Raw genomic sequence first — 133,431 nt, 5'->3', positions numbered from 1 at the left:
ATAGTTGGGAGACGCTAGTTGTCAAGTTGGGCAACACCAGGCCGGAAGGAAAGCAGTTGTCCCTAGCAAGGGTAAATTCAAGCTTGCTAGATGAAGAAGCTTGTCGGAAGGACCGGGAGTCTGAAACCAATCCGAAGGCCTTGGTCATGGAAGATGACCATAACCGGGGAAGAGGCTGAAATCAGAGTCCCCAAAACGAGATAAATCGGGGAGAAGGTTAAAGTCAAGGGGGAGGCCTACTTGCTTCTACTGTGGGAAGCTGGGGCACTTCCAGAAGAACTATCGGCATTTCCGGAAAGAGAAGGGAGCTGACACCACCGATCCGAAGAAGAGTTCGGGCTAGAGAGGTTCGGATCGGAAAGGAGCGTCGGCGATCGCGACAAGTGAAGAAGAACTTATGCTCATTATCAAGGAGAATGAGTTAATCCTTATCGGTGATGAGACAACGTGGATTGTCGATTCCGGAGCATCGTTCCATCTTACACCGGACCGGAAATGTTTCTCATCCTACATAGTCGGCAAATTGTTGTTGAAAGAAGTCTGACACGTTCCAGACGTTCGGTTGAACCTAATATCAGTCGGTTGGTTAGATGATGAAGGTTACACGGGTAGCATCCGGAATGGAGTCATGAAATTTAGCAAAGGAAGCCAGACCGTGGATTGAGCCCGGAAGATCAACACATTGTATTTGATGCATGCCCGAATATGCCGGGAAGAAGTGAACGTAGCATCCGACACTGCCAGTGAGCTATGGCACAAGAGGTTGTGTCACATGAGTCAGAAGGGGATGAAGAGACTTGCCGAAGACAATCTCATTCCGGTAAAGGACGTGCAACTTGAGAAGTGCACCGATTGCTTGGCCGGCAAGCAAAACCGAACCTCCTTCCGGTCAAGACCACTGATGAGATGGAATGCACCACTGGAGTTGGAGCATATCGATGTGTGTCAAGTGGACACGAAGTCACATGCCGGATCGCAGTACTTCATGATGTACATAGGCAACCACAACCAGAAGTTGTGGGTCTCACCGATGAAGACAACGGATTAGGTGTTATCCGTCTTCAAGGAGCTCCACGTGAGAGTGGAAAGAGAAACCAGTTGGAGCTGAAGGCAGTTCAAGCAGATAACGGACGAGAATACCAGGGGCAGTTCGAGGAGTACTGTCGGTCGAAGGGAATCCAGCTCAAATTTACTGTGCTGAAGATGCCGAAATTGAACGGCATGGCTGAACGGATGAACAAGACCATAATGGAGAGATTCCAGAGCATGCTAGCACATGCAAAGCTACACAAGACGTTTTGGGCTGAGGCGCTGATGACGGCGACGTATGTGATAAACAAATCACCCGCAGCACCCTTGGACGGAGACACACCACAGAGAGTATGGACTGGTAAAGACGTGTCTTACCGGCATTTGAAGGTGTTCAGATGTCTCGCATATGTGCATGTTGCAAAGGACAAGAGAGCAAAGTTGGATCCGAAATCCTAGCCTTGCATATTCCTTGGATACGGCGATGATGAGTTTGGTTATCGAGTGTGGGACCTAGTTGACAAGAAGGTGTTCTGGAGTCGGGATATAATCTTCATGGAAGACAGGACCATTGCCCACTGGGAGTCGGAGAAGAAGGTGAAGAACTCTAGATCATCCAATGAAAACCGGATGTTAGCCGGGAACCAGATGACACTCGAGGAACCGATCGGATTTAGACAAGAAACTGAACCGACTGAAGAAGAAGAAGAAGAAGAAGAAGAAGACAAGATCCCGAATCGGATTCGGATTCGGAACAGACGGAGGAACCAGTTGCCGAAAACCAAGGTCAGAGATATCCTCTCCGAGAGAGAAGAGCCCCCCGGAGATTCCCAAATACAGAGCACGTGTTGCTGACTGATGAGGGGGAGCTGGAAAGCTTCGAGGAAGCAAAGAAAGACACCCACAACCACAAGTGGTTAAGTGCCATGTAGGACAAGATGGATTCCTTACATGAGAACCACACATAAAAATTGACGGAGCTACCAAAAGGAAAGAGAGGACTCTGGAATAAGTGGGTGTACAAGTTGAAACCGGGAGACGCTAGAAATCCACGGAGGTACAAGGTCCGGATCGTGGTGAAGGGTTTCCAGCAGAAGAAAGGTGTGGATTTCGATGAGATCTTTGCCCCGGTAGTAAAGATGACATCCATCCGGACGGTATTGGGCATAGTGGCAAGCATGGACCTCGAGGTAGAGCAATTGGACGTCAAGACGGCATTCCTACATGGCGACCTCGAAGAAGAGATATACATGCATCAACCGGAAGGATTTGAGAAGAAAGGGAAGGAGCACTTACTGTGCCGGTTGAAGAAGAGCTTATACGGATTGAAGTAAGCCCCCTGGCAATGGTACCGGAAGTTCAATTCCTTCATGACCGATCAAGGGTACCACAAAACGCAAGCCGATCACTGCGTTGTCGTGATGTGGCGTGATCGAGAGTGGGAAAAACCGATGAAAGGGGCGGTCAAAATGAGCATGTGCAATGTGTGTGCACACAAAGGCAATTAATTGTGCACATGCAAAATAAAAGGGAAAAGAAAGGGTGGAAAGGAGGTATAGAACCTCTTGTAAAAAGAAAGAGAGAGGAGAGATAAAAAGTTGAGGGGAGACAAGCTATGAATTTGTAGAGATAGAATTATATATTATATAAGAGACAGTTAATGGACTTGTCGATAGTCACATTGACTTCTAGCTAGAGGTGCACTGTTCAAATCCGGTCTTACAATGTAGCGTGATTTAAGGAATTTTATTCCTTTTGCATTGAAGACAAAATTGGCGACCCCCCTTCTTTTTTTCCTATAAAAGGAGGTCGAGGGGGGCTCATTTGGGAGGACGTTTTGGGAGGAAACTATTGTCAGTTTTCCTTCGGAGATCTTCATCTTCTTCTTCACCACTTTTCTTCATCTCATACCCCTTCATCCCCTCATTGCCACGTACTGGTCTTCTTCGCGTTGACACTCGAAGTGCTCGTTTACAATGCTTGTGAGCCCGAGCTTCGTTGGTTCGACGTTGCAAGCCTCATTCGTCGTTGCGAGCCCATGTGCTTGCCGTTTGGGTGGTCGTGGTTCGTAGGGGTCGGCATTTTTGTGCTGCTTGTGTGTTCTTCTTTGTCGTGTTCGTGCTACGTGCTCTGTGTTCGGATTTTCTTTTGTCTTTAAGGGCATTTAGTATTTATGTTTTGTTGAGCTTGTGGTTAACTAGAAGTTGCCACATTGTAATCAAGTCCTATTTTATAAAGGGCCCTCTTGCGTTGGAATTGAACACGTGTTTATTTCCTTAGCCAATATCATTCGTGTTTTTCTTTCTTTCTTTCTTTCTTTGTTCTCGTCCACTTGTACGTTCGGCCGTCTTATGACGAGGGAGCGTTTCGGGCGTGCCCATGCACCTCTTCTCTTCATAAAGGCATACGAGCATTTGTGCGTGTGTTTGTGTCTTCCTTGTACGTTCGGTCGTCTTGTGACGAGGGAGCGTTTTGGGCATGCCTATGCACCTCTCCTCCTCATAAAGGCGTACGAGCATTTGTGTGTGTGCTTGTGTCTTCCTTGTATGTTGGGTCGTCTTGTGATGAGGGATCGTTTCGGGTGTGCCCATGCACCTCTCCTCCTCATAAAGACATACGAGCATTCTTGTGTGTGTTTGTGTCTTCCTTGTACGTTTAACCGTCTTGTGACGAGGGAGCGTTTCAGGCGTGCCCATGCACCTCTCCTCCTCATAAAGACGTACGAGCATTTGTGCGTGTGTCTTGTGACGAGAGAGCGTTTTGGGCGTGCCCATGCACCTCTCCTCCTCATAAAGGCGTACGAGCATTTTGTGCATGTGTTTGTGTCTTCCTTGTACGTTCGACTGTCTTGTGACGAGGGAGCGTTTCGGGCATGCCCATGCACCTCTCCTCCTCATAAAGATATACGAGCATTTGTGCGTGTGTTTGTGTCTTCCTTGTACGTTCAACCGTCTTGTGATGAGGGAGCGTTTCGGGCATGCCCATGCACCTCTCCTCCTCATAAAGTCGTACAAGCATTTTGTGCATGTGTTTGTGTCTTCCTTGTACGTTCGGCCGTCTTGTGACAAGGGAGCGTTTCGAGCGTGCCCATGCACCTCTCCTCCTCATAAAGATGTACAAGCATTTGTACGTGTGTTTGTGTATTCCTTGTACTCAGTCGTCATGTGATGAGGGAGCGTCTGGGGTTGCCCATGCACCTCTCCTCCTCATAAAGACGTACGAGTATTTGTGTGTGTGTTTTGTGTCTTCCTTGTACGTTCGACGTCTTGTGACAAGGGAGCGTTTGGGCGTGCCCATGCACCTCTCATTCCTCATAAAGGCGTACGAGCATTTGTGCGTGTGTTTGTGTCTTCCTTGTACGTTCGGTCATCTTGTGATGAGGGAGCGTTTCGGGCGTGCCCATGCCCCTCTCCTCCTCATAAAGGCGTACGAGCATTTTGTGCGTGTGTTTGTGTCTTCCTTGTACGTTGTCGTGTCTTTCGGCGCCAAATCGTTTGCGTGAGTCGGGTGGGAACCGCTGGGGTTATGGACTAGGTAGAGTTGTTTTAGTTTATCTTAATCATAGTAATAAATTGAAATAGTTTAGAATAGTTTAGAGTAGAAATAGAAAAGAGATCAAACCTTGTGAATCCCACAAGTATTATATTATTTTGTGAATCCCACGAATATATTAATTGGTTGGTGTTTTCGGAAATATATCCAATTTCCAAGTATTTCACACCCCATTACATTGAGCTCCCCATCCTTATACAGTGATGAGAGAGTCTTAATTTATCACATGCAAGCATCATGCTTTTTCTAACTTTAGTTTTCATGCACACTGCATGTGCATGATTAGCTTTCTATCCCATCTTTTCTTTTAACTCGAGTTTATAATGCATGAATAACTTTTTGTACCATGCATATCTAGAATATTTGCATGGGATAAAATTTAGTATAACTTTACAATTCATAATATACTAGTATAGTGGTAAGGCTTAAAATTCGTTAACATGGAGGTACAGGGTTCGAATCTTGCCCTATGCATGTAACAATCTTTTCTTCTATTTACAAATTTGTCTCTTCATCCGGTGAGAGACTCTCATCGGCCTTCTTTATCCGACTCTTGCCGGTTCTGCTTGATCCGGTTCTTACCCGGTCTCCTTATCAGTTCCTCCTTGCCGATTCCATCCTTCATCCGGTTCCTCCTTACCGATTCCATCCGGTTCTCACCGGGTCTTTCTTGCCGATTCCATCCTTCATCCGGTACGCACTGGGTCTTTCTTTCTGATTCCTCGTCCCATCCGGAAGGACCAAAATGCAATTTTCATGTAGTGTGTGAATTACACTGCGACAACGTTCGGCCGTCTTGTGACGAGGGAGCGTTTCGAGCATGCCCATAAACCTCTCCTCCTCATAAAGATCTACGAGCATTTGTGCGTGTGTTTGTGTCTTCCTTGTACGTTCAACCGTCTTGTGACGAGGGAGTGTTTCGGGCATGCCCATGCACCTCTCCTCCTCATAAAGGCATACGAGCATTTTGTGTGTGTGTTTGTGTCTTCCTTGTATGTTCGACCATCTTGTGACGAGGGAGCGTTTCGGGCGTGCCCATGCACCTCTCCTCCTCATAAAGACGTACAAGCATTTGTGCGCGTGTTTGTGTATTCCTTGTACTCGGTCGTCTTGTGATGAGGGAGTGTTCGGGGTTGCCCATGCACCTCTCCTCCTCATAAAGGCGTACGAGTATTTGTGTGTGTGTTTTGTGCCTTCCTTGTACGTTCGACGTCTTGTGACAAGGGAGCGTTCGGGCGTGCCCATGCACCTCTCCTCCTCATAAAGACGTACGGTCATTCATGCTTATGTTATCATCCCCTTGTGTGTTCATCTTGCATGCTCATCTTTGCTTGTACCCGTTTGATCACTTGGCTCGTGCGGTGATCTCGAAACCTCGACTAGTCGTGATCAACGAAAGCCATCGGACTCACAAAAGGGGCAATGAGCCCTTGCTCGAGAAGGGGTCTGGAAGTAGTATTGTCGTAAAGCAAACCTCGGGTCTTCTCTATCCCTTTAGTACTCCCTAGTCCAAGACCCCCGTGGTCCCGCCCAAGTAACACACACGTGCGAAACATCGTGGCATAAATTGGTGAACCCGACGTGAAAGGGCGGCAAGAGAGATCCAAGATGTGAGGAGGAGAACTCGCTAAAGCGATGGCGGCGGCGGCGAACTGCTTGGTAAATGCTTGAGAAGGCATCATCGGCCTAGACCGGGCCATAGAGACGGTGGTCAGAACAACGGGTCGGTTCAATGGAAGAGATACCACGAGCTACTTGGATGCCTATAAGGCCGAAATGTTTATGCGAAACATCCCCGAGGATAGGCGCCTAACTGGATTCGCTAGAGTGGTAATGCCAAGTATCCACGCAAAGGTACTCAAGATCCAAGCAGACTCTTGCAATTGGGAGGGGTTCGAAGAAAGACTCCTGAGAAGTACGACCTTGATGACTCACTTAGAATTTCGAAAAGGGATCTAATGGAGTGGGTTGAGCTTCCCGGCAAGGGGAGAAATACTATGGCACTTCTACAAGAATTTGAGAAGCGCTTCGCGCGACTCTCGGCTCTCGGCTCTTGATAGGACGGTGCTTGACACAAGAAAGGTCCTACTATTCATAAAAGTTGTTGATGCATGAGACCGAGAGAAGGTGGGGCTCCTCCTCGAAATTGATGATGGGTTCACGACCGATTGGGCTATGGTAAAATGGGTTTGTAGTCGCTTCATAAGAGAAGGGAATGGAACGATGGGTCTCCGTTGAGAGGCCAAACATCCACAGGCTCTATGATAATGTGATATTGTTCTGGACAATGGTTTATAATGGACAATGTGATATTGTTCTGGGAAGTTGTTACGACGGCGAAGGAGACCAAGTAGAAGTTAGCTAGTTTGATACTCGACTTCGAGAAAGCCTATGATCGTGTGCAATGGTCGTTCCTTGAAGAAGTGACGAATGTCATTCAGCTATCGTGGGAATGGAGGTGTGTTGCTCAAGCCTTATATAGGAATAACTCGAGTAAGGTGTTGATTACAGGGAGGAAAGGAACTAGAATCTCTCTAACTGGAAACCAAATGCTGAATTCAAATGGATAGCAGAAGGCGAAGCCACCAGATATCTGCGAACGTGGATTGGTGTAGACATCGACAAAGGAATATAGTTGAACCGAATTCAAAGTAAAGCACACGGAAATGTACAACTTACAGCACATGGTGGGTTCATTAAACATGCAGGAACGACTTGTGGACATTTGGTTATTAGTGGCATGCCTTACAGTTTGGCAAGTGTGGGTATCTAGATGCAAGGAGACTTTCACGGGTAAGCGAACCCCATCGGCAGAGAGTTTAATGATTATTTGGTTTAATCTTATTTCTACGTTACAAGGAGAGTATGAAAGCATTCAGGGGACCTCAGACACAAGTGGAGAAGCTAGAGCGTGTTTTCTCATGAAATGGGGAGGTTCTCCGATGTTGTAGATGGTGGATGGCAATGGAAAGTGGATTTATCAACCACCACAATGGTTGTTCACTCCGAAAGCACCAAACATAAAAAATAGGTGAATGCTGCCACATGAGGAGATTGGAGGATGTTTATGCTGAAATAGGATCATATGTGGCTCACGATGTTGAGGGTCTGTTGTCGAGTAATATTGTGCTCATCGGATGCATATTGTTATACTCCATATCCAGTTTTGTCCATGGTTCAGAAGTGGCTCACAATTCAAAGGGAGCATTGTAAATGGCACCTGCAAGTGGAACGGCTAGTGGGGTCTCATATGTTTCGTGGCTCGTATCCATGGCAGGAAGGTTGCTTATCCTTCTATGTTCATCCCTCTTGATCCGGTGATTATTAGTTTTTTTGGGGGGGTTGATTCCTTTGTGCATGCTTGTCTCTTCATAGCCATGCAAGTTGGCCTATACAATATGAGATGTATAATATCCTATGTCCATGGACATAACTAATGGAAGTAGTACATTTTTGGAAATAAAATAAATATAGTAGCTATTATAACCTTTCCAAATTATTGGTAATTGGCAAACATGTTTGTTAGCTTAGTCATGTTATTATGTAACATACTAATGATGAGCAAAAGAATAAGGGACTACGGACAATAATTGTTTAAGGGTTTTTAACCATAGTGACCACTTACGAATGAAGGAGACGAGACGAACATAAATATCAATGGTGTCCATGCCACACCCAACATTACCTTATGTTATATCTTAGATGTTAAATTACGAATTTGAAGAATAGAGTTTAGCCTCACCAAAATAGTCTCGACGTTGTCACGGATATCCGTGCATGTGGGTCGGTTGGAACGACTAGCACCAACCAAAGGCGTAGTGAGTAGAGAAATCCGAGGGCACAGCAGCACCAACGCTCTCACTTTCGATGGACCCCCAACGGTGAACCGAGCATTCAACCACGCAAACGGCGAGCTCTTGGGCTCACGACAACGAGTGCAAGTTGTCGAGGGAGCAAGAGAGAGAAAAAGAGAGATAGATAGATTCTATTATCGTCTTCAGAGATCAAAGTATATTAATGAGACAACACCCTCTCCTTATATATATATATATATATATAGAGAGAGAGAGAGAGAGATCCAAACACAGTAAGAAATTATATGAAGCAGACAACAACCAAGAAGCATCAACACCCTTTCCTTTAATAGTCCTAAAGGGGAGGGTGCTTCGTTACAAAGAGGAGATCCAATCTTCCTCTCATGTCAGAGAGGAATGTTTTCCCCCTTAATTAGTGCACCCCACTCACTCTCACCTACTACTCATTTCATTCTTGTTATGTGTGCTTGAGCATCTCAATGCAGGCCACAATTACTCTTCCCAATGTATTTTTTGCCATTTACATCCGTTTACCCCTTTACATCATCTTTTCCCCCTTTTTTCTAATGTGCATGTGCACAAATGCTCGTTGGTGTGCATACACTCGCACATGTCCGATTTACCTTCTTTAGTAGATTTTCTCATTGTTGCCGAAAATCTTCACGACAACATCATCTCAAGATGTTGTAATGAAGGGATAGCTAGTCCCCGCTATACTACAACTCAACATCTAAGGCTCCCAAACCACTACTTGTTCCCATGTGACATAGGTTCATATGGGTTTGCCTCAAATCCTAGGATAATTAGTTTCTTGAAAATCCTACCCTTAACCCATTAAAAATTGGCAATAGAATTGGTCCGCAAGCTTACGCCTATAACACATTGAATGGGAGATATATTTACGAGGGTTTTGATGTTGTCAAAGCATTTTGTTTAGATACAAAATGTTAAAGAGTAATTGTGTAGTTCTAGCTCATATGCTCTAGGATAAATTTCCTTTTTTCCCTCTAGTCTCTACCTATTCAATGATGTTTTTGGCTTCAACCCTTGATCATTTGAATTAGGAGACATTTCTTCTTCGCCTCCTCCATTCGAGAATCTTACCAAGATTTTGCAAACAATATTAGGTGCATATTCTCCTAGAGATAGAGGCTTCCACAACCAAGTGTATTGTATTGACATAAGAGAACCAAAGATCGATCGGGATTTGAAGCAAGTGAATGTCGAATAGGCACAATAACATGAAAACCTATTTCAAAGTGTTCATAAACTACAAGAAACTTATTATCTTTGCGATAACAATCTTTTTAAGTACAAGGCTTCCTTGAAGAACCAAATATTAATCTACCGTTGAAGTTCAATAATGTGTAGTCTTAGTGTCAAATGTTCCAAAATTAGGTGCATCAAGTAATTTAGATACATCTTACCTAATATCTAATGGATGTAGCTTGAAATGGGTTAAGTGACATCGTGTTGATAGAAACACAATCATCGTTCACACCATTGCACGATGATTTTGGTGGTTTTATTAAATCATTCAAGCATGCCTAAGAGATATATTAAACAATGTGAGAACAACAATAAATAGGATTCAAGATTACGACAAGGATATTGACTTTGCTTGGCTTATGTAACAAAATTTCACTTGCACGTGACATTCCTAGGGACAAAGGGACATTGATGGATTGATTTCAATATGGGGTTCACAACAATGTAAAGGATTTGCTTCTTATATTTCAAGAAGATCCAAGGTCACTTACAAACCAATCTATTAGTCAAGTTATGTAGTGTTATAATCGGTTATTTGAACAACATTCTAAACTATTACCTTATGTTATAGCTTGGTTGTTGAATAATGGATCTGAATAAGAGAATTTAGCATCACCGCTAAGACTCTTGATAACGTCTCAAGATGATGTAACGATGCGGGTTGCTAGCTCCCTTCATGTAGCCCAACACCTAAAGCTTAAATACCACCACATATAATAGCTATGTATGGGTTTGTCCTAGTTCTCGAGATAATTGGTTGCACAATACCCTTACCCCACTAACATTAGTTATGGAATTGGCTTTGCATGGTTATGCCTATAAAAACAATAAAGAAGAAGTGGGATGATATGCTTAATGATTTTGTAGAGGTTGGTGTGGACCAAATCTAGATGAGATTACACTATCTCGATCTTCAATGCAAATGACTTTTGGGATTTGTTGCCCAACATGCTCTTAGCCTTTGAGAATTTCATGTACCAATCCTTCTACATGTATCTTCTATGATATCAAGAAACCTGAGAGGCCAAAGCACTATTCACTTTGTATACACAATGTTTTTCCACAATTTACGTATTTAGATCAAACAAATTGCATCTTTGCTCCATAAATCCAATTACTAACTTCTACTTTTCTTCATCTAACTTTGAGAAGAGTACCTCATAGTCAAAATCCACCATCCTTGACACTAGCATTATGTTCTATTGGAATTGTGGAACCAAAAGTACATATTCCAAAACACATTGTTCCACTATCATGATCCTAACAATCGGCAACGGTTCAGTTTGAACCGAACCGAACCACGACTTAACGGTTTTGTTGAGAATCAAGCTCAACTTGGTCTAGTGTGTGAACTCACCTTGAGAGTGAAGAGACACTCCAACGGTCAAGAGTCACCATTATGTCACCACTTTGTATTCTAGCATTTAGTATGAGTCATAGAATCATATTCTATGACACATAACTTATGTGCTTTCACATTCCCCATGCTCCATGAGTCTTGTAGTTAATGAAGAGAGAGGGTGACTACATAAAGCACCCTCCTCCCACCTTGTATAATGTTGAGTCTTTCTCCTTTGCTAATATACTTAACCTTGCGTATACTCTGTCTCTCTCTCTCTCTATCTCATACACACACACACACACACACAGTTCACACCTATTCCGCTTCACAAGAATCCATCTCTTGATTCTTTACATGGTATCAGAGAGATTTGGTAGCTCGATCTAGCCCATTTGCCTCATCGTGATCGTGTGTTGTGCTCCACGCCGACGACCAAGAACCGGCTCATCGTTATCGTAGCTTCGCTACATAGCTCGCATTCCAAGAGAGAAGAAGAAGAAGAAGAATCGACATAATGAATACTCAAATGGGGAGCGCTCTCCCTACCGAGAAGTTGGATCGAAACAACTTCGCATCTTGGGAGTACAAGATGCACCAATACCTTGTCGGACAAGGCTATTGGAGCTACATCAAAGGAGCACATGAAGACCGACCCGCCGAAGCGGCTCCCGGATACGCGACATGGGAGCAAGCCGCAAGCCGCGTGATGTATTGTTTGGCGACATGTGTTCACGACCACATGCTCGGTTACATTCGAGAAGCCAAGACGCCGAAGGAAGTGTTGGAAAATCTACGAAAGATTTTCGCCGCCAACACGACCGCGAGGAAGCTTCAACTCCGCCAAGAGTTGAACAACATTCAACAAAGGGATATGTCCATCACGACATACACCTTGAAGATCAAGGAGCTTTGCGACTCACTCAGCTCAATAAGCGTAAGTATAGATGATGATGAGATGGTGCAAATATGCCTCGGCGGCCTCGCACCACGGTTCAGCGCGATGCGAACCGCCGTTCTAGCACGGGAGAAATCTCCCTCCTTCTTCGAGCTCCAATCAATGCTATTGGTCGAAGAAAACCACGTGCGTACAAGGAGCAATGAGTCGGAAGGCCACATGCTCTACACGCACTCTAATGGAGGAAGAGGACGCAGACGAGCAAGAGGCCGATTCGGCCAAGGACAAGGCGGACGAGGTCCGACCTACGATAACAACTCCCAATTTCGGCCACAAAACGGAGGCCAACGAGGAACCTTCGCAAGAAGGGGGAGCTTCGACTCTGGCCCGAGCCATCAAAACGCAACCGAATGCAGATATTGCGGAAAGCTCGACCACCACAAAGAAGAGTGCCGAAAGAAGATGCGTGAATCGGCTTCCACAAGCCGACAACTCACGAATTACGCGCACAATTCCGACTACGAAGAGTATAGCGGAATGTACGGGCACAACTCCGACTACGAGGATCGTGGCGGAATGTACGCATACAACTCCGACCATGGCGGAATGTTCATGATGAAACATAGAGCAAACTCTATGTCGGCCTCTACCTCAACTAGTGCCCTCAATCCGGAGGACGTATGGTTTGTTGACTCTGGAACCTCAAACCATATGACATCCCACAAAGAATGGTTTCTCGAACTTCGAGAGCCGGAGCGACCCGGTTATGTCGAAACCGAAGATGACACTACGCACCCGATTCGGCACATCGGCAATGTTCCGTTCGGCGAAAGAGGTAAGCAAACATACATTAAAAATGTCTTGCATGTTCCCACCATCACGAAGAATTTGGTCTCGGTCGGCCAAATGGTTGAGCAAGGGATGCAAGTACAATTCGACCAAGAAGGGTGCTTTATCGAAAAAGAAGGTTGAATCATCGCACGCGGAAGAAGAGAGGGCTAGATGTTCATTCTCAATTCGCACGAGATGAAATCCGCCATGTTCGCGAAAAGCACGAAAGCCGACTCCGACATAGAGCTATGGCATAAGCGAATCGGCCACATCAATCTCAACAAACTCAAAGCAATGAAATCGAAAGGAGTCGTCATCGGACTCCCGACATTCAAAGAGAAGGAGATTGAAGGTGTATGCGAAGCGTGCCAATTCGGCAAGCAACACCGACACCCATTTCCGAAGGAGCGGAATGTGAGCAAAGGCGTACTCGACATAATTCATTCCGATGTATGGGGTCCGGCTCAAACAGCAACATTCGACAGATGCCGATATTACGTACTCTTCATTGACGACTTTTCTAGGCACACTTGGATCTATCCAATGCAGCAAAAGAGCGAAGTGTTCAGACACTTCCAAATATTCAAGAATGAAGTCGAGAAAGCCACGGGCCGACATGTACGTTGTCTTCGATCGGATGGCGGCAAGGAGTACTTCTCGGACGATTTCACGGCGTATCTCCGAAAGGAAGGAATTCGGCGAGAATTCACTTGCCGACACACTCCGCAACAAAACGGGGTAGCCGAGCGCAAAAATCGGCACATCCTCGAAGTAGCGCGGGCAATGATGAATGAGAAGCATATGCCCAAGTCTTATTGGCCGAAGCTGCAAATACAGTCGTCTACCTAATGAACCGGTGCACAACATCCGGCGTGCACGAGGTCACTCCGCACGAAAGATTCTTCGAAAAGAAGCCAAACCTATCTCATGTTCGGATATTCGGCTCCATTGCGTACGTGCACATCCCCGACGAGAAGCGTCAAAAGCTTGACCCGAAGTCGGAGAAATGTATCCTCGTAGGATACTCACTGGAGCAAAAGGGGTACAAGTGCTACAACCCCTCAACTCGAAAATCTCAAGTAAGTAGACATGTCGTTTTTGACGAGTCTGCATCCTGGTACGCACCAAAGACAACTTCGAGTCCGACTCTGCTCGACCCGGAATTCGCCGAACAAGAGATCAAGGATGAAGATCGCCTTACACGCATATTCGAAGAAAGTTCGATCACGACCCAATTGAGTGGACCACAAGAGCCTTTGAGCGATCAAAGCACATCACGGCCTAGCTCAAAGATGGACAAAGGCAAGGCGAAAATGTCGGAATACGAAGACAATCGCTTCAACGACGATGAGTCGACTCACTCACTCGACAGTGAGTTCGACGGTTTCGAGGTACCAATCGGAGCTAAGAAAGCCCTCATCTCTGCAAATGAAAAACTCCGTCAATCCACCCGTGAAAAGAACCCCGTAAGCAGATTCGGCTACAACGATTATATGGCGTACCATTACGCCTTTATGATGAAGGTAGCGACAGTACGGAAGCCGGAAACCTTTTTGGAAGCTGCGAAGGACTTGCGATGAATTGAAGCAATGAACGAGGAAGGAGATGCAGGCACTACGGAAGAACGAGACGTGGGATCTTGTTTCCACCTCACCACACAAAAAGGTGATCGGATGCAGATGGAACTACAAGGTGAAGTATAACGCCGATGGCTCCGTAAACCGCTACAAAGCTCGACTCGTAGCGAAAGGATACGCTCAGATGCATGGCGTCGACTACGAAGAGACCTTTGCCCCGGTGGCAAAGATGACGACGGTGCGGACCGTAATTGCGCTTGCCGCGGCGAAAGTGTGGCACCTCCATCAAATGGACGTCAAGAATGCCTTTCTACAAGGCGAATTAAAAGAGGAGGTGTACATGATACAACCACCCGGCTTCAACTCGAGCACCCATCCGAAAGTTGTATGACGACTCAAGAAGCCACTCTACGGCCTCAAGCAAGCACCACGTGCTTGGCATTCGAAGATAACGCAATATCTTCATCAAATCGGCTTCCATATGTCAAAATCGGACAACTCCCTCTACATACGAAGCGATTCCGCAAGTCCGATCGTCATCATTTTATATGTGGATGACCTATTAATTGGCGGTGAGCATCTCGTCAACATCAATAAGGTCAAATCCCTCCTTTCCGACAAGTTCGAGATGACGGACATGAAGGAGCTCCACTACTTCCTCGGCATCGAGGTAATTCGGACTCCGGCCGGAATCATGATCTCTCAACGGCACTACATCCTCAACTTGTTATACAAGTTCGGTATGGCTGAGTGCAAATCCGCGGCAACACCGCTCGATCGCAATCTCAAACTAGATGCGAACTCCGGCACCAAAGCGTGTGAGTGGACTCAGTATCGGCAACTCATCGGGAGTCTCATCTACCTCATGATCACTCAACCCGATCTCAGTTATCCGGTCGGTCTCCTTAGCCAATTCATAGAAACACCGCGTGATACTCACTTGGATTGTGCTAAGCGAGTTCTACGCTATGTGAGTGGCACAATGGATTGCAGCATCCTCTACAAGATCGCGATGCCAATACGACTCGAGGGGTACACAGATGCCGATTGGGCCGGCTACAAAGTGGATAGAAGATCAACCTCTGGATTTGTTTTCTCCCTCAGCAGCGGAGCAATATCCTGAAGTAGCAAGAAGCAGCCTACCGTCGCTCTTTCGAGTACGGAGGCGGAATATAGGGGCGCAATCGTAGCTGCGTGTGAAGCCGTATGGCTCAAGAGGATTTTGAAGGATCTGGGCGTACCCATCAAGGATCTAACTTCCCTTTACTACGACAACATGAGCAGTATCTATCTGGCTCAAAACCCGGTGTTCCATGCGCGGACAAAGCACATCGAAGTGCACTATCACTTCATCCGAGAGCACGTTCTGGCTAGCGATGTCGACCTACAACACATTAGCACCAATCTTCAAACGGCTGACATCTTCACTAAAGCCTTAGGAGCCGACAAGCTATGGCAATTCATGACGGATCTCGGATTGACGATCCCTGACCTACTAAGCTTGAGGGGGAGTACTGAAGACACTACGCAATAACGCGTAGATTCCGCAACCATGCAACGAAGCAGCAAAGAGTAGATCTACCGCGCAAAGCCGCGAAGAAAGACACAAGCCGAAGCAAAGACTTCGCAACTACGCACAACGCAAGCTGGAGCACGGATTCCGCAACTCCGCATAAAGCGAGTCAACGCGGACTCCGGAACGTGAGTTGAAGTGGATTTCGGATACCGTCTGAAACCGACCCCCGACTTGAGCTTGAGGGGGTGTGTTGAGAATCAAGTTCAACTTGGTCTAGTGTGTGAACTCACCTTGAGAGTGAAGAGACACTCCAATGGTCAAGAGTCACCATTATGTCACCACTTTGTATTCTAGCATTTAGTATGAGTCATAGAATCATATTCTATGACACATAACTTATGAGCTTTCACATTCCCCATGCTCCATGAGAGAGGGTGACTACATAAAGCACCCTCCTCCCACCTTGTATAATGTTGAGTCTTTCTCCTTTGCTAATATACTTAACCTTGCGTATACTCTATGTCTCTCTCTATCTCTATCTCATACACACACACACACACACAGTTCACACCTATTCCGCTTCACAAGAATCCATCTCTTGATTCTTTACAGGTTTAAACGGTTCAGTGCGATTTCAATCATTAGAAACTGTCGTTTAAACGGTTTAACGATTTTTTATTTTTTTTTAATTTAAATTGTTTTTAAACAATCTTTTCATTTTTAGACCTTATTCTCACATTTCAAGAATGTCTTTAAAATTTTAAAATTTTAAATTATGACCTATGTTGAAAACCGAAACCGAACCATGAAACCGCGGTTTTAATGGTTTGAAAATTTTTTAACAGTTCGGTTTAATAATTTCATGGTTCGGTTTGGTTTAGGTTTCAATATTTTTAAACGGTTCGGTTTGGACCCTCTCAAATCGAATCGAACCATTGTCGATTGTTACATGATCCCTCAAACATATATGTCTAGATGTTCTCCATTATGATTAACACATATTTGATGTCTCATTTAGTGATTAATTAATTGTGGTACCATAGGTTAATTCTCTTTTTTTAATACACTATTTATTATTTAATCCAATGCAGCAGTGAAATTAGAGGGATGGTTCATTGAGTGAGATAGCTCGTTCCATTGATGCAGTAAAGAGCGGTGTCGTGCCTTTCGGCTCCGGATCATTGCGTGAGTCGGGTGGGAACCGCCGAGGTTTTGGACTAGGAGGAAGAGGAATACAACTTAAGGCTAGTTAGGAATAGTAGAAATAGAAGTAAGATAGCAATCTCGTGAATCCCACGAGTTTTGTGTATTTAAAACAATATTTAGATTATAAGAGTAATTTAGGTGGCAAAATTCGTGAATCCCACGAATATATTAGATTGATCAATCCTTGTATATTAATCAACAACCTTATACATATTTCTCTCCTCCTTATATAAAGATGGAAGAGGCTAAGCATGGCTTCATGCTTTTTCACCAAAAGTGTCCATGCACACTAAATGTGCATGTGATGCTTTGTCATTTCCTAAATATAGGGCTCATGCACGCTAGATGTGCATGAGTCACTTTCAATGTCACGTGTAAATAAAATATTCACGCTAGATGTGCATGATTTTTACCTTTTTATAAAGGTATGTGTAAATAAAGGTCTTATACGTATTAAATCTATATGTATAACACTAAAGATAAGTTATTTTAATGGTAAAGTTGAAGTTTATCTACATGGAGGTGCAAGGTTTGAATCTTGCCCTATGCACGTTGTCGTAGTGTATTTTGTACACTACGTGAAAAACGTATATAGTATTAGATTCAATAAAAAATGAAGAAATAGAAGAAAATAGCAAAATAAATGAAACATGCATAGGGCAAGATTCGAACCTTGCACCTCCATGTTAATAATGTAATGTCTTACCATTACACTAGCATTTCATTAGTGTTAAAGCATAGATGTCCCACATAGAAAGGTAAATTCACGCTAGGATAAACATTAGAAAAACGCATAACAAAAGAAAAAGCTACACATACACATCTAACGTGCATGATAAAAAACGCACAAGTTAGAAAAAAAAGCATGATCACTTTAGATAAAGCATATAGTCTATCTATAGGAAAAGCATGGGGTCTATAGTTAGAGAAAAAGCATGGATTACTAAGACTTCCTCATCACTACATAAGGATGGGGAAGCACAATGTAATTGGGTGTGAAAAATATTTGGAAACTGGATATGTTTCTAAAAAACACCAATTAATAAACTATACTCGTGGGATTCACGAGAATTCTATATCATTCTCTTTCAACCGAAGTTTATATTCTTATATTCATATTGATTAATCTAATACAATACACTCGTGGGATTCACGAGTTTGCTATAACTCTTTCTTACAACATATTTATATTCTTATTAGCCTTAAAACTCTCCTCTTCCTAGTCCAAAACCCCAGCGGTTCCCACCCGACTCACGCAAACGATCTGACGCCGAAAGGCACGACACAGTTGGTGAACCCGACGTGAAGACGGGTGGCAAGGGGATGGAGAATCAACAAGAGGTGATGAACATGATGATGATGATGGTTGAGCGGATGCAACAAGAACAACGCGCGATGACGGAGATGAAGGCGGCAGTAGAGCGGCTTGTGCGACGAAATGGGGAATTCAACGGAAATGATGTGTCACGCTATCTACGTGACTACAAAGGGGAGATGATGCGATGTGGGATACCAGAAGAATTGCAAGTGATATCCTTCAGTCGGGTAGCCACGGATGAGTTACAAGAAAGAATCTACAAGATACGGCAACAAAACTCGACATGGGGATCATTTGAAGAAGCTTTACGAGAGGCATATGACTACGAGAGATCGAAGGGACGAGATCGACGCGAGTTTGACGAATGGGTGGCATCGGAGAAGACCCACCGAAGTGCAACACAAGCATTCCTAGAGTTCGAGCATCGTTTTGCTCGACTCTCGGAGCGGGAACAACGATTGGTGGGAGAAGATAAAGTCCTAATGTTCGTAAAATCGATCGATCGAAAAGAAAGGATGGACATTGGGATCGAACTCGAAGATGATGACGGTGCGAACGGCCTTACCGAGGATTGGGCTAAAGTCGAAAGGGTATGCCGAAGACATGATGAAAGGAAGCTGAGAATCTCGTCAACAACGACATGGCCCATGAAGGATGGTCGATTGAGGAAAAACGATGAAGCCAATATGAAGGCCGAAATACAACATGATGGTACCACGGGAGAAAGAGTGGAACAAGACACCCACTCGTCTTGTGAAAGAACGATGGCGAAGGATAAGGCCGATAATTCAAGTGTAGAAGGAAATTTCGGGATACAAGTGCCCGAGACATCGGGTCAAAAAGGGGTAAGCATAATAGATGTTTGCATAATTGATGCAGATAAAGAGTGTGAAGCGGATGTGATTAAGGAGGTAGCCACAAAAGACGAAATCGAATCGGAGGTGGCTATGGACGAATCAATGGCGGATTGCCATATCGAGACTTCCCCACCACTAATTCCAGAGACTCCGGCGGTTGCGATCGAAAGGCAACGTGAGACCGAAGAGACGGAAGGTGGCGGAGAGAAAACGAATGTCGAAGCCGACGAATACGATGAAGAGATAGCCGAGAAGAATGCTAAGGGTGAAACTATGAAAGAAGGTAATACCGAGGATTCATGCCAACAATATCTAGAGACTTCGGCGGTTGTGTCCGAGAACCAACGTGAGACCGGAGAGACGGGAGATGGCGACGAGGAAGGTAAAGTCGGAAGTCGGTTCGGATGGAAAATGATCCATCCGAAATTCCAATCTAAAAGAAAGTGCGACAATGCGGAGGTCGGGTCTACGACGGGAGAAGCGCGTAATACAGAGCACGCTCTACGGCGAATAAAGAAACGCGTGTTATGGCGAATAAAGAAGCACGCGCTACGGCGAGAAAAGAAGCATGCATTACAACCACACGAGGACCGAACAACGAGCACATATCGGAGGACCTACGTGGCGAACAACGGAAAGAAGTGCCGAAAGTCAAACCGGACAAGGCAGGTGAAAACGAAGAAAAGAAAGCAAATCCGGACGAAAAGAAAAGAAAAGAAACCGACCCGAAAGAGCACTGAATCGGTAAAAACCGATCAACCGAGTCCGGATCGACCGAATACAAATCGGAAAGGAAGCCGAACTAAACGAAAGACGATTCGACGAGACCGAATCGGAAGTAAGCTAATCCGACTAAACCGAAAATCCGAAAAGAAGTCGAGATTGATGAAGAAAAGAAAGAGGGCAAGAAAAGATACTACCGCGGATGACAAGGACCAAGCGGGCCATGCAAAAAGCAAACGAAGACTATGGTGGATCGGATGTCGACAATGGTTCGGGTGGAAAGAATGGATGTGCTCCAAATGGAGAGACAAAGTCAACATAACAAGAGAAGTCGAGGGTACTACGAGCCGGCAACGAAACCAATCGGGTAGAGACCGGACGGAGGAGACTAACAAACACCAACAACTTTGGCACATACCGGAGGATGTGCGGGTTTGGAGGGGGTGAGTGTCGTAGTGTATTTTGTACACTACGTGAAAAACGTATATAGTATTAGATTCAATAAAAAATGAAGAAATAGAAGAAAATAGCAAAATAAATGAAACATGCATAGGGCAAGATTCGAACCTTGCACCTCCATGTTAATAATGTAATGTCTTACCATTACACTAGCATTTCATTAGTGTTAAAGCATAGATGTCCCACATAGAAAGGTAAATTCACGCTAGGATAAACATTAGAAAAACGCATAACAAAAGAAAAAGCTACACATACACATCTAACGTGCATGATAAAAAACGCACAAGTTAGAAAAAAAAGCATGATCACTTTAGATAAAGCATATAGTCTATCTATAGGAAAAGCATGGGGTCTATAGTTAGAGAAAAAGCATGGATTACTAAGACTTCCTCATCACTACATAAGGATGGGGAAGCACAATGTAATTGGGTGTGAAAAATATTTGGAAACTGGATATGTTTCTAAAAAACACCAATTAATAAACTATACTCGTGGGATTCACGAGAATTCTATATCATTCTCTTTCAACCGAAGTTTATATTCTTATATTCATATTGATTAATCTAATACAATACACTCGTGGGATTCACGAGTTTGCTATAACTCTTTCTTACAACATATTTATATTCTTATTAGCCTTAAAACTCTCCTCTTCCTAGTCCAAAACCCCAGCGGTTCCCACCCGACTCACGCAAACGATCTGACGCCGAAAGGCACGACAACGTGATAAATATTTTGATATATTATTTATTTATTTATATGTATCTAAAATCGGATATATTATTTTACGGTTTTCACATAGTGTGTGGAATACACTACGACACTCGCCCCCTCCGAACCCGCACATCCTCCGGTATGTGCCGAAGTTCTCGATTCCTCATATCCGTCTTCACCCAAAGCTTCCTCTGATTCTCCCCTTATGTCGACTATGAGTTATAATTCACTTTCTTCGCTTCCCGCATCACCGTGATCTTCATCCGATTGCTCCTCATTGTCGGCCTTGGCTTGGATCACATAGGGTTTGTCGTCGGTTCGCTTCTTAAAAATCTTCACCCGCTTCCCGGCTATAGGCAGTCGTAGTATTGTTCCATCCAACTCGAACAGTCGGTACGTTCCGTTGTCGAAGACTTTCCGAACCTCGTATGGCCCGAACCACCTTTTCGCGAATTTCCGCATCATTGTATGTTGATGGTCCAAACTACTGTCATAGACAATCACCCAATCTCCTTCTTCAATCCTCCTCGGTCGTAGTCGGTGCTTTGTGTCGAACCGGCTTTTGTTCCGAAATCGTGCTTCTTGTTGTCGGCGTATTGCTTTCGCAAATTTGTCCACTATCAGACCGACTATCGAGTTCCGGATCGTGACCTTATTCAACGGTTGCAAGTCTTGGATAAATCGGAGTGACCCATTCTTCTTCGGAACCGTAAACCATCGATTTGAGTATGGAGCAGTTGATGGCTCTAGAATCCCCTTCGCCACCTTCTCCTTGAGCAAGTCAACGACTTTCGGAACCGCCGAGGTTTTGGACTAGGAGAAAGAAAAATACAAATAAGGCTAGTAAAGAATAGGTATAAAGAGTTATAAGATAAGAATCTCGTGAATCCCACGAGTTTAGTATACTTAGTCAATATTTAGGTAGTAAGAGAGAATTATTTTAGCAAATTCGTGAATCCCACGAATATTTTAGATTGATTGATCATTATAGAAAAATAATCAACAACCTTATACATATTTCTCTCCTCCTTATATAAAGATGGAAGAGGCTAAGCATGGCTTCATGCTTTTTCACCTAAAGTGTCCATGCACACTAAATGTGCATGTGATGCTTTGTCATTTCCTAAATATAGGGCTCATGCACGCTAGATGTGCATGAGTCACTTTCAATGTCACGTGTAAATAAAATATTCACACCCTAAAGAATACATGATTTTTACCTTTTTATAAAGGTATGTGTAAATAAAGGTCTTATACGTATTAAATCTATATGTATAACACTAAAGATAAGTTATTTTAATGGTAAAGTTGAAGTTTATCTACGTGGAGGTGTAGGGTTCAAATCTTGCCCTATGCACGTGATAAATATTTTGATATATTATTTATCTATTTATATGTATCTAAAATCGAATATATTATTTTACGGTTTTCACGTAGTGTGTGGAATACACTACGAAAGCGGTGTCGTGAAGATCTGTCACTATGCACGGATCGCGAGGCAGAACCGTCGAGGTTCTGGACAGGAAGGATTCAACGTTGGCACTAGCTTTAGCGAGAAAGGAATTAAGATAGATTGAAAGAGAGAGATTGAGAAAAGATAGAACGCTTGATTTTAGATTGAGAGAGAGATTAAGAATTCTTGACTTTAGATTTCAAGAACAAGGTATATCATCAAAAGGATAACGAATTTTCTTCTTAATATTAATTTTGATTTAAAGTACAAAGCTTTCTTTTTTCAAAAAAAAACCCCCCTTTTGATCTTTTTTATCCCCTCTTTTATAGATACCCTTATGCATTTGAGGGTTCAAGACATGCATAAAATGCATGTTTGCCATTTGGCGCTCATGTATTACATGTGGTGCATGATAACCACGTCACTCATTTTAGCTCTCATGTATGAGAATTTACATGTAAAGTTACAATGATAAAATAATTATTTCAAGAAAATGTCTTCGCTTAGTGGTAAGCCTATAGACTCTCAACTTGGAGGTGCAAGGTTTGAATACTTACTTGCCCTCCTTGTATATGTATATATATTTATATATTTATTTATCTAATCGGTTCGCCGGATGCCGCTGGTTACTGGTGGCTGCCGTCGGATGCCGGTGCGCCAACGCCGGATGTCTCCGGTTACTAGTGGCTGCCGCCTCGCCGGTTGCCGCCGGTTATCGGTGGCCGCCGCCTCGCAGGATGTCGGTTCCACCGGCTCGCCGGCTCCGTCGGATGACGGTTCCGTCGTCGGTCCGGTTTTTGTTGGCCAAAACCTTTACAAGTAGCTAGGCCACCTCCACTCTTAGTTCAAGTTACCTTGAACTCTTTATGCTCAACACATAGACACAAAGATAATAACTTTTGCTCTACCTTATATATGATGAGAGTCGTATTTGTCATGCCTATGTGGGATATCTCACAATTTTCTCTTTTCCTTTCACAAACTTTATACCCTCATATCTTGACATCTAGTTGTCCATTTCTCGTGTAATAAAGTGCATTCGAAAGCTCTTGAAGACCTCCATCATTTTGTACTTAGATATTAAACTTATTTAAAATGTTATCTTCACTATTATTGTTTTATGTGATTCATACTCGATTTTATACGTTTTATGTGATTTTCACATCATTGCCGAAAATCTTCACGACAGCAGTTAACATATAAAGGCCATTATCTTTGGGCATTATAGGTGATAGAGTTATCTAGAAGACAATAAGTTTCAAATTATGTGTTTTTGGAATCTTACATGTATTGATTATGAGATTTGTTAGTGACACTTGATTTGATTTACTTTGTTTACATGTATCTTGGTTTGTTCTTGAAGACAAGACAACACTTTATGATGTAATCTCCGGTTTGGTCTTCTTCTTCTTCTTCTTCTTTTCCAAAAAAAAACTCCTTCCATTAGTTATAAAGTTTTACATATGAGATTAATATATACAAATCCTTGTAGGGACGCGATAGGTCCATCTTATGTGGATGTTGTTGAGAAGCAAGCTCAACAAAGGTATGTGATGTTTATTGAGAAATAAGCTATAGTAGCTATTAGCTAATTAGTTACTAGTGGACATAAAGGTGAAACATCTATTTAGCTATGCACATCTATTTACCTACTAACAACTACTTAGCTACTAACAACTAATTAGCTACTGGCAGCTAATTATCTACATATATAAGTCACTTATAACTTAGGTAAAAAGTAAGTAGAAAAGTGTAAGAGTGAGAGTAGAGAAGAAAAAAGAACAGAAAACAGGAAAACAGACGAGAGTGAGTTGAGCTCTACGTGTAATGAGTAGAAGCTTTTGGACTGTGCAAAGGTAAGTCTCCTCCCCTTTCCGCTTTCGGTCTTGAGCACTAAACAATCCAGCACATCACGATCCGATGTGCACACAGAAGAGCCGTAGCGCCTTCGTAACATGGTATTAGAGCTAAGTTGCTCTTAAAGAAGATTAGAGCAGTACAGATCTGAGAAGTTTGGTTCTGGTTGCTTATCTGAATCAGAGAGAGAGTTGTCTATGAAGTTAAGCCTAATTGAAAGAGAGAATGGCTGCTGAGAATGGAAGCCAAATAGTCACAGAAAGATTGGACAAAAATAATTTCCCTATGTGGAAATTCAGAATGACAAATTTCCTTATGGGAAAAGGATATTGGGATTACATTGAAGGAGACCTAGAAGAGGCTCCAGAGATCCCTGAAGAAAATGCAACTGTTGCATAGATTAAAGCATTTAAGGAATGGAATCAAGGGGCAAGAAAGGTATTGCATTGGCTCTCACTTAGCATCTCAGATTTGATGCTTGGACACATACATGATGCTATGCTTCCAAAAGAAGCTTGGGACAATTTAGTAAAACTGTTTGCAGTGAACACAAAGGCTAGAAAGCTTTAGTTGAAGACTGAGCTAAATACCTTGGAAAAAGGTAAGATGTCAGTGAATGAGTATGCTCTGAAAATAAAGAGCATATGTGAATCACTTGCTTCTATCAATGTGAAGGTAGAAGATGATGATAAGGTGGAAATATGCTTAAGAGGCTTAGGACCTTAATATAAAAGCTTCAAAACATCTATTCTCACAAGGGATAGCATCCCAAGTTTTCCAGATCTAGTTTCAATGCTTGTAGTGGAAGAAAGACATCAGATGGATAATGTAAACAAAGGAAACTCTGAGACTGAGGGGCAAGCCCTCTACAATAGTGCTGGAAGAGGCCATGGAAGATTTGGTTTAGCCAGAACCAACAACAATTATCAAGGAAGAGGACAACAGGTTGTAAGTGGAAGAAACAACATTAGAGGCAGGGGGAGCAATCGGGGCAGAGGTAAGCAAATTTATTTGAATGATGATGGTTGTTGGTATTGTGGAAAACCAGGCCATACACAGGCTGAATGTTATAAAAAGCAAAATGATGAAAAAAGAGGGAAGAGACAGCAAAATAATTATGCCTCAACCAATGAAGACTGTGATAAAGATGGTGCATTTGTGGTGCAACATGAAACAACAGCAATGGTTGAATGTTCACAAAGATGCAATGAAGAGTTTATGTGGTATGTAGATTTTGGGGCATCTAATCATATGACAAGACATGCAAACAGGTTTGAAAGTCTAAGAGAACCACAGATTCTTGGTTATGTACAGATAGGTGATAATACTACTCACCAAATAGAGCATGTGGGAGATATCCCATTGTGGGAAGAAAAAGGGAAAACAAAATATATGTTGAATGTTATGCATGTGCCAAACCTTGCAAAAAAATTGATTTCTGTTGGATAGATAGTGGAGCAAGGAATGCAAGTTAAGTTTAAGCAAAGTGGATGCTTTATAGAGAAACTGGGAAAGCTTATTGCAAAAGGAAAACGTCAAGGAAGAATGTTTGTGTTAGATGTGGATATGCCTAAAAAGATTACAACCATGTTTGTAGAAGGAATGAGTGTAATCTCAGATGTGGAAATGTGGCATAAAAGAATCGGCCACATAAGTATGCAAACATTGAAAAATATGTTGAGGAAAAATGCAGTGGTTGGACTACCTAAGTTAAAGACTATGAAATGAGCAAAATATGTGAAGCATGTCAATATGGAAAGCAAAACAAGTTGCCTTTCCCTCATGAAAGACATGTAAGCAAAAATTTGTTGGATTTTGTACATATAAATGTATGGGGACCAACAAAAAATGCATCAATTAGTGGATGTAAGTTTTATGTAACTTTCATTGATGATTGCTCAAGGAAAACATGGGTTTACTTCATGAAAGAAAAAAGTGAAGTATTTGGTTGTTTCCGTAAGTTTAAATGCGTGGTAGAAAAGCAGGTTGGAACTAGAATAAAATGCCTAAGATATTATGGAAGAGGAGAATACTTCTCAAATGAGTTTTCTGATTTTCTATGTAATAAAGGAATAAGGAGACAGTATACATGTAGATATACTCCACAACAAAATGGAGTTGCTGAGAGGAAAAACAGAACTTTGGCGAACATAGCAATAGCTTTAATGACTGAAAAAAATATGTCATTGTATTACTGGACAAAAGTTGTAAACATGGCAAATTATATTCTAAATAGATGTATAACAACTGGAGTGCATGAATAACTCCTAAAGAATGTTTCTATGGCAAGAGGCCTAGTTTAAAACACTTAAAAGTGTTTGGATGCCTTGCCTATGTTCATGTACCTGCTGAAGTAAGAAGTAAGCTTGATCCAAAAGCTGAAAAATGTGTTCTTGTTGGATATTCAGAGGAGCAAAAAGGGTATAGATGTTATAACCCTGTGACAAAAAAGATTGAGGTAAGTCGGGATGTAATATTTGATAAGTTGGGCAGTTGGTACAACCCAAAACAAAATGTAGAAATTGATGAAGACAATGAAAATGAAGACAGAGATAAATCTGAAAATGTTAGCGATTGCCATGGGAATGGAAACAATGTTGGACAGCAAAGTTCAACATCAATGGAATGTACTGGACAACATCAACAGCTTAGGTAGTAAATCTAAATCTAATGCATGGAGTGGAAAAAATGCAAGCCACAAAAAATATGATGATAAAAAGGGAAAACAAAAGATGCCAGAATATGAAATGCTTGATGATGGTTCTAGAAACATGGAAGATATAGATTCAGATACATCATTGGACCATGAGCTTGGTATAGGAGCCCTGAAAATCCCTGGTATGGAAAAAGCAATGAAGGATACAAATCAAAAACTGAGAAGATCAAATAGAGAGAAAAAGATTGTTGAAAGATTTGGCTATGACACATATATGGCTATGAATTATGCATACATGTCTAAAGTGGTACAAATCCCTAATCCAAACAATCTTTATGAAGCAAAAGCTGAGAAAAAATGGGTGAATGCAATGCAAGAAGAAATAGATGCATTGGCTGAAAACAGAACATGGGATTTGGTAAAGTTACCGAAAGGAAAAAATGTTGTAGGTTGCAAATGGGTCTACAAGACAAAGCATGATTCCAATGGAAATGTTAGTAGACATAAAACAAGACTTGTGGCAAAGGGATATGCCCAAATGCATGGAATTGATTATGATGAAACATTTGCATCGGTTGCAAAGATGGCAACATTGAGGACACTACTTGCTGTGAGTGCAGCCAAAAGATGGGTTCTGCACCATATGGATGTAAAAAATGCTTTTTTACATGGTAACTTAGAAGAAGAAGTGTATATGTGTCAACCACCAGGTTTTGAAGATAAGAAACATCCAGAATATGTTTGTAAGCTGAAAAAGGCTCTCTATGGATTGAAACGAGCACCAAGGGCATGGAATAAAGAACTTTCAGAATCTCTGAAAAAATTTGCTTTCAAAATGTCAAAGACCAATCCATCATTATATGTAAAGAAGATAAATGATTGCATTGTTGTTATCTTGATATATGTTGATGACTTAATCATTGGAGGTGATTCCATGGATGAAATAAGAAAGCTGAAAAAAATTCTAGAAATGCAATTTCATATGAAGGATTTGGGAGAGCTGAGATACTTTCTTGGCATTGAGATGATCAGATATGAAAGTGGTATATATATGTCACAAAACAGTATGCAACAACTATGTTGATGAAGTATGGTATGCTTGGATGCAAACCTATTGGTGTACCACTAGATAAGAACTACAAATTGAGGGCTGAGTTGGGAGCCAAAATAGAAGATGTGAACATGTACAGGTCTATGCTGGGCAACCTCATATATTTGACTATAACAAGACCTGATTTGAGTTATGGTTGGATTAGTCAACCAGTTTATGCAATAGCCCACAAAGCCACATTTGGATTGCATTAGAAGAATCTTGAGGTATGTAAAAGCTACTCAGAACTATGGGTTGTTTTGCAGGGCTGATTTGGACATAAAACTGGAAGGACATACTGATGTTGATTGGGTTGGAAGCTAAACTGACAGAAGATCCACAGGTGGATATATGTTTACATTGGGAAGTGCAGTCATTTCATGGAGTAGCAAGAAACAAGCTACTGTTGCATTATCAAGTACTGAAGCTGAATATAGAGGAGCTGCAATAGCCACCTAAGAAGAGGTATGGATAAGAAGATTGCTTTCTGATTTGGGAGAATATATAGATGGTACATTCACAATTTCGTGTGATAATATGAGCAACATTCAGTTGGCAAAAAACCCAGTGTTCCATGCAAGAACAAAGCACATTGAAGTGCATTAACACTTCGTTAGAGAAAAAGTGATTGATGGAGAAGTGGATTTGTTGTATGTAAGTACAAATCAGGAAGTGGTTGATATTCTTACGAAGGGATTGAGCATGGAAAAACATACACAATTTAGAGACATGATGGGAGTTATAACCATCGGCATGGTAGCTGAAAAACATGAAGAAAAGAAGATTGGAAATTATCCAAAGAAAGGATAAGTTGAGCTTGAGGGGGAGTGTTGAGAAGCAAGCTCAACAAAGGTATGTGATGCTTATTGAGAAATAAGCTATAGTAGCTATTAGCTAATTAGCTACTAGTGGACATAAAGGTGAAACAACTATTTAGCTACTAACAGTTAATTAGCTAATGGCAGCTAATTAGTTGCATATATAAGTCACTTATAACTTAGGTAAGAAGTAAGTAGAAAAGTGTGAGAGTGAGAGTAGAGAAGAAAAAATAACAAAAAACAAAAAAACTGACGAGAGTGAGTTGAGCTCTGCGTGTAACTAAGTAGAAGCTTTTGGACTGTGCAAATGTAAGTCTCCTCCCCTTTCCCCTTTCTGTCTTGAGCACTAAACGAACCAACACATCACGATCCGTTGTGCACACAGAAGTGTCGTAGCGCCTTCGTAACAAATGCCCACCGACTCAATAAAGGGGGAGGACGACCATTGTTGGTTGAAGGCTAGTCGTTGTCTTTCAATTCCATCGGAGTCGCCCTTGAGGCCATCATATTGGCTCTTTAGAGTGGCTACAACTTCACTCCATATCTCTTGCATTAACACTATTGGTTGCGTGGTTTGGTTGGAGAAGACCCGTCTACATCGTTGTTTCCATAGAATCCAAAGAGTTATTGGGCTGACCAATTCCAACACAACTTGAGATTTGGCATTGATAGGAGTTGAGTGGACATTGTCGATGGTGGAGAAAAAAACCTCTTGGGTTTTTATCACCAAAGTCATCCCCTCCTCCTAATGCTCGTTTCTGTCAATTGGGGTCTGCCATGATAGTCAACATATATTTCCCCACTTGATTAAGCCTTGCACCTGGCATAATTGCAATAAGCAGCCAACCCCCTGCCATATTCGATGGGACTTTGGGCAGTCCCATAGAGCGCATTGGATTGATTCTATTGCATTTGGGCACGCTACACAATTAGGAGAGTTAAGGTTCCCACGTTGCCATGCACCAACCAGTAGTGACCTATGTATTAATAGCCATTGGAAAGTGGCGATTCGTCATGCGTGTTGTTATTTCCATATTTTCTACCAAAACTTGGTGATAATTGTGTGAGGAACATGATATGTGTGTTAGAAATTGACGCTTTCAAAACCTTCACCTCTCGGCCACAACCGAGGAAACACGAGTCAATGCAGCAGTAAATCGAAAACACAGAGAGAGACTCGAATGCACAGGGTTTAGCGTGGAAAACCCTAGACGGGAAAAACCACGGGAGTGCAAGACTCCAACTATCACTATACGTAGGGAATGTACAATGGCGAGCTGCAAGGCGACGACCTTGAGCTCGCTGTCCTCGCCACAGGCGGCGGTATTACACAGAGGCGTCGACCTCTTCCTTTCTCTCTCTCTCACTCTCTCTCTCGGCTGCTCTCACTTCGCTCCCTCTAAGTGGAAAACAGAAAAATGAGCAACAACAACAAAACTGTTTGCCCTAAGTCATATTTATACACATATGACTTTCGGGCTATTTACAAATATAGCCTAGAGGGCCCTTGGCAAACATATTCACAAATATGTCCCCGCATCCGGATCTCTCTCCGGGTACATTCGTCATCCGGCTCCGTAGCCGGGGTCTTCATCATCCGGATCCGAAACCGGGTCTTCATCATCCGGATCCGAAACCGGGTCTTCATCATCCGGTTCCGATACCGGGTACTCCTCATTCGGGTCTTCATTCCCGATTCCCGGACATCTGACCATCCCATCCGGAGGGACCGTAATCCCAACAATGTGTGTCAGACCTTTGCAACAGACAGCTCTCGGGCGGTTTGAGCAGCTAGAATATGGCGACCCAATCTAGTTGTGAATTGAAAGAAAAGGATGGGTTTGCTTCCTTGCCCTGCATAAGGATCATGCCTGATGCCATGTCCATTGCAAAGGGTCCCAACTGACCATACGTAGCCATGTGTTTTTGTGAGTACATATGTGCCAATCTGGTTGTACTTTGATAGGATCAGGATCTACAATCCATTTATGCCTAGTATACACTAGTACTCGAATTGCTTTATTCTATGTTGGTGTCTCATTGTCTTGCAATTCAGAGCTTGCAATCCTATCTGGTGTTTCCCTACCTCTTGGGATCAAAGAGCCCTCCTCGTAGCCTATCCATTTCTCTATTGCCGTCCTTTAATTAGCAGCTTCCCTAATCAGTAGACCGTTAATGATTTCAGATCTCATAGCCCATCTACCCCTGATTCCATGGAGTATGTTGGCTTGGTCTTGTATTGGCAATGACATAAACCGTCTCCAACATTCTATATTTTTTCCTAGACCTTCCGCAATGTATCCCCATGAAAACCCCTTACTTGATTCAATTAGTTGATTAGATTCATCTTTGATGCATGGGTTCCATAGGATACGTTGACTGAGCCAAGCAGGTTCAGAGTTAGGTTGATCACACTTGATCCCTCATCTAATGTCACACCATGCCTTCCACATGAATGCACTGAATCTATCCTCCAATTTGTGGGAGAAACTAGGTTTGAGATCCATGTTTAGAATCCATCCAGTTTGGGGGTCCCAATTGGCCCCTTTCTTTGGCTTAAAGCAAGCGAAATGTAACCGCAATAGCATTTTCCATCAATCATTCCCTGGTTGGAGTTCTCGCACCACAAATTTGACAAGGAGGGCTTTTGATTGTGAGAGGGGATCAATAAGACCCAATCCTCCTCTCGTCTTAGGTGATGTGAGTATAGGCCACACCACCTTGGCCCGAGTTGCATGATCTTCCTTACCAGACCAAATGTAGTTGTGTACCAATCGCTGAATCTGGTGTATACTTTCCTTGGAGTTTGTCCAACATGATAGGTTGTACCACGTAGTTGTGAGTAATACCTAATTTGCCACTTTGATGCGCCCCGCTAACAAGAGTTTTTTTGAACTACAATGTATCAACTTTTGTCAAATGGAGTGAATAACTAGTGCAATCATAGTCTCCGGAGGTATGTTGAACCCAAATATTTGGTGCTCGATCCTTGATTGATCCACTTGAAAGCGGGATGGGGGTGCCACGTAGGATGTGCTTCATGAGACAACCATATTGCACATGATTTGTGTCAATTGATCATGGCATTGGATCTCTTGCAAAATACGTCTAAACCACTTTCTAGCTTTTGTAGATTTTCCAAGTCCCCTTGTAGGTAGACCGCGGTGTCATATGCAAATTCTATATCCAGGAGGCTTTGGTGAGAATGCAGCACACGAAGACCACATAGGTTTAGTTGTTGTGAGTTGAGAAAGCTAGAGAGTGCTTCGGCGTATAATAGAAATAAGGATGGAGTTAGTGGGCATCCCTGTTGTACAGACCGCGATATTTGGAAGAAGGGGCCCCTTTCACCTGCTAATGAAACACAATCGTTGGCGTTCCTATAAAGGCATGCAATGCCTTGGATCCATGAATCCTGAAAGCCGAGTTTCCCCATCACACTTTCTAGAAAGTTCCAACATACCTTGTCATATGCTTTCTCAAAATCTAGGAGCACCATAACTACCTTGTTGTTGGTACGCTTGGCAAGGGCTATTGCTTCCCAAACAGAGAAAAAGTTGTCTAGGATGCTCCGATTTCTAACGAAACTTGTATGGGACGGATGAATGAGTTGAGAGAGAAGTGGTGCTAAGCGGCGTGCCATGGTTTTTGCAAGCAACTTATAGACAATATTGAGAAGAGTTATGGGCCGCCACTTACTAATGTCGTTGGCACTCCCATCACTTTTAGGAATGAAATGTATCATCCCATGTCCAAATTCCTCCGACATGTTTCTAGAGGTGATGATCTCCTCATATGTCGGGAGGAGGTCTTCTTTAATAGTGTCCCAAAGGCACATGAAAAAGTGAGGAGTGAGGCCATCGATTCCGGGGCAATTATCTACATCCAAATCGGAGAGGGCCTCCCATATCTCGATATATGCCACATAAACCACCACTTCTCGGCAAGCTTGTCTCCCGATTCCACCATATCGATTGAGAATGACTGCCATAAGATTTTTGGAGGCATAAGAAGAACTGGTGTGATTATTATAAACAAACACCATCGATGTGAACCTTTTGGCTTTCACATTCAATTGTGTCTCTAGGTTTCGGATCCTAGCATGTGTGGACAATCATGTGTTAATATCGATCTTGAAGGATCAATCCGTCACATCACGTGTATGTGTGTGTGGATACAACGTGACAAATAAAAGCATCGGGGGGGGGGGGGGGGGGGGGGGGGTAAGAGAGTCGTCACTACGACAACCATGGCGTACGTAAATGGTGGGGTGGGGGGGGGGGGGCTTGTGTTATGATGATATATGTCCATAGACAAAAAAGAAGAAGAAGAAGAAGAAGGACCTTTTGGTTTCCCCCTAGTGGTGGTGGTGTGGTGATAGACATAGAGAGTATCATATGTATGTAATGCAAATGTATGTATGTATGTATGTATGTATGTATGTATGTATGTAGTTTTAAGTGGATAGGGAGGTGGGGGGGCTTTTTTTTTGGCTCTCTCTCGAGTCTCACTCGTGACTTAAAACAAAAGCCTCATCCCCATCTTATACATACATACATACATACATACATACATACATACTGATACATACTTGGCTCTATGGACCCCAGAGAAGAAGAAAGGAACAGGAGACGGAGGATCAATGGAGCCGCCCCTTCTTCTTCACACCATCTCTCCTTCGTCTCCCTGCGCCATCAATCTGTCGACCAAATGCAGCCCCTCATCCATCCGTCTCCTCGCCATCCCTTCCTCTGTGTCTTCCGTGAAGCTCCCCTCCACCTCCACCTCCACCTCCCTCGCCCATCCCCTCCGAAGCAGCCATTTCTTCCAGGTCTGCTTACATCTTTGCTCCTCCTCTTCTTTTTTTTCTTGATTCCGTTTTGCTTCTTTGTTTCTTTATATATTTCCTTCTTGATTCCTTTTTTTCCTCCATTTTCTTTTGTATGCCATTCTCTGGAAGAAATGACACTCCTCTTCTCTTCTTCTTCTTCTTCTTCTTGATTCCTTTGTTCCTTGATTTTCTTTTGTATGCTGTTCTCTGAAGAATTGACACTCCTTTCCTCTTCTCTTCTTCTTCTTCCTCTTGATTCCTTTGTTCCTTGATTTTCTTTTGTATGCTGTTCTCTGGAAGAAATGACACTCCTTTCCTCTTCCCTTCTCTTTTCCTTCTCCTTCTGACCAAGTGGTCCTCTCTCGCAGAAATGATTCTTCTCATTTAGTTCTCGTCGCTTACCTTTCTTGTTTTCTTTCCGAAAAGAGTTGAGCAAACGAATATTCTCATTCTATCATTCATTTGTTCGTGCTTGCATTCATTGCTTTGTCTTTCCGTTCATGCTTCTTTTCTCTTTGTTCGAAATGCATGAAAATGAAGCTTCAATGAAACAGGCAGGTTTATCATTTTCTTCTGAGATAGAAAAATCTTCTTTCGGCAAGAGATGGCCGAGGAGAAATATTCCTCCTGTGAGTACTCCCATGGCTATGTTCGATCAACTTTCAACTAGTCTTGAAGCAGCCTGGACCAAGCTCAGGAAAGAAGGTACAATTTTAAATCAAAATCTTTAGCTCATTTTTCTTCAAATATGTCTCACTCTCCGCCTTTCTACAATGGATATAGTTGTCTTAATCCTTGTAACTTCTCAAGTTCTGGAACTGTTCTTTATCTTAGCCTTTTTTGGAGGTTTTTAATCTTTTAGCGGCAATCCCTCCTCTTTTCAAGATTGGATGTAACAATCGGCAACGGTTCGGTTCGGTTTGAGAGGGTTCAAACCGTTAAATTTTTTTGAAACCTGAACCAAACCAAATCACGAAACCATTAAACCGAATCGTTAAACAATTTTCAAACCGTTAAACTGTAAAAACCGCAGTTTCGTGCTTCGGATTCGGTTTTCAACATATGTCAAAATTTTAAATTTATAATATTTCATTATTTTAAAATTTTAAAATTTTAAAGATGTTCCTAAAATGTGAGAATAAGGTCTAAAAATGAAAAGATTGTTTTAAAACAATTAAAATTTTTTAAATTTTTTTAAAAAAAAAGAATAAAAATAAATAAATTAAAAAACTGTAAAACTGTTTAAACCGCGGTTTTTGGCTGTTAAAACCGAACCAAACCGTTTTAAAAAGCCTAAACCTGAACCGAACTGTTGAAACCGTTAAGCCGCGGTTTCGCGGTTTGGTTCGGTTCAAACCGAACTGTTGCGGATTGTTAATTGGATGTTGTTTCTGATATCAGGCTCTTGCAATGTTTGTTAATGTCTTAAGCTTAGCCTTTTTCTGAACATCTGTAATTATCTTGATTATTTTATCCATTTTCAAAATCTAAAATTTCCAATAATGTTAGTTATTTCCAAGGCATAACTGTCTTAATCTTAGAAGTTTTTCAAAACCTGTATTTGGCTTAAACCGTAAGTCTTTTTCAAGGGCTGTAGTTGTTTTTAATATTAGCCTTTTTCAATGCCTGTGATGTTTTTAACCCCAGCATTCGTTCTCAACATCTATTACTTTCTTGAATCTTTGCATTTTTCTCAAGGTTTTTAATTCTCATACAGATGTGCTGACTCGAGAAAACATAAAGGAACCTATGCGAGACATTCGAAGAGCTCTACTTGAAGCAGATGTAGCATCTCAAAGTCTTTGTCATTTGAACTTATAGATGTATGAATTAAACCTGCAACTCATACTATGCTTTTTCTGGCAGGTAAGCCTTCCCGTTGTCAGAAGCTTTGTGAAAAATGTGACAGAAAAAGCTGTAGGTGTTGGTGTCATCAAAGGAGTCAGACCGGATCAACAATTGGTTAAGGTATATGATTATGTGAAGATAGCTCTTCTATGTAATAATCATCGTGTAAAAGAATTGGTGTTATCAAAAGTGTGAGACTTGACAAACAGTTGGTAAATGTTTATGATTGTGTGATAATCAATCATCGTATAAAAACAGCCAAAATTTCTTGAATCATCTTAATTTGATAAACTTGTGGTGAACTTCTGTGAATTGTGCTAATTCATGCAAACCTAGAGTTTTCATGACTTGCTAATTAATCATTTAAACTCAGAAACTTTCTTGAATTGCATTAAACTAGGTTGTGAACGACGAGCTTGTTAAATTAATGGGGGGCGAGGTTGCAGATATTGAGTATGCCAGCACTAAACCTACTGTCATTCTCATGGCTGGGCTTCAAGGTGTTGGAAAGACCACGGCTTGTGGGAAACTTGCTTTGTATCTGAAGAAAAAGGCATGTAAATATTAGAATTATAATGGAGTGTCTGAATGTTAGTTTTTTCAACATGTGTATAGAATTCAATTTGACAGTTTATTCTGTTATCCAGGGAAAGAAATGTATGATGATTGCTACAGACGTTTATCGTCCTGCAGCTATTGATCAACTTGTTACTCTTGGCAAACAGGTTCTTCTTTTGTCTCATCCTTGTTCTTCCTATTTCTTAGCTTATTATACTTGGCAAACAAATCCTTCTTTACCTTATATTTTTCTTCCTATTTCTCATGAAACTATGTTGCCCCATACTTTGTTGTATTTTTCTTGTAGGTGGATGTTCATGTATTTGAGGTTGGAAGCCAGGTTAAACCAGCAGAGATTGCAAGACAAGGGTTAGCAGAGGCAAAGAAAAGATCAGTTGATGTTGTCATAGTTGACACAGCAGGCAGACTTCAGGTCTGTTCTACTTTTACTTATACATAAATTTGATATCCAAGTGGGTAGATATTTTGTTGATGGAAATTGTCGTTCAATATAATGCAAGTTAAATCTAATTATCTTTGTAATGGATATGTAAATAGATGTACATCACATATAATTTTATGGGTGTTACTGATTGTTATTTGGAATACACCCTTCTTCTATGGTCTAGGTAGACAAGGGCATGATGGATGAATTGAAGCAGATGAAGCAAGTCCTTAATCCCACAGAAGTTTTCCTCGTCGTAGATGCGATGACAGGACAAGAGGCAGCTTGTAAAATTCCATACTCATTGCAAATTTGTTTAAGTGTTTCAATTTTAGATGCATCATTCAATACCTTAATGCCTCACTCTAGTAACATTTTCCAAGGTTTCTGCAAATTGAGGGTTCATGGAGCACACTTGCAGCTTGTGCCCATCTCAATTGTCTCCCAACTTTTCCTTTTTTATCTCCTTGTGTACCGATATGTAAATTTCAGCCATCATTTATGGCTACTCTTTTCTTCAAGTTCCAAGTTGCATTTCAACATTTTGTTTTATTCTATGAATAATAGGGAACTGCTTCGAGTTTTTGTGCTTAGGGTACATTGATCTGTGTTCCCTTCCATTCCAAGATTGGATAGGCATATTCACCACGTCTTGGTGACCATTGATGAACCAAGAAGCCTCCCACCTCATCAGAAATGTGTGTGAATAGGAGGCATGGTCTTAGAGACAAGAGACAACTGACTGAGCTAAACTAGAATTCTGGTAAAGTAATATCATTGTGGAATGTGCGTTCCAAATTGATGAGGTTGGGAGGTATATTGCTCCATCTCCCTGAAATCATCTACCAACACTTTTTCTGGTTCACTTGATAATATGGAAAAGTGCATTGCAGTTGAAGTTGGAGCTTTTTGCCATGTAAATTCTTATCTAGACCCTGCTGTAGGAGATGCCTGGAATCCCGTGTTCAAGCTTGATCACCCAATAATGAATCACTTGGAAATAGAATCAGATGGGCAGATCATATATCCTGCAATGGAAAATGAATGTTAAGTGTTGTGGTCATTCCAAATGACATGAAGGCTCGTGATTGACTGATCAAAAGAGGTCAATGTCTTACAAGTTATGCAGTTTAATTATTTGGGCAAAGGGGATGTTACCAACCCAGTCCAACTGCTTAATGATGCATCTGGGAATCTCTAGACGAAACTGGACATGCTTATCGGAATCTAGAATCTACATTGTCAGAGCATTTTTCTTAAGGACCCCATTGGGTGGGTCTGTCTTGACACGTCTAATCTTGCTTTCTCTCTCTCTCTTAAAGACGACACAACACTTAAGATGTAATCTCTTGTTTGCTCTTATAGGACATTTTGGCCTCTTAAAAGATGTTAATATATCTTCCTTTCTTTCTTTCTCTCTCTGAGGTGAAGGATGGATGCACACAGGATGTATAAAGGGGAATGGTCTGGCTAAATACCAATTCACCTTGGAGACAATTGTTGTGTATAGTTGTGAAGTATACAATGCCATGTATATAGATGAGGTTTTACATAACATAAGAGAACTTTGATGGTTCAAGAGCATGCATTGCCGGTGTAGCCACACAAATACTATGTCATGCTGATGATATTGTGCTGATCTCTAGCAATTGGCAACGGTTCGGTTCGAGAGTGTCAAACTCAAACAATGTAAAACCGAACCGTTTAAAAAAATTGAAACTTAAACCGAACTGAACCATGAAACCAGTTAAACCAAACCGTAATCACAAATTTAAGCTCAAAACAAATGGTTTTAGAGACTTTTAAACCTTTAAACCTTTAAACAGTTGAGACAGTGGTTTAGGGTTTAGGGTTAGGTCAAAATTCAAAATTCCACATTTTCATTTTAAATTTTTTTATAATTTTCAACATCTCAAATTTTAATTTTTCAAAATTTAAAGATTATTTTGAAAATATCAAAATTAGGCTTAAAATGGTCAAAAAAATATTTAAGAAAATTATCAAGTGTCAATCTTAAACTGTCAAGCTGTTTAAACCGAAAACCGTTAAACCCGTAAAAGCTCGAACCAAACCGTTTACAAAAACTTGAACTTGAACTGAACCAAAGCGTTTAAACTGTTAAGCCGCGGTTTGGTTTGGTTCAAACCGAATTGTTGCCGATCGCTACTGATCTCCGACTCTCCAGAGGGACTACAAAGGAAGATAAATGTCTTAAATCATTTTGTATAGACAAAGGTTTGTCAGTAGGTATAGATGAAACTAAAGATGGTGTAACTCCACACAAGCATGGGAGACAATATCAGAACCAAAATTATTCATACGAGAGGAAAATGTGGCATACACACAATCCTACACATTCCTAGGAGTAACTTGCATAGGGCCTCAACTCTCCTTAGGGAGACTGATTTTGCTTGAATTTCATGTAGATATGCAACTCTTGGTGCTCATGTATATAGTTTTGAGAGCCACAAACCAAATTGTGTCTATTTAATACACTTGTCATAGTGAATCTTCTCTATGGAGTAGAAACTTGGGGACCGATTCTTCATAAGGAAAATTATTGAAAAGATTTAGAGAGACCTTTAGTCTCAATAATTGCCCATATGAAAAGGAGCAAAGCATTGATGCCCCATGATATAACTTGGGCTGAGGTAGGAGCAGCCCCAATAATCATTAAGGCATTATTCTGATCACTAACCAGCATTCAACAACTTTGGGAGCTCCCTAAATGAAGGCACACAAGGTTGTCACTTATGTTATCAAAACAACTTGTGGAACATAGAGAGAGTCATTGTTATTATGATGAAATGCAACAATGGTTTGAGTTGCATGGCATAAGCATAAATGCACTACCCCTGTTCCAATATAACTTGAGTTGTTCCCATCTAAACATAACCAAAGAGAAAAGGAATCTAGTGTTCTGAACTGATACTATCAACTTGGATAAAGGAAGAATATGGATCAGCCCTACAACATCTCTTGGCAGGGAGATGGTCCACTATCGGGTACAGTTAGAGAATGGATTTATCATCGAGCCCTCTTATATGGACATACATCTATCCTATGCACATCACAACGTGATAGGGCAGCTGCAGACCTCTTCACATCAGTTAGAGAATGAGGCAGGAAGATATGTATGATACCTCTCGAAGAACAAGTTTGCCAATTGTGTCATCAAGTAGTAGAAATTGAAGAACATTGTTTGTCACTATACTGTTTTTTATGAAATAAGAGAGAAGTGCCATTCCTTTAACCAAGCTTTTGGCCCATTATGCAAGGTAATGGAATATGAGGACCAATGTTGGATAATAAGAGGGAAATGCCATTGCCTCTTTAACGAAGGCTTTGGCGCAACATGGAAGGTAATGGAATATGGGGACCAATGGTGCATGGGGGTATTCTTGCTAGAACTCAAGAGATACATGAAGAAGTTGAATATCAATACAACCACACAAGCTCATCTTCCTAGAACAATTGTAACTTTCTTTAGCCCCATCACTCCTACAATCAAGGGCTACACAAGTGGGCCCCTGACGAGGACATTGCAAATTAGTTACGATAGTAGACTTTATGGAAGCAGGCTATTTTGGTAATGGAATATGTGAACCAATGGTGCAGGGGGTATTCTTGCTAGAACTCAAGAGGTACATGGAGAAGTTGGGCAACAATACAGCCACACAAGCTCATCAACCAAGAACAATGATAACTTTCTTTAGTCTCATTACTCCTACAATCAAGGGCTACACAAGTGGGTCCTTGGCGAGGACATTGCAAAATAGTTACGATAGTAGACTTTATGGAAGCAGACTTTCACATTGCAAGTGAAAGTGCAGGTTTGGGAACAATTGATGGTTCCAATCTTGTGATGAGAGTTTTGAAATTCACATCGAGTGGGGTATAGATCCTCATGGCATAGTGTGATACCACTTGTAAGTAGATGCCTGACCATGGGTATGTCATTTCTGTATGGAATTCTGCATAGTAACAAAAGGGATTTTAGTGGTGAGTAACAAGCTACCTCTCATGACGTATTCGTGAGGGTGGACAGCTGCTGAAGGAAATCTTGCACTAACTGCATCACAGGATGGATTAAAGGTCTTCCAGGGCTTCCTCCTCCATGGAAATATCAGATACATAAGTTAGGGATTAAAGTGTCTGCCTTTTGAGGGTTTCCTTGGGATCACAATCCAATATCACCTGCCTTATGCCTCCCAGACCTGGCTTAAAGAAAAACAAAATTCCCATTAATCTCACGTTGTATAAAGCTTATTTAAAGCTTATTCTTTAATCCCAATATAAGTATATATTGCTTGTTAAATAAAGTATTTACTTCTTTCTGTGTTGAATAAATAGCTACAAATAGTAAGGGAGGAAGTTAGGACACCTTTTGATTGTTTTTATTTGTTATCATTGGTTGAGCAGCTTTGGTGTCTGCATTCAACCTAGAAGTTGGAATCACGGGGGCTATATTAACAAAACTTGATGGTGACTCGAGAGGTGGAGCTGCATTGAGTGTTAAAGAGGTTTGTGTTTCTCACTTACAGAGTCTTACGAAGACTGGTTTTTAAAAACTTTCTTCACGTCTTCATCCGCCTATTTGTATTTTTATAAATAGCACAATACAAGAATGCCATTTATAAGCTCGAATTGAAGATAAGGTAAGTTCATTAGGTATTCTTGGTAATTTTTTGCAGGTTTAGGCTTTCATTTTGAAATGTAATTGAAGTGTTTGCGTATGTAGCAAGCATTACATTAATGGTCCATGTTGTTCCCATGATGTACATAATCAAGGCTGCAGTGATTTAATTGAATGTGCGATCGTCAAAATTATTCACCTATTTTGATCTACAAAGTTTTAAAAAGTGATTTCTAAATCTGTAACAATGAACAGGTTTCAGGAAAACCAATAAAATTTGTTGGACAAGGTGAAGGCATGGAAGCTTTGGAGCCATTCTACCCTGACCGTTTAGCAGGGCGCATATTGGGAATGGGTGATGTATTATCATTCGTGGAGAAAGCAGAAGAAGTTGTAAGTTTCTGTTCTGAACCTTGATATGTGAATACTGCTTGTGCAATGTGCATGCATGACAGTCTTAGCTATGCAAATAAAATAACAAATTATGTTATGCTTGATTCCTTGACTTTTCTTTTGGTGGACTGGATCATCTTTTAGCATTTGAAATTTCATGTTTTGATCTAATCTTAAAATATTATGTGATGTTAGATGCGAAAAGAAGAAGCCGAAGAACTGCAGAAAAAAATAATGGAAGCAAAGTTTGATTTCAATGATTTCCTCAAGCAAACTCGAGCACTAGCTCGAATGGGACCAATGAACAAACTTGTTGGCATGATTCCAGGCATGGGAAAAGTATGTGTCAAATATCAATGTTATTATGTTCATTTGCCAGCTAATAAGAAAATTTGATGGTTTTGAATCAATTCTCAAGTTACAGTAGATTATGCTTGATAATGACAGGTGAGTCCAGAACAAATTCGGGAAGCAGAAAAGAGTCTGAAAATTGTAGAATCGATGATAAACTCCATGACACCGAGTGAGTTCTCAATGATAGTGGTAAACCTTGCATTAAATCATGTTGATGCTCATATTTGAACACCTTTTTCCAAAAACTAGGCTTGTCTTCATCAGCACGACAGTATATAAATATTTTGCATGAAGTCCTTTAACTGTTCAGTAGTTGTTATTGACCTTGTTTATTTTTATTTTGTTGCTTGTTTGTCTTCTAATGTAATCTGCATTCATGTATTTGTTTCGTAAGGAACTTTCATGTTGCAAGATGAACAGATGAAATGTTGTGCATATCATTTTTCATTCTCTGCTGCTTTATTCTGTGAACTATTATTTTTTAATTTAGGTGGACCATATTTCTGGGGATGCCTGTATTTAACTGGAAAATCCGTAGTTGACTATGGAGCTTTTGAAGTAAAACTACAGTGGGAGCTCCATGTCCTACGTCAATGCTGAATAGCTATGAACATTTTAGATTGAGTTCTTTTCCAGGTTATGCAACGAAATAATTGTCCAACTAGGGTACCTAGTACTTCAATCGCACCTGAAGAGCTTATTGTTTTATGTAGAGGAGAGGGAGATTCCCGATTTATTAGCTAAGTCGCCATCAAGGAGAAGAAGGGTTGCCAATGGTTCAGGAAGGTCACAGGAGCAAGTTAGTCAAATGGTTTCTCAGCTCTTCCAGATGCGGGCTCGAATGAAGAATCTCATGTCCATGATGCAAGGGGGCTCTATACCAGGCCTAGACAATCTCGAGGAGTCATTAAAGGGATCTAGGAAGGTATAATATAAACACGTACTTTGTTTATTTACTATATACAGGTTAATGTTGGTTTTTGCCTGCAACGCTGCACATATTATGTTTGAAAAACTCCATTGACTTCCTTTTCACTGTGTATATATACCTTTGATTACAATGTCTTGCATCAAAAACTTAATTAAGTTCCTTATGAAGTTTTATTTGATTACAGGCTCCTCCTGGAACAGCAAAAAGGAAGAGGGTACGTGTTGTGGGTAAAGGATTTGGAGCTAAATAGAAAAGAGAAAATGAACACCATGGCATTATGAAATGGAATTTTTGCACGTCCGTTGGCCATTGAGTTATTTTTTCATCAGTTTTGCATAATGCAAGATCTGTTCACAACAGTTGGCCTTCTAGTTCCCCATATGCTTTCTTCACTTGTTAAACGGAATCATGCAACATTTGGAAAACTACCCATTAGGCCCATTACATCGCATTTTGGGTTAAATGTTGGGAGCTTGTGTTTGTATCTCATTAAAGGTAATTCTTACAAGTTACTACACTTGTGGATAAAAACTTAGGGAGCTTGTGTTTGTATCTCGTTAATCTTACAAGTTTCTACACTTCTGGATAAAATCTTTTTAATGGCAAAATATTTAACTTTAATTCATACAAGCATGGCATAAACCCCACTTCCAATCAAAGAAAACGCTAAGAAAAATTATCAGTATGTGTTACATCAAAAGATATGAGATGCTATCATCAACATATGTGTTAATGAGGAACTGATATCTCCTGCCAAACAAGTGCTAAGAAAAATGATCACATGGAGTACATAAAAAATATGGAATATATCAGAAGATATGATATAGAAAATGTATACTCTGTACTTTCCCATCTTGCTGCTTGAGGGAACAATTAGCTCTCAGATATTTCAAACTGTTGTAGGCAAAATCATCAAATTGTTTCATAAACAGTATGCTATGTTGTAGGCAAAATCATTTCAGACACAAATATGTTAATATAGCATCTGGTCGAACCCAAATGAGGTGATACTGAAATGAAAACAGCTATAACTGAGTTATTGCCTTCACCTTTCACTGGATTTGAAAATTGTACGTCTCACCTATAGAAGCTTCTTACTGAACAAATAAGTGAAGGGAATATTCTCTTCACATTACAAATTTCTCTTCTTATCACATGCGAACAGGTAACAACAAAATTGCATACAATCAATCAAAATCAACAGCCAAAAGATACCGCTAAAGTATGTAAACCTCAAAATGTTCCATTTGAAGACCTTAACCAAGATGCACACATATAGATAACCACCATATAATGGATACAATAAATTGAACTCTAAAGCTGGAAGATAATGAATGATTGAGATAACATGTGTTCCCAACAACCATGGTGATTTCATTTATTTGATTGGCGCTTTAGAGATCGATGATGTGCATGGCCCAGCAGATGTCATAAAAGGAATCCCTTGGTAAGTGGCAACACCGTTATCATCCGTCAAGAGATCCTATGAATCATACCAAAAGGTACAGAAGTTTAGTGCTTTTAAATGCAAATAGAATGTTGATAATATAGAATAGCATGAAACAAACAGGTCATAAAAACCACAGTTTAAACGGTTTACCGGTTTTTTATTTATTATTTATTATTTAAAAATTTTTAAAATTTTGTTTTTAAACAATCTTTTCATTTTTAGACCTTATTCTCACATTTTAGGAACATATATAAAAATTTTAAAAATTTTATAAATGAAATATTATAATTTAAAAAAATTTAAATTTGACCTAAGTTAAAAATCGAAACCAAACCACAAAGCCGCAGTTTTAAGGGTTTAATGGTTGAACAGTTTGAAAAATGTTTAACGGTTCGGTTTAACAGTTTCATGGTTCGGTTCAGGTTTCAAAATTTTTAAACGGTTAGGTTTTGACCCTCTCGAACCGAACCGAACCGAACTGTTGCCAATTGTTAAACATAAGTCCACATCAGTGATTACCCTATTTTGGTATAGCTTCTATGGTTCTCCTGTAAATCACTAACTTTGCTCACAAGCAAAGGTCTTTGTGCACTTGGTCCTAATCCATAAGTCTTTGAAACTGCTTCAGATTATCCTACAAACTTAGTGTCCCTTATTTTGTCCCTCCCAATAAATTACTTCCCAAAATAAAATGGAGATAAAAAACAGTATAGCACATAAAAATTTTACAACAATAGTTTCCTTGCTAAGCTCATTGACAAAAAACAAATAGTTGCAATTGAAGTTAAAGCAAGATTCCCTCATAAAGCTCATTGATATACCTACAGGCTACAGACACACCTAAGCATTTTAGGAACTTTACAATTATGGTATACTCACAGGGAAAATCTTTTCAAGCTGCTTTTTCTTAGGGTTAAGCACTTCTTCTGGCTTCCCATCATACCTATATGGATACATGGCACAAGAATAAAGAGTGATCAAAGAATTGATAAAAATTTCCTCAGGTATATCACATATTCAACAAAATATAAGGCTACCATTAACTCACCCAGAAAACATTACTCTCTCTCCTACTACAGCTGCAGGAGGTGGTAAGAGTGGTTCAACCAAAGTGTGATCTGCATTTGATGCACAAAGTACCTAAACAAACAACTGTCCAACTTAAATTCAAATGAAACAATCCAGACTCTTACAAAAGGGATCCCACATAGCAATTGGACTAAGGAATTTACCAAACCAGCAGAAACAACATCTCTTAGTTTCCCAGGCTTCACATTTGCTATCAACACAACTTTCCTGTTCTGAAATTTCATTGGAATATGAGCAGAGAACATCCATTAATCACAAATCAAGCATTTGATGAATGATATATAAAATTTATATATACCATCATATCTTCTTCCTTCATATATTTTGCAAGTCCACTCACAACCTGACGGACTCCAACGTCTCCGAGGTCAATCTCCTCCACAAATAAACTGTCATTCATAATTGTAAAGGTGATGAGGAGTGCTCCCCTCATAAATTCCTGAGTTTGAAAACTAACAATAATATACTCACGAGTCGGCACTAGGGTGTTTCCATACTTTGATCACCTGTCCAATTCGAATGTCCAATACACTCACATTGACCTGTGTCTCTTCTTTTCCTTTATTCTCATCTTTTTTCCCCTCTCCTTTCTTGGAAGAAGAGTTATCTTCCTTCTCTTTTTTCTCTTTCTTCTTTGCAGAAGTGTTGACTTCATTATCTTTTTTCTCGTCCTTCTTTGCAGACTTATCGTGTTCTTTATCCTTTTTCTCTTCCTCCTTCATGGATTCCATATCTTCATTCCGTTTTTGTTCTTGGCTCTCTTCTTTCTTTTGTGTAGCTTTCTTCCCTTTATTATCATTTGCTTTATCACCCTATATCATGCACACAGATAAAAAATTTAATTGTCTATCTTCACAATAAATATAGTACTAAAGACAACTAACATTGTCAATGTCTTTCTCTGTAGACTTTGCTGCATCTTTTGCATTTCCTTTATTTGGTTCAACTCCAGCTGCGGCTTCTGCTTTTAGTGGTTTCTTTATGATGGCATCTGAAAAGTCCTGGATGATTTAAGGATTAGCTGCTGTATATTGAGATTAAGTTTCTCAAAGATTACCCTAATCTGAAAACTTCTCGAAGTCTAGAAGCAACCAAAATGTTGTATGCTAAGATCGAACTTTTTAAACACTCTAAACTGAAAATCCTGGATGACTTTAAGCAACAAATTCAGCATGTTAATATCGAGCTTTTCAAACATCACTCCAATCAGAAAATCTACGATGATTATTAAGCAATAACTGTAGTATATTAAGATTGATCTTCTCAAACATCACTCTAATCTGAGAATTCCTGAATGATTATAAGAGAAGAATGTGGTATATTAAGATTAATCTTCTCAAATGTCACTCAAATCTGAAAATTCCTGAATGGTTAAGAGCAATGAAAATGTTGTATGCTAAGATTACACTCCTCAAACAGCACTCTAAACAGATGTGGGGTGAGATTACCTGAGGCTCAAATCCCCCTTTTGCAATGGGAATGTTATTACAGAAGACAGCAACTTTCTCTTCATTCTACGAACAACAGATAAGAAGTCAGAAGATGCTGACTGTATTAATGTACTAGCAAATAAAACAATCCATTTCTGCTCCTATTCAGATTTCCTTGCAAATTGTTACCTGCACATAGTCAAACCAACGCAATACATTTTGATATGCAACTTTGGGCATGGTAATGACATGATGTACCTACAGAAACATGAACGTTTTTCAGGTGTGAGGGAAAGAGAGTATTCTTCTTCCTACTTCTTTTGTTTCATTCGCTCTTCAGACTTTACCACAGTATCTCTCACAGCCACAAAGACAGTTACATCCACTGGTGAGATAGTCATGCCATGGCCCAATATAACTGATTGTTTGACCAAATGGTCATCCAATGCTTTTAGCTTTCTTGACCACCCATCTCCGTCCTGGAATCCACTGGCAAATTCAAGCCAATGCTTTGCCTGAAGGAAAACCAGAAAACCTTTATGAATCACAATATAAAAACGTTCTCTTATTCACACTGCAACGATGTCAAAACAAGTCTAAACCGAACAGCCTTTCTGGTTTGCAACGTGGAGACAAACGTCCTCTTTTTGACTATCTACTGCAATCATGTCAAACTAGAAACAGCCAGCTGTTTTATTATCGTTTACAATGTGGAGAAAAACTTCCTCCTTTTTATTATCTGCACTGCAATTATGTCAAAATAAGGCTGGAACAACCAGCTTTTTTGTGATGCAATAGCACACATCCTTTCTGAATCCACACTGTGACCATTCAACTAACAATGCAAAAACAAACAGCCTTTGTGATCTACACTGCAATCATGTTGAACGGAGTTTACACAAAACAGCATTCATGATCCATACTTCAATCATTAAAACAATTCCATAACGAACTACCATTCTGATTCACAATGCAAAGACAAACAGCCTTTGGGATCTACACTGCAATCATGTTGAAAGAAGTTTATACAGCACAGCATTCATGATCCACACTTCAATCATTAAAATAAATACATAACGAGCTACGATTTTGATTCATAATGCAAAAAAAAGCAGGCTTTTATATTCACAATGTAACACAAACAGATAAACATTGGAATCATGTTTAAAGTGCAAAAAATAGACAGGCTTTTATGGTCTCATCCAGAGTGTGATAGTTTCAGTTCATAATGCAGAAACTACCAATCTTTGTCATCCACACTTCAATTCACTTCGAAAAGAAACCTCTGCTATCGAGAAGTTGATTATCTCTACCAGATTAGTCTAAGATAAACATCTTTAGCGATTATCACTAAAGTTAAATCGTGGCAAAAGAAGTCTAGAACAAAAACATCCTTCCTTATCCTCGTATTGAATCCATTTCTAGAAATTCTAAAACAAACAGCCTTCTGTGTAACCACATCCAAAAGAAGAACCTTTCCTATGCGCAGACAAAATATTTACCCTATCTCTGCAAGAGAAAATCATCCAAAAGAACTCTTAAGAAAACAGAAACGCCAACAATCTTCCCATTACAATCCATGAAGTTTTTTCTCTAGCTCTTCCACAAACCAAATTTGCGATGCACAGAGCATTTATTTCAAACAACATCTCGTCTGTCCAGAAAACTGAAAATACCTCGTCCAGAAAAGCTTCATCAGCTCCGTTCTGTGGAAACGACACAGGAAGATCAAGATCCTTCCATTCTTTCAAACGATCCTGCAAGAAGAAGACGCAGAAAACGGATAAGGAGTGGAAGTCCGTGCGAATTAATATCTGTGCAACCACGAAGCAGTGAGAGAGAGAGAGAGAGAGCGAGAGAGAGAGGGCAGGTGGAAGAGATTGACACACCTGAGGGAGGAATTTGGAAAGGAAAGGAAGCAGGGAGAGGGAAGAAGCAGTGGTTCCATTGGCGGCGGCGGCAGCAGCAGCCATGGGGGGAGCAGCTGGCTCTGCAGAAGAATCTCACGTCGTCGTCGTTCTGATAGGCAGAAAGGCAGGAAGGAAGGAAGGAAGGCCCACAAAAACAGGAGAAAGAGAGAGAGAGAGAAGAAGAAGAAGAAGAAGAAGAAGAAGAAGAGAGGTTTGTGGTTTTGGTGGTGTGCTCTTTGCTGTTGGAAAGCCTCACTCCCTTTTGATTAGAGCTTCCTAACGATATATGTATACATACATACATACATACATACATACATACATACATACATACATATATGTATGTATACATATACATACATACATATAGCAAGTTTTGAGTTAAAATTGGTGGCCTCGCCGCGAGCACCCCGACAAATAGACACCAGAAACCGAGAACTCACAACTACATATGTATACATACTTAACATGTGTGTTGTCGTGTCGGCATCTTCTTCATCTTCGTTCTCTTCAATTGAATCCGGTGAGTTCTGGCTTTCTCTCTTTCTTCATGGAAATATATGTGTTTTTTATCCTCGTTCATTAACATGGCTACCTTACAAATTGTTGGGGACATTGATTAGGGAACAATTGCTCCAATAAAGAGCAATATTATGTTAGAATGTAATCGAGCAAGGGAAGCATATAGGAGCTCTAAGAGGCTTAAAGGTATCGAGGAAATCAGTGAGAAGAAAGAAATTGACATCTGTTGAGGGAATAAATGCTCACGAGGTTCACAAGGATAATCATAATTGAAATTTGAGACAATTTATGGGGAATTGCCAATACCTTGTTGTCTGATATTGTGCATTAAAATGAAAACGAAGTAAAAGAAAGCATCAGCAAGGATGTGCATTATGTGGAAGTTAATGCTAAGGTGGTTTTGCAACCTTTTAATGTATTCTATGATTGCGTGGTTATATATTTTTTTAACTCGGAAACTCCAATTCATAAATTGGATTAAACAATGGTTGAACACAATCATGTCACCGAATTGTATTGAGAATATATATGTAGGCCCAAAGGGTTTTATGATGTTGTATATTCATTCCCTTGAACATAGATTCAGTACATTGTTCGATAAAGTTCTTTGATAAACAGTTAGTGTATGTAATGGCATGGTCCCTTGTAGTTGACTATTATATGCTCTATTCAAACAAAAATGCATCATTTGAGTGATAGCAGATTGTAAGCATGTGTTTTTATGGCCCCGTTTACTAGATTTGATGAGTCAAAAGGGTAAAGTGTTAGCATTTGCTAAGAGACAAGCTCAACATGGGCCGAATTGGCTAAAGAAGCCGAGAGCCGGATCGAAGAGAGTTCGATTTGGGTGAGCCGAGTTAGAGGGATTTGGATAGGCCGTTGGAGGCCTATATTCCTCTTTTAGTAAATAGGAATATTATAGGTAGAATTAGTGTCAGGCTCATTTATGAGCGTTCAAGTATTGATGGTACTTGTGTCAGCCCGCTCGTCGGGGCTTCTATAAATAGTGCTCACTGAGCACGGTGTATGTACAAAGTGTTCATTATTTGAAATTGAAGTATTGTTGGCATTTGCTAAGAGACAAGCTCAACATGGGCCGAATCAGCTAAAGAATCCGAGAGCCGGATCGAAGGGAGTTCGATTTGGGTGAGCCGAGTTAGAGGGATTTCAATAGGCCATTGGAGACCTATATTCCTCTTTTAGTAAATAGGAATATTATAGGCAGAATTAGTGTCAGGCTCATTTATGAGTGTTCAAGTATTGATGGTACTTGTGTTAGCCCGCTTGTCGGGGCTTCTATAAATAGTGCTCACTGAGCACGATGTATTTGAAATTATTTGAAATTATAGAGTGTTCATTATTTGAAATTGAAGTATTGTTGTCTGCTCTCTCTGTCTCTCTCTCACTCATTGTGTATCAATTCTATGTGTTTACCTAATTGTCAAGTTCCGAACAATCGACTGTGTACTCGGTGTCTATTGCACACGCTTCCGCACACATAAACTTTTACATGGTATTAGAGCGCGACGGTTGAGACTCCTCTGCAGCCGATAGAAAAGCAAGGGAACAAGATAGAGACAAGTTTCTCATTTTTCAAAAAAGAAAAGACAGGAACATGGACAGAGGAATGGGAAGCTCGCTTCTGACCGAAAAGCTCGATAGGAGCAACTATGCATCTTGGTCGTACAAGATGCACCAATACTTGTTCAGGCATGATTACTGGAGTTATATTGAAGGAGTTAATGATGTAGCACTTGAATCGACACACAACGATTTCCCGACCTGGGATTGGGTGGCAAGTAGAGTTCTGTACTGCTTTGTATCCTGTGTGAACGACCAGCTTTTGAACTACATTCAAGATGCTAGGACGCCAAAGGATGCTTGGGGAAATCTGAAGAAGATTTTCGCCACAAGCACCACAGCCAGAAAGCTTCAACTCAAACATGAGTTGAGCAATGTCCGGTAGAGAGAGACATCGATGGCTGATTACACCTCCAAGATCAAGGAGATTTGCGACTCCCTCGCCTCTGTCAACGTGAACATCAAGGAGGATGATGGGTGCAGTTTTGCGGTAGGAGGGTTGGCGTTGAAGTTCGAAGCATTCCAAACTACGGTCTGCATGAGGAGAATGTGCCTTCATTTTTCGAGCTACAATCGATGTTGCTCAAAGAAGGAAACTACCCAGGCGTGTCGACGAGTACACACATCGACAACAAGATGTTGTACACGGAGGCGGATCGGCCCCGAGGTCATGGTGAACGAGGAAGGTCGACGCACAATGGAGGCGGCCAACAAGAGCAGAACTTGAGGCATAATCGAAATGCCGACAATAATTTTGAACCCTCCGGAAGTAGGGGGAGTCAGGGCGGCGCCGAAAATTGGCAAGCAAAGGCCTACTCAAAATGCTAGTATTGTGGCAAGAAAGGCCACAAGGAGAGTGAGTGCTGGAAGAACCGCTCCAATTCAGACAAAGCTGGATTGAGCCGAGGAGGCGCGGATAGGGGTAAGAGATCGCACTACATCGAAGGCTCAGTGCGAGCTGAAATGGGCCCAACCATCGTAATGAAGCACAAAGCCAACTCAATGGCGGTGAACACCTCAAGGTCAAACGAGGTGTGTATGTGGATTCGGGCACATCGAACCATATGACGAATCACAAGGAGTGGTTCTCGACTCTAGAGAAGCTGGAGCAGTCGGGGGTCGTCAAAACTGGCGACGACATCCCTCACCCAATTGGACACATCAGAGATGTCCCCTTGAGCCATGTTGGCCAGAAAGGGATAATGAGAAATGTCTTGCATGTGTTGACAATCACCAAGAATTTGGTGTCAGTTGGACAGATTGTCGACTAGGGCATGCAAGTTCGATTTACTTACCTCGGGTGCTTCATAGAGGAAGAAGGCCAAATCATCGCGCAAGGGAGCTGAGAAGGGAGGATGTTTATCCTCGAAAGGAATGACGTAGGCACCGCTATATTCACCAAGGGGAAAAAAGTCGAATCGGACATCGACTTGTGGCACAAGTGGTTTGGTCACGTCAACTTCTCCGCAGCTTCGGGAGATGCAGACGAAAAACATCGTTTTCGGCTTGCCGAAATTCAGTGGCCGAAAGGGCCAAGTCTGCAAAGCCTTCTGGTTAGGGAAGCATCACCAACTTCCGTTCCCAAATGAAGTTGCAACAATCCTCGGGCATGCTTGGCATACAACACCTCGATATGCCGAACTTGAGGGGGAGGAGCGAAGCCGAAAAGGAGAGAGATGAAATCCGAAAAGCCGAATCGGATGAAGAATTTGATTTTGGCATGAATGAAGAAGTCGGACTCTCCGGATTGGCTAGAGAAGCCGAGGATGCATGGATAGGTGGAAGAAGACCAACTGAGCAAAGACTAGTCACATGTAGGGGGAGCGGTCAAAGACAGAGCCAACCAAACCAAGGGGAGGTAGAGTTGAGAAAGGCGGTAGAGTTGAAAAGGATAGAGCCGAGAAAGGCAATAGAGTTGAAAAGGACAGAGCTGACCAAGACATGGGCAAATGTGGTCAAGGGCCTGAAGGAGGGCGAATAAGAGAGAGTCGATTTGAACAAGAGCTGGAACGTATCGAAACCAATCGATTCGATTGTGGAAGGTGATTCGGATGAACCGAATCGCACAAATGCCAAGCGGATGAGAAGGCAGTGGAAGCCGACGCAGAGATGTAGAAGCCGATAGCCGAATCGGTTGAAGATCAATTGACTAGGCCCGAATCGGTTAAAGAAGACGAGAGCCGAATCAGAGGGATTCTAACAGGCCGTTGGAGGCCTATATTTTAGTAAATTGGAATATTATAGGCAGAATTAGTGTCAAGCTCATTTATGAGCATTCAAGTACTGATGGAACTTGTGTCAACCCGCTCGTCAAGGCTTGTATAAATAGTGCTCACTAAGCACGGTGTATGTACAGAGTGTTCATTATTTGAAATTGAAGTATTGTTGTCTGCTCTCTCTGTCTCTCTCTCACTCACCATGTATCCATTCTCTATGTTTACCTAAATGTCAAGTTCTAAACAATCGATTGTGTACTCGGTGTCTATTGCACACGCTTCCGCACACATATACTTTTACAGCATCCCCATATGCAAATGTATAAATAGGTGCAGATTTTGTGTGTTATAGGATATAAGTCAATCGATTGTGTACTCGGTGTCTATTGCACATGCTTCCGCACACATATACTTTTACAGCATCCCCATATGCAAATGTATAAATAGGTGTAGATTTTGTGTGTTATAGGATATAAGTCATTAGTGGTCGAGATGGGTGCATATGAACACAATTGGTATGAAAAGACTTTGTTTTAAATTGAAGTGGGAGACATTTTTAGGTAATTGCTTTGGATGTGGTGAATGGAGCCACTTTATGGTGGAATGTTTACACCATTGTTTGCCTTTGGCTTTGGAGGTTCCTAATGAAGGGGATGGTAAGGAAGGAGTTGGGGAGAGATGTTGGTATGTCTAATATTGTGGTTGTTATGGATGAAGGAACATCATTTGGAGCAAGTGATGAAGAGGTCCCACTTAAAGATTCTATGGATATCGAAAATCAAAGTTTAATGCTTAAAGATAAAGGGGAAAAACCATTAGATAAGCCTAGTATTTATGTTGTTGTTAATAAAGATTGGCATCATGTTGCAAGTCCAAGGGAAAATCAATGAATATGCAACATAATACCCACTACTTGCCAAGGTATTTCAAGAACAAGGAAGGGTCCTTGAAAAACTCCTTGGCAACAACAATTTAGAGATAAGGGATTACCCCCTTCAACTTCAATTTGATTCATTGGGACATGCAGCAAATCTATCAAACCCCTCAACGTTTTCATTAGGGGGGGAGGACCTCAACAAAAAGTTTTTGTAGATGATCCTAAGGATGTGGACCTAAACCCTAGGCATGAAAACCCATCTGCAACATTAGAACATACTTTTATAAGTTTCATGGCATCAAGTGAAGCCATAACATTGTTGATTGAATGAAAGTGGTAACATGGAATTTGAGAGGGGCATGTTTCCTCATAAGAAGTATATATTATAGGAAAGCTTTGTTAAGTAGAGAATGAGATATATTATATGCAAAGCATATGTATAACACGTTAGCACGGTCCACAACCCATTTACATGGATAGTCATCATTCTATGTAGGACATCTTAGTAATCATTATTCAGACGTGGTATTAATTGTGCAAGATAAATATTATACTCTAAGTTGTGCATAATAATCCATATGGTTAGTTTTTTGCTATGGAAATCACTTATTTTGTTAGGTTGTATAGTTGGTGATGATTTCTAAGATAACGAACCATTTCTGAGTTGGTTCGAGGCTTGGTTCTAAGATAATGATTCTAAACATGAAGAGATTAGAGAAATTCCTAATGTCTTTTTCATGTGACAGGGGAATCAGCATTTTGAGATAGATTGACCATACTTTACGAGTGTATAGTTGCACCATGTGTCAAAAGATGTGACTATTCCACACACTATATATGTGGGAACCAATCCATCCCTTACATTGAAACCAACAAAAGGAATCACTACAAGCATTTGTAAACAAATCATTATGATTAATCCCCAAGGGAAACACATTCTAAACCCCATGATTTGCAATGGATGCTTAACACATTCTCCATGATCAAACTGATTGATACTCATAAATGAACTTTTGACACTTTACAATAGTTTCAAGGTCAAATTGATTTGTATTCATGCCTTTGCTGAAAGAAGTTTAAAACTTGATAACTAACCACGTTAACCGGTTGTTTGTTTGATGTAACCAACCATGCTAACAACTTTGATCTTCTTGAAACCGACCACATCAATGTTCAAGGACAATGATTAATATCTTTACCCATACTTAACTTTGACCTAATTTATAATCTTGGAAAGTATGCTCGATAAGAGGAATAATTTAAATCATTTGAAACAATATGGTGATTGGCCAAAGGTTGGCACCCATTTATTTTCTTTATAAATCCAACTACAATCACAAAGATTCTTAGGATATTTCAAAAACCCTAATTTCTTATCTGTCAACAGTAACCCTGGTTTTTAAATTCTAACACAACATATTAGAGGCTGCAATGTCAGTAATTTGGAATAAAAAATATGATAGCAGTTGGTACTCTCTTCATGAGACAGTTTACTTTCAAGAAAATTTCTTAATTGCGCCCCCCACTCCACCAAGCGTTTTTTAACTCAGCGGGTAGTCTCGCCTGATTTGAGGCCCGTTCAATAGTTTCGGCCTAATAATAGCAAAAGTAAGAGTAGCTCTACTTTTCTATCATGAGCTAACATGCAGGGTCCGAATTTTGGTACCTTTTACACCTAAGTATTAATGTAAACACCCTTCATATTAGTGTGAACATTACAATTTTTTACTTGGATTCCCACCTGTCCACTTCAAATCTTAACTGCATCATCATACAGTGACAAGGACTCCTTAAACTCACCATTTTAGCACGTAAACATGCACGTTGAACCCACGCCCTAGGTCCAATCATCGTGGTTACATGACACAGCCTGTCAGTGTGGATGGAACCCACATTCACCAGCTAGAAAAGTACAGCAGATTTACATACTAAAAAATTCAATATAATTACCCTTATGCTAGGGATAATCACATAACTTTTCTCTAGTAGGGAATAACAGTTGCATGAAATTGCTTTATACATTTCATATTTGGGATGAGTTGTTTCCTATTGAATGCTGGGCATTTATTGATTTATAGTATTTACATTACAATAATCATATATCAACAAGAACAGTGGTTTTCAATTCAATACAATTGCCATCTTTATATCTCAGATGTCTTGGCAAGTTCAGTTTCAATAAGCTCAATGCACTCACCTATAGATTTTTGTGATAACATGGCGGATGCAAGTTTTGAAAGTGTGCTCTTATGCCTTCGCAGAATAGTTATTGTATTAAGAACAGCCCATCGAACTTGTGAATCGGCCTTCATTTGTGTGAAATTCAGACTCTTGAAGAGGCTGTCCAACTGCATGACACACAACATGGTTACAAAATGCTCTGTATATTCAAAAGTTATTTCTCTCTTAGGTCCATCAATCAACTATCCAATTAATTCTTAATCTGAATTAGAAGCAGCGATAATAATCAATGTTACATTAATCAATATTGTTAGGAAAATTACAGTAATCCTTAATTATGATTACATTAGGCATTTTAAACTAATGTACACTATAAATATATTAATTTTCATGTGAATAGGAGTTTCAGCTCTAATCAAGCATATTTCAGTAATTTTGAAAATCAAACAAGCATACTAATGTAATCTCTGTAACTTATACACATATTTCAGCAATTTTCCATATTTAAATTACCCCTACTTCAAACATGATATGGGGCATCATTATTCAGCTATCTCTACACTCCTATATATTTTAACAAGAGAGCTAGATGTCGGTAATCCATCTCAATAGGAAAAGAATCTCCTGCTTTCAAATAGTCAAGACCCCATATAGATTACCTTACATTTTATACAATCAACTATTGCATGATAGTGATTATGCTTGAAAACATAAACACATAGCATTGCCATTAGAGAATGGTTTTGTTTTCAACCGTTACCATCCAATCACTACCAAAATTGTCACTTTTGATGGCAAGTAATGGATTGCAGCTAAAGGAAATACAAACACCAGACAAATAAGACTTTCTTAAGTTATTTTTATATGTTTTTAAGGATAAAACCTGTTGTACGTCTCCTATGCCACCTTCTGCTAGTCCAAATAGAAGATATTCTGTTGCCACACCCGCCAATGCTATACATGTATATTTGTTCAATGTCTACACAGTATTTATTCACAAAGAGAATGTTCGGAATGACATGAGATTAGCAAATAAAAAATAATGATTTTCAAGTTATTTCATGAATATCAAATCATTCTCCTGCATCCAATAATTTCATGGAGTATTATTACTTCATGGAGACTCCAGAGATATAGATAATCATATTTTCACAAAAATGAAACAAAGACAAATATTTTAGATCCCAACTCAAAGGTTGTTCATCCACTAAGCCTGTATAAGGTAATACATCTCAAAGTCATAAAATTGAGAGAACCGAAGTTCAATCCTCATGATGGGCTCTGCCCTGTGCGCAATAGAAACCATATTGCTCTCCTGTGGATGTTAATGATATCTATCTATCTCTTATATTGTCTACAGTTCTGATGAGACATTACTACTCTAGTTCTTCCTCACCAAGATAATTATCATGGTTGATACCATGGTGCTAGCAATGGATCATTATCCTAATTGAAGGAGATGACACTCAACCAGCCTCAGCAGTAGCGTAGTTTAAAATAAACTGTCCTACAAATTCTGCAAAAGTATTGTCAATCCCATAGAATGTCTCCCTTCTAACTGCGAGGTGTGAAAAAGATAAATTGGCACTCGTTCAAAAAGTTTGACATATCTAAAAACCAGCTATAACAAAGGCTTTCAATATGTTGCGTAAAATTGTTAAAAGATAACCCAACTTGTTAGACAATTATATTGAGCAGTGTAGAAGCTGCACTTGGGTATGCATGTAGTATGCCGAAACTGTTCTACAAACAATCTGAGAATTATTGAATATCTATCAAATGACATTACTTACCGTTGATGAAAGCTTTCCAGATTTAACCTGCATCACACTCTTCATATTCAATCAAAAAGATAAATATCAGACCAGAAACACAAGAAAAATCTATCGGTACCTCTTCTTGGAAATCAATATCAATGAATGTTGTGCCAGCTTGAACATTCAAAGAACCCTCTTTAAGGTAACCATCTAAACTCGATAGTGTATAACTCTTTGGAAGTACTCCAAGCAAATAAGCGATTAGAAAATGGCCTGCTTCATGCTTCCAAGCAAAACAAGTTTTGGATGTTAAAGAGAGAGATATATAAACATAGAATATTTTTATGGAACCATATATTGGCAAAGTGATTCTGTCAGGATACGATTTAAAGAAGGACGCAAACAATAAACCATTGAGGGATGTGTAATGAAAAGGAATATCACAAGGGTGAAAGCAAAGAGAATACTAAGGAGACATCAAAGCAAGTTAAATCATAGAAAAGCTGAGAGTATCCCCAAGCTGAAAAGAAATTCTTCCTTCTTTTCTCTGATCTGCTGTATGAGCATTGAGCCAGCAGTGACCCTTCAGACTCATGCTATACAGTGGCCAGTATCTCCAATGTAGATCAACCATGGGGCCTCATCACCAAGTATGTGAGGAGAATCTCTCTCATTCTCTCTTCATTTTAAAAATCCTCCAGCTACAGAGTTGGGAAGAGTGTTTTCTAAGGATTATTGGTTCCATGGGTCATGTTGGCACACAGCGGATGTTAATATATCATCATCAACATCACCACCACCACTTCAAAATGACAAAGGCTGGGACAACTTTTTCTTGTGATATTGGCCATCTAAGTGAAGCTAGCAACAAAGTGGTTTGCATATCGAACGCCAAAACTCTTAGATCTCAGCTGCCATTAGTATAAATTAGCATAATCCAATGCCATCCATTTCTCTATTGAATAGACAGCAGTCATACTACATAGGCAGTCAAAAAGATAAGTGGCAAGTGTTTATAGGCTCTCGTTGGTTCAGAATTGCAACCCTAGTTGTAACCCTGAAAATTCTACTCATAAAATAAGGAAGAATATGATCTGTGCCATCTCAGACCTGAGGTGCTTCTTGCAGCTATTTACGCGATTATCAAGATCCCATGTCTGCATTTTACAGCTACTGCAAACTCCTGTCTCCACCTATCGCATTCTATAGATGGGAACTGGGGTTCACCATTCTTTTCCTGTAATATTTCATTGTTTATGACATTTCATTCAACCACACAAGCTGCATTTTTTATCCATGATTAAAAACCATAGCCTCAAATACCTGCGCAACTCTACTTTTGTACTTTCTGCTTAAAACCCTTCCAATAGTATCAAGAATTAACGCTTCCATTCCTCCATTATTGAGTACCTTTATGACATGAAACAAATTTATTACAAACACAAGTTGCTGAATCCATTCTTAATCAAGCAAAATTTCACACTAAACAAACTTGTTTCCTGCATAGCACATGTAGATATACACATTTCATCAACATAACAGACTTCGATATCAGCTGATTTTGGATTCAATGGCACATGATATATTTCCAAAGTCACCCTTATGGAAGCAAATTAGAAGTTCATATCTCAGTGTCTAACCATTTGTAGACACAAAGGAGTAACACAACACTTTGCAACAAAAATACTTGTAGGTATAAATATTATTCATATGATACCTATTCTATGACTAGCCACCAATAACATTGTTGATTCAAACCCATATTCATAAAGCAGGAAACAATCCCCCCCCCCCCCAATCACACAGGCCATTCTTGAATTTTTTACAGCACTCTGAGAGGATTGTTTGAAGTTTGAATTATTTCATGCTTTATAAGTTATTTATCAAGCTCCAAGAATTCTGTTAAATGTTTCCCATTAGGACCAGGATTCTTATAGTTTAACCTACTACCTGAGGATTTCTATACAAGTGACCCAATGGATCAGGTTCAAGGGCTACCTTCAGTCAGAGTTAATCACTACCTTACACTTAAACCTTCTAAGCTTAACAATATGACACACTATCATCAGAATGGAAATTGAACATCTATACAGAGGACACGTGAGATATCAATATATATCATAATGGTGGCAATTTTGGGTCACATGACTAAAGGCCATGGGCAATTTTGGCTACTATAGAGCTTTTCTTTTTTAATTTCTTTCTCCCAGAAGGCCAGTCATGTGGCTTCCAGAAAGAACCCTGATCACTTATACCTCTTCTTATGACATCAGCAAGATCTTCTATAAAGTTCCCTAGTCAGCATCAACCTTTTCATTTTATGGATAAAGAATTATCCACGAACTGGTTCTCTATTTACCCAGTTGATTCCCATCCACCTTACCAGGAATCCCATCACTGTCATCATCAACCATGATGTCCCCACATTATCAACAAGTTTTGTGCAATGAAAGGTGAACAAATCAGCTTCAGGGAGTTTTTTTCATGTTATGCATTTGGAATATGAGCACAAAAAAACACACAGTAACTATCAACAGTTCCAAAGGATCTACAAACAATGCCTGTGCAAATAATTCTGACTGCCAGATCATGCCTAGAAAACAAGTTAAGAAAGTTCCCATAATACAGTTCATTCAACAAATTCCCCTACACATATTACCAATAACACCCGATTCAAAATTTTCATAATTTCCCATTTCACACTTGAGAAATAAACTAGCTTTTAATGCACTAAAGTAGTTTGGCATATCGTCAGAAAGACCTTGATTAACAGATTTCTTTTGGAATTTTTTGAGATTCTTACTCTTATGTAATGTCATGAATCACATTCCCAAATTATCCAAAACGTTTAAGCTTTTAACAATCTTGAAGTGTCATGAAATCAATGGTGTCATGTAGAACAAATAAAAACACTAGTAAACAAGTTAACAAAAAGATAGCATGAGTTGTTTGGACGGACATGGCATTAAGGGACTGGATATCTAACCAGATCAACACCTGAGATGAAAGTAAGAGCCAAAAAAGCAGAGAGCACTTGAAACTGACTTGGATGCAAGGTCTGCCATAGCACTATAGAGCCAGCTACAGCAGCTATTTGTAAGTTCCTCTGGACTTGACCAAGTGTTGAATCAACAGGAGACAAGAATGAACTTGGTTCAATATCATTTAAACGCAAATCTGCAATTGAATACTGCCTCTGCGGAACCTGCCAAAATCATTACAAGGCATTTGAGAAGATAGAAAAGGTGTAAAAACCATCTATAAGTTTTGACAAATTTATAAACCTTTATACATGTAGTGTTCTTCATATTCCATCCCTAATGACACAATTGGCAAATTCTTTCTTTCAGAGGTAAGTGAGCATAGCACCCTACCCAATATTTCATTGTTGTGAAGAGATCCCCAGCTGCAATATCACATTGCACAGCACATGGAATCATAGTTGTTAAAAAACACTTATATTACGTTTAGAATACATTTTAGAATACTCTGAAGTATTCTACATGTATTCTACGTTTTAGAACTGCCGTTTTTTAAAATTTGACATATTTTACGTATTCTACAAATTTAACAACTATTTATCATTTCAAAAAAGTTTTAAATTTTTTTTAACTTTTAAATTTATTTTTTTGAAGAAAAAAACTTTAAATGTTAAGAAGTATTTAACATATTTTACAAGTATTCTACACGTATTCTAAGTATTTAACGTATTTTATCTATAAAATACGTATTCTAAGTATTCTTAAAAAAAAAAGTTCGAATGCTTGTAGAATACTTAGCATACGTATTTTATGCTAAGTATTCTACAACAATGCATGGAATCAATGTATGTTCATATAAGAGGGCCTAATGATGAATCCATCCTCAGATGTATGTAAATTGTGTGCCTTATAGTCGGTCATCTTTCTACCACGAGACATTGTGAGGTTATCCATGTTCTTCCATTATCAACTTTAATAAATCACTCTATTCTTTTCTGCCTTGGTCATGTTTAGATGGGGACAAAATTGGTTCTGATTTCATTACCCATGCTTGAGTGGTGTCAAATATCTCGCCAACTGTAAAAGTAATGTAGCAGCAAAATACCGCTGGCCAGCACGAATGAAATTACCTCTTAGCGTTGAGTACATGATACATGCAAATGGTTCAAACAATGAGGTGAGAAAGCGATAAGAGCAATCCTGTAATCACTATAATAGATCGCTAGTATGCTTCATGCAAGTGTGAAACAACAGCACCTCCCCAGACATTGTATGATCTCGAAATTAACAACAGGTATAGACTGGCACATTCCCCCAGCCATAAGCCCCAAGAATAAAAAACACCCCACCATAAAGCATGAGTTACAATTAGAGAAGGCATCTCACTGGATGCCGGACATTGTATGATCTCAAAATTGACAACAGCATATGTGCAGGCACACTTCCCCAGCCACTACCTCCAAACGCCTTTCAAAAATTGTTTTATGGGTCCCACAAGCCTTCCGAAGAAGATAATGAATCATCAACATCTCTCCTCAAAAGGAGGACCCTCCTGTAGCATTGTCTTATGGGTCTCATAGGCCACATCACAGGCCTTCTGAGGGCAATACTGCAGCATCACCAACACCTCTCTTCTGTTGAAAATTAGGGTGTTATGCTACAAGCAAGGGATCTCTTTATAAATGCACATGATGCCGGAGAGAGTGTGTGATTAGTATCACATTTTACTTTACTGCTCAACCTTCAACCGCATTAAATTTTGCTTTTCCAAAATATTTTGGCCATGTCCTATGCTCTATTATCCCACACAGCATTCTCTCCCTCAGACAATGTGAACTTCCAATTGCAAAGCTTATTAGAGTAGACCTTTTTCAGCATCAAAAGCCTTTTATCACACTGCTCATTAGAGTAAAATCCTTGACCAAACATCCCTGCCAGCATTGAGTCATTAATGCTAGAATCATTGCTCTTTGTCATGGATGTTGTAAACACCAACCAGGACATCCTGATGTCGTATCTTCATATAGGGACAGATTCATCCTCACATGACTCGTGGGAATGGAAACATCCTCCTTGCCCCACCAAACTTTCTATATAGGATCAAGCCGTGATGGATATTTTCACAAGGCAGAAATTCGAGCTCCCGTTGCTCAGGCACCAAACCCAACTGGTGGTTATCTTCATGATTAGATTTTTCCAACCATTTACTTTTACGGAGCTAGAATGGAAAGATATATTTTTCTTTTATTACTCACATTGACATGTTAACATAAACAGTTGTGATCTTTTTCCAATGGGATAGGCCACTATAGCCTTCTAGAGATGTTAATATATCTTCTTCTTTCTTTTCTATTAATTCCTATCTAGGCATATTGCGATTTTATGAAGCGCAAATACATACATACATACATACATACATACATATATACATACATATAGGTCTCAGAAACTCAAGAAACGTGAGTGTGGGGAGGAGTACAAAGTCTGCAAACAATGTGAAGTTAGAACCTGTGAAGCAGTGCCGAAGCCTCGGAGGCCACTCGATGCAATCAAATCTAGGGCTCTCCTTTCGTTACCAGAAGCCAATTCCTGGTCCAGTAGAATCTTCAGGGCAGATATATCTGTCGAAGGGGAATGAGGAAGGGTTAATCCTCCTTCACATGAAGAAGCTTCGGAGAGATTGTGTGATGAGGCCCTGAAAGATAGGCTGTGTCTCCAGAAGGGTGCTCTGAGAGGGGGGAAACTGTTGTAGCTGCAAGGAAGGAAGGCGGACATTAGCTGAAGCGCCATATCCGTCAGGCACTCACTCACTCACTTCAGCTCTCAGAGTTTGAAAAGAGTGGGAGAGAAGATAATGGATGGTGTCTTCTGCAGAGACAGACTTGGGTTTCTGAAAATTACAAAAATACCCCCCATCGATCTTGGCCTATTGTCATTATTAGTACATAATTACCCCCCAAAAATGGCATGGGCCAATTTTGGCCTTAGAAGACGTTAATATATCTTTCATTCATTCTCTCTCTCTCTCTCTCTATATTGTGAAATGCACATAAAACACATGCACACCACAATATATATATATATCTTTGGGAAAAGTACCAGCATACCCCTGGAAATTCGTCTATTTACCAAAATGCCCCTGGAAGTTCCAAATTTACCAAACTACCCCTATGTCCAAAAAATTACACTTTATAAAGTAATTATACACTCAAATCAACAAGCCCTATTTACCAAAGATGGAAGAAATAGGGCTAGTTCGGGTCTATTTCTTCCATCTTTGGTAAATAGGGCTTGTTGATTTGAATGTATAATTACTTTATAAAGTGTAATATTTTGGACATAGGGGTTGTTTGATAAATTTGGATCTTCCAGGGGCATTCTGGTCAATAGACGAACTTACAGGGGTATCCTGGTACTTTTCCCTATATCTTTCTTTTTTTTTGGGTAAAAACACACGATTATATTTTGATTGTATGTAAAATCCACAGTTACGATACTTCTTAGGTCTTGTAATGCCATTAGAAAACCCGAATATACATTTGAAGAAATGATCCCCCCCACCTACTCTAACTAACATCCAAAAATTCCACATAAGATTACCTTTCAACTTCTTCATATAGGCAGCCTTTCACCCCCCATGTTTACTATCAAACATGAAAGCATTATGCATACATATTCCAATTGTGTTGCAGTCCCCAATAACGAAAAAATTGGAACAATATCTCTATCTCATCATTTGAACCATTTTGAACATAATGAGAAAAAACCCATTGCTAAGGTCTCAAATAACATAGGGACCTTAAAACTTGCCAAACATTCAATAAATACTTCCAAATAATACACGTTATAAGACATTTAATGAACCTATGTGTACTATCCTCCAATGGAACAGTGCAAAAGAAACAAGTGCTTGACCCTAGTCCTCGTCTCTTTAAGGTTGAACCTAATGGAAGCCCATCAATCACTGACTCTCCATATGAATACCTTTACACAAAATGGCAAATGGGAATGCCAACCACTTTCTAATATTTTCCACCACCTTGCAGTCGACTTACATTCCATACCTTTTCTACTTTAGGTGATAACCAAGATAACGATTTCATTGCATGATGATACAATATATTTGTAGTGACTTGTAACAAGCGTGTACCATCTTGTAACCGTCAATCCACCCAAGGTGCAAAATTTGTTTTCAATGGCAACGATCCATGCAACAATGGTATATCTTGTAATTTCTCCCAAATAAATCCATAATTTGGGGGAATACATAACCATTGTTTGACATCATAAAATTTCGACAACCTTTGAGATTCATTATCAACCACATCTCCCAAATGTACAACCCCAAATCAAAATAAATGATTGAATTGAGACCTCAACTTCTCTTTTCCATGTCAAAACAACACTTGAGAAGAAACAAACAATTCATTTTGTAACGAATTACAAAATTCTCTCTCTCTCAAATTACCCTCGATGTTAGTAGAAGCACTCTTTTAAATTGTAGTCTTTATTCATAGGATACATATCCAACCACATGATAGGATATCTCATTAAGCTTTTGAGGTATCTCGATCACTATATGAGTCCGGCTATACTAGCTCATGGTATGGCATGATGGTGAGTTGGCTTCTTGCAAACGGTTTATACATTAATAACCTACCACCCCTTAGGTACAACCACACGATTGATAACACTTTAATCTCTCATGAGGACCGTAATAAAGTAATACACCAAGCAATATGGCACATGGTATAAATGGATCATCTCACTAGAGCCACTCCCAACTAAAATGTTGTACTATAAGGAACACTTCATGGCACTTCTCTAAGTTAGGTTTTATTACACGATCAAAATATCTAGATGCATTCTTACCAAATGCACTAAGGGTTGCCATTGGACAACTTAGAATATCATCTCACTAACTTGAGATTGAGGATGGTCATACTAATGGCGTCCCTAGAGAGGAAAGGATATGTAGATCATGTCACATAGAGATAGAGGATGAGTACCACTTTACATGCAAGCGTCCAACTTACACCAAGATAAGGGCAAAATACCGAGACATACTCGGTCCCTCTCCCACCCTCCAAACTATTAAATACTCTACATATAAAGAAGCTAGACAGATATATCTTAGAGCTAAAACAACATAAAGAAAATAAACTACAAAATGTTGATGATAACGTTTCTAAGATTCACCAACATGTAACAAATGAAGTTTTTCAGGGACAAGGGGAGACGACGAATGTGGACACACCTGCACCACTCAACCTCTTCCTTGATGAAGTAGAAAACCAAAGAAGAACCAAACGCCCTCAGATGTCGAGTTTCAAAGCAATTGGACGTGGTGTAGAAGCAATTAAGAAAATAAGGGAACATGAGCTACACCACCTAGAAGCCATGGTTGGGGTACCTTCTAGACCGGGACCATGGGTCACACCCACACCAAAACCCTTTGACCTCCCACTTCTTTTCGAGAGGCTTGAATGGAAATGACATTAGGCCCAGAACAAAGTCATTTCCTTTATCGAATATGTTACATCATAACACGTTTTGTACAATACTAAAACTCTTTTGGCTTAAGTTCTATTTTTTTTTTTTTTTTTTTTTTTATGATTGGATAAATACCCTATTTTGTTGTGTACCAATTGTCTCATGGGCCACTTTTGGCCTTAGAAGACGTTAATATTTCTTTCTTTCTTTCTCTCTTTGAAAATGCTAGAACTTTCCCATATGTGAATAGCCCTACCAAATTATGAAAAGAGATAACTTGTATGGCATTCCGAGAGTTAGAATAAACTAAACCAACAATCTGGGATTTATGATTAATCGTTATGACATATTGGGAATTACTGTAAACAAGATAAAAAAGATAACTTAGCATTGTGGGAGTTAGAATAAACCAAACAAACAATCTGGGATTATGATTAACCATTATGGCACTTTTGGGGGATAATGGAAACCTAAATTTATTGTATGCAACCATTATACTTCCCCCAATTTATTTGTCTTGGTTAAAAACAGGATTGGTGTGGTGTAAGATCACTAGAGAATGAGCAAATGATTATTCATTTGGCCTAAAAAACATTTATATGTCTTTCTAATAGAGTAGTCAGTATGCCTCATTCAGGTCAATTCCCTGGATCAAGAGAGTCCATGAGGCATAAGGTCATTGGACGATGCGAAGGCAACTATTGGTTTTTTATTTGACTAAATGAGGCTCACAAGATTTGTACCACCTTCAAATTGAACTCGATCGGACCATGCATGCCAATTTATTAGAGTTATATCAAACCAAGGTTGCTAGAATTGGCCAAGCATTAGAACACCAGGGGAGCCTCTTGATGTTGTGTCATGAAATTGCATGGGCTTCCTTATTTTGTTTTCTAAATCTCAACGGCAGATCAGATCCGAAGGAAGAACATGGGAGTATGATGCCGATGAAAATGCCAAGAAGTTTGCATGCATAGGTAACCATACCACCACACCAAAGCTCAGTAATTACAGAAGCGAAGTGATAATGTGCCTATGTAATAACAGATCCCAAAGGTTGAGGACAATTGAGACTGCTGATTTGCAAGATCAAGATGTGAGAATGCCTATTTGCTAGATAAAAAAAAGTTGCCATGTGATTTCTGTACCTAGTTACAAAGCAGTCTGAAAGATTACCCAAACTACGAATACTTCTGGCTGCCATGCCCATTCACATGGTGGTGGAAACTTGTTCAAATGTCGAAATGTTTGGAAATTCCCAAAACACAAATGTATAAACTTAGTTAGAATTGTACAAGGGTAACTGGGTGTTGCTTCTTCCTTGGTTCTCTCTAAAATTCTTTCTGAATTATTTCTATTGCTTCACAGGAAGGATTACTCGAGAGTATTATCTTTATGATAGTATGGCCATAATCTAGGACCGCAGTGCCAACATGAATGCAAGCATCATATAAAACCATTCAAAAGCATGAAACCCCTTTTGTGACAGTACCAAGGGCCCCTATGGGCCTACCATAAAAAGGGAGAAACTCAATGAAATTAATAACATTGATTATATGAATAGTGGAAGAATCCAAACGTCAGCAGATTATAAGCAAAGTTGTGCAATTTTGATGCTTCTTTATAATGGATGTATAGATAGTATCAATGTAACTTGTATGGAAAATTAACATGGATGATAAATGATCTCATCATTTATGACAAAATACATCGATGTACATCCATTTTTCTTAGATGTTCCCTGTCCAACATATCTTGACGTAAAATTTCTGCATTTTCACAGTGGTTGAAATTTGACTCTGTGGCCTGATCCTTTCATTGCTCTTAGGTATAAATATGCATATACATTGCATTCATTTTGGTACAACGACCAAGGCACATGAATGGCATTTTGGTATTATTCACAAAATACATCCTCATTACAATTTCGCCCATACCTTTCCCACCACAATATTTGTTTGTTTATGAAGAACCATACCATCAAATGTGTGCACTGACCAATAGAATACGAGTGGGATCCTGTTTCAACCATAATCAACAAATGCACAATATACACTCTTATCAGTCCACAAATGATGCCCTAGTGTCCTTTCACTTTTCACTCCCAACAATTCAATATCTTCTGGTTCCACGTGCATGCCAGCAGCTACATATATGTTACCCATTGAGACATATGCAACATTGCACTTTTCATCCAAGTATATGGACTGTGCAAAGGCCAATCTGCCAATTGCCAAATTTCCCCATTTGGAACAGGCGCCCAAAAGCGATAACCACAATGTGAGTCGGTTAGATACTGGCACTTTTTCAATTGCAGCTATAGCTTTATCAAAATGTCCTGCACGACTAAAAAGATCGACCATGCAGCTATAATGTTCTAAAGTTGGCATGTGACAATATACTCTGCTTATATCATCAAAGAGCATTTGACCATCCTCCACTAAGCCTGCGTGGACATATGCACTCAGTACAACGACAAAGGTAACCACATCTGGTTCAATACCTTCTTCAGTCATTTTGTTGAGTAACTTCAAAACCTTCTTTGTTTGCCCTGCTTGGCAATATCCAGACATGAGGGCAGTCCATGATGCAACATTTCGAATGGGAAGTTGATCAAACACCTCTTGTGCTTTTTCTAGCACACCACACTTGGAATACATGTCCAACAATGAAGTACACAGCACTACATCTTTCTCCAGCAACCCTTGATTGCAAATCTCCATATGTATCTGCTCTCCAATTTCTAGTGATCCAGCATTGCCACAAGCTTTCAAAATGGACGAGAATGTAATTGCATTTGGGGATAGACCATCATCTTGCATCTGTCGGAAACAGCTAAGAACTTCATCATAAAGCCCATGCTTGGCATACCCAGCAATGAGTGCATTCCAAGTAGCAATATTCCTCACCAGAAGATCATCAAATACCTTTTGCGCTTTCTCTAGCATGCAACACTTGACATACATATCAACCAATGCATTGTTTAGCACAACGTTTTTATCATATAATCCTTGCTCACAAATTTTCTCATGTATCTCCTCTGCCAACTCCAGAGATCTCATACTGCCACAAGCATTCAAAATGCACACAAAGGTAACTTCATTTGGAGTGACATTCTCATCTTGCATTCGCAAGAAACAATTGATAGCTTCAGTATTGCAACCTTGCTGCGAATACCCTGAAATCAGCGCGTTCCAAGCTACCACATCACGATCTGGTAGCTTATCAAATACTTCTTGAGCTTTTCCCAGCACACCACATTTTGCATACATGTCCACCAATGATGTCCCAACAAAGCAATTTCTTTTGAGTGAGCCATCTTTTCTAACCTCGTCATGGATACTTTCTCCGATCTCAAGAGATTTTATGTTGCCACAGACCTTCAAAATGCAAGAAAATGTAGCTGCATTTGGAGAGAATCCCTCATCACGCATACACTTGTAGAAATTCAAAGCTTCATACCCAAGTCCATGTTGTGCATATGCGGCAATTAGTGTGTTCCATGATACAACACTTCTTATTGGAAACTCATCAAATACCTCTTGCACTTTGCTTAGCACACCGCACTTGGCATACATATCCATCAAGGCAGTGCAAATTACCACATCTTTTTCTAATAAACCTTGTCTTCTTATCTCAACATGTATCTCTTCTCCCATCTTCAATGATCCTATGGTCCCACAAGCTTTCAAAATGCAACTAAAGGTAAATTTGTCCGGGAAAACCCCTTCATCTCGCATCTCTCTGAAGCGCCTTAAAGCTTCTTCACCAAATCCATGCTGAGAATACCCCGAAATCAATGCATTCCAAGTTACAGCATTCCGTAGAGAAAGCCTATCGAATGCTTCCTGGGCTTTATCGAGCCTTCCACACTTGGCATACATGTCTACTAATGCATTGCCAAGCTCCACATTCTTTTCCAATAAATGCTTCTTCAGAACCTCAGTATGGATTTCTTCTCCCATTCCAATAGATCCTAAGATTCCACAAGCTTTCAAAACACAAGTAAATGTGGCTTCATTGGGAGAGAAATTCTCAGCTTGCATGCGAACAAAGCACTTCATAGCTTCATGAGGAAGACCGTGTTGGATGTACCCAACAATCAATGCATTCCAAGAGACCACATCCTTCTCGATGAGTTTATCGAATACTTCTTGGGCTTTTCCAAGCTCGCCACATTTAGCATACATATCTACCAATGCTGTCCCAACAACTATGTTTTTCCCCAATAAACCTAGCTTTAATACCTCTTTATGCATCTCTTCTCCCATGTGAAGAGACCCAGTGTTAGCACAAGCTTTCAGAACACAGGCAAAAGTGATAGCATTTGGGTGAAAACAGAGTTCTTGCATCTTCTGGAAGAGATTTAAGGCTTCATCATATAAGCCACCACGGACATAGCCAGAAATCAATGTGTTCCAAGACACAACATTTCTCGTTCTAATCTCCTTAAACGCTTTCTTTGCATCGCCTAAGGCACCGCATTTGACATACGTGCTAATCAACGCATTGCTAATATATATGTCATTATGAAGCATCTCTTTTTTTTGGAGGAGGATTTCTGTGTGTAGCTTTCTGGCTTTCTGAAGGCTTTTGTGCTTACCATAAGACTGGAGGAGACTGAGAAGAACATTTCGATCCAAATTGGTTTGTGGGCGATTCGAATTGGCTTCGATGGGCTGGGTGAGGGATGCCTGTGATAAGAAGCAATCCATTCTATGAACAATATTATTTATGTGTGTTCAAAGACATGGTTAAAGAAACTTTACAAATGTTCTTTGGGCTCATGAGTCATGCACGAAGAAGAAGAATGAAGAATGAATATGCATTGACAGCCACATGCAAATCACATAAACATTCAGGTAAACCTCGGAAATACCCCCGGGTTTTCATTATTCCCGGAATACCCCCTAAGTTCTCATTGCCCCCCACAACCCCCTGAATTCCTCTTGTCAATCCCGCTTCGAATGAAATGAAAGCCAAATGAGCTGACATGTGCTTGCCCAATTAGCACATATAATTAATTGCCTGAGAATGGGTTGGGTTTGCCAAGGGTGTTCGAGGAGTAAAGACAAAAATTGTGGGTGTTTCAAAGTTTTTACCTCGATCCTTCGACACTACTTTGTTGTGAACTCTCTAGCAAACTTATGGTCTACAGTCTTTGAACCTATCAACCAATGTTCTCAAAACAAAACAAAAACGTTTTCTAATGTGTTGTTTCTTTTTCCATGCATGAAATGGTGTAAGTTTATGAGGAATAACCAACAAATTCAAGATTTTTAATATAGGTTATATACGACATATTAGGTTCACTTTGCAAAATCTTTCCTATCCACGAGTTTAAAGAGTTTGACCACCGTTTTAATGGAACGATTGCACCTTGTGATTGCTAAGTTATGTTTGCAAATATAACTCCAACATCACCCATGGGATCAATCGTCTCTACAAAGTCCTCTTTTGCAATTTTGTAGGTGAGGGGGATGTTCAAATGGTAGAACAAAAAGAAAAAAGTTTAAATGGATTCCTTTTTGGTAAAATCACACAATTATATTAATTGCATGTAAAAAAACCACTATTACAACTTGTAAGTCATCATGTATCTATATAGAGAGATACATATTCCTATCATTACAAACCATGAATATGTCTCTCAACATCCCATAACCTTTCTTATCAAACCAAATGACAAATGTGATGCCCAACTAACTTACATACTTGTCTCTCTTCGTGATTGAATATGCTTGACATCTCCAACAATGAAAATTGCCATAAAAGGAACCCTTTTAATGTCAACACACAACGGTGTACTCCCCTTTGTTCATCAAATATAAAAGCATTTCGCATATGCCAAATAAACCAAAGCCTATAATACCTCAAATAATCCAAAATAATCTGAAAAGAAGGTGAAAGACCTCCTAATTCCATTTGTGCAAAAACCCATTTGAAAGGAGAATTTATCCCTCTTGTCAGGGACATCCATGTTGCATTAATAAATTTCCAAACCATCTTTGTAACAGGACATGAAATAAATCGATGTCGACTGTGTTCTACTTCCACCATACAAAAGAAACAGAGGCCACTAGCAATTTTTCTTTTGCATAAAGCATCACCCAATGGTAATCCACAAACCATAATCCTCCAAATAAACACCTTGGCTCTAAATGACAAATGTGAACACCAACCCTTCTGGAGTACATTTTTCCACCAAATTGTTGGCCTATGAAAAGACCATACCTTAATTGCCCTTTTTTTCTAACCACATATGCTTCCCAAATTGTATGATAAAACTCATTCGTTGAAACCATACTTAAGTTGTTCCCCCCCACAAAAGTCCAATCAAGATATAAAGAATCTTCATTCAAATGTGGCACATGCCCTTGCAACACTAATAATCCTTGTAATGTATCCCAAATGTGCCGATAATTGCTGGCTATGCTCAACAAATTGGCTATGATGAGAGTACAAGGGAATCGGTTGGTATATTTGTTTATCCAACACAACTTTTGTATTTATTATGATTTCATAATACCAAGGCGTATCTTTTTAGGGGAAAAAAAGAAAAGAAAAAGAAGTGTCGATAATTGCGTGGAATTCCAAATGTTGACCTAGCATTACGAAAAGCCATCAACCTTCTTTGAGAAGTCAAATTTGCATCTTTTAGTGATACCAATCTTAATCGAGCCATTCGATTAAATTGATGTTGCAAAGGTTGTTTACTTTCCCAATCCAACCTTGATGTTGCCAAAATCTCTAGTTGTAGAGAATTTGCATGCTCTCTTTGTGGTGGGGGATCCCACTTGACAAATTCTAACACATTCTGCCAAGATGATAATAATTGATTAACAACCCAAGACATTGAACACTTCACTTGCCTTTTGGAATTGACTACATTCCACCAATGTCTTTCTACTCTTACATTTCCAAACTTGATGCCAATTCTCTCAATAAAGAAAATCACCATATCTATCCATGGTTGTGTTTGCAAACATAGAGATGAGTAATGAAAACCTCTGAGCTACCATATGCTCATATACATTCAATAATGTTGCTCCACCAAGCCGTTTTGGAGTACAAATATGATCCCCTCCCAACCAAGAAATGCCATGTTTCCCTTTTTTCTTCCATAATAATGAACACATTGATTGGGTTACCTTTTCAACAGCCTTCTTAGACCATGGCAACAATGGAAGATAATAAGAAACCATGGGTATCATAATGGATTGCACAACTTTAACCCTTATATGAAATGGCCATGACTGAGATCTCCAATAGATGAACTTACTTTCAATCTTTCTCGCCACTCAATTAACTAGTTTAACATGTGAAACTTGTACTCCAATAGGGTAACCCAAGTGTCGAAAAATTTCCCCACGATTAACAATCTTTCTTGAGCACCCAAGCTCTAATATATTTTGCTTAGTACATGAAATAATAATTGATTTACGCATATTAATCTTTAATCCTGATGCAAGAGAAAACAATTCCCACACCTTTGTAGCCTTTGTAACATTATTACATGTAGCTCCCAAAAACATAAAATGATCATCTGCTAGCACTTGAGCAATACACTGTCTCCCAGATGACAATCTTAACCCAACTAAATCTCCATCCACTGCCATATTATGTAGCTTAACAAGTATAGAATGAGTGACAATAGTAAACAAAAGTGGACTAAGGCGGCACCCTTGTCTAACTAACCGTCGAACCAAAATAGGTTGTGTTACTCCTCCATTAAGCATGACATGTGACATTGAATCATCCCCTAATATATATATCAAATTTGATATACGATCACCAAACCCCATTCGATGCATCACTTGACATAAAAAAGACCAATTAACATGATCATATGCCTTCTCTAGATCCAATTGCAACACCACAATCTCTTGCCTAGTTTCCACATCAAAATCTATTGCCATTTGAACATTTAAAATATTATGCAAAATATCTCTGTTGGCCAAAAAACCATATTGAGCATTATGGATAATAGTTGGCAATATTGTATGTAATCTATTAGCCAAAATCTTTGTGAAAATCTTATAGATTCCTCCCATCAAAGATATAAGTCTCCATTGAGCAAAAGACATTGGAGATGGCACTTTAGGTAACAGTTTTATTAAACCAATCTTCCAAGATTGTGGCATGTGCCCTGTGGACCAAACATTCTGGAATAGAATTGCAAAGGACCTCTTCAAGTATGTATAATATTTCTTGAAGAATTCATTTGTTAAACCATCCCAACCAGGACTCTTACCATTCGCAAGATGAGAAATCACATTTTCTACCTCAACCTCCGATATATACGCATCCAAAACATTAGAAACCTCTGTTGATACATGATTCGTAACTTCCTTCAAGAACACCTCTTGAGCATAATTAAATGTGGTGAGTTTCTACATATAACAATTGCTTATAATAATCCACACATTTTGTCACAATCATATGAGGATCCATAACCATCCTCCCATTTTCCTGTAATTGCACCACATTATACCTTGCATGTGATTCATGAAGGGCATGAAAGAAATTGTGTGATTGACAATTACAGTCATCCACTTCTTATCTCAACTTATGTAATCTAGCTTGTTAATAACGCTTAACTTTCATATCACATAAAGAGGTTGATAATATTTTGTGAATATCCAATAATTGCTCATCCATTCGCCAATAACTTAGTAATGCATTACATCATCCCAACAATGTAGCCAAAGCCTTTATTTTTCTTCTTCTCTTAAAGGCATTATACATTCCATAAAATCTGGATAGCTTTTGCACATTTACAACAAATACATCGCAAGCCTCAAACCCAACATCTTTAACATGTAAATTGAATTCCTCAATCAATTGACACATGTAACCATGAAATACTTCATGGTCTAAAAAAGATGAATTAAAACGAATAGGAGGTTGTCTTAAGAAATATTTAAATTGGTCAACTGATTGATGCACAAACTCAAACACTAATGGAAAATGATCTGAAAGAACCAAATCATAAGAAATGGAAATATCCAAAATCTCTGGCAAGAAAGAATCAGTATGCATAATATACATACAATCTAACCTACTCCAAGTAGATGTGTATTGTGTTGATTGAAAAGTGTAACCTGGCTCATCACCATGAATCTAAGGCCACACATCACAATGTAGAACATCCATTTCTAATTGTTCCCAATATTGATTTTCAAATCTTTTCATTATAGAATGCATAGAAGTTGATTGCGCTGTCGTGCCTTTTGGCTCCGGATCGTTGCGTGAGTCGGGTGGGAACCACTGAGGTTTTGGACTAGGAGAAAGAAGAATTTGAGACAAGTTTATAGTTATGGATAGATTGTTAGAAAGATAGGTAAGTTATGAATCTCGTGAATCCCACGAGTTTAGTGTATTTAATCAATATTTAGATAGTAAGAGACAATTTTTATCACAAATTCGTGAATCCCACGAATATTTTGTATTAATCAATCCTTATAAAAAATCAACAACCCCTATACATCTTTCTCTCTTCCTTATATAGTGTTGGAAGAGTCTAAGTTTATCATATGCAAGCATCATGCTTTTCCTAACTTTAGTTTTCATGCACTCTACATGTGCATGATTAGCTTTCTATCCCATCTTTTCTTTTAACTCGAGTGTGTATGCATGCATAACTTTTTGTACCATGCATATCTAGAATATTTAAATGGAATAAAGTTTACTATAACTTTAAAATTCATAATATGCTAGTATAGTGGTAATGTTGGGGTTTGTCTATGTGGAGGTATAGTGTTTGAACCTTGGCCTATGCATATAATAAATATTTTTAATATTTTATTTTATTTATTATACGTACTTTAAATCGGATATAGTATTTTACATATTTCACGTAGTGTGTGATTCACACTACGACAACGCTTCCTCACAACAAACATTAAAATCCCCCATCATTATTCCTACTCGACCTTGCTTAAGAAACAAAGCCAAATTTTGCCACAACAACTTTCATTTTTGAGATAGATTTGAAGCATATACACCAACCAACCACAAAATTTGTCCTTCATAAGATATTTGTACAACCAAAAATCGACCAAGATCATCACTAAATATAACTTGAGGACAAAACACATTTCTTATAAACATAACAACTCCTGAAAAATCACCTTTCACTTTTCCTGAATAACATAGCATATAACCCTTAGTGTTAACCATTAAACCTGCATTTTTATGTTCTTTATGCTTCACTGCACATAAAACATCCCACTACTGATTGTGTAACAAAGCACTCCACACCTCATGCATCTTAAATCGGGAACAAATCCCTCTTACATTCCATGTTGTCACCTTCATACTTCAGCCTTTCCTTTTTGGCATGCGTAATTTAGTATATGAGTTTTACACATGAAGATAAGCTTTTGACCAATATTCCAGGACTTTTAAAAAGCATGTTTTTTCCTCTTCATGACACACCAAACTTAATTGTACCTACAATGTGATAACATCCTCTCAAATTCTTCAACTTGCTCAAGAATTTTTTTGGGTATGATGTGTTTTTTGCTCAATCCCATGGCTATTAGTAAAATTTGAACAAATACCTTGCATCTACACTGACCTTGTGTAGGATTAGAAATCTCGTTTGTAACATCCATGTGAGTAAAAATAAGTATGTATATGCATATATTTATTCAAACAAGTGCATGCATTGTCAAACAATATGTAACCAATATAACATTTCTCTTGCCCATATCAAACAAGTGAAAATCATCATCATTCCTCTTATTTGTTTGTAGTCATGTATACCAAATATCAACATCACTTAAACTTCTTTAATGGATGAATATATGTTGATATCTCACAAGGTCATGGAGTTGTTTGAGAATTTTTAGGATGATGACTTTCTTGAGAGATCAAAGGAATGAAAGTTTTGCTTTTGGATCTCAACTTCCATCGGCAAAAGAGGATATGGATTCCTCATACACTAGCACATCCTACATTTCTTTACCTTAAGTAAATTATGGAGGAATGGAGTTTGCTATGAATTACTAGAAAGTCATTGGGTTGATGGGTGCAAGAGAGTATTGTCCTTACACTTGGCAATGAGGTTTCTCTTTGTTTGGTTTAACAAGAATTATATTTTTATTGATGTTATATTTGAAGCTAGGGAGAGGGGCAACAAAAAATAGATCAATTTGGTTCAGTTTAGCATGAGGTGCATGCTTCGTGCTAAGGTTCTTTGGGAGGATTTTGAAGGACGCATTTCAAAGGCTAGAGAGAGTTTTTTTAGGATATATTTTCTTTAACGAAGAAGAGTCGTGGTTTAAAAAATAAGAATAGAAGAAGGTGAGAGCACGCTAAAGTTTCGAAGTAATTCACCTTATTGAGGAAAGTCTAGGAGAAACTACAATTGCTCATCCATGATGCTTTTTCCTTGGTTTCTCATATATTTTCCTCCTTTATATGTTGTCATTTTTAACTTTTATAATCACATAAGTAATGAAAGTATATTGAGGAAATATTTGTAAATTACAATATGGGCATTGAGTTGCATATGATAGTAAATGTACTTGGGTCAACAACTATTGTTAGCGAGAGATTCATAGAACAAGTTTTTAACAATTAGTCATTGTTCATGAATCAATCATGGATGTCTTTGCAAATCTCAAAAAATGCAATATTGCATTGTATTCTTTGAAGATATTTGGAAGGGTTTTGGTATAGATGTTTCACATGAAGCTAGAATATCTTCTTTTGTTTACCAACTTGATGTTGTAGCTTGTAGGCACCTCCTAAATAACTCAATGCCATTTGGAAAAGATTTAGTTGTACTAACATTTTGTGGCTTTCTATCGTGTTAAACCTCTTGTCGACAAGGAAACATTGACGATGACACGCGAATATACGAAGTATGTATGTTTGACGGGTCAGATTTCTTACATCATCAATTAGCCAGCGACAACAAACTCTTTGATAATCGTGATCATTAAGCAAAAGTTTGAAGCATGTAAGGAAACGATGGGTGGTTCAAACTTTTGTTTTTATTATCTGGGGGGCTCAAGGCTCCAAGGAGCATGTTTCACCATCCAAGGGGGGTGCGTGTTTTGCATATTATAGCTGCCTCAAGCTCCCCCATAATGAGAAGAGAGAAGAAAAAGAAGAAGAAAGGAAAACAAAGGCAAACACACACACACACACACACACACACACACATAGATGTACATTATTTATTACATACATACATATAGATATAAATAAATATATAAAAGTATATATACATATGTATATATATATATAATATAGCTTATACATACATATGTATATGTATATATATAACTACACACCCAAGCCCAAGCCCAAGCCCAAGCCCATGCCCATGCCCATGCCCATGCCCATTCCCATGCCCATGTCCAAACAGAAATGGTGAGTGATGGTTGATGGGTAGGGGGGGCAGAGTCCATGCCCCTTGTGAAATATGCGAGGCAGCGGAGGAATCCTCAGCAGGAATGCCAACAGGAACTTGAACTTGAACAGGAACATGAGCAGGGATAGGCATAGGCTTAGGTTGTCATGGCTCCACACATCTCCTCATTCAACAAACACTACCACCACTACCCCTACCACCTCCACCTCCACCTCCACCAAGAAACAGGATCTCGACTTCTGGAAGGCTGCTGACATTCTCTTCTCAGAGGCTCCAAATCAGAAGAAGTTTGGGTATTTCTCCTCGCTCTTTTTCATGAATTGAATACATAGCATACACATGTACCTACATATGTACATGCCTACCTACGTACATACGTGACATACATATACATATGTTACATACATACTTATATATGTATGCATGCTGGGTCATGCTTGTCATAAATGCAAATACACACACACACACACACACACACATGACAGACCTACATGTATATATGTATGTATGCATGACGCTGAACTATGCTTTGTTTTCTTTTTGTATATCTAAGGTGAAGTTGGGCATGCATCTTTCTTGTATATGCTGCAGGCTCATATTTTCTTTTGTTTTTTGTTAGTATATTAAAGTGAAACTTTGGGCTTATGTATACATCCTCCTAGTATTTACCATGTCTGCTTTGTTCTTTGTTCTTGTGCATTTGAAGCTGAAAATTTGGGTGCAAATCACCTCCTTAATATATGCATGTTGTTGGCTCAAGTTTTGCTTTTGTTTGTTTTATATTTAAGCTTTCAGCATTTTTCTCACATCATGCGATGAATCATGATATGCATTAGATTTTAACTACACTGTGGTAGTGTGGCTGAGGAAATAAAATTTGGGGGTAATATTATGGGGAGAATATTTAAGGAAGTAAAACTGTTTTAATCAGGCTGTTTTATTTCTTTTCGTAGAAAATCACTGGAAATGATGAAGCCTTTGGTTCACTTAAGATTTGTTTTACTACATTGTGGTGGTTTGGGAAAAAATAGAATTTCATTCTCTATATCAGCAATATAATCTTGAGTGTTGAGTTTTCACTCATAGACGAAGCATGGTCTTACAATCTCTCTACACCTTGCAAAACCTGTAACAATCTTTTTCTCTCTTTAGACACAATGCCTTAAATCAAAAGTAAATTTATAGTCACAAATAAAATCACAAGTAAATCTATAGTCACAAATGGGATTTGGACCTTATTAAACAGCATCATTGTTAGAATCCAAAAGCTTCTTGATTAAAAATATTTGCAAAGAGTTGGTTTACCAATAACCGCAGTGAAGAATGATCCTACTGCGCAACAGAAAAAACTAGAGATTTTATTTCCATCATGTTTCCATTGCTTCTGCAAGTCCCTAAAATTCATATTTTTGTTATGTCTGATGGTTTATATATTTTTTTCCAGGTGGGATTTTCACTTATGGCAATTGTTTGTTGCTTGTTTGCCTTCTGTTGGTATGATTCTGCTAACTAACTGGTTTATCCATTATAAATAAACAAAACAATAATACCATGAAAATTTCGCTGACATGTTGCATGTAACTTTCAATGAGTTTTTGTCATAAAGAGTTATTACAGAATAGACAAACATCAAGCATCAGATTTGGGAAAATAAATTCACAAATAAATCATCTGGAAAATAAATTTTAAACCCAGAAAATAACTCTAGTAGCAAGGGAACACCATTTTTTGACAATTCTGGAAGGGTAAAATTTATATGCTCATTGCAATTATGTTCTAGTGTGAATATAAAAAAGTTGGCTCATTCTTATATATACTCGATTCATTAAATTTCTGATATTTCTGAACATCTTGTGAACAGCCATATATTGTACCGCACAATATGCTCGGGGTGAAATGAGAAGAATGGAAAAGGTGAGTTTTGTTAGCTTTCTAGGATATATGTGCAGTTAAAAAATTAATGGTTTTTTTTTTGCCATGGTTTGGGGGAGAGATTCACTCTGTGTCAGTACAGAATTATGACTTTTTCCATGGAGTGTGAGAGAGATTCACAAATTCTTGGGGTTCTTTCTATACCTCAACATGGACATGTTATGTATGATCCAGGAAAGGGAACAAGAAAATGCCGAAAAAATGAAAATTCAAGCCAAAGAACGAGATGAGGAGAATAGGCATCTACCAGGATTTCAAGTACTTGAGGCCAGGCTAGGTGCGATAGAGGAGAAAATCAATGAAATTGAAGTTGCAAAAGAGAAAATTATGGCATTGGTAGTAAAAGATGCAGAGCAATTGAAGGACGTGGAAAGTGGAAAGATTGTGGAGAAGAATGTGATCGAGCAATCAAATGTGGTAATCAAAGATATGAAAGCAGTCATTGACGAGGAATCAGGAAAGAAAACAAATGATACTGAAAAGGCTAATAAGAATCAAAGCAAATAGCAAACCTTGAAAGTAAAAGGGATGGATCAAATATAACTTCAAAGAGGAGTGAAAAATTTCACTCGAAAATTTAAGCTCATAAAATGCTACTGGACAATGTAAGACCCTAAACCTTGTTGACATAAACTATGCCTATCAATATTTCCAAGTTGCCTTGTTAATGACCTATCTATACATATTTGATCAACTTTTAGGGTGTATGAGTATAATCAATGTTGCCAGTAATGTTTTCATATGATAGTTATTTTTGGACATTGTACCACCTACATTGAAATGCTAAGAACATTGTTTTGTAATGTTCCCACCAAAACAAAGTAATTGTATTTGTTTAGAGGTATGAAAATTGAACATATCCTTACTTTAGTTGTATGGTTCTGGCTGCAAGTCGCAAATGATTTAGCAACCATCATCTATGCGTGTAAATAAGTGAGGGTTACATGTAGAAAAAGTAGTTGACTATAAATGCCACAATTCCTCCTACCTCCTATATGGAGATCATTTATCACCACCCAAACTTCCAACATCATGTACTTCCCCACATTTTGCCTACATCAGAAGCCTGTTTTCAAGGCTCATGTTTATCAATCCAGGTGAACAACACAGTTCAGCTTTATTCAGAGTACTTTAATACCTTGGGTATGTTAAGAAGTATGGTTGCATCTATGCACTAGATGAGTTTCTATTGTTATATGTACCACTGAGTAATCATATTGTCAACGCATCCCCTTTTTCTCTCTTGAAGGGGTTGATTAAGCGTTTTCGAGTTTTCAGGTTAACTTAAGAAGCAAACAAACAAAAGTTTCCTTACTATGCATGGACCTTTCAGTGGGGTTTTCATGTATCAAACCACTTTTTCCATCCACTCTGAGAGTTGAGGTTTAATAGAAATAATTGAGCAAGTGACGTGGAAGCTTCGAGATAAGAGTTCCCTCATGGTCTTCCTTAAATATTGTGGAAAACAGAAAGAGTTGTGCCAAACTTGGAAGGTACGCTGCCATCATTAGTATGTCTGCCAAATCTGGAGCCTTAGAAGAAGCTCTAGAAGTGGTTGATGACCTTCTGGTGACAAATTTTGAATCTTGGAATGCATTGGTTGTCGGGATATTCATGATATGGCCTCCAACCGTAGGCTCTTGATTGCTTTTTCAAATGCAATATCAGAATATATTTCCTAATGCAATAATGTTTAACTGTATCTTGGAAGCTCATGGAAGCATAGGGTCTCTTGAGATGGGAGAATCAATACATTCCAAGATAAACAAGCAAAAATTGTGGAAAAATGATAAGGTTCTTGGAACAGCGTTAGTAATATGTATGCAAATTGTGATGACATAGAAAAAAGCACAAGAAGTATGGCATGAGCTTCCAATAGAATGTGTTGAATCTTGGAATGTGCTGATAACTGGCTATGCCCTTCTTGGTCATAGTGAAAAATCTATTGAATGCACCGAAAATGCAGGATAAGGGGATCTCTCCAGATGTAGTGACGTCTGGTTGTGTTTTGGAAGCTTGTAGTGATACTTCATCCCTTGAAATTGCAATATGGATTCATAATGCCATTAATTGACAAGGTTTGTTAGAAAAAAGTATCAAACTTGGTACAACACTAATGAGCATGCATGCAAAGCGTGGGCTATTGAAAAGGGCACAAGAAGTATTTGATGAGTTTCCAGTATGGAATGTTGCTTTGTGGACTGTGTTGATCACTTGATATGCCCAACACAGACACTGTAATGAATTGACAGAATGCTTCATACAGATGTGAAATAAATGTATATCCCTGGACACTCACATTTGTTTGTATTTTGAAAGCTTGTGCTAAAATGGGGTCTCTTCAGATGGCAGACGAAATTCATGCTGAGGCAAACAAGCAAGGTTTGTTGGCAATAATTGGCTTGCTTGGTGCAGCATTAATGGATATGTATGCCAAATGCAAGGTGCGTGGAAAAGCACGGGAATTATTTGAAATGATGCCAAATGCCAAACTTGGAATGCACTTATAAGTGGATATGCCGACCACAACTTTACTGATAAAGTTATGGAATGCTACAATCAGATGAAAGGGCAAGGCTTGTCCCAGATACATTTACACTAGTTTCCATTTTGGAAGCTTGTGGGATTAGCTACGAGTACCTTAAGATAGGAGAAGCAATACATACTGAGGTCATGAAGCTCAGGTTGTTAGATAAGGATGTGATGCATGGCAAGTGCAGTCTAATGGAAAAGACACAAAAAATGTTTAATGAGTTTCCGCTGATATTGCATCTTGGAACTCATTGATTTCTGGAAATAGCCAAAATTGCGGTCATGAAGCATTGAAATTTTTCATTGAGATGCAAGATGCAACCTTCACTACAGATGCAGTCACCTATCTTTGCGTTTTGAAAGTTTGCACCAGCATAAGGAAACTTGATGTAGGGGAAGAGATACATCCTTGAATAAGTAAGGAAAGACTCTTGGAGAAAGATATAATACTTACAACGGCATTTTTGGACATTATGCAAAGTGTGGTATATTGAGAAAACTGCAAGAAGTATTTGATGAACTTTTATTAAGGAGTGTTATATGCTGGAATGCACTGATCACTGAGTATCCACAACATAATCTTGGTCATGAAGCACTTGATTGCTTCCAGAAAATGCAAGCATGAATATGTTCAGAATCATTCACTTTCATTTACATTTTAAAATCATGTGGTCTCTCAAGGTGGGCATAAGGATACATGCTCAGGTTTACAAACGGAAGAATTTATTGCCAAAATATTTATTGTGTTTGGCACATCTTTGGTAGATGTGTATGTCAAATGCAGTAAACTTTTAGAAGCACAAGAAGCAGTTTGTGAGCTTCCAGCATGGAATGTTACATCATGGACAACCGTGATGCCGGGGTTTGCCCAGCATGAGGAAGCTAGAAAAGGTTTTGGCTTATTCAGCAAGATGATTGCTGAAGGAATTTCTCTGAATGTAGTTAGTTTCATAATTTTATTGAGTGCTTGCCATTATGCAGGTCTAGTGGAGGAGGGCAAAGAGTACTTCGTGATATGGACAGCCTTTGGCTCTCTTCCAAATGTAGAATACTATACCTGTATGATGAATGTTTAAAAGGTCCTTAAGAGATATAGCTACAACCTCATGCAAAGAAAACATGACCTAAGATGCTCCTAGACAAAGCTAACCCGGATCACATACATGTATACATTGTGCAAACCTAACCACTTGCTAGTTTGGCATTAGCTTAAGCTAGGTCATGCTATGATTACTGTTCTTTAGTGTAAACAAATTCCACAACATATCCCCGTAGGACTTCATTTGAAATCCATTGATAAGCTTAGGCACATTCAACCATCCAAAAGCAGTTGAGCTCATAGTTAGATTCTAAATGAGATTCATCTTGTTCAATTTTAATTTACCTAATATCTCTTTTTTGCATCCATTTCTTGATCGTTATTGTCTCCAATTTTAAGGCACTAGGAAAAGCTCAAAGATAAAAAGTTTTCAATTTCAAGGTTATGTGGGAAAGAAAAGGTAAAACATGGAAGAGTAAGATGCTAGATAATCAAGAACAAATTATAGGAAAGTTACAACATATGATTAAGTTTCTGAGATAATGATTCCAAACATGAAGAAATTAGAGAAATTCCTAATATCTTTTTCATGTGATAGGGGAATCAGCATTTTGAGTGAGCGTAGATATATATATATATATTTGAGATAGAGTGACCATACTTTTCAAGCGTATAGTTGCACCATGAGTAAAAAAGATATGGCTATTCCACATACTGTATATGTGGGAACCAATCCATCCCTTACAATGAAACCAACAAAAGGGGTCACTACAAGCATTTGTAAACAAATAATTCTAATTAATCCCCAAGGGAAACACATTGTAAACCCCATGATTTGCAATGGATGCTTAATGCAATCTCCATGGTCAAACTGATTGATACTCATAAATGAACTTTTGACACTTTACAATAGCTTCAAGGTCAAATTGATTTGTATTCATGCCTTTGCTGATAGAAGTATTAAACTTGATAACCAAACACGTTAACTAGTTGTTTCTTTGATGCGGCCAACCATGCTAACAACTTTGCGCTTCTTGAAACATACCAGAACAATGTTCAAGGACAATGATTAATATCGTTACCCATACTTAGCTTTTACCTAATTTATAATCTTGGAAATTATGCTCGATAAGAGGTTAGTTTAGATCATTTGAAACAATATATTGATTTGTCAAAGCTTGGCATCTTGATCCATTCATCTCAACAAAGTGTAAACTCATGCATGAAGGAGAGGTACCACCAATTTATGAATGAATGAGTGAGCTCATGTATGAACAAGGTATGGGTCAAATTGGAGAGCTTCCACACTTTTACTTGACCTTGGGGTTTTTCCAATGGTGCACATAAATAATGGATTAGTAAAGATTGTGGTGTCCAATCAAAGGAAATATTCGATCTCTAGCAAACTACAACACATAGTGATGCACGAAAAATAAAAATGTGGGAGTATCTTGAGAATTGATCATGTATATGGATCTTCTCTTTGGGAACAAGTATCAAGAAATTAATTATTCTTGAAATGAAAGAATTTGATTTTGTACATAACATTGTTGACTAGTGGCATACAATATCCTCGATGATGCAATCATTGGTGTTACTCTTAATGTTTAGATTCAAGTTATTTCGTGGTTGCGACACTTCCTCACATATGGAGATTGTTTATCGCAAGCCAAACTTCCATCAACATTTACTCCCCAGATTTTACCTACATCACAATCAAACTTTCAAGGTTCAGGCATATCAATATATGTCAATGATGTGCTTCCATTTTATTCAGAATACTGTAATAGCTCAAGTATGTTTCAAAAGTATGGTCCCATCTAATCACTAGAGGATTTTCTATTGCTAAATTTTCTATTTGACTAATCATATAGTAAATGTGTCACAATTTTCTCTATTAAAGGGGTTGCTCAAGGGGTATTTTAAACTTTTTCTCTAATTACATTGACCATAATCCAATTATCACAACTCTAAATACTAAGAAATTCTAATCACATATTCAAATGACTTAGTTTAATTATGACTAAAATACAAAATTAAACCCATGGGGAAGTTACAATCTAATTTCAGATTGGCACTGGTTCATCAATTTATTGTTAAGGAACTCTAACGATAGATGTAATCAATGTATTATTCAAAAGGTAATTGGAGTCTAATGTCTAAACACTCGAGGATACTCTTTTTACAAGATCACTAGCTAGGATTTAAAACCTTGTAGTTATTTACCCCAAATAGTGCATTAGAGAGCATTATGTATGCTTCTCTCATCCACAACTCTAATTATTCAACACCTTGGTTAGAAGACTACAAAATCAATAGCCTTAAGCAACCAAATGATTTGACCAACATATGTCTTAATATATAACACTAGTGTATTGGCAAAAACCAAGAATTGTCCAATTAAGTACATTGTACACCATTAACGTTTTGTTGTCATATTTTCTTATAAGTATACATATTGTACTAAGAATGGGCGTATGAAATGTTGCATACAGTTCAAACCCATCCGTACATAAACATTATGGAATTGAGGAGGCCCTATATACCCAAGGGTGAAGATTTGTAAAATGTATGCGCCACTTGCTTGTGCATGTGCAATTTTAAGGTGGATTAAAGGAAATTAACAAAAGTAAATAAAAAGGGTATGTTTTAACTTTCCCAACCACCCTCTCATTATAGGTGGCACTAGTAGGGAGCCTTGGAGGCCTCACAAAGTCCAATCGACCATTGTAGCTAACAAGGTATAGGTTGCTAAAATGATTTCGCCAAAGTAGGGTTTAATTGAGCCTAAATGATTTGGGCCCCTAATTCATTATATCTAGTCTCATCTCTTTGGTGTTCTATGTGCAAAACATTGTGACGTGTTGAGATATCAAGCTCAACTAGATTTAGTTAGTTAGTCAACATTGTATTGGCTCTTTAGAGTGGCTATGACTTCACTCCATATCTCTTGCATTAACATTACTCGATGCATAGTTTGGTTGGAGAGACCCATCTACATCGTTGTTTCCATAGAATCCAAAGAGTTATTAGCTTGACCAATTCCAACACAACTTGAGATTTGGCATTAATAGGAGTTGAGTGGATATTGTCAATGATGGAAAGAAAAACCTATTGTGCTTTTATCACCAAAGTTATCCCCTCCCCTTGATGTTTGTACCTGTCAACTAGGGTCTGCCATGATAACCAACATACATTTCTCTCTTGATTGTGCCTTGTACTTGGAATAATTGCAATAGGCGGCCACCCCCCTTCCATATTCGATGGGTCTCTAGACAGTCCCATAAAGCGTGTCAGATTGATTCTGTTGCATTTGGGCACGCTACACAATTAGGAGAACTAAGGTTCCCACGCTGCCATGCTCCAATGGGAAGTGACTTATGTATTAATAGCCATTGGAACGTGGTAATTCACCTAGCATGTTGTTGTTTCTAGATTTTTTGCCAAAACTTAGTGATAATTATATGAGGAACATGATATGTGTGCCATACCTTTGTAGCAGTTGGCTCTCGGGTGGTTTGAGCAGCTAGAATGTGGTGACCCAATCTAGTCGTGAACTAGAAGAAAGGGATGGCTTTGCTTCCTTGACCTGCATAAGGATCGTGCCACACCCATTGCAAAGGGTCCCAACTGACCTTACGTAGCCTTGTGTTTTCATGAGTACATATGTGTCATTCTGGCTGTACTTTGATTGAATCGGGATCTACAATCCATTTATGACCCATTAGAGTAAGAATATATGTTATCCTCCACAATTACTATATATCAATTTAATGTTTGATAATTTGATACTGTGTGGGGGAAATGGTGCATTATGGTATCCCAAAGCACCTTTAGGCTTCTCCTTGGACATCACGACCCTTACCAGACATTGTTATATTCATCTCTTTAGGGAGGAGCTAGAAAACATAGTTTTTTGTTAACCAAAATATGAATCCTAAAAATGGACAATAGGGATTGTTTCATAAACATCACAACGAGATGCACAAGTTTCAACCTTGTTGAAAATGTGCAAATGAAGAACTATAAAATTTTGGTACACACAAAATATATTGTGTATGAACTTGCAACGTCTATTAGTAGTATCTCATGATCAAGAGTCTCACTTATTGATTGATCCACATACATATATTACATGAAAAGTACATGTTTTGGTCTCATTATTATATTTGATCTTTGCTCTAAGCATAATTATACATTTATCTATCTATGTAACACCCACACGTGGAAAGGCAAGGCCTCTATAAATTAAAATCAAAATTGAACCCATCGGAAATCATAACATTAAGCATCACAAATGGAGAGCGCTCTTGAGATTCCAATATATTAAAAGGAAGAGTAATTATGCATTGCATCATAATCTATTTTTTAACTCATCTTAATCTCAAAATTTTACTTCTATATCTTGCTCACCTTCTCTTTTTTTGCCTTTCTTGAGGTTTAGGCTTAACAAAATGACCATGTACTGTCTCTATTGTTCGACTAGGGGTATTTTTTATATTTTCAAAAATACCTCAAATATATGAGATATTATCCTCCATATATGAGTGGGATTTATGATCTTTTGAGCTAAAAGATCAAATAATCAAAGACAAATATAATAGTTGTAAAACATATCACCTTGTAATGAATGTCAATACCTCATCACGAAGTTGTTAAACAATTCTCTCGACAAGACAAGACAAGAGAGCTCTACATATTGCCCACCAAAATGATTTGTTTAGTATTATTTATCTATCAATGTGTCTCACTCCATGTGCAAAGATGATTCAAATAAAATTCATAGAACTTGAACTATTTACACCACCGCCACCACCAACACGAGCTTATAATGACATAAATAAAACTTCTTTAAAAATTAAACAATACCCCATTCATGAGGGCTTCACATCGAAAATGAAAATGATTTCTTCTTTAGTCTCATAAGCCATATTTGACTCTTGAGGATGATATATAATGCCATGTGTAAAGGCAATGTCTCTATTAAAAAATCAATACTATCCAAATTCTTAACACATAGTAGTAACAAAATAGTACGTTAACTTCCCACACGTGACACACACTCCATGAAATGGTCCTTTTGGTCTCTTAAGCCATATTTGATGTCCATAACGATGATAATATATATTGCATGGAAAGTTGGACATCTATAAAATCAACAATGAAAACATGTTAAAATATACATTAGCTAATGATTAAACAACAACACACATAGGCCATATTTTAAAGTATGTAGGAGTTTACAATTTTTTGTCCTCATTGTATGTTTACATACATACATTCAAGCCCAACAATTATGAAGGGGAAACTGTATCTTTCTTTCATCTTTTATATCCAAGGATGAAAGGAAACAAAATTGCTTATCTACCATATCTTGTTCCATGAAAAAAAAGGCATGCATGCAAGACCTGGGCTCTATAAAAGCGTTTGTTTCTATGTTGTGTGAATAGTAAAAGAAAACATCTTTTAAAAACCTTAGGCCCTTGTAGAAAGCTAATATTAGATTAGACTTGGCATACAAGTAGGCAAGGAGGTGCAAGTGTTGTCTTTGTCTTTTTCACTTTGTCCAAAAGGAGTCGGTTCTACTTTCTAGCTTTCCATCTCCTTTGATGGTCGGTCACGCCTTTTTCCTTTTTGCTCATGCTTTATGCTTCACGACAATAAATAGAAACACATACCCCTTTGCCTTCAAGATGCGCGCAATATGCACTCATAATGTACATTCGTGAAGAAAGTCTCAAACATCAAGTGCCACTCACTACACAACTCATGACATCTTGGTGGAAATGGTTTCACTCGTGGTTGCATAACCCATATATATTTAAACTCCAAGGACAATAATAAAATCTCATTGTGTCTCCCTCTTGTTTGGGTAAAAGCACATAATTATAAATTATAATATTTGTATGTAAAAACCATTGTTACAACTTCTATGCATTCTCTACCTATGTAGGTAAAGAATCAACCTATAAAGCCAATATAAAACCTGAACATGCATTTGAGGAAATGATCCCCACATTTGCCAACATCGAAAAATTCCATGTGAGAATGCTTTTCAACTTCTTAACACAGGTTTTCACCCCCATGTTTACCATTGAACATAAAAGCATTACATTACACATATTATTCCAAAATGGCTGCAACCTCCCAAAATATCGTAGAAATTGGAACAAGATCTCCAGGTCACCCTTCAAAACATTTTGAATATAGTGAGAGAAAACCCATTGTTGAGGCATCAAATAACAATGGGATAACTCTTGCAAATACGTCTGTCCATCTCGCTCTCTAGGCATACTTTCAAGAGCCACAGACTAAGGGATGACTCTTCGACTCATTAGTGACCCCTTCCCTCATGTATGCATCAGTAATATGGGCTCCAGGTCTACCATCTTTCGTGTGGACGCAATTAGAGAGACCTTTGGTGATGATGTTATCACGTCAACTCCGAAGCAAATCGGCAGTACCACATGACATTATTGGAGTAGAGTTGAGTTTGCCCCCGATGCTAGTAGAAGCACTTTTCCAAGTGGTAGTTTTTGCTCATCGGATACATAGCCAACCACAAGATAGGATATCCCGTCGAGCTTTTGATGCATCCCGATCCCTATATGCATCCGGAGACACTAGCTCTTGGTATAGGATTGTAGTGAGTTGGTTACTTGAAAATGGTATAAACATTAATAACCTACCTCCCCTTAAGTACAAGTTCAACCATGGGACTCATCAAACTTTAATCTCTCATGAAGACCATAATAAAGTAATATGCCAAGAAATATGGCAAATTTACACCCGATTTAAATGGATCACCCCACGTGGGCCACTCCCATATAAAATGTTGTACTATAAGGAACACTTCTTTCACTTCTCTAAGTTAGGGTTTATTACATGACCAAAATATCCAGATACATTCTTATCAAATGCACTAAAGGTGGCCATTGGACAACTTAGGATATTATCTCACTAACTTGAGATTGAGAATGGTCGTGCTAATAGAGTTCCTAGAGAGGAAAGGCTATGTAGGTTATGTGACATAGAGATAGAGTTGAGTATCACTTTACATGCAAGTGTCCAACTTATATCGAGATAAGGGTGAAATACCAAGACATACTAGGACCCTCTCCCACCCTCTCCAGACTATTAGATACCCCAGATATAAAGAGACTAGGTAGGTATATCTTAGAGCTAAAACAACATAGGGAGAATAAATTACAAAGTGTTAGTATGCACCAACATGTAATTAATGTAATTTTTTAGGAACAAGGGGAGACAATGAATGTGGACACACCTACACCACTCAGCCTCTCTCTTGATGAAGCAGAAATGCAAAGAACAACCAAACGTTCTTGGATGTTGGGCTTCAAAGTTCCGCGACATGGAGTAGGAACGATTAAGAAGATAAGGGAACGTGAGCTATGCCGCTTAGAAGCTATGGTTGGGGTACCTTTTACATTGGGACCATGGGCCACATCCACATCGAAACCCTTTGACCTCCCTCTTCTTTTCAAGAGACTTGGATGGAAATGAAAATTGGCCTAGTATAAAACCATTTCCTTATAGCACATGTTTTTTTTACTAAAACTCTTTAGCTTAAGTTCTATTGTATTTTATTTTATTTTTTATTTTTACTTTTGATGAATCGGTAAATATCCCAAATTTGTTGTAAACCAATTGTCTCATGGGCCAATTTTGGTCTTAGAAGACGTTAATATTTCTTTCTTTCTCTCTCTCTCTCTCCATGCTTCCCAAAGACAACATTTTCCCGAAAGAGAAAAGATGGACGCCATCATAATATGCTCTGATAGTCCTCATCCATTCCATAGTGATAACCACTTTGTTCTCTGTGGAAAGATGAAGGGGTGTCTCCAGAATTATCGAAAGAAAGATGACGGAAACAAACAACAAAGGAAAAACCTTTGGTTAGAAATACATACATGCATGCATGCAATACAATAGATAGATACATACATACAAGGAGTGCGGGTTGGACCGCTCGAATACGGAGTGTGTCCACTCTTGATAGCAATGGGCCCCCTCAAACCCATTACTATCGTAGATGTAACCTTCACTCACATTTGTATTCTTTTAACTCTCACTCTCACTCTCCCTCTCTCATACACCCACCGATTGTATATCGCTCACACTCGTTGCATCGACCTCACGGTCTAAAACATACATACATACATGCATGCATGCAATACAATACAATACAATACATACATACATACACACATACATACATACATACATACATACATACATACATACATACATACATACAATACAATACATACATACATACATACAATACAATACATTTATCCAATACATACATGCAATACAATATACAATACATACATACATTTATACAATACCATACATACATTTATACAATACAAAATACAATACAATCCATAATACAAGACAGAACAGAGGAGAGCTTAGCGGAATGGAATGGGGACTAGAATTGTAGACACACATACACATATGTCTCTCTCTGTATTTCTGAGTTGAGAAGGAGAAGCAGAAGAGACAGACACAGAGACAGACACAGAGACACAGAGACACAGAGACACAGAGACACAGAGAGAGAGAGAGAGAGAGAGAGAGAGAGAGAGAGAGAGAGAGAGAGATTTGTCTGATTTGAGAAGGAGACAGGAGAACTAACAACTGCTGCTGCTGCTGCTGGAGCTACTACTACCGACTACTCCCTGAGCAGCAGGTACAGGTAGGTACTCCCACCTTCCCATTCCTCTGCACTTATTCCATTCCTGTTGCTCCTTACACCTCGTTCCCTCTGCTACCTCGTCTTTCCTCCCCCACCTGTAAACACGGTGCAGGCTTGCTTGCAGAGTTCCTTTCCCTTTCCTTTGAATTCTACTTCTGTTAAACTGAGCAATATGTTGTGCTAATTCTTTCTTTTTCTTCTTCTTCTTCTGGTACTTGTTGTTGACTCCATTATATAGATGTATTCGATTGCAAATGCAAAATCTGCTTTCCGATCTGCTTTAAAAATGAAGTGGGAAATTCCCCCTTTAACAAGAAAAACCGTTGGTTGGCTTGTGCAATTTCTTCTTCATTTTACACAATCTAAGTGGACTGAGTTGAAAAACAAAAAATGCAGAGAGGCACCCTGTGCACAATTTAAGACAAATTTCTTCTCTCTCTCTCTCTCTCTCTCTTTGCACAGAACGAATGCCTTTAAATGCAAGTGTCAAGCATAAATTTGTGTCTCTTTAGAATCGGCTGGCTTCCTTAAAAATGCAAGATTTAAATCAAAATACCGTGTTTCTCTCTCTACAGAACCATGCCCTTTAAATGCAAATTTAAGCCAAATTTTACATCTTCCGGGAAAGAGTGAGAAGCCTTCTAATACAAATTAAGCTTCTGTCCTCTGGACAAAAGGATAGCCTTTGGTATGTTAAAAACGGCACAGTCATAAGCCAAGTTTTGCAGTTTCTTTGGACGAAGAAGAGTCCTTCATATTCTTGAATGCAAATTGAAACCAAACATTTTCCTTTGTATTTAGGATATCCAAATTGTATGAATAAGTTTTGCTTCTTCTTAAGGCTGAACGAGAAACTGTGGTAAGTTAGAACAGTGGAAACTTAAAGTCAATTAACATATCTTTCAAGACACAATGAAAACTTTGGTGTACCCTAGAAATGTAAATTTAAGCTCCAACTTTTTGCTTACACCATAAGAGCCTGTATACCCAAAATTGAAAAAAACTGCATATTCAGGTTAAACATTTACAATATTTTTGGACACAAAAGAAAGGTTTAACAATAGGGATTTGGACATGTTTTTCTTTATTTACTCACTTCAGGAGAATGGCCATAATTTATGGATTTACTATCTTAGGGAGAAAGGCGTAATGGTCTTTGAACTTGACATAGGCAGTCTTTTTTTTAATCTTTCCACAAAGTTTAAGTGCTCGTTTTACAATGAAACGTTTTTGCTCTAAGCTGAGAGAGCACGCACTATTAAAATAGCAGTAGAAATTTAAGTCTATTTCGACTAGGTGAAAGTTTTTGTGAATAATGCTTTTCTAGTCCTTTATGGAGTAGTACTTACCCTTTCAAAATTCGTACTCTCTCTAATGGGCTACACAAATGGATCCCTGACCAGGACATAACAAAGGGGTTACAATGGATTGGGCAACGGCAATTTGTCGTGCATGTAGGCCCCGGCCCCATGGACCACGACCTCACCACCCTTGTCATCGACAGATAAATGCCAATATCTGCCGCCATCACAGATGCTTCCCTTGTGTCGGAGACCTCTCCATTGTGGATTGATCTATGCTAGAGATCTTTCGAAGACAGAAGTTACAATATATCTAACTTAAGAATCTTACATGTGCCGAAAACCAGATTCTTTAGTCTCTTTATCTTATTTACTTTTATATTTGCTTAGTAATATCTATTTTATTTTGATTTGTTGTTCTCAAAGACGAGACAACACTTAAGATGTAATCTCTTGTTTGGTCTTATGGCCATTTTGGCCTTTTAAAAGACGTTAATATATCTTTCTTTCTTTCTTTCTAGACTGAAGCAAAACAACCCTAATATCTTTCTTCCGAAGGGGACCACCTAAGCTAGACTGAGATGTAACATTCTGCCAAAGTTTGAACTAGAATTCAGTATCCTGGCAAGACCTTGTATAAAATAATGAAGCTGCTCTTGCCGTAAAGTTCATTTGGAAAAGTTGACCGTTGCATGTTTGCAACACAGTAAAGCTTTTTGTAGATGTGAAGAGTATGTTCGCAAGGGCAAACAAAACTCAATCCATTACTGATGCATTTACTTCAAATGTTTAAGTTTCTCCTTGGAAAACCATGTATGGTTTCTGTAGACTGTTGTGATACAAGTTTTCAAAATTGAAACTCATGAGGACATTTGAGCCTTCTTGTGGATAAATTTAGGTCCTTTGGCCTTGAGGATAATGGAAAAATGGTTTCACTAGCCTGTTGTGATTTTAGTATTCATAATTGGAAGTCATGGGGCTATTTGAGCCTTCTGTGGATAAACATTATGTCCTTTGACCTTGAAGTTAATGAAACTGGTTTCACTGGCGTCTTGTGATTCTAATGCTCATAATTTAAACTCATGGGACCATTTGAGCCTTCTTGTGGATAAATATTATGTGCTTTGGCCTTGTAGAGTATTATCTGGCAGGACTCTCGAAAGAGCTTGTACATCTAATTTGTGCCTTTTATATCATAACACAATTATTCTTTAGCTTGAGTTCATGAATAGAATTACTTCAAATTCACTGTTGATAATTACTGGTTCTCAACATTATAATCTAATGATACTGGTATTTGTGGACTGCATCTATAGTGCTTCCCCATTGGGATAATATCATTTGTTGTTACAATTGTGTGATTCTCTTTCAAACCGTCTCAAGAAGTGTTCGCATGTGAAGCCATGAATAGAACTACTTTCCTCATCTGGTGCTTCTCAATGTTATACTCTGTTGGTTTAGACACTTGTGAACTGCATTTCTTTTATCATGCTCCAAAGTGTTTCTAACTGAAATTTTCATACAGGTTTATCTTCAATGGGATCAGTCTTAGGGAAGCAAGGAAAGAGTCGTGAACTATCCACGCTTGAGAAGAAAATGGTAAATGCAATGAAAGAAAGAAGAGCTTCTGGAAAGACCTCCTTAAAATCTTTCAACAGTATAATCATGAAGTTTGCGACAATAGACAAAACCTTTGAAGATGTCAGAGACAGTTTTAGGAAATTTGGTACATATATTTAGCTTGCTATCTGTTACATTTTTGTGTGGAGTCATCGTAATTAACACAGAAAAAAATCCTCCCTCAGCATGTTTGATAGTTCTTGTTTAGCAACTCCAAGTGCATATGACCTTAACCGATGATGCTTTCCTTTGCAATATTATGTTAGGGCAAAAGAAATGTGAAAATGGTGACTTGAAAGACTGTCTTATGCACTTTATTGATATTATATCTAAGGAGTGATTTTCTATTGAATTGGTCAGAATCCTCCCTTTACTATGGCTGGAACATTGTTCTTGGTATCTTTGTTTATTAGATCTGAAATCTTCACCATGTTATAGTTTTCTCTCCAGATCAACATGACTAAATAATGCTTGTTCATAGATTCTTTCAGAAAATATTATCAGATAACCTATAAGGTAAAGTTACCACATCGGGCTCATTATGACATTGTGGCATCCTATTAAGCAGCAGAGTATAAGAATCTGAACACATTACCGTGAATAGAATCTAGAATCAGAACTTCCTACCTATTTGAAGCATAGTTTCTATACCTTAGATGCATTAACGTCTCGTGTTCACTCTTCTCATAAATAACATAGATTTCTTTGAGCATAAATAACATGTTAAATGGTTGGAAGATAATAAGGATTTTGACATAGCTCTGCAATTTTACAGATACAAATGGGAATGGCACCCTTGAGCTCGATGAAGTTAAGGATTGTTTCAAAGAACTCCATATCTCATTTACGAATGAAGAAATTGGAGACTTCTATGCTGAAAGTGATATGGATGCTAGCAGTGGCATTGACTTCAAGGAGTTTATTGTATTATTGGCTCTTGTTCAATTTTCTTTCGACAAAAGCAATGTATCCATTCCATCTATGCTTCTAAAATCTTCATTCCACAATGACCCTTGGTTTTGACCTTTAGTATAACCGTGCCTTTGTTATGCCCTTATTTGGTTCACTAGAGTATTGTTCAACTTAATGCAAGTTCAGAAACATCGCTTAGGTTTGCCACAGCTAGAAGTGACATTTGATAGAATAGCAGATGCATTTGTATTCTTCGATAAAGATGGAGATGGTTTTGTGAGCAAAAAGGAAATTGTAGAAGCTATTGGTCAAGCTTCACCAGGTTCACGGAATGCAAACAAAATCGGCCTCAAACGATTTGGTGAGAAAACATCATGGATGGCCTTGGTTGGGTCTTTTTGATATTTATACTGAATTTCAAGATGATTGGCCAAATTTGCACTTAACTTATGTGTCTGCAGAAGAGATGGACTGGGATAAAAATGGGCTTATAACTTTCAAGGAGTTCCTGTTTGCATTTACAAATTGGGTCAATATCAAAGATGAAGATGACCTAAGTGATTGACAAGTAGGCGCATGCAGGTGTGGATAAATTTCCATGTTTAACAACTTATATTGGGAAGGAAAATATCAGGTTGTATTTCTATTGCAAGCTTAAGATAAGGTATGCTTTTGTTAACTTGATGCACCTGTCATTTAACCTATGTTTAATGGGTTGTGAATGGTATGAAAATTTTCAACCGGTCTTGTATCATGTTGTTGCCAACAAATTGATGTATATATATAAAACAAGGCTTGAGTAAAAAACTCCATTATTTTCAACTTAAGGTTTACTGGTATATGCTTGGAAGTTGGGAAGATTAAGACAGTTTTATTTGAGGTTCTTTCTCATAAGCTGAAATGCAATTTGATAATATTATAGTTGCAAATAATGGGATTGAAGAGCGTTCTGTTCACATGAATCATCCGTTCTGCACTCTATGAATGGTGTTATTGCAATTAAAAGCTCACCAAACCATTACGTGATGAAGAGCAGTGTTGGTACATTGCTATGAACTTGTTGAGTGTATAGATCTGGTAAATGTAAACATTGCTAATACTTAATCTTGTTACTGAGCACCATACCCCATAGGAATCTCCATTTGATGTAGCAGGGAAATCCTCCCTTACCTCTCCAATCTTGAATGAACATTATTGAACCTATCAAGTATAGTTGGGATGTGGGAACTTTTTTTGCCTTAAAACATCATGAATCACGTAAAATCCCCACTTGGTAGTCGCTAGCAATGAATGTTTTGAGGAACTTCATTAATAAGATATTTGAACCATGGATATACCTAGGTAATTGGAAATCATTACCAGAGACGCATATACAACATGGTGTCAATGCAATCGATTGGATATGATGGTCATTAACAATTATCAAATTGGTGGTTTTTGTTAGATATAAGGGAAAAGTACTAGGATACCCCTGGAAGTTCCAAATTTACCAAACTACCCCCTATGTCCAAAAAATTACACTTTATAAAGTAATTATACACTCAAATCTACAAGCCCTATTTACCAAAGATGGAAGAAATGGACCTGAACTAGCCCTATTTACTAAAGATTTGAGTGTATAATTACTTTATAAAGTGTAATTTTTTGGACATAGGGGTAATTTGGTAAATTTGGAACTTTCAGGGGCATTTTGGTAAATAGATGAACTTCCAGGGGTATCTTGGTACTTTTCCCTAGATATAATTAATGATCAACCCCAATTTGTCAATTTATCCCCACATGTACTCTAGAGTGCACATTTAGTGATATCACCCCAAATGAGTAGCGCTATTGTGCAACCCAACCATATGGTTCAATAAGGTGTCAATGTAGGAAACTGTAGATGAGTAGGATAGAATGTATTTAGGAAAGAGCAAAGTAGGGCAATAGGATTGAATAGTCAAGTTGATTAGCAAAATATTCTATGGGCAAGTTGCAATGTATTTAGTCTTGAAGTATGTGCCATTGACTTTGAAATGTGTACTATCTAGCACTAGCTTGTATCTAGAGAGTTGGCTCATATTAAATGACAAGTTTGTTGACAGAAAAGCAATATCTCCAGTACTAACAACAGACTTGCACATTTAATATGACATTGAGGCGAAACAAAGAATATAATCCACGCTCTCTATCTTGCAAAATGGTTGTGATCATTATTTGTCCCCCGCTAATTTTGTAGTTGGTTGCTCAAGATCCCATCTAAGGTCTAAGGTGTGAGCGCAATGGGTGGACTACCATTGCGAGCTAATCTCATATGTAATTGAAAGTTTGTTTTCATATATCTGCGGTTGTTGCTCTATATGCCTATCTAATCGATCTATTTAGTCTTGAAGTATGTGCCACATTCAAGCTCTAGAAGTATAATATGGATGATCTAATGTGGGGCATACAAATAGATTATGCAATGAAACAAGCCAAGCGATCACATTGTTGGTGGTTTTGTTTATAGTATACTCCATTATGGAGGCCTTCGGTTCTACTAAGTTCACATTACCATTTTATCTATATGCTAAATTGAGCAGTTGATACTTAAAATCAATCTCCCAAGCCATGCTTAGTGTAATTTTTTTATATATTCTTAATGAATCATGAAAAGTTTAGTGAGAAATAATAGCTATACCATCTAATTAGGAAATGACAAAACTTCTACTATGCTTGTATCAAATTCAAAGTATCATTGGCGTTATGACATTGTTTTTTTTTGTCCAAAACAAGATTCCATTAGTATTAAGAAATGGTAGAAGGTTGTACATCAAATATGTACATATAGGTGATTATCCACACGTTAAATTCTAATTGTCAGTTTCAATAAATACTTTGGTGTAGAGTAACATCACTCCACCTTGTTAGAAACCTGCCTATAAATATTCCCTTGTCCCATATTGCATGAAACTCCAATCTTCGTAACTCTTCCTACTGCGTAGTACCTTTTATGCTATCCAAAAAACCTTCAAGATTTTGCACAATCTGTCCAAATCCCATTAAATATCTGGGCAGGTCTTTAAATCACATTTTGGAATACCTTTAAAAAACTAGCCTTCCAAATATGTATACCAAACAATGATGCTACTTACCAATTGCCATATATTCTTTGTTTGAATAGTTAATTTTAGTACTTGCTTATGAATATAGATAATAAGGTACAATTATTTAATCATGCTTCCAATATGAAGCATTGTCACATGACATGTAATAAAAATGTTCCTTAAAAAAATGCCTGAGTATGTATGCTTATCAGTATCACAATGTACGTACATTGCTTATGCAAAATCTAAAACCACTAAGGCTTTCGCACCTAAGCGTTGCAGCCGGACCCACGGCGTTAGGGGCTAACCACTTGAACTCGTGTGGCACCGTTGAGCACACTACAGACCTAGGTGTGACGTCTGCAGTCGGTATACCACCCACTTGCGGGTGACCGCCAACCACTTGTTGGGGGGGTGGGGGGGGTGGCATTGCTATCGAGAGTGGACATGCTCCGTATTCGAGCGGTGTACTGACCCGCACTCCTTGTTGGCCGTAAGGCACTAATGCTAAAGTGGAATAAAATTCCTTTTCTGCATACTATCTCATTTGACCTATGTATGACTCAAGAGAAGAAGTCTTAAATTGCTTATCACAAAATATGTGCATTGCTTATGCGGAATTTAAATCCCTAAGCATACTATGGCAGTGATAAAGTTGAATAGAACCCCTTTTCTGCATTCCATCTAGCTTGTGGCAACATATAACTCAATCAATGTATCCAAGCCTTTAATTGGACTACCTCTTAGAATATTATATGAGAATGGAATTAAGTATTTATTTCTTAGACTTAAATTGCTTATCACAAAATATGTGCATTGCTTTTGCAGAATTTAAATTCCTAAGCATACTTTCGTATTGATAAAGTTGAATAAAACCCCTTTTCTGCATTCCATTTGGCTTGTGGCAACGTATGACTCAGTCGATGTATCCAAGCCTTAAATTGAACTATCTCTTAGAATATTATATGAGAAAGGAATTAAGTATTTGTTTCTAAGGCTTAAATTGCTTATCACAAAATATGTGCATTGCTTATGCAGAATTTAAATCCCTAAGGATACTATCGTATTGATAAAGTTGAATAAAACCCCTTTCCTGCATTCCATCTGGCTTGTGGCAATGTATGACTCAATTGATGTATCCAAGCCTTAAATTGGACTATCTCTTAGAATATTATATGACAAACGAATTAAGTATTTGTTTCTAAGACTTCTCAAATAGTATCACCCAAATCAGCTACGAGTAACTCATCACGGAAGATGGTTTGAACTCAAACAAAGATGAGAAAATTGACTATGAACAATGTCGATATTTTTCTCTAATTCGCTCCAAGGATATTGTTGTAAAGCAACAACGAGAATTGTATAATGGATTTTGTGTCATACAACTTCAAATTGCAGAAAACGTGATTAGGGAAAAATTTTAGAGGTTTAGGAAACTTGAAAGGCAAATACAGCTAATTGGGAATTTTCAAATAAAAACTATGTACTAAAATATGCTTCAGGCTGACATACAATTATCATCACATAACTCTTACAATGATGAAGTTACGTGCTCATCAAGTAAATAAACAACATAATTTTAACTATGAGATTACTTTTTGTAATGTTTAAAAGTGTCATTCTGATTACATGACCATGACTTGAGTGATCTCCTATGAGGTGTTTTGACAGATATTCAGGCACGAAAGAATATTTGGAGCATTAAAGAAGACAATCAAACATTCAGACATATTCAATTAATAAAATTAACTCTGTAAAGGCACATAACGTTTGACAACTCAATCTTACAAACACAACAAAAACTAACCTTGTTGAAAGATTCTGAATGCTCATAGGTAGTCTTCATAAAAAACAACACCGGTAACTCTGGATCAAAGGCACATTTTTGTGCAGAAATTCACCAGCTCAAGGATGTAAACTCAACAAAAATAACCTTATTGACAGATTTTGAATGCTCATAGGTAGCTTTCATAAAAAACAACAGCAGTGACTCTGGTAGTGAAGGCACATTTTGTGCAAAAATTGAACAGCTCAAGGATGCAAACTCAACGAAAAATACCCTTATTGAAGGATTTTGAATGCTCATAGAGCATGAATGAAGATCATACACTTTCCAGTTGTTTTGCATAAGAAGATCTGATCCCAGTGATGTGTTCATTATTGAATTCCTCCATGAAATATATACTCACTACAGAATTTATTGTTATAGCTGACCTTTTAAAAGGGCCAAAAGTTCTGCTTTTTTAAGTTTTGAATACCCTTTCAGACCTCTTGTTTTAGCCAAACTCTTCAGTTCAGGAAGTTTGCACTTATCTAGATCAACAACGTTATCATCTAGGCAATCAGACGACTGTTTAGAAACTCCACTGACTTTATTAGCATATGCGTCATCAGGAGTTTTCCCTTTTGATAGTTTTGTGTGTGATTCGTCTTCAACATCAGCCTCTGGAGGCGCATGATGATGCACCTTTACAATGGGTGATTTCTTTATGAACACTGATTTAGGTCTGGAAGACTGAACAGAATTAATATCTCCTAATATTTCCATCTTTGAAACAGCATGGGCATTATGGTGAGGCATCTTCACAATAGGTGATCTGCGTGCAAATTTTGACTTTGGTCTGGAAGACTGAAAAGCAGTGGTCTTTCTACGTACATCAATTGTAGAATTGACAGCCTTCTCTTCTAGATTGCTAGTGCTTCCATGAAGGGATGGAATTGGTGATTTCTTAGCGAATTTTGATGGCCACCTACTTGGTTTATCAACATTTACAAGTACTCCGGTAGAATCAGCAGCCTGCACCTCTACTTTGTGAGACCTTTCACGAACAGGTGGAATCGGGGAACTCTTAACAAACCTTGATGGCCATCTCATTGGTTTATCTCCATTTCCAAATAATTCCACCAAAGAATCAGCAATATTCTCCTCCGGTTTGGTAGGTCTCCCATGAAACAATGGAATCGGAGATCTTTTAATGAATCTCGATGGCCATCTCTTTGTTTTATCTCCATTTAGTGTACCTAACACAACACTCTCCTCATCATTAGTGATTTTCTGATCAAGAGACAAGATCTGCCTCTTGATAATGGTTGGCTTGGGGATAGGTGATATTTTGACAAAACATGACTTCGGCCTCAATAACACCATAGATCCTGGAATAGAACTTAGAGCACCATCTTTTATAGAGATCACATCTTGCTTTTTCCTTTGCGTTGTTGCCATGATGGGAATTGGTGACTTACGAACAAATTGACAAGGTGGCCTGCATGGAGATACCACCTTATTTGTGAAAGCAAGACCGTTCGTTTCATTTGGAATCCCAAAGGAGAAATGCAAAGATCCATCTGGGAGCTCTGTTAAAATATTTGAAATTTTGTATTATAATTTGATAGTAAATAGCTGATATAACAGTTTGCTCAGAAGCAAAGAAATATCCAAACTTCATAAAAATCCATGCAAGCACATGAGCAAGCCAGACAGGCTGCCCTTCCGCACGCCTTTCTTAACCATCTTTCCGGTTATTTTAATTGAAAGAGGAAGAAAAACAACAGTTTGCATCATTGTATTATCATCTGTTTATCATGCTACACAACTTGTAGTACCGAACAACAGAATTGAATAAACTGAAAATTTATATATGATATACTTTTTGCATATACTTTTCACATATATATCATGAGTTGGAATGCAATGGCATATAATAATACACTTGACATGCAGCACGAAAGTATTTTGGTGTACAGTCTTTACATAGTAATTTCAATTTAATCTAGATTATTTCATTATCTTCAATGCAAGCAACAGTGAGAAGGGCAGAGGCATCTCCCTGCTGCACAACAATTTAATAAGGTTTCATTTAGGGGAAAACTGTACCTAGGAAGGGACCAAAATATTTAATAGCTAGTAAAAGATTTGGTGAGTTAAAACACAATCAACAATCACAATTGTAATAGATGCACTGAAAGGACCCCCTCCATTCTGTGTCTTTCTCCCTATCTTGAAATGCTTGGTATTGCCATTAGTTTCATAATAAAATTTCATCTCAGAATAAACGCATTTTGCATATGATGTCTGACATTTAATCTACAATCAAGATTGCAGGGTGGTTGGAACTCGATACACTATACCTCAGTGCACTACACTCTTCTTGGGTTGTAAAACCAGCAGTGAAGTTTGAAAGACAATGAAAATCTACATAATCAACGTGTAGAAAGTGCAACCCTATTATAGTATTTAGTAGGTCCCTGATGCTCACAACCTGGAGATCACAAATATATTTCTTTTTCTCCTCATCTGAGATAGATTTCATAATTGAAACCCACGAAGGTGATTACTTGATTGTTCAACACATAAACCAAATGCCACTTATAATCGATTAAGGGAGATAAGGGTCATTCAAAACTCATCTGGGTTTTTTGGCAATAGATTAACTGCATGGTGATATATACTTTATGTTTCTCAGTGGGTATAAAGCCATGGTTTTTCCGTACAATCGATGTCTTACCTTCCCTCCTTCAACATCTTATCAAGAACTTTCCTGTGTACATTGCACATTTATTGAAGACACGCTTGGGTACAGTTTCACAAGGCTAGCTAATAGCTCCAATGCATGGTCAAAAGTAAAACGAATTGAAAACTCAATTAGTTTGTTTTTCCTCGCAGTTTTTTAAGAACACATAATTATGCTAGGAATCTTTTCATTCAAAATTCTGAGTTTCTACCCACAATTTTTAAAGTTATGATTTCACCGGCAAGTTTAGAATTGTTTACCCTGTGCTCATTCATGTGGATTCAAGTGCAAAATGAAAAGCTTCTTTAAGTGGCTAACTGAAAATTCAAGGAAGTTTTTGCACAGGTTAATGCTTTGCAAAAGTCATATTGAGCTGGTCAAGGATATAAGCATTGTAATTTCTAATTTTGTGGAATAATCATAAACAAATGCCTACATGAACTCTAGGCTTTGTGATTAAACAGTGTATCTATTTAACACTCCCTTCATTTGTGGGCTCAACAGTTGTTAGTGATTAATATTGCGTCTCACTATCCCTCAAGTTTGTTCAGACCAGTCTCACCCTTGATGCAGTAAAGTAGTCTCAATATAACATATTAAGTTCAAAGAAAAATATTGGTCTTACTTAAACTGGAGCAAAGAGCCTTCCTTTCCACGGTCATTTAGAGCGCCCATTGAAGCCACATTGACATGCGGATGTGATTGTAGAAAACAATAACTTCAGAATTAAAGCATGTGTAGCCTCATTGCATTGAAGGCACTTTTACATAGCAAGCATGTACAGCATTTTGAATGCTGACATATCATGTATATTTAGTCAACACCAAGAAAGCGTTATAACTTCAATTTGATTGCATCCCTTCAAACATTTATCCATATTTAGAAAGCTTCAATCAAGTAATTCGTGAGTTAGAAAGTATTCCCATCTCCATAGGTTATATATCTTTAATCAAAGTTACAAAAACATCATGGCACACTATTTTTAATCAGTTTTGAAGCTTTAAAATCATAAAAACGGAATTTGCGAGCAGCTGGAAAAAAAGGGGCCGTAATTTGCTGAATCTAAGCCAAATTGGCTTATTACTAAGATAAGGAGTCAAAGCTCAGATAGCTGAGAGAAATACTAGCAACTGAATCCCCCCTGGATTGATGGGATCCATGCATGTCTGGTATTAGTAGTATCATTGTCATTGGGATGTGTGTTTTTTGTTCATCTTTCATGACATTATTTAATAATCCATTCATAATACCATCATAGTAATCTTAAGCAAATAAAAACATGGATAATACAGAGATAGACGTAAAAGTGGTAAAGTTAAGCATACCACAATATGGAGGATACTAAAATAGAGAGAGAAGTGGTGGTCTTGATCAGGAACTAGCATGTATAACACGAAAACAGCGATAAAAAAAAAGGAGTGGTATCTTTTAAGCAGAAAACAACACGGATAACAGAGGAGCGAAGCTGAAAACTGGTATATTGGCACAGAAAACAGAATGGATAATGGACAAACATAAGAAGTGGTAGCTTTTTACGTCCAGAATAAAGCTCAAAGAATACAAAAGAAGCGGCAGAGAGGAAGAGGAAATACCTTTGATAGAGAGGATATCGAGGTCACGGCGGCTACACCTAGATGGAAGGAGCGAAGGGAACCTGCGTTTAGAGAATTTACAGGGGGAGAGAAGGAACAGGGGAGGGGAAGGTCGAGGGTCGAGTACTAGTAAGGAAGAGATGGAGGAGGAAGTAGGAGTTGCGGCGGCGGCGGCGACGACAAGGGCTGTGCAGGGTCTCCTACGGTGGAGATGACAAGAAGCATTTCTTCCTGAGCCATGGTGATGGTGCAGGTGATGGTGCAGGTGCAGGAGCAGGGGAGGAGGAGATGGAGATGGAGATGGCGATGGCGATGGCGATATCTGCTGCATCGATCCTTTTGACCTAATTTCAGACAGCACCTGCTCACATACATATCCACACACACTACACTACACATACAATATGTACATACATACATACATACATACATACTTAGTTACAAGTTACATACATACATACAATACATACATACATACAATACATACATCCATGCATGCATACATACGGTGGCGATTTACTTGGTGTGGCCTTATGAGACCCGCCACTTGTAAAGGCTCGAGACCTTCGACGTCTTCTCGGCCACTGCACACTCCGATGGGAAGCGAAGGGAGAAACTTGCTCGGCTACGCAATGTGTATCATATTATTATATGTGCATTGCAGTATAAGTATCCTTTGTTATCACCTGGATTTATGCGGGAGAAGGAGTCTTATGGATAATGTTTTCACGTTTTGGGAGGCCACATGCAATAGTTGTGAAAAACAAACAAAAACTAGTCATGTTGCTGTTGGATTTTGAGAATGCGTATGATAGGGTTGACTAGAATGTTTTGGAAGGTACTATGTACCACTTGGGCTTCAAACACGGCATGGATTAAGGGTGTTTCTTGTCTTTATAGAAATGCACATAGTAAGGTGTTGTTGGCAAGAGGAGGACCTCAGTTTAACATTACTCGGTCCGTTCGTCAGGGATGTCTGCTTGCACCATTTTTGTTTCTTTTGTTTGCGAAAGCAATGCATGTATTTCTATCAACACAATCTATGGGCTTGTGTGGTTTGGGGATGCCAATACATGGACAAGATATATTGCACTCAGAAATTGCAGAAGATATTGTATTATACGAATTTGCAACAAGTAGAAGGAGCTTTGTTATAGTTTTGTATAGCGTCTGGAGCTAAGCTAAATTGGGAGAAAACTATTGCATTTTGCTTGAGCAAGGAACCACCACCTCGCTAGGCACTGCATCCTACTTTCCAATGGACTCAAAGAGGACTTGTGGTTAGATATCTTGGAGTGTAGGTTGGGATTGATTTGGTTCCAGAATTACATGTTGCATTGTTATTATTAACTTTGAGGAAAAAGTTATTCTTGTGGAGCCAGGCTAAACTATCTTTGGCCGGGAGATTGATAGTTGCCAATCATGTGCTACTGTCTACATTGTGGTATATAGCTTCCTCTTGGATCTTTTCAAAATCGTGCATTGGACAAATTCGAAGGCTGGTTTGGAATTTTATATGGGCGGGGGAGAATAGGGATCATGTAAGAGCGAAGGTGTCATGGTGTACGTTGAAAACCCCGAAGCAACATGGTGGTGTGGGGATTATTGATGCACTAGATCAATGCATGGCCTTGTTAGCAAAGCTAATAGTTCGTGGCCTTTTACCAGGACATGCACCTTGGAAGCAATTGCTTATGCAAATATTGTACATATCGCTATGCTCCATCGATGGGTGGATTATGGAGTGATGGCATAAGATGGATCTTTATACCAGACAAGAAATGTGTTATGACTAGGAATTGGGAAGACAAATTTTTTAATAGTCTTCTAAGAGCATGGGAGCATGTACATAAAGGGTTGGGACATGGTGTACAAACATGTGAGGAGGAATACTTAAGACAACACTTAGTGTGGAATCCGAATATGTGTTTGCCGTCAGGGCACATGTTGGGGTTCCGTACGAGATTGGAGAATTGGGCCAAGCTTGGTGCAGGGCCAGGAGTGTCGGTTGATGCATGGAAATCCTTTCATACTTTGCATATAAATGAAAGGTCGGAATTTTTTTCTTCCTTGAGAGGGGGATGGATTATGTGGGACCAGGACCCAGGTGCAGTTGGTTTTGGGGCACTCAGTCTCTATGGTATGGTCATTTAATCCTCCCAACTGGGAAGGGGCATTTACAAAACTTAAAGTGGTGGTGGGGGTAAGGGGACATTTGTCTTGCAGACGATTACAAGACTATGATGTGGAGGAAGATGGTGTTATATGTAGATCAATGACAGACCCAAAGATCTTGCAATATGCTACATTCTCTAAAATAAGGGGCCTTGCTTATGATGGATCTAAGTGGATCATCGACCCATAAGTTGATGTAGTTAAGGAGCATTGGAAATTGAGAGTTTTTGAAAAGAAACCAATGATAAGGTTGCAATGGGTCAGGGGGGATTTTGGTGGAAAGATCCATTTGACAGCGAAAAAGGTGTGGTTTTTTTCATAACTCAATTAAGATTGGACGACACATTTTGGCAGCTCAACACAGGACTACACTAGGGGATAGTCAATTTTGGACCCATTAAGGGGTCACTCCCGAATTCTTAGCAAAGTTTTGGAGGACATTATGGGAAAGGAAACAAGATATGAAAATAAATGTCTTCCAATGGCTAGTAATACATAGAGCATTATTGGTCGGCCAGTGGCTGCAACAATCAGTTAGACCGACTAGATGCATCTATTGTAGTTGCCAGATGGAGACATTGAAACATTGCTTGTGGCAATGTCATGTTGCACAACAAGTTTGGAGACGAGTGTTCCGAATTCTAACATTTATGTTTAGGGATGCCAGTTTTTTGTGGGGTATGGTAGTATGGACTACGGTGGCACAAATGATGTGGTCATATGAGGCATGTCCAAATGATATGATTATTAGAATTCAAAGAGGAAGGATAACGGTGGTGCAGTGAAGTCATATGGAAGCTCCTTATATGTTAAAGGCAATGCAAGAGGTATGGGAGCTACTATGCTCCACCACAATGTGGTTTTTTTGGACTGCTAGATGTTCTAAGGTGTTTGATAATACTACTGTTCATCTAATGGAAAGTGTACGGAATGTCTAGATGCAAATGGTGCATACCTTGAAAGGGTGGTATGATGAAATTAAAGGTGAGATAGATGTTGTAGTGTTGCAATGCCTCGAATTTATCGCCTATTGGAAGAAGGCCCCTTTTCTCACACTACAAAATGCAAGACCCATGTAGTGCTTCGCACCACCAATATGGTTGTTCCCACCACCAATCACATAATCAGGTTATGGAGTGGTGCAATGTCGATACTATTTATCCTTTAAGGATGGGGACCCAAGGAAGAGGGCAACATGCCAAGGGTAGCTTACGGTAGGTCAACATTCTTGTAATAACTGTTAACTAATGAAATGATATTTTCTAGGAAAAAAAGTATCCTTTGTTACTAGAGTATGCATGGGATCAAACCTTTACATAAAAAAAGGGGAAGATGTAAGTAATCGAATCAAAACTTTGTAGCCCTATTGATCACCTTTGTCGCTCTTTGAATGCTAGTGTAGGAATGTATGTTGAAGGGTAGAGGATTAAGTAGTTATTTCATTGACTTCAAGGAAGCTTTTAGTATGGAACCCTGACAATGTATTTGTAAAATACACAAAATTTCTTAGATCTATGAGATTGAGATGGTTCGTGTGCATTTGGGACATGGAGTTTCAGAGTTTTTCACTACCACTATTGATGTTTTGCCATGCTCACCATCTCTTTTTTATTTATGCATTGTGAATTGAATCAAATGTTTAAGGAGTTCACAAAACAACAAGGCATTGAAGAGTTTACTAATGGGAATGTAATTTTCATGCTTTTGTTAGATGTTGATGATTGGTGCTTTTACCGAATACTCTAGAAGATGCATAAAAGTGAGTGAGTGTATTATAATGTTTCACATGCATGCTAAACAGACTCTCATTAGCTCTAAAACAAAGTTGTGCTTGTAAATACTCAAAATCAGGAGGAATTGTACATTATTTAGAATAATCAACCACACGAAGTTATAGGAAAGTTGTTATACATTGGGATTGAGGTGAATGCTCCTTCTTGAAGCCACTCAATTTCCCATTGAAATTTGATATCATAGGAATGGAGATTGTGGAATACCTTATTAATGTTAAAAATAACTTGATATCATTCATGGGAAGCAAGTAAAAATGTGGGTTTTTCTATAGCGCTAATCTATCATGGCTTGGGAGAGATGTGGAAGAGGTTCATCCTTCACACAATACACTACATATTTGACACCAAACTACAAAATCATTTTATTTTCCACACACCCACACTCATTGGAGCCCATTTTGTTGTCCACCATTCGTATTATTTCGTCTCATATCCTCTTTGATGTGAGATAGTGCATTAGGGCACATGAGTAGAAATTCATCAGTTTTGTATATTTCCAAACCCCAAAAATTCTTGGTCAAACATATATCTCTCTTAGCTACAATGTGTGATCTTAACTAGAATATTTGTTACCAAAATATTTGAACATCAAAAGTCACTTACCAAGTGACACTACTTAAAAATGTTGCATCTTGGTCATATATGTTTTATTTGACCTTTAATTATGACAACAAGACCTCTCTCTTGGCAAATATACTTTTATACAACAACATGACACACAAAAACCTTTACAATCTTAAAGGGGTTACAAAACATCCCAAGTTAACGATGCCCAAAGTTGGAACATAACAAACCAAATTTTCTTAGTAATCAGTATGTGAGGAATGTATAGAAAAAACATGCCCTATTGGAAATATGTCAATGCTTTAAAGCTATCCCCAACGACAACCCACCCACCATTGGTTACCAAAGAAACACTTCTACATGGAATGGAATATGAGAATGCCATCCTACATTGGGAAACTGATGCCACCATTGTATACAATGGGTAATATTCCATGTATGTGAAACTTCCATCACTAGCTAAAGTTATACCTTCAATCAAGTTATTATATACATCATTGGTGTGCATTGCTAATATCAATTTCTTACCATCAAATAACAAATCCTTCCATGGTCCCTCTACCATTTTTGGAATAGGGGCCACAAGAAAAGACATCGCGACTACAAATCCTCAAACAAAGTCATATCTAAGATGTATTCTTGTGTGTGTGCGCGTGTAAAATTCTTGGACATTGAGAATCATGACTCTCATTCCCCACATACTCCATAAGCTTTTGGTCCAATTGGTGATATTGACCTATTAGGACGATAATAATATGAAAGAGGACTACAATCATGCAACCATATTTTGATAATTTTAAAAAGGATGACAACCTATTCTAAAAGTCCATGTAATGTTTCATAAAAGTAGGCATATGTTGGAAATGGAACTCTTGGTTATTCCCAATGGGGGCAAAGATAATTGTAGGACACAATGTTACACTCTTGGTGTCACTCCAATGTTACATCACTACACATATATAATTTATTTTTTCAATTGGGCAAGATACTTCAATAAAGGCATGGTTGTGATTGAAAAAATGTCGACTTTTGATCATTTGCCTTTTTGGTTAGCTTAGGTGCTTGCTACAAATGGGTTGATGTGGAACTTGGAAAATGGGTATTTGAGCAATTGGTACAGTTAGATAAAACATGCTTTTATTTACATGAGGAGCATATATTCAGTTGTTGGCAAAAGTTGAGAGACTTGAAATATGATGTGTGGAAATTGATAGTTGGGATGGAAGAATGAAAGCAAAAATTTATTTAGATGATACGAGTTGAATTATTAAGTGAATGATAAAAGGAAGCTTGGTCTATTAACAAATCTAGAAGATATTATATAAGAATGCCTCTGGATTCATCAAAAGTTTCGTGGAAATTCTATAACATTTAAAGTTGCAATAAAAATCAATAATATTTATATTGAGAAGTTTGTGATGGTTTTTGGTGCTCATGGTAAAAATTATGTCCTCCATGTCAAAGTTTGGCATTTATTCTTATCCTCACACTTTAGAAAGGAGTTCTAATTGAAGAACATGCTATAACGACATTTTATTCTTATACCATTGGGCCATTGATATATATTATAAAGCTTGTTTGTAATAGTACATATGGCACTGCACCAAGTCCACAAAAGAACATGCATAATAACCTGCATAGCATAGATAGGTCAAAGAATGCACATATTTGGAATTGAACTTGCAAAGAACATGCATGTGTTGGTTGGGGTAAGCCATGGTTCAATACACCTCATGTTCATGTAATGCATTAAACATCTTAATACATACTAGAATAATGCAACATGTCTTTCTAAGGTTTTGGGGGAGAAAAGACCAAATCCATTTGGAATAGTTATTGTGACAATGCAAAAATTATGAGTACTTGCATATGTATGTACGCATACACACACACACATACTGAAGAGCACTTCGAATATACATTCCAAGTCCTTTGGAGTTTTCAAATTTGTTGATAGATTGGATGTGCTAGTGTTGCTAATATACACCTCATCAATTTTGCATATTAGAAGAACTATGTACACTTTTAATGGATAATATCAAAGTCTGATAATGACCCAATCTTTTAATATTCTGACTTAGATCTTAAATTCGGAAAACTAGCAGTTTGTACATTAAATTTAGGATAAATTGAAATACATAGAAAATTGTTGGACACATTAAAAACATGAACAGCCTGTTTGTACATTTCAAGACAGTGAAAAAGTAATTATCATACACCTGCTCTGGCCTCTGGCTAGGATGTCTCTCTCTCTCTCTCTCTCTCTCTCTATATATATATATCCATATCCAATTGCTCTAATAAGTTGGAATGCTTCTATCAGCCTTTAATGAATACTGATGTATTCCACCCGCAACATTATAGAGTTTCATAAAACCCTGCTTTGCAAAAATGCCATTCAAAGATAAGTATGTGATTAAAGAACCCTTTTTTGCAGTTCATATCAAAATACAAGGAAAAATTATCAACCTGTGTTTTCAACCACTGTGCTGCTTGTAAGGATCGAATTCCATGGTGACACTGCAAATACACAAACAGCCATCATATTCAAGACTAGGTTTAATTTGTTCACATTTAACCCCTGTTTCTGTTAGCTTTGGCTGGAACTAGAGAGACATCACACCTATACAAACATCATCATATTGAAGGCTGGGTTTGATTTTGATCAGGTTTTAAGCATTTTTACAATCTTAAGCTAGAAAGTATAGAGACTACATTACCAGTACATATGTATCTTTAGAGGTATCAAGCTCCATTGAAATTTGTGGACCCCATTGACTGAACTGGCTTAATGGATAAGGTTTAAATCCTGCAATTGCTGCAGTTGATCTGTAAACAAGCCCATTTAGATTTATTGTCGAAATGTCACAGTAAGGAGAAATAATAACTTCACATGCCATCCCTAAGGAACTGTATGAGAGAAATTAAAGAAAGATAGAAGCATTTCGTCCCACATGAATGATTGAGAAGAGGGGCACACATCAGAAATCATTACATGATGGATGAGGAGAGAGAAAGGTAGAAATAAGAGGAAGAGAAGAATAGAATGGGTGGGCAGAAGAGGGATTTCGGAAGGAATAAACAAAAATTGTGACAGAGTAGAAGATAGATAAAGGTAGTAGGAATGAATCATTCAATGACTGAAATAATTGTGGAAGCATATCAAACATGAAAACAAAGGCAAATAGAAATTCCTATTTTTCACAAAGACAAATAGTTACACGGTACACCACCTAATGAAGTTTGGGCAGACCTAAAAATGTACAGTACAAACTAGTATCTCTTGCTTCAATGGCAGTATTGGTAAATCTAACTCAAATTTGGTAATCTTATCATTTGTCTGTAACGTCATATATTGTGAAATGTGTTTGAAGATTTCCCACTTTGGACTTTGGACTTTGGATGCAAACAAGTTTGTCCTTGTTTGCAAGCCTGAGTATGACAAATGCAAAGCTGAGCTTCAATTAAATCTGCGATTGCTTGTGCCAGATATTCAACTCTGGCCTGTTTATTGCACAAATTTCTGCCACATTGTGCAATCTTTATTGCAATTTTCAAACTCAGTAGAGTTCTTGACCAGACTTTGGACTTTCGATTAAATCTGAGCTTGCTTGTGCCACATATTCAACTCTGGCCTGTTTCCTGCACAAATTGCTGTCACATTGTGCAACTTTATTGCAACTTTCAAACTCAGTAAAGTTCTTGACCAGAGTCATTTATCAACTTCACATTTGTTACATGAAAATATTTCACTTGGTCCCATAGGTAATACTTGACATCCCAATAAGATAATAAAATCTATCTTTAAGAATGTCCCAAGAATGTACGGGTAAACTGAGCTAGGAAGATAAGAAACTCAAGAAAAAAACTAACAGTATTCAGCACTTTTCAAGGAGATTATGTACTTGACCATGCTGATTTATACTTGATCAATTAAATAAGGGATCATGCATGAATTTGTACATGACAGTTTTCATTTAACCATTCAAAATTGGAATACATTTGAAAATTAAAATCATAATATGTGTTTGGTTTGGTTTCATTACTTACATTTCATCTGGTTCACGAACATCAATAAGCTGAGACTCTGAGAGAAAGCTAGGATCCTGTAAACGAGAATGAAGTTCGTCTGGCTGAACCTCCTTTAAGAAGCTCGATTCCCTGTGTTGCCAAAACTTATCCAGGTTGAGCTTTAGAACAAGACAAAAATTCTTCTCCCTCACAATAGATCTATCCAGCACAGTGAACTTCTCAAGTTCGGTCAGTATTTAATGAAGCGATTGCAGTGTTTGCTACATAATAGATAATTTCCATTAGAATTCAACTTTAGATGGATTCGTCAATTCATACAAATTTGAAGATTGCCAGGAGAGAAATCCTAACACATTCTGATAAGAAAAGAAAATTAAGTCAAAAACTATTTCTCATCATTGTGAAAGAATTAGATCCTAATTGTAAGATTGATTTAAAAAAGTTAACAATTATAGAAGATTCGGAATCTAGAGGACCAAGACTCTAATTTGATTTTCTAAGCATTATTGGAGGATCTTATTAGCATGGAAAGAATGGCAAAGAGCACCTGGAGATAGGAAGGATACTGATGATTTTTCTACCTTGGATCACATTTAACCCTTTGCGCCATTGTCAAGGGGGATAGAAGATGTACGTTATTTCTCAAAGTGATCGATATGGCACTCCATGATGGGCTTAAGCAAATGCCATGGGCCACCCTGGATGTACTACGTATGCTTAAGCTCCATATGGGCATATAGGAAATGTTATTTGCTGCTTGCAGCATTCAAGTTTCGAGGTTCAGTTCACGTATTAATGTGTGAGGGGATTACACTGATTGTGTTAAAGAACTCAAAAGAACATGATGCATCTTTCCCCGTATAGTAATGCTGGCTGGTTCTTCGATATATAGTTCACTGCCACTTCTTGAACTCTTGAAATGATTGTATTAATGTGTGAGGGGATTACACTGATTGTGTTAAAGAACTCAAAAGAACATGATGCATCTTTCCCCGTATAGTAATGCTGGCTGGTTCTTCGATATATAGTTCACTGCCACTTCTTGAACTCTTGAAATGATTGTATTAATGTGTGAGGGGATTACACTGATTGTGTTAAAGAACTCAAAAGAACATGATGCATCTTTCCCCGTATAGTAATGCTGGCTGGTTCTTCGATATATAGTTCACTGCCACTTCTTGAACTCTTGAAATGATTGTATTAATGTGTGAGGGGATTACACTGATTGTGTTAAAGAACTCAAAAGAACATGATGCATCTTTCCCCGTATAGTAATGCTGGCTGGTTCTTCGATATATAGTTCACTGCCACTTCTTGAACTCTTGAAATGATTGTATTAATGTGTGAGGGGATTACACTGATTGTGTTAAAGAACTCAAAAGAACATGATGCATCTTTCCCCGTATAGTAATGCTGGCTGGTTCTTCGATATATAGTTCACTGCCACTTCTTGAACTCTTGAAATGATTGTATTAATGTGTGAGGGGATTACACTGATTGTGTTAAAGAACTCAAAAGAACATGATGCATCTTTCCCCGTATAGTAATGCTGGCTGGTTCTTCGATATATAGTTCACTGCCACTTCTTGAACTCTTGAAATGCTGTAGAGGAGCTCATCGCCTTTCCAGGTGACTCGACCCAATCATTCAAGTTCTTCTTTGTCTCGTGGGAGGCTTGGCGTTACGACCCTTGCAAAGATGCTTAACCACCTTGCCTCTAGTATGTCTCTCATAAGCATCTTGGCTTTGTAAGCCTCCAAGTAGCATGAGACTTCTTTCCCAATGAATTGGACAAATGTCCCTACGATCATCTCTATGGCTTTATCTAGCCTGGCCGTGTTGTTCACTTAAGATTCAAGCAGAGGGCAAAGACAATTAGATGATAAATTGCCAGTTTATAGAGAAACTAAACATAGATTGTAGTCTTCAACACTGATACTTGGATCATTAATCAAGAAAAACATTGCGGTTGATGCTTTGGTCCTCTCTCCAATTTTAAAGGAGTTTCTATACTAAAAACTTTCCTAATCAATAAATCAAACAGATACATGTATGCACAAGCATTGAACTAAAAAAATGGGAATACACAAGACAACAGTTTGCAGTGATCATCAATGGGATATGATCAACATGTGAATGGCATATGCTATGATAGATGCAGCTCCCTATGCCTGTTTGGCTCCGCACTGTATTCCTTGATCACTATTCACCAACTAGAGTGGAAACTATTATATCTAGTCTGACGGAATACTACCCTGTATCAGAAGCTACTTGGGAACTGGTCGTTTGGTTCCACACTGTATTCCTTGATCACTAGTCACCAACTAGAGTGGAAACTATCATAGCTAGTCTGATGGAATGCTACCCTGTATCAGAAGCTAGTTGGGAACTGGCCAAACATCTCGATACCACCAATGATGAAGTCTAATAGTTCCTTCAGTTTTGGATGTTAACTTATAGTTTGCTAAATCATTTATCTTATGGCATTGCCTTGTTCTCTTTCTCTTGTTCCCTGGGTTCCTCATCATTCATCCACAATCCACTAATCTGCTTATTTGCTCTCCTTCTAATCATTTTCCAGACATTTCCATATTGTATTAACCATTCTTCTTAAGTTCAACACACCGTGCTACTGACAAACTTCTTGTACAGCCCAATTTTTGTTTCTATATACTTCTGACACATAACTTAGCATTGACCTCTATATGTGTCATTGTACTACTGACAAACAAACCAATATTTGCCACTGTTTAGTAGCAATAGTGATTGGATATGAAGATCTTCATGGGCTCTCCTCTCATGTCATTATGAGTAATGAAATTATCTGCATATAGCACAAACATCATAGACTTTTCATATTCCTACATAGATAAACATTCATAACTATCTGATTGTTGGTTGCATTGTTACCAAGCCCTTGGGATCTGGTTTAACCAAGTCATTGTATTCAAAGAATGAGGAGCTGCAAGAGTTAAATTCTGATGGCACTGCCACATGTGTCTCCTAAAGGTCACTATTCATGGATGTTGATAAGGACCCCTTCTTCTGAAAGGCAGTACTTGAAATTTAACTGGTATTCATTGCAGTAGTTTGGGCAAAGAAGACCTATATCACTAAGTCTTATCTAATATATATGGTAAGAGGTTGCATCAATCATGTCTTGTCCATAAGGTAGAGAGGATTATTCTACCCCCCACTGGTGATTCCACCTCATTGAATTTATAAATAACTAGGTTTTAATGATCGGAACTATGAGTATTTTAGGTAGATACAAATTTACAACAAATCGGAGCATACATTGTTGACAACTACATGTAGAAAGTTATCAGAGCACTAGCATCACAACATACACATAGTGCCCAAATGCAAGTGAAGGTCAATATACATCTACATACATACAATAAGATGGTGCAAGGAACAAGCATAGCTTTCTTTCTTCTAAAGCAAATTGTTAAATGCTGGTTTCGGGCAATTTTATGTCGACACTATGCTCGGGATCTAGGTTAAGGAAATGTTGAATTCATCATCCCCATAAAAAACTTTGTGTGTATGGTTATCCATCAAAACAAAAGAAGAAGAAAAATGGCTGATTTAATGGAAAAAGAAGTTTACCTCTCAGCAAGGGCTTGAACGAGGTGCCATCCAAATTTAGTTTTCACACGGACAATCTTATTCAGAGGAGCTGAAAATGCAGCTTCTTCAAACTCTGGTACCTAGGATTATCAAAGAAAGAAAGAAATTCATCATCGATTCAGATATCCAATGGCAAATCCTTCGCTCTAGCATCACAGACTCCATGATGAATTGACTCCTTTAATTGTATAATGTCGTGTATGCCCATAACCTTTGTTGTTCGTTTTAACCAATATAATGCAGTTTTAATATAGTTTCTTTTCGAGTAGCTATACTTACCATCTGGCCCCTCTGAACCCATCCCAGCATGCCACCATCACTCTTGGAGGAGCATATAGAATGTTCTGTTGCTAAATCACTCAAATCACTGCATTGAATCACCATAATTTGCAGAGAAGAGAGAGAAAAACGCATATTTTTCTGTCTTTCTAATTAATGCACGCACGAGAAATAAATTTTGTTTGTTTGTTTTGTTTTACCTATTAACGGACGTTCTAAAAAGAGAAATAATAAGAAGAAGGAAACAAAGAAAACTAACCTGCCTTGCTGTGCCTCACGCTGAAGGTCTAACAGCAGAGTAAGCTGATCTTCTCTGAGAAGCAAGTGTTGAAGAAGCCTTTCACGATGATTTTGTGCAGAAGAAGAAGAAGAAGAAGAAGACGAGGAAGAGGAAGAGGAGAAGGAAGAAGAAGAAGCTCTACAAATATTTAAAGAAGAGGAAGAAGAAGAAGATGATGATGATGATGATGGTGGTTGCATATAAAATGGTCTCATGGAAGGTCGGGCAGAGATCATGGAAGGAGGGCGATGGCAGAGCGATGGCAAAGAAGAGATGAAGACGCTAGAGAACCTCAACATTTTTTTGCTTCTCTTCTATTCTTCGTGTGTTAGTGACACAGAGAAGAAGAAGAAGAAGAAGAAGAAGAAGCAGAAGCAGAAGATGGAGATGGAGATGGAGATGGAGATGGGGATCACTATGGTTCGGTTCGGTTCGGTTCGGTTTCAAGGGCAAGAAACCGAACCGGGCCCATTGCTACTTGTATGGAAGCTATGGCAATACCTTTGAAGATAGATTTTGTGATAAACTAAAAGCATACACATTTCACAATTATACTTCTCATTAAAGCCTTGGAATATGAACAATAATGAGCCAAAATCACCGAACATTCTCAGCCCCGATGTAACAACTTCACTCCATGAGGAAATCAAACATTGCTTATTAGTCATTTGATTTCTTTTTTCAGGAAATCGTTAACGTTGCAAAGGTGAATATAGATTACAGACTACAGTGTTCATGAGGGAGAATACGAAACCACAAGTTATTGTTGTTGAGAATGAGAGAATGTACGCTAGCTTGGTCGAAAACAAATGAGAGTTTAAACAAAATTGAGCTAAAAGAAGGTTTGCAAGAGTAAAAAAAATGTACATAGTGAGTGAGGTGGGAAGTGATGTGAAGTGTACAACGAAGTCGTGGGTCGATGCATGTGGCAACGATGTTGTACCTAACATGCTTATCAAGCATGGGATGAATGAAGGAAAGCAAGTGGAAAGTATAAATGCCCAAGAATTGAAAGAACCTAAATAATGATCGAAGAACATAATCATTTGTAGGATAAAAGAGGAGAAATGGAAACAAATTTATCCCTTAGAAAGGTCATTAGAGAACTCTTTTAATATGCATTATGGTATCACAAACGTGGTTGTGCATGGAGAACATTAAGTTAGAAAACATACAAAGAAAAATAGAAAATCAGGTCAAGCATGTGTCCAAAGATGGAAATTTAGGCAAATCGAGGCATGTGACCTATGAGGACAAGCACATGTCTTTTATGACTAGATTTTTGGAATTGTAATGCATACCCATATGAATAGAATATGAAAATTGGGATAGATGATTTTACCTATGAATTAGATACCACACCTCTCATTGAAACTTGGGAGCATGATACTAATAAGGATTTAAGTATTCAAGATTCACTATTGAGCACACTCCATAGATAATCCTCAAGCAAACTAATCACATTTTCTTACTTTGGAAGCGGCGAAGTAAATCTATTTCCATAAGAAATATCAAACCTAAGGGTAGAATATGAATGAATGACATTTGAGGAAGTGTACACCCCCATTGCCATGTGTTGGCTATAAACATATGTGTCTGCTCAAGGTGTTTGCACCTATGCATTAGGAGTTGGCAACGACTCACATCAAGCTTGAACTAGGTCCTTAAACCATTTTTAAACGGTTTGGCAGTTCAGTTTGGTTTGATGTAGGCTTTAGCTTCCTTAATCGGTTTGAGATGGGTTTGGCAAGGCTCAAGCCAAACCAAATTTGTTTGGGCCAAATTGGTTCCCAAACCAATTAAGGCTTAATCTATTTGGCTAAAATGGTTGATGGATTATTGGGTTCAAGTTTGAAAACTCCCAAATCGGTTAAGCCTTAACCAATTTGGTTTGGACAAGGCCAAACTAGTTAAGCTGAAATAGAACCATTGCTAATTCCTATTGGGCACTTCTTTCCATTAATGGAAATTTGCCTCTACACCAATATGGTTTACCGCGGGGTTCGAACTACCATTCACCCTATTGATGATGAGTTGGGTGAGAGTGGTTTTCAAGCACAATCGAGCTACTAACTTCGCTAACCTCGCTAAGAAGCACCAAGGTCACTAATACCCTAATAAGATTTCGTCTTAGGTATATATGCTACCAAACACAACAAAAGGGATTACAAAGCATAAGAAATAACTACACTCTGATAGTATGATAAGCAAACACAACACATACAAAAGGATGAGTGATTTGGTTTTGGCTAAGAAGTATTTAACACTAATCACTAAATTCACAAAAGGAATATATATATAAAATAGAAATATATATACATATATACTTTTCGTGATATCGTAAGGAACTTTAAACTCAAGATTCAAGAAGAGTCCACAAAGATACAAAAGTGATATTTGTTGTGTTGCCCTTTTCTTGGTCATCCACTTAGTCTTTAATACCAACACCAATGGTAATGTCGCTCATGGGTCTTGCTACATATGCCATGTGCTTAACACCACCATGAATGATTGTTTAGATGATGATAAGCTAAACCTAGATAACCAACAAAAAGAATAAGATAACACTACTAACATTCAAAATTTGTACCAGCTCTCACCCTATTGTCACGGACACACCAACCGTGAACCTAGACGAAGCACGAATGATGGGGCTAAGAGCGTGGAACTTAAGAAGATGGGATGACACAAAAGCATGAAGATAGAGATAAAGATCAATGAGACAAGATGGGGCGAAACGAGAATACTGGATTGATGTGTCAATGACTGGTGTTGAATCCCCTGAAAGGGACCAAGGAGGTTACAAATATTTATACTGTGAGTTGAAGTACATGCATTAGAATATTCTGGAGAACATTCTAGAACCCTCTAGAGCTTTGTAGAGGTACATGACTAAAGAGTATTTTTAGATAATGCTCATATCAAAATGGTTGAGCATGATATCTTGTTGAGTGAGATTATAGGTTCAATCCTCACCAACTATATATTTTATGTCACTGTGTCGTGACATTATTCTCCCCTTTACAATTGCCTTTTCGAAAGTGTGGTGTAGGGGTGAGCGAGAATTGGAGCACCGACGGGCATGAGCAACCATGTGCGGTTGTCACTGAAGATTGGAACACCAACGGACATGAGTGACCATGTGTAGTCCTCACTAGTGTCATGACGTTTTCGTGCCACAATAAGAAAATAACCTCTACCAAATTATATGAACTGATTCAAATATTTGTAAATGGTTGTTTAACTAAGTGATAGCTAATAACATGATAAGAACACTCACCATAGGATTATAATAGCTAGTTGAATCTACAAAAAAAAAACATAATATCGAGTAAAATATTTTAAAACTAAATACCTGTTATCAACACATCTTGCTATTATGACTATCATGTATTTTAGCTATTAAAGTTATTAAAGCTATTACCCACTTTTAAAGCTAAATGCCTATTCAAAACACATTTATTATCACTATCAGGTATTTTGGCTATTAAAGCTATTAGAACTATTACCCACTTTTAAAGCTAAATACAGTAGACATTCGATTAAGTGCACACTTTGAACGCAAGGAAGAAGTGCGCACTTAACTGAGCCGCACACTTAGGGCTTTTTAAGTCAAAAAAAATTTCCCGCAATTTTTTTTCTCTCTTCTCTTTCGCAGAAAGCACAACCCAACTAGCCATATAAAAAGACCCTTTCTTCTTTTGTAATCAACCCGTTGCTACTACTAGCGCTACTCTAATCCACATCACTCACCACATTCTTGCTCCTAAATTTGTCTTTAGGTATGTATTTTCTTTCCTGTCTATTTTTTATGTCTATTAGTTGTGAATGAATATGAGAGAAGGAAGAGAAGAGAGGTTCTAAATTTGTGCATAATTTAGATGGAAATGTGTTAATTGTTTAGAAATTGTGCACGATTTCTTTAGTTTGATATCCACATATTTTGTTGTGGTTGATATGGCATGTGGCTTAGGAGAAATAATCCACATATTTGGCTAAATATAGGGTAAGAAAAATATGTATAAGTAGACAATCGTTTGGAAGATGTCCATATAATAAGCTATTAAGCGATTAATCAATTAATAGCTTTCCCTTCATGTTAGTCCAAATAATAAGCTATTAATCGATTAATAGCTTATTAGCTTCCTCTTCATAGACCCATGCACAACCTATTTTATGGTAGCATTGGAACATCTAAGTAGAATTCATTTTGTGGTTCACAACATTAGTCTTTCTCCAAAGCAAAGTTTCAACAAAATTAGATCAAGATTGTATCCACATTCTAACATGTGTGCCTCCTTGATGGATAATATTCCAACTTAATTGGAGAAGACCCAATTCATTCGTCTATGAATTTTAAGTTAATTGTGACTTAAATAAGGTTGTATGCATTAAATGTCAAAGAGTTTAAACCTTCAAAAGGTTTTTGTACATCTACACTTGACTGGTAGGGAATGAAATGTTGAGGTGAATTTAGAGCGAACTAATCGCAAAGTGCTTTTAATCCTTGATAATGCACTTGGTCATGCCGAAGCATTTGAGCATGATGCTATTAAAGTGATTTTTTTCCTGGCAAATGTCACATCTTGGAAGCAACCGATGGATATGGGAATCATTGCAGCTTTGAAAAAGAGGTACAAATATCATTTGGTAAGAGAAATCTTGGCATATCATGATAGTCCAGATTATGTTAAGATTAGTTTGGAAGATGTTGCTAAATGTATGAGACGAGGCTCTATTGGTTTAGCTTTTGGAAAGTTGGCACATTTGCTAGATGTCGCGAATCGCATTGTTACTGCTTGGAATGAGATCAAGCAGGAGACAATTTTTAATTGCTATAAAAAGGCAGATATTATTCCATCATTTCGTGTTAATGATGTTGATTCAGAAGTTAGTGAAATGGAAGATCAATGCATCAATGATCTTGTTGCTTTGCTATGTAATTGCAATTTTCTTGAAAATGCACATGTAGAAGAAATTCGAGATGAGATCATGGAATGTGTAATGTAGATTCAAATGAATCAGAAAAACTTAATCAAAATCTCCTTGAAGAGATTGATGAAGTTATAACACAAGCTTCCAACACTAATGAGCCACTTGCATATGATGAAAACAATTCAGATTCTGAGTTTGTTGAGATTCAAGACATGCATGGATGCTTAAAGGAAGAAGATGTGATTATTCCTGAACTCTTGAAACATATTGTTGATTGTGAACTCATGCTCAATTCAATCACGAAAAAAACTTATTTGAGTTCTGAAAAAGCAAAGCAAGTACAATTAGCTTTATCAAGTGCTTGTCGAATTATTCAAGAAACAAATTCTGCCATTGTTTCTAAGCGTATGGCTAAAAGTAGGCAAATGACCTTACATGATTTTGGTATGAAGTAGAGAAAGACTTACAAATCATATTTTTGTTGATCATTTTGTTGTTTTCTAGATGTTTGGAACAAATTTCTATTTGGTTTGATGTAATTTCATCATGAAACAATGGAAATTTTTTTATTTGGATTTTGACCTCTAAAAAAAGCGCACTTAATAGAATGGTACACTTAAGTGGACAATCACTTAACCGAATGTTTACTGTACCTATTATTAACACACTTGTTATTATCACTATAAGCTATTTTAGCTATTAAAGCTATTACCCCACTTTTAAAGCTAAATACCTATTATCAACACACTTGTTATTATTAGTATTAGCTATTTTAGCTATTACCCACTTTTTAACACTAATACTTATTCAAAGCACATTTTTATCGAGTATTTTAGCTATTAAAGCTATTACCCACTATTATAGGTGCCCCTTATGCATGGGTGACACTTGGCACTCATGCATCCACCTTCCTAATACATATGGGTAACACTTGCCACTCATGCACCCACCTCCTTAATGTATAAAAAGGGGAAGAGTAATCTTATCAAGGGTGAATAACAGTAGACACAAAAGATGCTATTGTAAGGAGTGAGACAAACTATACTATTGTAATCATCTTGGAAATATCAATACAAGCTATTTCGTTTCTCCTCTTTCTTTGACAAGAAGCCTGGCACTTACTTCCCAGATTCACATTTTTCTTTTTCGTTGCATGCGTACACCGTGATTAAAATCACACCGGATTTTGGAACAACAATGGGAGAAGGAGTGCAAGTGAAGCGATCGATTTGACTTCTTCTATCATGAGAGGGTAAATAGTCGAGGTTGACCCAAAACATGGCACAAATGGTAGCGCTAGCGAGAAATACCCTATTTTCATCACAGCTCCATACAATTTATCAAGTTGGTGTGTAGAGTTATTTTAATTTATTTTATTATTAATTTTAAAAGAAAACTCTACACACCAACTCGATACATTGTATCGAGTTGTGATGAAAATAGGGAGTTTTCAACATCAATTTGATACAATGTATTGAGTTCATGAGTTCGATACATTGTATCAAGTTGATATTAAATACAAAGTTTCATCACAATTCGATACAATGTATCGAGTTCATGTTTAACGTTTTTTTTTTAAACTTTAAACACGAACTCAATACATTTTATCGAGTTGATGTTAAAAATACTAGTTTTTCATCACAATTTGACAAATGTAACTAGTTTATGTTTAAAGTATTTTTTTGAGGCAACTAAATACTTTGTATCTAGTTGCACAAGGATAACATCGTTTTATAATATTTTAAATGAAAGCAAGATACTTTGGGGTGGGGTTTTGTAAACACATCTCTCTCGTCATGTGTATGTGGTACTTTTTAAAGAATAACAATATTGTCCAAAACAACTAAACAAGAAGTATCTCGTTGCTGAATAAATTGTATATTTTCACAAATAATCTCTATTTCTGTAATGAATTTCTATTTTTTTCCAAGATTTTCTATCAGAAAATCACATTCTCTCAATGTTTTTACTACGATATTTAGTGTTTGTTTCACATGTTATTTAACAAAAACTCATTAATTTTTGGCATATTTCACATATGCTAGTCCCTTTTCGGCATTTATAGCCCTTTTCTAGAGTTTCTCTCTATTTTTCGTTCTTGCCCCTACAAGGTCAATTAAAAATGAGGATGACCGTACAGTCAAGAAAATACGTTTGAAATATCAAGGCTAGCCTTTAGAATCTACTCAACATGAGGAAGCCATGTATAGTTAAAGAGCAAAGAAATATTGTTCAATGATGTTATACCAAGACAGTGATAGTACGAAACCGAGAGAAGTTAAAGATATTCATGATTTTCCTACATCATTTCTTGCACATCTTGAAAGAGCTCGGAAAGAAAAGGACCAGCGTTTAGTGAAGGCATATGGTGTAAAAGATGATGACACTTTTAAGAAATTTAGCCACAAAAAGGATTTCACCTGAGATTTATAAAATAATGTCTATTGTGGTGATGTGGCTGAGATAATACACATATTGCCAACAAAGTAATACATATTATTGATTACTAACATAGCGTATAGTTGGATCAACATACGATGATGAATCATTTAGGTTCAAACAACTTAAGAAGATGGTGAAAGACTTCACATAGTTGGCGACTGCATCCCTATGGAGAATTATTGTATTCCATAGCATGGACCAAGGATACTCTATAGCACAAGCCTTGAGATCATGTTGCCATGGGATACAAAACCTTTCTTAGTAAGGAATATTTATCTTACATGGAGAATTTTGATTTACCCATCAATAAATTCTAGCTAATATTGATATTCGTCATTTGAAATGTTCTCCAACGAAGGAGGTTTGATACTATATTTGTTCCCCGGCTCGGGTAAATTATTATAACTTTGTTTCCTATGCATTTGGAAATCAATATAGTTTATGTTTAGCTTAATCAATCTTCATTTTAAATTGTTAATAGGTACTAAATTCTCATCTACATTGAAGCTATATAGGAATATTGTTGAACTAGAAAAGGATGATGAGCAAGTTAGTTTCATTAACATGAGGATTAGAGCCTTAACATTGTCAATCTATTCCTCCATTAACTGGTGAATCTAGGGAGCTTATTGATTTTGATGATGAGCTATTAGAGGACCCTACCATTGCTAGTCTTTGTGGAGTAGATACTACTGCACAAAATTTGGAGGAGCATTCCCAAAAGGAAGAAGAAGAGAGCAATGTGGATACCTTGATAACTATGTGACATGTTCCAATGAAATATTAATGTTCGTGTCTAGGTTTGATAGTTTTGACTGTTTATGAATATTGTCTACATTTTTGGCGTTGTGAATTTATTAAAACTATTTATTAATATTGTCTACATTTTTGGAGTTGTGAATTTATGGATGTTGATGAGCCCTAAATAGATGTTGATGACACTAAGGATTAGAAGGTTACCTCTTATACGTAATTTTTTTTCACTAACAATATATGTCACTTCCACTTCTAGAACCTACACCTCCTCAAGATGGTGAAACCATTCATCTTAACGTGTGCTTTGAGTTAACCATTGTGATTTCATATCTACAAACCATCAACATCTAAACATTTATTGAAAACCTATTCAATTTTAGAAATGATCATTTTGACACTTGTTAAATCTCAAAAAATTAACAAATTTTATTTACAACATGTGATGTTGGTGTATCAAGTTTCTAAAAATTGCCTAAAATCGCAAGATTATAAAAGGAATCTACAAGTGGAATGCACGATCCTTCCACTTGTGAACGCGAATGTGTTAAAGATAACACTACTAACATTAACAATGCAGCTAATTATACGAGCAATATGACTATGGATAGATGGGGCTGTTGATGGATTGGATAAGTTGACTGCGGAAGAGACAGTTTGGTCAGGCTGGTTTGTAGGTGAGGGTGACGCACAACTTATCCGTGGTAGGTGCTCAACTAGTGGGGATTGTTTGTGGGGTAACCTAAGTTCTTTGATAGATGATGGTAGGTGGATGGTAGTGCGGGGACCCTAAGACACTGGATCATGATTGTAAAATATGGCTTTATGATAACAAGCCCTTATATGATTTGGAGCGGGACCCATTGGAGGTTTGGTGGCAGACACCAGGAATAAAAAAACTTGAAAAAGTTTTTTGAATACAATACCAAGCTAGGAAGACGAATCATTGGCTCCAAAACCGTGGATGCTGGAATGATTCGCAACAGCTTGAAGGATAAAGGCATTTCAAACGACGGTTTGAAGTCGTTTTGGAGGAGACTATGGGCATTGGATATGCCAGAAAAAATTAAGGCTTGGTGGCGGCTTCTTAGCCACAAGGCGGTACTTGGAGGCGAGTGGTTGAGCTCTCGTGGTGGTGAGGCTAATTGTAAGTTATGTGGACAGGCTTTGGAATCAATCTCTCACTGTTTTTGGAATTGTACAGAGGCGATTAGCATTTGGAGTAGAGGCCTTCGAATCGTGGCAGCCTGTGGTGTGAAAGGGAACGTTGTGTGGGGCTCAATACAAGGGTTGTCCTTAAAAGGGGAAAACTAGGGTGAACGGTTAAACCCACAAGGACATGGATTTATAATGCAGGGTGGTAGCGTGTTCCAATGTGATGGGGTGAGACCAGGAACAAATTCTGAAATTTTTGAGGAGATTTGGCTTATGGTGGCGTGTTTGACGGCCTGGCACATCTTGATCAGGCGTTGTACGGTTGTTTTTCAGCAGCAAAAGATCTCATGCGGGGAGATGATGTTAAATATCTGGTTTGATCTTGTGGCTTGGTTGCGCGGTCGGTATGATTCGATTCAAGGGGATTCGAAAGAAGCAGAAAGGGCAAGGTCAAAGTTCGTGCTGAAATGGAGTGGCTCTCCCATGCTAGTCAAATCTTCATTGAGGCCAAAGTGGAATTACCAAGCACTTAGTGTTGGATACAAGGCCGTGTCGATGCGGAAGATCAAGTAGCATTCGATTGGAGTTGAATACCTGCGTATGACAGTTTCTGAGATCGTGCACAGAGATAGAGAGAGAGAGAGAGGAGGCACAAAAGACTCTTTCTATTCAATAGAAAACAATAATACAACCAACCTTACAAAAAGGTTACTAGGTCACTTTATATAGTGACAAACTTAGGGCAACTACCATTTATGCTAATTACACAAATGGCCCAAACTTGAGCTATACAAAGGGATAGTGTGAATACGTCCATTATACACTTGTATTCGACACTCCCCCGTAATGGGCGTATACATGGGTTATCTAAGATTACAGGTATAAACCTAGGTTCTCGGACATATCAGTTTTGTTCGAGTCGGCAGGATCCGAAGGCAGAAGACCGGACTGGTCGGGTCGGAAGAGTTGAAGCCGATCATTAAGGAACTGATGTCGGTTGTCTGAAACCATCTTGCGCTGTGTCCGGCTCTAACCGGACTGGTTTGTCGTTACGCCCATCTGATGCCGAAGGGACCGAAAGCGGTCTGCCGAAAGACACTTGGTCATTCCATCTGCGACATTGTCGGTTGTGGATATTTTCTCTAGACCGATTTTCCCTGAAATGACGTAGTCCCGAACGAAGTGATACCGAACGTCGATATGTTTGGAGGCGTTGTGGTGAACCGGATTTTTCGACAAGGCAACAACACCTTGACTGTCGCTATAGACAACTGGGGCCGTGTCATGAGATGGCAAGACTCGAACCCATGACCTTATGGTATATGGGTCGAGCTCTTAACCATCTCACCATCTATTGTAATTCATAGAATATTATTTTCATTTATGTTTTATTATAAGAAAGTAATGTATATTCCAGATTTCTCTGGAACATTCTAGAAGCTTCAGGATTATTCCTGAGAACACTATAAAAGAAGGCACTAAGCATTATGTTGAACCAAATTGGTTCAACACCAGTCTTAAGCCTCTTAGTCGATTTGTACTTATCTTTCATATAATATAAGAGCTGCTGTCATCATCCTATTTCCCTCTCTCTCTCCTCTTCTCACTTCCTCTCTCTCGGGAATCTTACGCAGTCCCGTCCTCTTAGTACTAATAGTACTACTCTTCTTAGTACTAATTCCATCTCTGTTTTAGTACTATTCCTGACAGTTTGAACCAATTTTTTCCTCTAGCCTACTTGTCACTCTCCCTCATCTTCCTACCCTTTCCCCTATACTATGGCTACTGTTAGCGCCCAAGAATACCAATCCGTTTTCTCCGAGCTACAGTGCCTAAAAGAAAAGTTTGTTGCCTTGGAACAAGAAAACCAACGGCTGATAGGGGATCTGCAACAAATCGCTCTAGAAAAACAACAAACGCAACAACAACATGGGGAGTTAGCGTTACGGGTACAACAACTCGAAGCAGCGTTGCAACAACAAGGATCCAGTCCCCAAGGATTTCATAAAGAGCCCAAGATTGGACTTCCTGTGAAATTTGATGGAACGCGTTCGCAATTTCGGGGATTCCTTAATCAGGTACGCTTAGTCATCCAGATGCATCCTTCCCGATATCCCACTGATGCATCTCGAGTCGGCCTAATAGGCACACTACTTAGCGGCTCAGCCTTGGCATGGTTCGCTCCGCTTCTAGAAAAACAATCGCCCTTGCTTAATAACTTTGAAGATTTTATTGGTGAGTTTAAAGCCTGCTTTGGAGACACCGACAGCATCAGGACGGCGATCAACAAGATCCGGCGATTGCGTCAAGGCGATCGTCCAGCCTCTGCCTACGCGGCGGATTTCCGCCTACTTGCTTCAGATATACCCTGGGATGATCAAGCACTAATGGAGCAGTTTCGCTATGGCTTGCGAAACGATGTCAAAGATCTACTTCTAACTTTCCCCGAAGAACCAAAGTCTCTTACGGAGGCAATCAGTCGGGCAGTTCGATGTGACAACCGCCTTTTTGAACGGCGTTCAGAACGTCAATTACAGATACCACGCTCTAGGCCAGAGCCCACTTACGCCGCAGTCGCGGCTAAACCGTTTGCACGAGACATACCTCAAGCAAATACTTCGACACCGATGGAGATCGATACCATGCGTCGACGCGGCCCGTTATCGGAAGAAGAAAAGCAACGACGACGTGCCAATCGATTATGCCTTTATTGCGGTGGACCAGGACATATCGCCATCAATTGTCCCCATAGGCCAAGAAGACAGGTAAATCAAATTGTCGCCTGTACTAAACCTGAGTCAATTCTTCCCTTCGGAGTGTCTGATAGTAGTAATAGTACTAATAGAGTGTCAGATAGTATTCATAGTACTAATAGCCCAAGTATCTCAAATAAATTTGAAATCCTTAGTCAATTAGATGAAGAGTTAAACGATTGAGTCCAGCCAAAATAGGAGCCATTTGGTTGGACAGCAGCCCTAGATCTGTACAGCCCATTAGTGGTTCCATTCCTTCCAAGCAAGTTAGCAATGTGTTCCTAGCCCAAGTCATTGTTAGTACTAAAAGTACTCCCCCAGTACCCGTCCTAGCACTTTTAGATTCCGGAGCTAATTCCTGTTTCATGGATCGAAATTTTGCCCAAGCTTCTCAGATATCCTTAAGAAAACTTCCTTGTCCCGCATCTGTAGTGGTCATTGATGGTCGTCCCATTGCTTCCGGGAATATTGTAGAAGAATCAGAACCCATTCAAGTTGTCCTAGGTAGTTTTGTGTGTATAATATCATTTAATATAATTAGTAGTCCAGAGCATCCCATTGTCCTAGGATTACCTTGGCTTGAGTTACATAATCCAGCCATAGATTGGAGAACAAGAGAAGTCCGATATCGACCACCCCAAGAATCAACTCGCCGAGTTTCGACCATTTCACTCCATCAACTACGCGAAGAAGGACCCAAGGAGGCAATGTTCCTATTTTCCATATCAGTACATCCTTCCAGCACTATTAAGAAGGACTCCTCAGTACAACTTCCGGCAAAATATCATCCTTATGCCGATGTATTTGACAAGGTAAAAGCCGGTACCCTTCCTCATCACCGTCCCTATGACTGTCCCATCGATTTACAACCAGGAACCGAGCCACCATGGGGACCAATTTACAACCTGTCACCCACCGAGTTAGAAGTCCTTCGAGCCTACATAGAGGAGAACTTGGCAAGCGGGTTCATCCGTCATTCGAAATCTCCGGCCGGTGCACCCATCTTCTTTGTCAAGAAGAAAGATGGCTCACTTCGTCTTGTCGTTGATTACCGCGGATTAAATAAAGTCACCATCCGGAATAGGTATGCACTTCCTCTTATATCAAGTCTTTTAGAGCGAGTTAATGGTGCCAAGTTTTTTACTAAAATCGACCTACGCGGAGCGTATAATCTCGTGCGGATCCGACCGGGAGATGAGTGGAAGACCGCTTTTCGCACGCGGTATGGGCATTTTGAGTATACTGTTATGCCGTTTGGCCTAACCAATGCACCCGCAGTCTTCCAACACATGGCAAATGATATATTCAGAGACCTCTTGGATATCTGTTTGATCATTTATCTGGATGATCTGTTGATTTATTCGAAGACCCAGGAAGAGCACGACTCTCATGTACTATTAGTACTAAAGCGACTCCGCGAGAATGGTCTTTATGCCAAGCTAGAAAAATGTAGCTTTGACTGCAAGCAAGTGGAATTTCTAGGCTACGTCATCTCCTCAAAGGGCATCGCCATGGATCCAGCTAAGATCCAAACTGTACTAGAGTGGCAAATTCCACGGTCGGTACGAGATGTACAATGTTTTCTAGGTTTTGCTAACTTCTACCGTAAGTTTATACAGGATTACTCGAAGATTATTTTACCTCTCACACAACTTACGAAGAAGGGCCAAGCATTTCTTTGGTCCATTGAAGCAGATATGGCTTTTCGGCATCTTAAGAAAGCCTTTACATCAGCACCGATTCTAGCTCATGTGGATACAAGCAAACCATTCATCATGGAGGCCGACGCATCAGATTTCGCCCTCGGTAGCATCCTTTCTCAACAAGGTGATAAAGAAGAGTTGCATCCGGTGGCTTTCCATTCGCGCAAATTCGATGTCACAGAAATCAACTACGAAATACATGACAAGGAGTTATTAGCCATCGTGGATTCATTTGTACAATGGCGGCATTTCTTAGAGGGCTCTCCACATCAGGTCATTGTCTTCAGCGATCATAAAAATCTTGCTTATTTTCAGAACGCTCGCGTACTAAATCGACGGCAAGCTCGGTGGGCGCAATTCCTCACGCGTTTCGACTTCAAAATCACATATCGACCGGGGAAGCAGCAAGGAAAAGCAGATGCACTATCACGACGTTCATATCTTGCACCTCGTCCTGGTGAAGCAACATTTGATAATCAAAAGCAAGTAATCTTGGGACCAACACGATTGCACACGACGCGGATTTTTCACACCCCGATGGATTCACGGATTACCGATGACATACGTGCAACCTTGAAGACGGATAGTTTTGCTCAAGACATCCTGGCGCACATTGATACTTCTCGGGCATCCTGTTCTCAGTCTCAACAACCAGGTATTGACTACCGACAATTCGAATATCATGATGGTTTGTTATTCTTTAAAAAGCGCGTATATGTCCCCGATTGCTCTTGTCGCCTTCAAATTGTCCAACATTGTCACGACACCCATACGGCGGGACATTTCGGTAGTACTAAGACGTTGGAGCTAGTGCAGCGATCTTTTTGGTGGCCCCACATGCGCCGTTTTGTCGACGA

At 38.7% G+C, this 133,431-nt stretch overlaps 9 protein-coding genes across 12 annotated transcripts; 4 read left to right on the top strand and 5 right to left on the bottom strand.

Moving 5' to 3' along the window:
* The first annotated feature begins 33,591 nt into the window (after nt 1–33,591).
* Nucleotides 33,592–43,490, top strand: CPSRP54 (chloroplast signal recognition particle 54 kDa subunit). The gene is made up of 14 exons (XM_087315308.1): nt 33,592–33,808; nt 34,363–34,513; nt 35,526–35,593; nt 35,675–35,776; nt 36,057–36,209; nt 36,304–36,381; nt 36,522–36,647; nt 36,844–36,946; nt 41,082–41,182; nt 41,551–41,688; nt 41,884–42,027; nt 42,136–42,211; nt 42,756–42,967; nt 43,158–43,490. The coding sequence occupies exons 1-14, from the start codon at nt 33,620–33,622 to the stop codon at nt 43,221–43,223; spliced, it is 1,707 nt and encodes a 568-aa protein (XP_087171434.1). The 5' UTR covers nt 33,592–33,619; the 3' UTR covers nt 43,224–43,490.
* A 589-nt stretch (nt 43,491–44,079) lies between these two features.
* LOC147867518 (uncharacterized) lies at nt 44,080–48,991 on the bottom strand. Its single transcript, XM_087315307.1, has 12 exons — nt 48,832–48,991; nt 48,619–48,699; nt 47,290–47,457; nt 47,132–47,200; nt 46,961–47,026; nt 46,397–46,513; nt 45,984–46,324; nt 45,811–45,901; nt 45,656–45,724; nt 45,472–45,563; nt 45,303–45,366; nt 44,080–44,456 (listed from the first exon to the last, which is right to left on the bottom strand). The coding sequence occupies exons 1-12, from the start codon at nt 48,913–48,915 to the stop codon at nt 44,352–44,354; spliced, it is 1,347 nt and encodes a 448-aa protein (XP_087171433.1). The 5' UTR covers nt 48,916–48,991; the 3' UTR covers nt 44,080–44,351.
* A 7,015-nt stretch (nt 48,992–56,006) lies between these two features.
* On the bottom strand, nt 56,007–63,804 carry LOC147867517 (uncharacterized). The gene is made up of 7 exons (XM_087315306.1): nt 63,476–63,804; nt 60,973–61,191; nt 59,310–59,396; nt 58,123–58,269; nt 58,023–58,049; nt 57,113–57,208; nt 56,007–56,396 (listed from the first exon to the last, which is right to left on the bottom strand). The coding sequence occupies exons 1-7, from the start codon at nt 63,755–63,757 to the stop codon at nt 56,193–56,195; spliced, it is 1,062 nt and encodes a 353-aa protein (XP_087171432.1). The 5' UTR covers nt 63,758–63,804; the 3' UTR covers nt 56,007–56,192.
* Nucleotides 63,805–67,531: 3,727 nt separating this feature from the next.
* Nucleotides 67,532–71,220, bottom strand: LOC147867516 (pentatricopeptide repeat-containing protein At4g39530-like). The gene has a single exon (XM_087315305.1). The coding sequence runs from the start codon at nt 71,173–71,175 to the stop codon at nt 68,485–68,487; it is 2,691 nt and encodes an 896-aa protein (XP_087171431.1). The 5' UTR covers nt 71,176–71,220; the 3' UTR covers nt 67,532–68,484.
* A 7,597-nt stretch (nt 71,221–78,817) lies between these two features.
* Nucleotides 78,818–81,656, top strand: LOC147867515 (uncharacterized). The gene is made up of 4 exons (XM_087315304.1): nt 78,818–79,141; nt 80,293–80,342; nt 80,710–80,762; nt 80,955–81,656. The coding sequence occupies exons 1-4, from the start codon at nt 78,900–78,902 to the stop codon at nt 81,285–81,287; spliced, it is 678 nt and encodes a 225-aa protein (XP_087171430.1). The 5' UTR covers nt 78,818–78,899; the 3' UTR covers nt 81,288–81,656.
* Nucleotides 81,657–82,292: 636 nt separating this feature from the next.
* Nucleotides 82,293–84,388, top strand: LOC147867514 (putative pentatricopeptide repeat-containing protein At3g15130). Its single transcript, XM_087315705.1, has 8 exons — nt 82,293–82,349; nt 82,449–82,588; nt 83,047–83,162; nt 83,344–83,464; nt 83,581–83,701; nt 83,794–83,896; nt 83,994–84,203; nt 84,294–84,388. The coding sequence occupies exons 1-8, from the start codon at nt 82,293–82,295 to the stop codon at nt 84,386–84,388; spliced, it is 963 nt and encodes a 320-aa protein (XP_087171831.1).
* Nucleotides 84,389–92,878: 8,490 nt separating this feature from the next.
* On the top strand, nt 92,879–97,731 carry LOC147867513 (putative calcium-binding protein CML21). Of its 2 annotated transcripts, none has more exons than XM_087315303.1 (5): nt 92,879–93,076; nt 95,903–95,976; nt 96,773–96,963; nt 97,068–97,270; nt 97,371–97,731. In XM_087315303.1, exons 2-5 carry the CDS (start codon nt 95,914–95,916, stop codon nt 97,472–97,474), a joined length of 561 nt encoding a protein of 186 aa, XP_087171429.1. In that variant the 5' UTR covers nt 92,879–93,076; nt 95,903–95,913; the 3' UTR covers nt 97,475–97,731. The 2 variants fall into 2 exon arrangements, with proteins under 2 accessions (XP_087171429.1, XP_087171428.1); XM_087315302.1 differs by having other exon boundaries at nt 92,883–93,076; nt 95,903–96,103; nt 97,096–97,270.
* Nucleotides 97,732–101,680: 3,949 nt separating this feature from the next.
* LOC147867512 (uncharacterized) lies at nt 101,681–106,468 on the bottom strand. 3 transcript variants are annotated; one of them, XR_015529358.1, is made up of 3 exons: nt 106,078–106,468; nt 102,020–103,328; nt 101,681–101,892 (listed from the first exon to the last, which is right to left on the bottom strand). XR_015529358.1 is itself a non-coding variant. In XM_087315301.1 (2 exons), exons 1-2 carry the CDS (start codon nt 106,406–106,408, stop codon nt 102,178–102,180), a joined length of 1,482 nt encoding a protein of 493 aa, XP_087171427.1. In that variant the 5' UTR covers nt 106,409–106,468; the 3' UTR covers nt 101,997–102,177. The 3 variants fall into 3 exon arrangements, 1 of the variants encoding a protein (XP_087171427.1); XR_015529359.1 differs by having other exon boundaries at nt 101,681–101,907; nt 102,034–103,328; XM_087315301.1 differs by lacking the exon at nt 101,681–101,892 and having other exon boundaries at nt 101,997–103,328.
* A 6,187-nt stretch (nt 106,469–112,655) lies between these two features.
* On the bottom strand, nt 112,656–119,221 carry LOC147867511 (rhodanese-like/PpiC domain-containing protein 12, chloroplastic). The gene is made up of 7 exons (XM_087315299.1): nt 118,813–119,221; nt 118,554–118,641; nt 118,254–118,354; nt 114,660–114,770; nt 113,330–113,438; nt 113,079–113,129; nt 112,656–112,987 (listed from the first exon to the last, which is right to left on the bottom strand). Exons 1-7 carry the CDS (start codon nt 119,130–119,132, stop codon nt 112,907–112,909), a joined length of 861 nt encoding a protein of 286 aa, XP_087171425.1. The 5' UTR covers nt 119,133–119,221; the 3' UTR covers nt 112,656–112,906.
* Nucleotides 119,222–133,431: the final 14,210 nt, after the last annotated feature.

This window comes from Azolla caroliniana, unplaced genomic scaffold, assembly GCF_043228905.1.
Source record: "Azolla caroliniana isolate FFs.n. ecotype wild unplaced genomic scaffold, voAzoCaro1.0.p SCAF_2, whole genome shotgun sequence".
NCBI lineage: Eukaryota > Viridiplantae > Streptophyta > Polypodiopsida > Salviniales > Salviniaceae > Azolla > Azolla caroliniana.
The sequence above is the reverse complement of the archived record's forward strand: the minus strand, read 5'-3'. Positions and strand labels throughout refer to the sequence as shown.

Coding starts and splice junctions, on each gene's coding strand:
- CPSRP54 (XM_087315308.1), top strand. CDS start 33,620: ATGGAGCCGCCCCTTCTTCTTCACACCATCTCTCCTTCGTCTCCCTGC. Junction 36,210..36,303: donor CTTTGTATCTGAAGAAAAAG/GCATGTAAATAT, acceptor TCTGTTATCCAG/GGAAAGAAATGTATGATGAT. Junction 36,947..41,081: donor GACAGGACAAGAGGCAGCTT/GTAAAATTCCAT, acceptor TTGGTTGAGCAG/CTTTGGTGTCTGCATTCAAC.
- LOC147867518 (XM_087315307.1), bottom strand. CDS start 48,915: ATGGCTGCTGCTGCCGCCGCCGCCAATGGAACCACTGCTTCTTCCCTC. Junction 45,902..45,983: donor AAACACCCTAGTGCCGACTC/GTGAGTATATTA, acceptor TATGAATGACAG/TTTATTTGTGGAGGAGATTG. Junction 45,564..45,655: donor ATGTTGTTTCTGCTGGTTTG/GTAAATTCCTTA, acceptor TTGTTTGTTTAG/GTACTTTGTGCATCAAATGC.
- LOC147867517 (XM_087315306.1), bottom strand. CDS start 63,757: ATGGCGCTTCAGCTAATGTCCGCCTTCCTTCCTTGCAGCTACAACAGT. Junction 58,050..58,122: donor ATATTGATTTCCAAGAAGAG/GTACCGATAGAT, acceptor AGTGTGATGCAG/GTTAAATCTGGAAAGCTTTC. Junction 57,209..58,022: donor CTGGAAAGCTTTCATCAACG/GTAAGTAATGTC, acceptor AATACTGTGTAG/ACATTGAACAAATATACATG.
- LOC147867516 (XM_087315305.1), bottom strand. CDS start 71,175: ATGGATTGCTTCTTATCACAGGCATCCCTCACCCAGCCCATCGAAGCC.
- LOC147867515 (XM_087315304.1), top strand. CDS start 78,900: ATGCGAGGCAGCGGAGGAATCCTCAGCAGGAATGCCAACAGGAACTTG. Junction 79,142..80,292: donor CCAAATCAGAAGAAGTTTGG/GTATTTCTCCTC, acceptor ATTTTTTTCCAG/GTGGGATTTTCACTTATGGC. Junction 80,763..80,954: donor AAATGAGAAGAATGGAAAAG/GTGAGTTTTGTT, acceptor TGTATGATCCAG/GAAAGGGAACAAGAAAATGC.
- LOC147867514 (XM_087315705.1), top strand. CDS start 82,293: ATGTCTGCCAAATCTGGAGCCTTAGAAGAAGCTCTAGAAGTGGTTGAT. Junction 82,589..83,046: donor GATAAGGTTCTTGGAACAGC/GTTAGTAATATG, acceptor TGCTTCATACAG/ATGTGAAATAAATGTATATC. Junction 83,702..83,793: donor CCAGCATAAGGAAACTTGAT/GTAGGGGAAGAG, acceptor CATTATGCAAAG/TGTGGTATATTGAGAAAACT.
- LOC147867513 (XM_087315302.1), top strand. CDS start 95,914: ATGGGATCAGTCTTAGGGAAGCAAGGAAAGAGTCGTGAACTATCCACG. Junction 96,964..97,095: donor TTTCTTTCGACAAAAGCAAT/GTATCCATTCCA, acceptor ATGCAAGTTCAG/AAACATCGCTTAGGTTTGCC. Junction 97,271..97,370: donor AATCGGCCTCAAACGATTTG/GTGAGAAAACAT, acceptor ATGTGTCTGCAG/AAGAGATGGACTGGGATAAA.
- LOC147867512 (XM_087315301.1), bottom strand. CDS start 106,408: ATGCAGCAGATATCGCCATCGCCATCGCCATCTCCATCTCCATCTCCT. Junction 103,329..106,077: donor CGATATCCTCTCTATCAAAG/GTATTTCCTCTT, acceptor ATATTTTAACAG/AGCTCCCAGATGGATCTTTG.
- LOC147867511 (XM_087315299.1), bottom strand. CDS start 119,132: ATGTTGAGGTTCTCTAGCGTCTTCATCTCTTCTTTGCCATCGCTCTGC. Junction 114,771..118,253: donor GTTCAAGCCCTTGCTGAGAG/GTAAACTTCTTT, acceptor TTGGCAACACAG/GGAATCGAGCTTCTTAAAGG. Junction 113,130..113,329: donor CTAAAGATACATATGTACTG/GTAATGTAGTCT, acceptor GTGTATTTGCAG/TGTCACCATGGAATTCGATC.